This window comes from Pseudochaenichthys georgianus, chromosome 6, assembly GCF_902827115.2.
Source record: "Pseudochaenichthys georgianus chromosome 6, fPseGeo1.2, whole genome shotgun sequence".
Lineage (NCBI taxonomy): Eukaryota > Metazoa > Chordata > Actinopteri > Perciformes > Channichthyidae > Pseudochaenichthys > Pseudochaenichthys georgianus.
In genome coordinates, this window is record NC_047508.1 from 27,349,938 (window position 1) to 27,463,350 (window position 113,413).

The window sequence follows — 113,413 nt, forward strand, 5'->3', positions numbered from 1 at the left end:
CTCAGTGCACTATTTGACTCCCATCATCTTGTTCTATCTCTAGTGGAAACATCTGCAAGTTGCCCATTTGCTCAATCAAAGTGCTGCCAGCAATTCATGGTTAATTGAGCTTATGCTACGGAAGGGACCAGAATAAACACCTTTGCCTCATTTCCTAACTACATGTGTATAATGTATGGCAAGTGTCCAGTTATGAACTTCATTTTTCTTCCATCTCACTTTATGTAACCTAAAATCCTTGATACACATGTAATGTGCGATGAGTCAGCTAGCTATACTTCAGAGGACTTTTTCTGATATCGTAATGAGAACACTTTTTTTTTTTTAAGCAGGATCCTAAATTCATGCCTTCTGCTTAAAGCTGAAATGAATAACTCATACTAAAGACTTGACCAAACCACATATTTAACCCCCGCCCCCATAAACATACTTCCAAAAGGAATAGAGGAACATCAAAAGGGGAGTTTTGTCACTTAGCTTTGACTGTGAATGTGAATGAGAGGCTAAATGTCTTCCTGTGGTTCTCTGACCTTTGTGGCTCCTCTGCTGACTTGGTTCAGATAAGTGCAGGTTGTGTGATGCAGTGGTATCAATAATGGAAGAAAGGCAACCCCCTCCCCCTGGCTGCTATGTGGGTCAGAGGAGGCTCTCGGTGGATGGGAGAGATTGATGAAGAGCACCAGGGAGAGCGTCGGAGCAACTACCTCACAGCGGTGCAACCCAAGCTGCTCCCCGTGCATTTGTTCCGAGGCCCCCCTCCTGAGCTGCACTGCCTGACGCTCTTTAAATGACCTTCAAATTAGCCTCATATTTCAGGGCTCCAAACCCTTTCAGGGTCCTTACTGGAAGGATGGTGGGTCTTGTTCTCACTCTCTTTCTCCACTTTTTCTTTCATTATCCTCCTGTTGACCACATATAGAGTAGAACACCACAGAAAAGTGGCTTTGTGACTCAAAGGTGACTGATTTTCACTCCTGTTGTGTCTCTGATGTAATAAGACAACCGAGCTGTTATATGTCCCTGTTTGTGTAATTGCACACAAACAAACCCCCCCCCCCCCCCACACACACACACACACAGGATTTACAATCTTCCATTATAGCTTCTCTATCAAACATACCTTCGACAGTCATGCTCATTGCAGTACCTGCAAATGATGATACATAGGGTGTTTTGAGAGGTTTGTGATGGTGGATGGGAGTCACAGTGGGATACTTCTGCCACAGAACAACACTGTCAAGCCAGCCATCCATCACTACAGCTGTGGTTTATGTACACACAGCAGGTTACGCTGGCCCTCTGTCCAGACCTGATGCAGGGCTCTTGATTATCCATTTGCATTAAGAGAAACACCCCTCGCTAATGGAACCAAATGACTCGGACGGTGTAATTTATAACATGATGCTTTGCTTGTCATGGGTTTCAAGGCTTTGATTTCTGATTGTTTTCTGAAGCTTTCAGGATGATTTGCTCACAATTTTGGTTTACAATGGTCAGACAAATGCATATCTCTCTACACCTGTAACATACTATTAAGGGTGAAGAAGCTAATTGCAAACTCACCTCAACAAATTGGCCACAATCTACAGCTAATGATAGAAAAAACATTTGTGTGATCACTCTGAAACTGTTAGTTGAGGCTTAGCTTAATGTACGTCTTAGCTGTGTGAACTACCTAGCAGCCTTAAAGGTGACCTTATACAGTACAGGCATATGTTGCATCCTGTTGGGAAAAGCTTTTTATTCCACCGAGGTGAAACCTTACCTCCAAGAAGACAATACACCTCCACACTGCATTTTAAATGGGATTTGCTGCACAAGTGGCAATTTGTCATAGAGAGCTTTTAACATCCTTTTTTTTTAAACTGACCTTGTGAAGAATAGGGCATGGAAACTTTGAACTCGCCAAATAGAGATAATGCAGTGACTGCACCGCAATTGTGCACTCATTAGAAAACATCACTGCGTTTTTTTAAATAATAATAGATATCCTTTTTATCATTTGTTTTTCTGATTTAACTAAAAAGTCAGAATATTCCAAATTCAGAGCAATTATTTTGTTTCTAAGTTCCCTCCCTCTCGCTTGCTTTTGATGCTACGCTAACATTCAGAGTTAATTCTAGAGCTATCGGGATAGAAAATCGACAGACGGGATTGTAACTCACAGGCAGCGAGAGAGTTAGAGCAGACATCAAGAGGAATCAAGTTGGAAAACATAATAAGTCATCGTGTTAGCTTTGTGAAGTAAAAGAGGATGGTGTGAAATAGGCAAAAGGACAGCCAGAGGTGGGGCATGACTGATGGCTGGGTAGGATGGGGGGCTTGTTGCTCCAGAAGGGCAACCTGACCTGATTGATTGGCTAGTGTTTGAGAAAGGCCCCCAATGCCCATTTGCTTATGAGCTGGAATGCTCTGGTAGCATTTTGTAGAAGGGGAAAAAGACAAATGACGAAAAGCAGCCAATGTAAGATGTAAAAACTATTGATTGTGAATTATAGTTTTGGCACTTTCATGGGACATAATGCATTATGGCAATAAATGTTGTTACTGTTCACAGAGAGGGAAATATTGTTAAGAAATATATACAAATTTGAAATGATGGATATGAGGAAAAGTTACAGATGTGTTATGAGTCAGTCGTACGTGGAGTGTTTGAAACACGACAAGTAAGGCTTGTCTACAGTCATGCAAGCAGCTCAGCTCTGTGTGACACAGATGCTCACATCAGCATGTGAACAATTGCAAGGTGGAGCTGTTTAATGTTTACCCATACTCAAAGTCTTAGTTAGCTAATTTGTTAAGTGGTACTAAAACTAATGACAAAAAAAGTGCAACACTTTAGCTGAATATAGTATCGGACAAATGTAAACAACATTTTTACCTGATGATGGTGTAAATTGAAAAGGTTATCGATCAAAGTCATTATAATTTATCCTGTGGTTAAAATAATGTCACAGCAATCCACCAAATAGTTTTCAATGAGTCACAAAAAGATAAACGTTAACCTGCTGGTGGCGCTAGATATAAATGCAGTGGGTCACCAAAGGCAGTAAGATTCATCATCTGGGGATCATGAATGTCTCCTCATCGCATCCATGTTATGCTGTTGAGACATTTCAGTCAGGAACAAAGTGGTGGACCAACCGGCCAATAGACAGTCTGACATAACTATAACTAGAGCCATGCCGCTAACAACCTTTATTTTTTTGTGTATTGGATTTCTCTTTTCTGCTTAATTTTTCTCAAGCTGCACTTATAATGAGAGGCTCAGCATTACACTTCAAATCTAATTTCTCCAGTCTCTTGTCTCTCCTAAATAGTGTATGGCTTTGTTCCATGAACTACAACAGAGAGAAACACTTACTTTTGGAATGTGCTTCACTGAAGAGCTTTTCTCCATCTGGATAGTGGGATTGCTCTTTCCTGACTATCTAATATCTATCCAGAGAGGTTATTACAGAGAGAGGATATCATGGTGCTTTATCCACAGACATGGTATAAAAACAATCATGGAATGTACTGAACACTCTGTAAGAACATAGCCAGCTGTTTGGCTGTTTTAAAGGAGGAAAGAGGATACATGCCGCTTCCACGTTGCACTTTCCTCCGCTTTTGCCTCTTTGAACTTACTTCAAACATTAGTCAGTGTGTGTTTAGTCTCATGCCAGCCATGTGGATGGCATATGCTAACATTGCAATGGGCTGGCTGGTTAAAGGTGTGAAATCACGGTCAAATAGTTCATTTTGTTGTTGTTGGTATCTCCATAGAATTTTCATGGAGATACGCCAGCACCTCTTGTTGAATGACAGGAGCAAACACAGCTGACAGCCGCGGTGAAACTCGAGCGATTAGAGCGATGCAACTATTGGGTGGTTACCATAGTATTACGTGGAGATAAGCCCCTTAAAAACCATGAATTAATAAAGCATTAATTCTGTGTTTACTCCTGCCATTCAAACAAGACGCAGGGAGGGGGCGGGCCGTATCTCCATGTAAATCCTATCGGAATCGGATCGATCAGGCTAAACCAGAGCCATATAATAGAATGAAACCATTGGAAACCATTCTATCTATATGGCGCTGGGCTAAACTAACCTGTAGCTGCTCCGTCCACACTCACAACAACGTCATACAGACATAAATAAAGCAGCGACTGTATTCGCCATGACATAGACAGTCTGTGTTTTGTACATGTTTAACTTTTGTCCAGTTTCTGAACAGATATGAGGAGCTGTGAGCTCGGAGTGTGTGCTAACAGCTAACAGCTGATGTGTTGGGCCAATCACCAAGCGTCATTTCTTGACTGGCAGCAAAAACAACCAATCACAGCAGTGCTTCTATGGCTGGCTCTGTCCATTCACAAACAAGAAGTGTTCTCCCTAAGGAATACCCTTTCCGTCCAATGTGAAATGCTGTGGCGTTTTGTGAAATTCTGCGGTGTTTTGTGAAATGCTGTGGTGTCTTGCACTTCAGGGCCACCGTAAAATGTAGGCCAACTAACAGTATTACAATTACCGTTGAATTGGAAATATGCTTGAGCCAGTCTGGCATGGGCCTGGGCTAGTTTCAGATGTCCATCCCCATAAACCAGCCTAGTCAAAGCCACACAACGCACCAGGTCCTGTATGCAAGCATCAAACTGAACAGATACAGTAAAAACAAACTGTTAATAAGCATCACATCACTTCAATCACTGCATTTGAAAATATTTAAAAATATTTCTCGGTATCAAACGTATTTTCAATTGACTGATAAATAATGTATCAATAGATCAAATCAATTTAAAAGTCAAACTCAATATCAATATCAACAGTGAGTGCCGGTTGATGCATACGAGTATCCTGTTTTGTTGTTGTTTTTGTTTCCCCCAAACATCATTATGTTAACTGAAAGTCCTTATCCTGGTTTTAAAAAACGTGATACTCCAAGATACTGCTAAATGTTTACATCTTAACCACCTTTCTGTTCATTCTCTACTGATAAATAAAATAATGCCTCATACACACCTGCACATAGGCTACTGTAGATGGCCAGAAACACCTGGATACTTGTATTGTATAGGAATAATCAGGTTTCCCTTTGAAGAATGCCAGTGTGTGGTATAATTGACCCAACTGTACTGTACCCACCTCTTGGTTGTCTTCACAGGCCTGAGCTCGTCTGTTGAAGTGTTTGAGCTTTTCTTCAGGTGCCATCATAATAAATTCCTTCTTAGCATATCCTGTTTGTGATGCGTTCAACACATCTGAGTAACAGGACGGAGATGCATTCACGCCCCTGCTGATGCATCCCATGCTTTCAGGGGATCTACAAGTTTGGACAGGTACAAATACATTATTCAAAAGATGGACGAACATTTGAGGGACAGCGATGTGTATGGAATGAAAGCGGGGTCATGAAACCCACAAAGTAACCCTCAACTAATTAATTCAGAAAAGCCTTACTGTTTTGGACTTGTTTGGAAGTAAGAAGCTAACGTTAGCCTACCATCAACATTTACCAGTGGTCATCAACAGAAGCACGAGTGTTAGCTTAGCTAAGAAGAAATCACTTACTCAGCTGGAGACTCGGAGGAGTTGGGTCTTGTTTTTGTCATTGCGTTATAATCAGCCATATTTCACAACAATCGACGTAACGTTACCGCGCCATCAGCTGTTTGTGTATTTTCCTCTATGATATTTTCCGGTTTTTTGTTTCCTTGGTTACACTCTCTTTATACATCCATGGCTACACCGGCTAGCGTGTTACTGCTGCTGCTCTGCCACTTTAAATGTTTCATTATCATAGCATTAAAATGGTTGTGGCTAAAATAACCGAAAACACAATTTAAACCTACCTTACCTTACACTACGGTGTCTAAAAAGCAACTCTAAAAACATGTCACTTAACACACAACAGACTGCTGAAGTGCCCCAGCACATTGAGGAAGTGGGTTGCGTTCAATAACCATGCTCAACAATATAGATGTCTTTACGGTATGATACAAAATTATGACAACAGAGTACTTAACCGAGCTTGTTTCTGCTCATGTTTAGCCCAGTGGTGTTTTAACTTAACATATGTTGCCTAATAAGACATTTGCTCAAAATGTGTGGGTGTGTTCGAACCAACTTCATTGACAGATAACCTATGTGTTTCATGTTAGTTTTGTTTGATTTACACAATTTAAAAAAAATGTATTAAATGATCTACAGATAATGTAATATTAAATTGTTATTCTAAGAGTTTGGGGACATGGATTAATTCCCAGAGTTACTTCTATTATAACTAATTAGACTAATTGGAAACACTATGTGGTATGATTACCTTAAATGTAACATTTGCCAGTAAATGTGCAGAAGAAAAACAAATACATTGATTAATTTATGGTCTTCTAGCAGGTCATAATTGCCTATGTTTGATCTCCTGTGTCAAAATGTTGTTTCAAGAACCTATTTTTTCCAAGTTTTCCTACAATTGGTTTGCATATTCCTTTTTATATATGTGTGTCAATCAAATGAGGACACATGATACCCAGAGCTAGTGTCTCAGCATAGGTAAAAACTATGTATAATGCACAGAGGGGAAATAAAAAAGAAAGTGGCAATGACATTTTAACTTGTAAAAAAATAATAGACGAGTGAATTAAGCAGTTGTGGTTTCATCTCATTAAGAGTGTTGTACAATTATTTGAGAATCTTAAAATGTTTAGAACATATACATTGCAGTGTGATGCTACCTCCACCAGATGTCAGTATAGTTACACAATAGTAGTCGTCCATATATGCTATAGATGTACAGTTGTGCTAGAGGGAGTATTACAATATTGTTGTGCTCTTCTAAGAAGTGATGGCTTGGACTTGGCCTCTCCTAAAGGCATGCTCACTTCAAAGTGTTAAACTGGATATATGTAAACCCCAGGGCCAATATCTTTTATTAGTTTGATCCAAACGGCATCCTCAGCATTTATCAGATTACCTTTTGATGTTTTCTCAGTCTTCTGAAGATCTTGCTTATTTTTAGCTATCTGTCATTTTGTCATCTACACATGCTTATAGACTTACTAATAGTGAAACGTCTTAACAAGTATTTTATGATGTGATCAAAAGCATCATCATGAATAGAAGAAAAGACTTGCAGCGCAGTGAATCAGAATATATAGAAACTAGTATCTGTGTCGTTATTGGTTAATATACTGCATATAATTGACAAATGTTTAACAATGACCTTAAAGTAGTTGAAAGTTCAGTTGCTAATAGCTCATTAGTTTTAATGGGTGGGTGCTAATGGAGTGAAGTCACAGTAGTGCGCCCGGTTGAGGGGTGCCACTCAGGCAAATAATAAACAATAAACTTGAAAGATGCTCCTCTATGGTTTTATAACCTTTTGTCAAACAGCAGAATTTCCTACATTTAAAACAAAATATTTGTGCTACTCTGAACACAGCCAGAGATAAAAAACATAATGTTATTTGCTAACAGGATATCCCTTTGTCCAAATCGCCTGCAAATAAAACAGATTAAGAATTCTACAGAACACAATCCTTTCTCCTTCTCTTTATTTATTTTATAACAGCAGTTTAAAATGTATTTCAGTGCTGTACCATGATCCTCCATTTAATAATGACAATCCAATTTTGTAGGAGTAGATTTAAATTGCTAGTGTTGAGGGGATCAAGCACTGTAAGGTTTTTCCAGAATTGAAACAAAATTATATCTTTAAAAATACAAATAAGGAATTCCTATGTTCACATAATTCTGCACTTTCATAGACATAAATACTACATACCGATAGCAAGAAGAGGAAATGTACAGTTCCTTGTGAAAATATCCTTTCTCACATCAGTGCCCAAAACCCATGCCAAGTAAACACGAAGTAAGGTCTCTGTGGCTGCTTTGAGAAATTGGTCTCTGGAGAGAGTTTTTAGGTTAATTTATTCTTTATCGGGCTTGGCAAGTGTGTGTACTGTCACCACTTTTAAACTCGGGGCAGGGCACATTTTGTGTGCAAGACTGCCTAAGATAACTTCTTATAGGCTCATTGGGATGGCTGCTGCCGGTTGATTCTGGCAGGCCATGAGACAACCCGTTTATTTGTTTGTTTGTCCCGTGAGTGGTTTCTGGCTGGCCGTTCAGGGCTCTGTTTTGGCCCCAGTCCCTGTTGGGCTTCTATTCCTGAAGCCCAAGTGGCTCTTAATGAAGCTGGTAGGGTTGGCATGGTCCCTCAGCAAACCCAGGCCTGATCAGACCCTTCTTCTTCTGCCTTGGCAGCCACACTCCATTTGCTCCCTCTGGCTTCCTAATTTAGTAACGGTGGGTAAAAATATGCGCTAACGAACAAGGTTTGGTATGTCAGGCTGGCGTCCAGAGAAGAGGGAGAGAGGGGATGGGGTGAGGATACGAGGATGTGTGTGCTGTTTTCACAGCAGGCACCCAGTGACAGGGGGTATAGTCACTCAGACCTCTCTGACATCTGTGTGTTTGCGAATATGTGTAGACATTCAAGGGAAGTGTGTGGGGGTGGACGATGAGAGGTGGAGGGTGAGCACTTAACATTTTATAACTCTTGCCAAACTCTGTTCAAACACTTGTAATCATTCTTCTGTTTATTCTAACAATGAGGCAGCGAGGTAAATGCTATAAAGTGCAAATGGACTAATTTTCACGAGTCCCATTTTCAGTGAAAGTGAAAATCGAATGGCCTCCCGCACACTGTCTGTGAGTCTGGCATAAGGAGGCTAGTATCTGTAAGTGACATGCTTTTAGAGTTGTATTCTAGGCACCATAGCGTATCACGGAAGGTGGTGTTTGTGGTTATATTTAGCCTAACTGTTAAATCTTCTCAATGAAACATTTAAGTGGAAAGAGCAGCAGCAGTTGGTCAGGCTAGCATATGCAGTTTTCCAATATCCCCTCTATAGACCAGCACACATTTTTTAAAATAACTTTTGGATTGATGTGTTGTTTCATTATTTAGACATTGCATTATGTACATTACAATGTGTTTATACAGATCCATAAACTGAGCAATAATTCTAATCTTTTGTTGTTTTGGGAGTGATTTTTAGCTGGTGTATATCCTCCAACAATATAACATGCTTTTTCTTTTCAACTCTTTTTAATTATTCAGTATGACCCATCCAATGTATGAGCACTGCACCAAATGCTTTCTGGATGAGAGCTTCAGAGAATACAGATGATATTCCAGGTATAATTAAAAAAAACTATGAAACCTATAAACTGTAACCCCTCTGTGAACATTTTGGCTTTTATGCATATGGTTTGAACCTGATGTATTGCTCGCGTCTTCAAGGGGATTCTGGAACTGAAGGGTAACCCTTTTACATGCGAGCCACAGAGCTTCCTGGTTCAACTGTATACTGTATGTTTAGCTACAAATCATGCAGGCAGCGGAAGAAAAACATGTGTTTAATGTATGTTTACCCTTTAGACCTCAGACTTCCAAAGTTCTCCATTTTCCATGGACCTGCTCCAACAAACATCAACAGTGAATAACTTTATTGAGGCCATTTCCGTGAAAAGATACAGAAGTGGTGCCAGTGAATTTTGTTGTTATCATACAATGGCTCTAAAATGTTATTTAGAAAAAAATAGTTTTATTACTAAGATGATAGGCCTGCCTAGAAATGATAAAGTGTTTGCTTTAAAAAATAAAATGTAATAATATTATGTTAATAAGTGTTTTGTATTTATGGTTTTATATCTTAAAGCACCCACTTCCAAGGCCTGTACTTGCAATTACTCCATTTTCATCTGTCAGGACACTCGCCCATAGAATTCTGCCCTCAAGCACTTTAACACTTGCCCTTCCTGTTCACAGTTTAAGAGGCTCATGGCAACACTGTCAACTTCGTTTGTAAACCAAAGGCTTTAGATGAAAACAGAAAACCTCCTTGTCTGTTGCAAGGCAGTAAGAGAAGCTTTAAAAAAGCTGAATAACAGCCATGTACTCTTACTGTTTCTTTACATCAACTAATAAAACAAGTAATAATCACATGATTAATTACACAAACTGTGTCTGGCATCGAGTTGCACAGAGACTTCAGGTGAATTCCCTCAAGTTGTGCGCTGAACTTTTGCCACAACAGTGCGGTCACAGACAGGCTGGGTAACAGACCACACTTTTGACATGCAGCTTGATTCCGCCACCAGTTTATACATCGGCCTTACCTGATAAGAAATTAAAAGATATGTACAACACAACTTACATTTTAATTTTTTGATCTAATAGCCATGCATCATTATGCATTATGTACATTATATAATTCATATTGTTTCAGATTGATAGGAGTCTTAATAAGTTAATAGAGCATATCATACAGTTGTAAAACGATCTCTATGGAGCTATTATAGCAATTTCATAGAGAGACCATTTGTGTGTTTGATTGGGAAAATATAGTCCACTTAGTTGAAGGCTAACAAGGCAATTGAGACTAGATATTATCACTTCTTAATGAACAACTCTACCGAGCTAAATGCTTTACGTGTTAATACAGGACTGTTCCAGTGTTGCATAACCGGAAAACATTTTAATGATGCTCTTCTCCAATAAACAAACTAACTCTGCCCTTTTTGGAGTAGTTTTAGCTTGACACATATGTCACAGTTATTTGTTGAAACCACAAAGTAGCATCTACCTTTTTATACAGCTGTCCCCACTTCCTGTGCTAGTTAACCCACATACACCCACCCCCTAGCAATGAACACCGGTCATGCTGAGTAGGAACAGAAAGAGTAGAATATTCTATGTTAAACATTTGTATAGTCTCTAAGATAAATACAAAAAATAGCTATTTATCCCAGCTACTGGAGCTGTTCTGGAGTTAATACCTGTATGGCGCTCTGTGATACAGCGCATATATTTGCAATCGAATCCCACATTTTGTGAGAATTGGCACAATTAAAGCTTAGTTGCACAAGTTGTTAACCACTTTAACAGTTGTAAGAGTTGTTCTATCCTGAATCGCAGAGAATATGCCAATGTCTTCACAGCTGCTGCACTTCAGATAAAGCATGTTATTCCCACATCGAATAAGAAATGTGTTTCAGTAGCATAATCAATGTATTTGTGCAAGTAATGCCGCTGTAAAGAAGTAGAAACAAAGCTAGGCACTTAAGCCAGGCCCCCCTTCCTTTGAACTGACTGAAGCTGTCCACGGCAGAGACATGATAGCACCGTGCTATACGATAAGCTCTCTTTCCATGCAGCAGCATCCTTCCATGCCAGCGCTTTGTTTAATAGTTGCGTATTCAAATGTGAATTGTTCTCTGCTATGGCAAAGACTAGAATGGATAAACTTGTTTATCCTTACCCAAACCGTGGCCTAATTTGAAGCATATGCAGAAAACAAATCTACTATTGTTTCACCACTAAATCTTCTTCTCTCCTTTCTATTCAATGTTAAAATCAAAGATTACTGAGAGCTTTGGAGGTGATATTGCCATTCTTTGTCAAGACAATGATGCACTAAACCAATAACTGTGTTTTGTGTGCTGACAGCGTGTTCGTTCCTTTATAATTGCAGTTTTAGCAGCACTGTGACAGGGAGATATGTGTATGGGGGAGTTTCGTCTTATTCCAATGGCCCTGCAATCAAGCTTTAGCTGCTCAAACATGGATCAGCAGGGGTTTGTCTGTATCTCTGCGGCCTCAAAACCAAAACACACACACACACACACACACACACACACACACACACACACACACACACACACACACACACACACACACCACACACACACACACCACACACACACACACACACACACACACACACACACACACACACACCACACACACACACACACACACACACACACACACACACACACACACACACACGACGGCGTTGCCAGGACATCCCTCTGTCCTCAGTGCACTATTTGACTCCCATCATCTTGTTCTATCTCTAGTGGAAACATCTGCAAGTTGCCCATTTGCTCAATCAAAGTGCTGCCAGCAATTCATGGTTAATTGAGCTTATGCTACGGAAGGGACCAGAATAAACACCTTTGCCTCATTTCCTAACTACATGTGTATAATGTATGGCAAGTGTCCAGTTATGAACTTCATTTTTCTTCCATCTCACTTTATGTAACCTAAAATCCTTGATACACATGTAATGTGCGATGAGTCAGCTAGCTATACTTCAGAGGACTTTTTCTGATATCGTAATGAGAACACTTTTTTTTTTTTTAAGCAGGATCCTAAATTCATGCCTTCTGCTTAAAGCTGAAATGAATAACTCATACTAAAGACTTGACCAAACCACATATTTAACCCCCGCCCCCATAAACATACTTCCAAAAGGAATAGAGGAACATCAAAAGGGGAGTTTTGTCACTTAGCTTTGACTGTGAATGTGAATGAGAGGCTAAATGTCTTCCTGTGGTTCTCTGACCTTTGTGGCTCCTCTGCTGACTTGGTTCAGATAAGTGCAGGTTGTGTGATGCAGTGGTATCAATAATGGAAGAAAGGCAACCCCCTCCCCCTGGCTGCTATGTGGGTCAGAGGAGGCTCTCGGTGGATGGGAGAGATTGATGAAGAGCACCAGGGAGAGCGTCGGAGCAACTACCTCACAGCGGTGCAACCCAAGCTGCTCCCCGTGCATTTGTTCCGAGGCCCCCCTCCTGAGCTGCACTGCCTGACGCTCTTTAAATGACCTTCAAATTAGCCTCATATTTCAGGGCTCCAAACCCTTTCAGGGTCCTTACTGGAAGGATGGTGGGTCTTGTTCTCACTCTCTTTCTCCACTTTTTCTTTCATTATCCTCCTGTTGACCACATATAGAGTAGAACACCACAGAAAAGTGGCTTTGTGACTCAAAGGTGACTGATTTTCACTCCTGTTGTGTCTCTGATGTAATAAGACAACCGAGCTGTTATATGTCCCTGTTTGTGTAATTGCACACAAACAAACCCCCCCCCCCCCCACACACACACACACACAGGATTTACAATCTTCCATTATAGCTTCTCTATCAAACATACCTTCGACAGTCATGCTCATTGCAGTACCTGCAAATGATGATACATAGGGTGTTTTGAGAGGTTTGTGATGGTGGATGGGAGTCACAGTGGGATACTTCTGCCACAGAACAACACTGTCAAGCCAGCCATCCATCACTACAGCTGTGGTTTATGTACACACAGCAGGTTACGCTGGCCCTCTGTCCAGACCTGATGCAGGGCTCTTGATTATCCATTTGCATTAAGAGAAACACCCCTCGCTAATGGAACCAAATGACTCGGACGGTGTAATTTATAACATGATGCTTTGCTTGTCATGGGTTTCAAGGCTTTGATTTCTGATTGTTTTCTGAAGCTTTCAGGATGATTTGCTCACAATTTTGGTTTACAATGGTCAGACAAATGCATATCTCTCTACACCTGTAACATACTATTAAGGGTGAAGAAGCTAATTGCAAACTCACCTCAACAAATTGGCCACAATCTACAGCTAATGATAGAAAAAACATTTGTGTGATCACTCTGAAACTGTTAGTTGAGGCTTAGCTTAATGTACGTCTTAGCTGTGTGAACTACCTAGCAGCCTTAAAGGTGACCTTATACAGTACAGGCATATGTTGCATCCTGTTGGGAAAAGCTTTTTTATTCCACCGAGGTGAAACCTTACCTCCAAGAAGACAATACACCTCCACACTGCATTTTAAATGGGATTTGCTGCACAAGTGGCAATTTGTCATAGAGAGCTTTTAACATCCTTTTTTTTTAAACTGACCTTGTGAAGAATAGGGCATGGAAACTTTGAACTCGCCAAATAGAGATAATGCAGTGACTGCACCGCAATTGTGCACTCATTAGAAAACATCACTGCGTTTTTAAATAATAATAGATATTCCTTTTTATCATTTGTTTTTCTGATTTAACTAAAAAGTCAGAATATTCCAAATTCAGAGCAATTTATTTTGTTTCTAAGTTCCCTCCCTCTCGCTTGCTTTTGATGCTACGCTAAACATTCAGAGTTAATTCTAGAGCTATCGGGATAGAAAATCGACAGACGGGATTGTAACTCACAGGCAGCGAGAGAGTTAGAGCAGACATCAAGAGGAATCAAGTTGGAAAACATAATAAGTCATCGTGTTAGCTTTGTGAAGTAAAAGAGATGGTGTGAAATAGGCAAAAGGACAGCCAGAGGTGGGGCATGACTGATGGCTGGGTAGGATGGGGGGCTTGTTGCTCCAGAAGGGCAAACCTGACCTGATTGATTGGCTAGTGTTTGAGAAAGGCCCCAATGCCCATTTGCTTATGATGCTGGAATGCTCTGGTAGCATTTTGTAGAAGGGGAAAAAGACAAATGACGAAAAGCAGCCAATGTAAGATGTAAAACTATTGATTGTGAATTATAGTTTTGGCACTTTCATGGGACATAATGCATTATGGCAAATAAATGTTGTACTGTTCACAGAGAGGGAAATATTGTTAAGAAATATATACAAATTTGAAATGATGGATATGAGGAAAAGTTACAGATGTGTTATGAGTCAGTCGTACGTGGAGTGTTTGAAACACGACAAGTAAGGCTTGTCTACAGTCATGCAAGCAGCTCAGCTCTGTGTGACACAGATGCTCACATCAGCATGTGAACAATTGCAAGGTGGAGCTGTTTAATGTTTACCATACTCAAAGTCTTAGTTTAGCTAATTTGTTAAGTGGTACTAAAACTAATGACAAAAAAAAGTGCAACACTTTAGCTGAATATAGTATCGGACAAATGTAAACAACATTTTTACCTGATGATGGTGTAAATTGAAAAGGTTATCGATCAAAGTCATTATAATTTATCCTGTGGTTAAAATAATGTCACAGCAATCCACCAAATAGTTTTCAATGAGTCACAAAAAGATAAACGTTAACCTGCTGGTGGCGCTAGATATAAATGCAGTGGGTCACCAAAGGCAGTAAGATTCATCATCTGGGGATCATGAATGTCTCCTCATCGCATCCATGTTATGCTGTTGAGACATTTCAGTCAGGAACAAAGTGGTGGACCAACCGGCCAATAGACAGTCTGACATAACTATAACTAGAGCCATGCCGCTAACAACCTTTATTTTTTTGTGTATTGGATTTCTCTTTTCTGCTTAATTTTTCTCAAGCTGCACTTATAATGAGAGGCTCAGCATTACACTTCAAATCTAATTTCTCCAGTCTCTTGTCTCTCCTAAATAGTGTATGGCTTTGTTCCATGAACTACAACAGAGAGAAACACTTACTTTTGGAATGTGCTTCACTGAAGAGCTTTTCTCCATCTGGATAGTGGGATTGCTCTTTCCTGACTATCTAATATCTATCCAGAGAGGTTATTACAGAGAGAGGATATCATGGTGCTTTATCCACAGACATGGTATAAAAACAATCATGGAAATGTACTGAACACTCTGTAAGAACATAGCCAGCTGTTTGGCTGTTTTAAAGGAGGAAAGAGGATACATGCCGCTTCCACGTTGCACTTTTCCTCCGCTTTTGCCTCTTTGAACTTACTTCAAACATTAGTCAGTGTGTGTTTAGTCTCATGCCAGCCATGTGGATGGCATATGCTAACATTGCAATGGGCTGGCTGGTTAAAGGTGTGTGTGCGGTGACCACTAGGTCTTGGTTATGTCTCTGAGGTGTAACTTTGATGTCAGGTGTTGGATGCCAATGGTTGAAAGGCGATGACTGAGGTAAACATGTGCATGGAAACAATTCAGAAGCAAGCCGTGTACAACAGTAGCCACATTAAAGGCCCCTTTGTGGGGCTCTGCTACCTTGCAGATGGTCAGCTTCCCTCTTCCATTAAATAATAACAGAGCTCCAATCTCTCCCCGGGCCAGATGTGCTGAAGGTGCGACGCTAAATAGAAACAAATCAGCTAGACCTTACTCTTTAATTGAGCACTGGAGTGTTTATTTTCTTGAGACTGTCATAATAGACTGCAAAATTCCCATAAAACTCAACAGTGAGGGCAGATTAGCCCATTTAGCACCTCTAGACACTATTTTCCACATGAGACGAGTCTTAAGTGCAGTTCTGCTGGTGGCAAGACTTCCACACGGGACCGGCCACATCTTTAGTCACTCCTTATTTCTGCTCTGTGATCTTGCACTTAGAGGCACCCCTTGTAAAAGCAGCAGTCGCGGGGAGGTCGCCCTGACATCTTTATCATAATTGCCCTAAATACCCCCATTAGAGAAGCTAGCCAGTATCCTCAATAACACTAGTCATCCCTGGTAGCACTGGTGCATCTAATTGCCTGGGCCTTTTTGAAAGATTGCCTGACATCAGCACGGCTCCCTGTGGGCTGGCCCTCTTCATTCCCTGCCCAGCAAAGCATATCGTTATCGCAGCCAGCGAAGAGACCCGGCCTCCCTGCTCCTGGATAATTAACTGTCTGGCTTAACTGCATAATGGAAAAAGGAACATTGGAGGTATGGTAGTTATTCAAGCAGGCCTTGGAGAGCAGAAGTATAAGACAATACTGGGGTCATCCATGTTCACCATTTTTCAGTGGGACGGGTAATAATGTAGAAGGATAGGAAGTCATATTCTAGGCTGGTGATGGGGGATTGGTTTCATATGATAATCAGGCCCATATGCTAATTGCTGAGAAGCTTGATGAATTCTTTCAGCCCGGCTCTCCACTCCAGTGCTGGCTCTCATATCAGCTGTCCCCAACGTCCCCCACTTCAAAGGCTTAAACCTTTTTTACATAGAACTACATTCACTCTTTCTGCTTCACAATAACAGTCCTTATCAGTGTGTACCCCCCGCCAAAAACAAAGAAAAAGACAAGAGCGGCAACAGCAGGAGGGAAAGTAAAGGGGCGTCTGACGATGTTTGACATTTACAAGTCTCTTAGTGAAATGCATGATGCACATCCCTGTGAGTGTGTGTGCGATAGTGTAATTAGAACATGGCAGGCATGTATTTGTCTTTGTGTTGTTGTATGGTGGAGGTATCAAGGACAAGTGCATTAATGAGCACCTGGAGAGGAACAGCTTGTGTCTCCTGGTTAGTGTGACCGCGAGCAGGGCGCAGACTCCTTCACTGACTCAGATGACGTGACTGATGGAGGGGGAGGTTTCTGTCAGATCTGGGGCACTCCCAGGAGCCGCAGTTTGTCTCCGCTGACAACAACGCTCACCAAAGGGGCTCCCACCCCACACATCAGCTGGAAAGGCGAAAGAAGATGTTGTCCTTCCCTCTGTTCTTAAAGTCCTACAGCTCCTCATACATACTCAACATATTTATTTTCTTTGAAATGTGCATCTTCTCTTGACAAGTACAGCTAAAGTGACTAATTGTTAACATAAATGCACATAACTTGCCATGTGTTCATGACAAAGGATGTTTTATGAATTTAAAATGATCTAATCTAAACATTTTAAAATTTAGATTTCATTATAAAAAGCTCCTATCAAATCTATTCAAACACAGAAACATAACATGACATAACATTTTTGTCCTCATTACTTTACCATCAACACTAATTGTGCTTAGTTTTTCAGCAGTAAGAGTCAAACCCTGTGAAAAGTCTGGTCAAATAAGGATGAAATAAATATCTCCCGAATGTCATATTGATATTTTATGAATGGCAAAAGAACAAAGAACAAAGAATGATATCCTCAGTTATATATGGATTAAACAGGATGCATATGGAGATATGAGAAAGCAGCTGGAGTTTGGAGTTTGGCATTACTTTAAAGTGTGCTGAGAGACCACGTCCAGCCCACATTGATAACAAATAAAGATTCACATACGGTGCAGAGCCATCCATACCAATAACATCCATGACCAACAGTCATAACACTGTGTTTGTGCTGTGACTTTGATACTAACTGTCTTATTAGATTTGCTGTGTGGCATTACATTGCACTACTAATAGAATTACATTTGGACTTCTAACTGCATTATATTCACTCAAGTGTCTCCCATCCTCATCAATGCACAACACAACCATGCGTTGTCTTGTTCCCAGCAGTAGCTCTGATACAAATCACAAAAATGTACCAGTATGCGGAGCAGTATACAACCAGGGCTTAATGCATACCCCATTTAGAGCCCTTGTAGTTCTAAAACTAACTTTCATTAAACCCCCATGGTTGATGCATCTTTAATTATACTTATTGCCCCGGAAAAAGTAGTTGATGATATTGCTCCTTTAGAGCTTTCAATCATATTCCACCATCTTCATCAGCAGATAGAGAATTTATTTGTTAAACTTTGAGTGTCTTACATTTCATGAAAACTGGGCAACTCAATCTGCTAAAGAAGATCATATGATATGATTGAAATGTCCGGAACATCTCATATTGGACCTTCTCATAGTAACATTGTTTAGTCAACTACAAAATGTTTTCTCTAATTTGTGTGCTGTTATGGTAGTTGGCATGAGGAATAGTGAGAGACACGTTAAAGTTAACAAGTTACATTCTGTGATGGGTTTTCCAGATTTCAGTCTGCTGGTGACAGAGCTGCTTGTTTTACAAGTACCATGGCCCCTCTACACCAGCTTAAAACACGATAATCATCAAAGTAAAGCATCTCTTCCACTGTTAGGGAAAATAAATCTCGGAAAATTGTGGCAGCATACCACACAGTTTTTCTCTTCTCTGTGACTTCTTATTTCCTGCTTTTATTCATCATACTTGGCTTTGGTGAACTAAACACTAGACAGGAAGAAAGAGCTCAAGGTGTAGAGATTGGCTCTGTTTTAACCAGAGACAGGCCTTTTTGAAGTATGTTTTCCATCCACTCAGACTTACTTAGAGGTTGGTAGTATGGTGTTTGATATGTGCTCAACTGAAACTGGAGGTAGTACTAAATGAATGCTAAGGTTGTCCACAGACTTGATTAGGTTATTGATACAATGCTTCCTTCTAGCAGTTTCTTTATCCCCAGCCGAGCCCATGGGGACATTTGTGCTTGTGTTACAGCTGCCCATGTTCACCATCCTCCACCTCAGGCTCTTTCCACTGAGAGAAAGATGCTGGCTCGGGTGTAACTCAGCAAATCCCACCTGGATGTGGTATTTGTGACAAACAACCTAGGGGCATGACTGCCATCCTTTCTCTTTGCACTCCCGGGCCCTGGTGCTCCTCCTCAAGCCCCCTCAACTTAGCTTGTAAGCTAATCAAACAACCTCTAATTTGTGTCTTGATTAGTGCCATATAAATTGCTCTATGTTGTCTCCCAAGTATCTTTAACATGTGACATGTTTGTGTTACTGCATGCTATCTTTTCCCTCTCCTTCACACACATGCACTCTTCATCAACGTGATAGCACATGAGGGGGAAGATATAGTTATTCAGGGACTTATCTGCCTCATTGGTGCCATATCTCATCTCATGCTTTTCTGCCAAATGGCCGTGTTTCCATGGAGCCTGCCTGTGTTTACTGTGACGTGCCATGGCAGAGCCCTTTCTTGTACAGAGGGACTTAGCACACAGCAGTGGAGGGTATTTCAGTCCCTGTTTGGAGTTTTGGGGCTTACTTCTCCAGCCCTCCCCTTCCTCCCACCTGCTCTCCTTGCTGTTCCTGCACTGGGTGCCTGTGTGGCTGTGTGTCGGTGCTCCTGGCCCTCTTCTTAGACAGACAAGGCTAATTGAAAGGGAAGGCTGCTCTCTGCTGATCAGCTCTGACAGCAGTGTCTTGCCAGAGGTGGGTGTGCCACCCCATGCTGAGAGTTTTCACAGCAAAATAACAGTGCTGTCGTGAAAAACACAGACCGTGCCTCGATAACTCGGGCAGCTTGCCAAAGAAGCCAGATGAATTTTGCGGACATAATAAAGAGGGGAAACCCATTTTGTCTGGTTTACGACTTTAGGGAGGAGAGCTGTGCCAGCATGTAAAAAAAAATCTAACAGGCATTCTGCCATTTCATCCAGGGTTAGAAGGAAATAAAACCACATCTATTGTTGTCTTTGAAGAGTGCAACAATTAATGTTCCCGTTTGATCACAGATGTACAGTCTGTCCATTTTTTTTTAGCTTTCCAACAATACAGAATCAAAACTCCCCTAAAGTTATAACAAATTACAAACACAGGAATTTCCATCTGACTTTTCTACTTAACAATTAAGGCTGGGAACAATTTTCAAGTAAAAATTCCAATATATGAACCTTAAATGGGTCTATATTTTCATGCTTATCTTCAGCGTGGTTTTTGTGATTGTTTCATGGAGCTGTAACAACATAAATGCTGATGGCTGAACTATGATTTAGCATCCGTAGAAATTGATATTGATGTATCATGACAAAATTGACATTTTCAGACGAACAGATGAAATCAGACATCAATCCAGCGGATCATTTTCATTTGCTTCAGGTTCTTGGATAAACAGAACCTCTTTTAAACTTTTGTGTTGTGTCTTACCCCGCTCGCAGGGCCTTCCCACTGCCCATATCAGAGGTGCCCTGACTTGATGCAGCAGGACAGGCTGGGACCCCTCAGCAGGCCCACTTTGGACAGCTGTGATTACTGCTGACAATAATTTATGGTCCCCCCTGATTGAAAACAAGAGAGCTAGAGATAGAAAGGCTGGTGTGGAGTCAAGGCACCACCTTAAGATATAAAACTGAGGCCCCAGCTGCTGTCAGAAGCAGGCCTCCTTCCAAGCTCTGCAGGCTCTCTGCCCATCCAGACAAACACACACTCTCATTTTGCGCTCTTTTCTCTATCTTTACTTTTCCCTTCTCCTTTTCTTTGCTTGGTTAAAGGCCTCATTCACATTGCTGCTCTCATCATTTCTATAATGCTAACCCATCTCATGTATATTGCGTAATATCAACTGAATGTCCACCATAAAATGGAGGAATGCTATGTGTAATAATTGTCTAAAAATGAAAAAGGAACACATACTTATCCACGGTGGCTGATCAGGTTTCTCTTCAGTGAGTTTCTCCCAGCCCTGAGATTACCATGCTAATCCTAACAATAGCGACGTGCAGCTGCTTTGAACAACTATCTGCACCATTGTTTATGTTGTCATCCCTGCTGGATTGCACTCATGAGAAGTAACCATTTGAGTGGATTTGCATTTACTATTTCAATGCCATATCCAGGGATGAAGATCTCTTCCTCTGAAAGGATGTATGTTCTGGGTATTATGTTCTATTTCTAAAAGAGGCCTTGAACTAAAGAGAAGGGGTAGCAAAGCTCTTGTGAATATGAAACTGGAATTAAACAAATCCCTAGATTGAATTGAAAAGGTTTTAAATGGAATCAGATTGAATGAAATGTAAAAAACACTTGAGTAAAAACAGATTTGCAGATTTTCAGAGAGGTTACCTTGAATCCTCTCTTCAATATATTGTTAGCCTTAACAGAAAACGGTGTGTTTAAGGCATGTTTATAATTATTTCTACTTCTAAAAATAATTAAAGCATTTTAAAAATATATTTATTTGAATTACATTAGAGTTAAACAATATCCATAACTTTACAATATGATTACTGTTGACCGGAATGACTATCTAATTGGTGCCATTTTTCTAAATAGTTTGAGTTACAATTGTGTTCTAGTAAAAGCTTTTTAAATTGTTCACACTTAAACGGCTACACGTCTGATGGCTACCTGTAAAAATAGTTTGCTAATCTTAGTACGGAATATGTTTCCTTTCAGAGCACAATGGTTTGCATCAGCCTCAGAGTCATGTCAACAAGAGAGGGAGTGGAATTCCCCCCAAAATGAATGGCTCACCACTTTGTTGTTCAAAACAAGATTCTTTATTCACATGACTACATGATTTACACACAAAGTTGTAAGAAAACAAAATTAGCCACATCCTGTAAATCGAACAAAGTAAAAATTACTTTTTTGTCCAATGCGTGGGTGAGGCACCGACCTCCCGTGACCCCGGGCAGAATCAGCAGGTAGAGAAGTTGGATGGGTGATGAAGACATCATCACTAATAAAAAAGCTTTTTTATTATAGGGAAAGGTGGAACGCTATTCAACCTACAAAATGTTAATTTAAGTAATGTTTGATCACAATATGTGTGATTAAATTCAATACAAATAAATGTATGTAAACGGCGCCATCAGTGCCGAGCCCATGTCACATTAACATCAAACACATTTAAATGTAGTTTTAGAGTGTCTTCTGATAGCTACCACAACTCAGCTGTACTGATGAAAAATACTATTTATTTCAAACTATGTCTTGCTATGATTTGGCAACAATGACTGCAACCTGGACTGATCTCTGGGGAGTGGGAGAAAAGCATAATACCAAATTAGACCCAGGACCTACACCGTTAAAATAATCAACTCAAGAACCCTGTAGGAGGAACCAATGCTAGTTTCAAACTCAATAATATATTTCTATTAATTCATGTATTTTGTCCATTGACATTTCCATGGAAAACTCTGGAGAGGTCTGATTAAGTGAGTAATGGTAGTCCTTGAGGCACTGCATTTTTGTTTGTAAAAATATTCTTTATTTTTGAAGACATAGAGCATAAAGTACTGATGTTTAATGTAAGATATTTAGTGTGAGTATAAATACAGTACATATTGAGTATATTATCATCTATGTAAATATGTTTTTGCCCATTTGGCTAACAGACCCTATGCAAAATCCCTATTGCCAGAGGTAGACACAGTTCTTTGTATCATTCCAAATGCTGTTTACAAAATCTTTGCGATTTGAATATGCTGTGTTATGAAACCCTATTTTCATTTTTTTTATTGAGACATAAGCCCTATACAAATGGCTGCTGTTTGTAAGTTTTATCCTTGTGCACCTGATTACAGGGTCAGACGCTGCACCTTGTATGCCTGAAGATAGCTTTTTTTTTTTTCTTAATCTCATATGATTACCCTTTGCCACTAGCTAGTGGTCTTTAATTCCTCCTTCTGTGACTGACGTTAATTCCTGCACTTTGTCCCAGAGAGAGCACAACCATTAATCACTTTGTCACCTCTCACAAGGGACTCAATGGTGTCCATTTATACACTAGAAAAAAACAATACTGTATGTACATACCGACATCCATGGCCGTGTATTATAAGAAAAGGATAAAGCAGTGGATGAAAATCCACAAAAAGATAATATGGTATTTTTTTGCTTGTCAAAATGGTATTTATTTATTTTTATTTTATTTTTATTTAACCTTTATTTAACCAGATAAAAAGCATTGAGATAAAATCTCATTTGCAATGCTGACCTGGCCAAGAAGGCAGAAACGTTACACATAACACATAACACAAACATATAAAATACAGAGACCATAACTAAGAAAACAAAAGACGAAAAAGCAGTCACTACATTGTGCACATTAGGACAGTAAGAAAGGTGCACTACTTATTATTGTAAGAGCAGCTGGTGGTAAGGACTTCAGACAACTTCAATTTAAAACATGCTATTGAGACAAGTGCAGTCAGTTTGAGGCGTGATTGAAGGTCATTCCAAGACCAAGGACCAATACTTCTGTCTTAATCATACTTACGTTATTCAATTATTCTACTAGGGGAGAAGATGCAGAAAGTAAAGCCAATGTTATGGCAGGGTGTGCTGTTTTTTCATGGTGGTTATTACTGTTTTTTTAGCTCACAGACGGCTTATACTATCAAGCGTGCTATCTCTTTTTCCCTATCATCTCTCTTCCCCCCTCCGCCTTCCTCGCTTACATTTACTCTCTGCCACCTGCACACACTCTCATACGCACACATCGATGTCATAAAAAGACTGCTTTCTGATGAATACATTTGTATATTTTAGAACCTTTCCCTGTTTCAGCAAGTATTCTCCAGAGGCCCTGCCTTCTCCTCTCCTGAGTTCCCCTGCAACCCAGTGGAGTCATTAGTCTGCTTGCTGTGTTGAACTCTTTAATCATCTGTGTGTTACATAAAAAGAGGACTATTCCTCAGTGACACACAACGGCATGCTCAGCTTGGTTGGGGCTTGCTTTGATGTGTATAGGCTGTTGTGTTGTGTCTGCTCTGTCGGCTTCTTCAGGCTCAGTTTTTCCATTTCTCTGTGGAGGTGAGATAAGATGTCAGTCTTCCTCTTGTTGCAGTAAAGACAGGACTGTGAGTGTATAGTTTGCTACTAAATAGGAGCTCTGGGCCTTCTAGACGTACACATTTTACAGTTAAGTCTCAGGTTTGTCTGTGGTTCCTGCATCCTGGTATTTTTTCTGTGTGATAGTGACCTCGCTGCATGGTTCTGGTTGCTTAAAGTCCCTTATTATAACTCACGTATTTACATAACACTTTATCCACACTACGGTATAACAAGATAATAGTTATAATTCGTCTACAAGTACATTTTATTAAAATGTAATGTACACACACACCCAGATGCACATAGACTTTCTGAATCTGAGCTCCACAGGGACGGAGGCAGGCGCCTGCTGCCATGGTATCAGGTTGCAGGTTTGTCAGACACAATGGTGAGGAGTAGCCCGGCGGCTCGGCCTGAGAGGGCAGAACAATGGAGCCGCAGTGCAGACGGAGCAGCAGAGGGCACGAAGAGTCGATCTGTCAGACTGGCAGATCTGCAGGGGCTACTCCGGCCCCGGACCCTCTCCTCACACATACAATGGAGAGTGGGAGGTCAAGTGCAGACGGGAATGGAGGGGAATTCCCAGCAAGCTATAATAAAATGGAGTCCTCTATTTTGGTGACTGAAGGAATAGTCAGGCTACACCCAGAATACATCATAACTTTCACCCGAATACAGTGAAGTCATTTCAGTGGGTCAGTGTGCAGCTGGAGATAATCAATTCACGGGTCAGTAGTTCACTGCCTTAGACCACTGCTCATTACTTTTGCATACAAACTAAATGGCTGGTCTGTTTGACAGCTGAACTTGTACCATGAGACCATTACCATACCCTCTTTATGGTTATCAGAACTTGTTACTGTAGAATAAATTACTTTTTCAAAGGGGGAAAAAAATGTTTTTAACACAAGTCACTTTCTGAATTGTATTGTAATATTGTGAAGGATTTTGCGGTCCACATCTACAGTAAATTGGCAGCGCAATATGTTGAAAAATCCTAGTGAATCACATCAAGCCATGACATCCAATAGAGCTGAGTGTGTCTGATCTCCTACACCAGTTACAGGAAGAAGCATATCACTTTAGACCAATTCTGCTATGAGTTTATACACTGCTGCCTTAATATCTCCATTCTCGCCTTTTATCTGTCGAGCACATGTACTCTGTCCCAATCTGTTTAGGGGGACTAGGCGTTTAGATGGGGCTGTATACAAACCGAGGTCCTGAAGACTGCTGCCCTCAGAGTGGTGACTAAGGGGGGCTAGTGAAAGCCAGATTTCGTTAAAGCTCTTAATAAGGCACAGTGTGATATATAAGCCCGCAGGCGGCAAAGCTCTGTGTGCAAACACTTCAACAACTCGTGTGATAGGGCAATCTGTGTATGGAACAGCGGATGTCCTAACAACTCTGTTATTTTACACACAACCCTATTTGGCCTCGCTGATATCCTTAATTTGGTAGCAGAATTTGATATAGTGCTGCAAATATTTGCTTAGGCACACATTTACTCTGTTTGCCAGGTATGTTACAGTAAACAAACCGCAATGGTGTACTGAATGCAATAAATGTTAAACAGTGCATGCAATTATATACTTCACATTTCTGGCCCTGCGCACTGAAAGCACGCTCTGTGGACGTGGGCTCTATTTTGACACATCGTTATTCCCCTTCCTGACCACCTAGGGTTACGTTCAGAAATGAACTGTTTATGAGATGCCCATATTTCAGTGTGAAGGGATATACAGGTTTAGACCTCTATGGTTTAGACGTTAATATTTCACAGGTTCGGGGAGCAGAGAATACATTAAAATGCACAGAGAAAGCATCAGTTTCATGCAGATCTTACACGTATTAGATCCAAGAAAGTACTGTATCACTGGTAGTTTGTTATTATTTGTTTGTACTTTACTCTCTGTGCCAGCTCAATGTTTGCTATGTTTGTTATTTTTCTATACCATGACAAGTTTTATCTTGCGTTTTGGCTTTTTTCGCCCCTCATGTCTCATAAAAAAAAACATACATATATTAAATGTAATACTTCTAGTGTGATTAATTACCTCAAACTCAAGCTCCAAGTGTGAGTAGTGAGTGTGTGAGATCAGTAGAAAGTGGGGCATCAGCGGTCAGCTGTATTTGGATTATAAGTCAACATGCTTTTAGCTGCACTGTTCGCTGAATCAGCTGTTTCTTGGTAAGGATAGTGGATGATCTTAATCCTGTATATCCAGGTAACCTTCTCTGAAGGAGGAACAAGAATAGTGCAGACATTAAAGTCAGGCAATGTCTAGACAAGGACCACAACAAGATAATACTCATACTGTACATGAGTGAGGATCTTTTGGTTTTTCTTTTTTCTTTCAGTGACTGCAGATGTCGGCGTGCAACCTGCCATGCTGTGAAGAGGAAAAGGAGTAAAGGGTGCTGTTTTAGTGTTGTGACTTTATTTATTTCTCTGTTGGATACATACATATCCTGTAGTTTCAGAAAGGCACCAGCAGTTTCTTTTACTTCTTGAGAGTTGTTCTGAAGTAAGCTTTTCTCAGGATGGTGACAGCTCGCAGCGCTAGTGTGAAAGGAGGAGAAGACAAAGCACTCTGTACTCAGAGGCTGTGTGTGATTAATGACAGAGGTGTGTGTTGCAGTGGGCACCCTCGGAGCAGCTACAGATCAGTCTTCCTGTAAGACAAATCTGACACTCACCAACCCACCGCCCCACCTGCTACCCCCTCACCAGCATCAAACCCTCAGCTCCTCACAGCCAAGTGCACCGAGCACGACATCGCACTCATAAATCATCCCAAACAAAGCATGTTTAATCTGTGACGCGCAGGCCTGACACGCAAATGTATTACCTGTTGTAGGAAAACTGCATGTGCCCGACTGAGTCAAGCCTCTATTTACCTTTTGAGAAACCAGTAAAATACTGGAAAGACAAAGTCTACAACAAAGAAAGCTGATGATGGCAGTGTCTTTCAGGCTGAATTCAGGAGACAAAGCCCCGCTTTACTCAACCATCCCGCTGCCTTTTCATGGCGGATGACATGCTTGCAAGACTTTCCCGATTGCACTTGCCAAAAAGATTTAGGGATTTTTCTCAAGCACATTTGTAAAACATGAATACCAAATTATCTCTTGTGGATTAGAGTTGGATAGCTGCTATGCGCTGGTATGAGTCATAATGCTTAGTGAGAACTGGGCACCTACTACCTATTGTGTGATAGGGTATAGGTTTTTAGAAATCAGCCGTGCCGTAATAGAGTATTGTGAGATGATATGCTTGTAACATTGTGCTTGTGTTCAGTGTAGAAGCAATTCAGAGAATATCATACCAAATAAATCGTTTAAGGAAATCTTTTCCGATGTTGTAACGTGTGCAATCCATTACTTTAAAGAGGTCTAAGTGAAAAAAACAACTGCATTTTGAGCATTTGGAACACTTTGTCTTACCTAAATGCTGCCTAAAGGTAAACAGCGACAGTATATTCAGACCTTTTCTTGCTGTACAGTCTGACAGACTGAATTACAGTAGCATAAGCTTGATGTGGAATTGTTTCTAAAATGCCAGGAAGAACTGGCTAAAAGGCAGAAATTATACAGCGGTCTCTCCCACACATTCATTTTGGCATTTTCCCTTGATCCTGCTCGTCCTCGCCATGTATCTGCACCATAGATGGTGGCAATGAGAAGTGATGGCACCTGCTGACTGGCTTTGGCGATGTCAGAAACTATAGGTTACTTACGTAACCCCAGTTCTCAGAGTAACATGAAGTGAGATGTCTCACTATGGGATGCGCCTCATCGCGGAGCAAACAGAAGCATCAATCTCATTACGCCAATCCTGATTGGCTGGTGATCTTGACGTCAGCGTCAGGGAATCACCCCCTATAACTAGCTTGCGCCACGACGCATGCGTCATTCAAAATAAGCACCTCTTCTCGCTTCACCATAGCAAGGAGGGCCGTCTGGTGAGACATCTCACTTCATGTTACTCTGAGGACTGGGGTTACGTAAGTAACCTATAGTTCTCATTCATAACACTCCGTTCGATGTCTCACTATGGGAAATTGTAGCTCCCGTATTGTCAGACGAGCTTATCTCGAAAATCACCAAACCAACCAGAACTTAACAGGTAGAGCTCTGACTCAACCAGGTGCCCAGCACTGCTTGAGTCACACTGGGAGCAGAACGTCCAGCCTGTTAAGAGGCGGACAAAAGTGAGCGGCGAGGACCAGCTCGCCGCTGCACCAATGGACAGAGCCCAGGATGCAGCCAGACCCTGAGTCGAAAGAGCTCGCGGACCCGAGGGTGCCTGCGAACTCTGACTCGTATGGGCCCCAAAGCAATTGCTTCCACAAACCAGTGGGAGAGCCGTTGCTTAGTAACAGGCTTGCCCTTATAAGGGTTAGCCCAGGACACAAGGGGTTGGTCATTATGATGAAGCACCCTTGATCTGTCCCTGTACGTGCGTAAAGCACGGGCTAGACACGGCAAATCCGGCCGCTGTTCCCCGGAGGAATACAGTGGCGGGGAGGATGCCTCAATGTCAAATGTGGTACTTGAACCAACCGCCTTAAGATAATGGCAGGGTTGGGCTTCAACCACACTCTGTTTGCCCTGGGGCGAACTGAGTGCATGAAGACTGTACAGATAGTGCATGAGTGCCACTGGCTCGCTTGGCAGCTGCCAGGGTCAGCTTCATGTCACACTGTATTCAGATTGTACCACTCACGGGCCAGGCCCATAGAGCCAAGCGCTCTGGGTGTGGGTGAAAGATCGCCCCCCCCGCTTGGGACAGTATGTCCCTTCGTAGTGGGAGCTGCCATGGCTGCCCGCACAGCAGCTGATATATCTCCGCTAGCCAGTACATAGCTGGCCAGTGCAGAGCTATCAGGATAAGTGTGTGGCGTTGCTCTCTCACTCTGGCCAGAGTTGGGGGTATCAGAGCCAGGGGTGGGAACGCGTACAGAAGGCCCGGGGGCCAATCGCGCACGAGTGCATCCACGCCTAACGGTGCATTTAGATCGTGCATCGAAAAGAACAGCTGACACTGAGCGTTGTCTTTCGATGCGAACAGATCCACCGCGGCTCTGCCGTAATGCACCCACAGCTGGCTCACAATCCTTGGATGTAGAGTCCAGTCTGCATAAAGTGGTATACCTCTGGACAGTAGATCTGCCCCGAGGTTCATCACTCCCGGTACGTGCGTCGCTCTCAGAGAGAGGAGACGTCTACTGCTCCATAGGATCAGTTTGCGCGCCAGTGTGTGTAACTGGAGAGAACGCAAACCCCCTTGGCGGTTAATATACGATATTGTGGTCGTATTGTCTGTCCTCACGAGGACGTGATGTCCCCTGAGGAAAGGCAGAAAGCGTTAGGGTGAGAAACACCGCTAAAAGCTCCAGGTAATTTATGTGCGCCCGCTGGAGGTCTCTGCTCCAGAGACCCCTCACCGGGCGACCTTCATAAATACCTCCCCAACCTGTCAGACATGCGTCCGTGGTGACCACTTTCCGTGAAAGGACAGCACCATAGGCACACCTCGTACTAGAAAAGTCGGGTGCAGCCAGTGACGCAGTGCCATTACGCATTTCACAGTAACCATCACTCTCCGCGCGCCATGGCGAGTTTTAGGGCGGCCACCCAGCGCTGAAACTCCCTCATGTGTAAGCGTCCCAGTCGTACGACCAGGATGGCTGACGCCATGAGCCCCAGCAATCGCAGGCATGATCTGAAGAGAACATGCTTGCGCAGCTGGAAAAGAGCAAGACAAGCTCTGAAAGCTTTCACTCTTTCCACTGACAAGCGAGCTGAAAAGGGCAACGAGTTCAGGCGTAAACCCAGGAAGAGTACAGTCTGCGCGGGGCACAACGTGCTCTTCTCTGTATTTATTATGAAACCCAGGTTGAGCAGGTGCTTTACGAGGACATTTGTCTGCGTAACAGCCTCCCGCTCCGACTGTGCGAGAAGCAGCCAGCCAGTCGTCTAGGTAGGTCGCCAGGCGAATGCCCTGTTGTCTTAACGGGGCTATCGCGGCTTCCGTACATCGTACAAACACCCTTGGACTGAGAGACAGACCAAAGGGGAGTACTCTGTATTCATAACAGATCCCCTGAAATGCGAATCTCAGATATTTCCTGTGTGGGTAATATACTGGGATGTGAAAATACGTATCTTTCAGGTCGACTGATGTAAACCAATCATCTTGTCGCACGAGACGCAGCAGAGATGTGTGAGTGAGCATTCTGAATTTATATCTTTTTAGATATTTGTTCAGAGCCCTCAAATCAAGTATTGGCCGAATTCCGTTCCCTCTCCGTTTGGGAACGAGGAAGTACTTGGAATAGAAGCCGCCCTGACTCTGCTCGGCGGGTACAATAGATATAGCCCTCTTTTCTAGGAGTGAGAGAATCTCTCTCTCCAGAATATGGGCTGACTCTCCTCGGGCCTGCGAATGCAGAATGCCCGAGAAGCGAGGAGGGGTGACAGCAAATTGGAGTCTGTAGTCCCGTGTTACTGTCTTGAAAACCCAAGCAGATGATATGAGCATCTTCCACTGCATGCTCCTTAGAGCCAGTGGAGATGTCACGTCTCTTCCCCTCGGAGTCTCTATTTGTTGTGTTATGGGGCCCTCCAGTGTCTGAGCACTGTGGTGCCCCATTTCGACAATCCCCACCGACACAGCGCATGCGTGTGGCGGTGGTGCCCTTACGGCTCCAGCCGGCACTGCGCATGCGCGTGATGGTGGTGCCTTCACAACCCCAGCCGGCACTGCGCATGCGCGTGACGGTGGTGCCTTTACAGCTCCAGCCGGCACTGCGCATGCGCGTGACGGTAGTGCCCTTACAGCCCCAGCCGTCACTGCGCATGCGCGTGACGGTGGTGCCTTCACGACCCCAGCCGTCACTGCGCATGCGCGTGACGGTGGTGCTTTCACAGACCCTTCAATTGTCCGCCCTTTGAGAGAGGCCGTAGCTGCTCTCAGAAGGGGAACAGTTGACGGACTGTTTATTGTTTTTATTGTTTTTCTTTTCATTTTTTCGAGCTGCGCCCTTGGCTCGAAGCCTGGATGCGTCAGCGGAAAATGTTTTATGACAGAAAAATCAATAAGTGCGTGACATGTGTTTATGCGGACTTGAGGATGGTGTTGAGGCATCTCTCGAGGCGGCGGGAACACATTTAGAGCTGGGGAACAGCTGCGAAGGCAGCAGCTGTGCCCTTCGAGGTAGGCAGAGGTGGAGGGCCTCGTCCTCCTTCTTTTTCGACCCGCATCTCCTCTGCATGGAGGCAAGAGTGGAGCCGAAAATCCCCTCGGGAACGATGGGCATGTCTAGCACATCCTCCTTTTCCCTGTCTGGGAGGTTGGTGAGGTTGAGCCATCTAGCTCTTTCCTGCACCACCATGATCCCCATTGTTTTGCCCGTGGCCTGGATGGCGCAGCGTTGGACGGCCAACTCGTCCAGAACGGCCGGTCCAGGATTACTCGACATATCCTCACAGAGCTCCGCTTGGTATGCGGTTAGCAGTGAGGAAACGTTCAGATCCCTGGCGGACAACGCTGCGGCTCTGTAGGACCGTTCAGTCATGGTCGACTGGAAACGGTCCACCTTCGCTGGCAGCGTGGGGTTCCTGCTTGGTGACGGGCCCATCCTCGGTAGGAGGTGGGCTGCCAGCAGTTCCATCGGCGGTATGCGGAGCAGGCCGACCCTCTCCATACCGTCGCAGTCTAGGGAGGAGGCACCCTGAATTGGGGCCTTGTTGCTAAAGGGTCGGTCCCTCCACGAGACCGACACCTCATCCAACATCTCTGGGAAGACCGGGAGGAGTTGCCTCCTTGTCCTCGTTGCTTGGGGAGAATGTTTCCCCTCGCAACGGGACCTGGCGGTCTCCTTGGCCATTTCGGGCCACGGGATGTCTAGCCTGGACGCAGTGCGCTGACACGCGGCCTCCAGGTCCATGCTCAGACAGGGCGAAGCTGGTGTGCTATCGCCCGGGAGAGCAGCCATCGCTCCCGGCTTTGTCGTTTGAGCCGATGACATGAAGATATCTTCTTCTTGCTCATCCGAATCAGACAGGAGGGACATCCTCCGCGGGCGAGACCATGGTGAGGTCTCGCCGGGAGCTCCCGCCTGGTGAGGCGTGGGGCTCCGTTCCCGCCACCGGGTTCCGGCCTGACACGGCGTGGGATCCCGGTTCCGCAGCTCACTGTTAGTGAGCCCCAGACCGACACAGTGAGGGGCTCAGTCTCTGCGGCGGACGCCCCCGTGTCTTGATTGCCAAACGGCGAATCAGTGGACATGAGGGAGTCCTGTTCCAACAAGCTAGCTTGGTGTGCTAGCCGTCGGTGGAGGCTCTTTCGGGTGAAACGGGCACAATGCCCGCACGAGCCGGGGTTGTCGATAGCCTCCTGGGCGTGTTCCAGCCCGAGGCAGGACGAGCAGACCTGATGTGAGTCTGTGCCTGCTATCTTCAACCCGCAGCCGCATGACCGAGCCTCCGAGTCCCTGACTCCTCTGGTGTGAGGGGGAGAGGCGTCCATCTTGTTCGCCTCGTGGCGTGGAGAGGACCCGCTCGTAACAGGTACGTTGTTGAGAGAAAAGTGTTACCAACCGGTCCTTAATCCGGAGAAAAAGGGACGGTGTGGGTCCTTTGTTCTCAAAGAATATTGACTGGTGTGTCAATATACTTCTAATCCTTTTCTCCTCCATGAGAGAGAAAAAGAAAAGCGTCCTCGCTACCGTGGTGTCGGTAGTAAGGGGAAGCTAGCTAGCAACAGGTGCGTAGCTAGCTTGAGAAAAATCAATACCTTACCTTACTTTCCGGGGAAAGAAACGGCGAGGTCGATTTTAATACCAACTGGCGTTAGTATTACCGTCTTCTTGCGAAGCAGGAGTAGCCGGCGCCCGTCGACCGAAATGTTTTGGATTTGGGTTCAGTCTGTGGACAGTTAAGCTTGTCCGGCTACTGTAGAGATGTGCTCTGAAGCGAGAAGAGGTGTTTGAATGACGCATGCGTCGTGGCGCAAGCTACTTATAGGGGTTTAATTCCCTGACGCTGACGTCAAGATCACCAGCCTATCAGGATTGGCGTAATGAGATTGATGCTTCTGTTTGCTCTGCGATGAGGCGCATCCCATAGTGAAACATCGAACGGAGTGTTATGAATGAGAACTCACACGTACACTCGCAACAAGGTTTTTGCTCATGATGCAATCATCAAGTCAGAGAATCTGTGAAATTGAGAGTGAATGCTTCATACATAATGATCATAACGCCTCACAGAACATCAACATTTTATCCACTAAAAGTGAAAGGCTTTATTTAAAAAAATGTTTTTGTATAATCACAGAAATGTACAGAGGGCTATTACTTTTAAAATTAAGACAGTGTCCCATTTAGCTCACAAAGAAATGTATGTTTGTAGGTATGGAAGCCGCTAATATCTTCCAGCAGCTCATGACATTGTGAATTATTTGAGTCATTCCAGGTGATTAATTAAATAATACTTGAAATTAGGGACACAATGAGTAATGGTAAGAGCAGTTTCATTCCTGACCTTGTTCAATTTTTAATGAGCTCAGTACGACGGAGACTACATTTTTATAAATGGAGCTATAGGCTCATGTGAATATTGGAGATAATTAAAGAGTTGGATTTCTGTACATCTGCAGGAATTTCTGTACATCTGCAGGAAAAAAAAGGGGGCCCATCAAGCAAGCTACACCACCTTGCAGTTGATAAGCATTCAGCGGTGTGATAAACAGAGAAGAATACTTTAGGAAACCCAAGAGACTGGTAATCTCAAGAGAGATCATCAGCTCATCACAAGGACCTTTGTATGCTGTCGTTCTCTGCCTCAGGAAGAGCACAGACGCTTCGTAAAACCTACTGCAGAGTGTCAAAGTTGAACAGAAGCGAGATTCACATAAACAAGATGAGAAACATCACAGAACACTTGACAAGTCGTGCCTATCATTAAATCTGTATAACAAATACACAGGAACCGCATTGTATGAAAGTTTGCCTGCAGTTGACTGAACAACCTAACTGGACACTTCTCGTGAGTCCCACATTCACACGAGATCTCATATCCCGTGTTATCTGCTCCACTTTCTTTAGCTAACTGATATCATGAGGGTTTTCATTTCAAGTGTCATTCCCTCACATTAACAGTTGTGTGCTATTCTTTGCTATTTGGAGCCGGCAGGCCTTGGTTACTTTTAATTACAGTGGGTAATGAGAGAAGAGATCCAAACTGTGAGACACAGAGTATTTTTAGATCTTGAACTTGATTATCTAACACAACGCTGCGGTCTCCTCAGACTTTGTTGAGAGATTTTGTGCCATTAATATGATTAAAATCACTGTGGATGGAGGGTTTTAGCTGTTTTAAATGATCAATTAAATCATTCAACTCATGCTTAAGCAGTTTACTGTAACAACCCCTTTCAACTTCATTTATTTTTACAACTTGATTATTTGTTTGTTATCCGAACTGGTGGTTATGTATGTAACTCACACTGCAGACTATATCTTTATATTTCAGCGACGTTAACTCAAAAGTCACTGAAACCGCAGTCAGGTATATCAGCATTTAACAGTGGAGGACCAGGGATTGTTGAATGCTGTTGTATGCTTTTCAGGAAGGCTGTTTTAATGAGCTTCAGATAATTGAGTGTTATTTTAATGGTGGTCAGATTGTCTGAGGAAATTGTGACTCAGTGATCTGTTTGTGCCTCTCTCATTTAAAAAATCAACATGTATTTATTTTCTCACTATTGCTCTGTAGATCAAATTTGACTTATATAGCCTAATAAAGCTCTCTGCATGAGGCGCGTGTTTTAGTCGCTTTTTTAATTGGAGAGAAAGAGTGTCTGGGTCTATTTGTGGTCTGGTGCAATGTTGAAAATGCCAGCTGTCGAGCATCAAAGCCTTGCTGGAACAAACCGTTATTTGGCATGTCCCTGCAACTTGTTGAAAATGCATCACTTTTTGTCATACAAAATAAGTTTTTCGACATTGTTTAAAAAACAAACAACCTCACATGGACAACTTATACATTTAATTGAAAATAAAAAAATCTAATTATGTGCTGCAAACCAAACATAAACATGTAAGCATTATTTCTTTAAAACGTTGTGCTATATTGTAGAAAATTACACTTTTACATTCCTCCCAGCCGTCTGTGGGAGGAAGGAAAAATCTTCAACACCTTCTGGAGTTATGACTGACAGCTGTGGCTGGGCCAGAGAGCCGTGAGCCAAGCCCTGTCACATAACGCATGCCCGACATGTCTATGTCCATCTGGGGTCCTACCTTTCAAACCACTGCCACCCCTGCTCTCTGCCTGCAGAGAGACCAAGGGACAAGAGGAGGAACAGCGTGAAGACAGCCTCTTAGGGCTCTGAGGGAAGCATCCAAAGCCAGCTGGTCTGGCTTTGAGGTAAATCAATGGGCAGAGGGGAACAAAGGCAGCCAAAAGAAGAGGAAGTGTTGTAGACAGAAAGAAGGGAAGACATAAAGAAAGCCAAAACTTGCAGAGTGGAGAAGTGACGATTGGAACAGCAGGTTCTGTGAAGGTTTGTGCAACAACAGCAAACAGGTGAGACACAGGTGTCAGGATGGGTCTGACTCCTTGTGCATGACGGAAATGTGATGCAAATTAACACATTGGGAGAAAAACGGAATGTAATGCAAAGTTGTATCTCTTATGTGATTGTGGATTTGAGAAATGATCTTATTCTACACATTATGTTGAAGTGAAACTTAACGAACTGATGTAAATACTGTGTGTTTTTGTGTTTTTGCTGACATTGTTGTTATTTGGTGCTGTTATCACTTTGGGAAGATGGGAGGCCTGAATGTTGACAGAAAAGTGCAGCCAAAAGAGATGCTGAGAGCAATTTGGATCCACCCTGTTGTCTGTTGACATCAGCCTGAACTCACTAACAAAGGTTGCACAGCAGAAACTTTACTGATTGAAAACACTCCAAGAAACCAGCTGGGGACTGCTTCTTTACTTATCGAGACCGGCATTACTCGCAATGCAGAGGAAAGAGCAAAAAAACAAACAAACACACAACACAGTTGTTTTATTAAAATAATTTTCATCTTACGTATTCAACATTTTGTGGTACATTTGGGATAGTTAATTTTTACTGCACAAAGTGTTTTTTGCCAAGGAATGCAATTTGAGCCCTTCAGAATAAAAAAAGGCAATTCATTCGCCATAATTTTAACACAATATAATTACCATACACTACAGAGATGATTTAAAAAAAAATATTCTCAATGAAAAGTTGCAAAATCTTCAATTTGGTATAGTGGTGAATACACCATAAACTGAAACAGCAACACATGATATTCCAAAGCTATCAAACCAACAAATAAAAGGACTACATTGCCCTACAATGTGGCTGGACTGGTGTGGGTGTGAGAAGCAGTACTACAAAATCAAGCATCACTGTGACAACAATAAGAACAATAACAATGCATTTTTGATACTTTAAATGGGCATGCATGTGTGATGCATACTTGTTTTACTTGTATTGTTCAGTTATCCTCAGGAGATTATAATGGACAAAGTGAATCTTATGTCTCAACCAGCCTGTTAAAAACCTGGCAGGTGTTTTCTTTTTCTTTTGGAACCTGAGTTTGCAAAGTAAAACAGAAGTGGAGGCTTAGACAAACTGCAGGAAGAGTCATTTATCCTGAACCGTGCATGGCAAATAGCCATGGGCACAATCTAGTGGAATACATTTGAAAAGAAGTTTGTTGTGAATTGGGCATTTCATTTAATACATATTGTGCTTTTATTGGCTACACAGGAACTGTGTTGCATGTGAATTAAAAGTCATTTGGACAGTTGAGACTCCTTGGCCTAGAGAGCCCTGAGGAAACAGTAGGGATGAGGAAGACCAGACACAGCCTTCTCCTATGGGACCGGGACTAACTGGTGAAAAAGGTAGCACAATACACTAGGGGCCAGGCTATACTAGACTAATACAAATGAGCTACACACAACAGCATGCAGCCATGCTTGTGAAAAGCCTGTCCCTTCATTAGTGAGCATGCGATAAAACAGGATGCCATTAGAGGAGGATGTCAAAATAATCACACACTGTTTTATTTAGCTGGGCAAATCACGGATTCTGTTTGCAGGGACGTCAGATTGATTTGAATGGTAATTCTAAAAAATATTATGATGTGGGTATACTTCACAAAAAATAAAAGTCCTGCATTTGAAATATTACTTCAGTAAACTTAATAATTATCTGCAAAATGTATCAAAAGAAAAATAACACAATATAACACAGTGGTTTTTTTGTCATATTTGTTGTTGATACTATATATCAATATAATAAAAACTGTTGATTATACTTGTGGTCAATTTTAACACACCTGCTTCCAAACTCCAGTAAAAACAGCCGTATAGGCCACGCACCACACCTTCTGTGATCCTGCACGTACACGTGACATGCTCAGATGCGAGTCCACCACGTCCCGCCTCCTCCTCTAATTGGCTGATCAACAGACGCTGCAGATTCTCATTGGCTGCGAGGAGTGCCCTTTACACCAAATTCCATTGCTGTTGTCTTAGAGATATGACGTCAAAGGCACCTAATGTGATGAGGCCGAGCCGAGTAATTTGGGAAAGTAGTCAAAAATATAAAGTCATTATTGAAGAAGAACAGATTGTACTTCCGTAATTATGTTCTCTCATTTAGAAAGTTTGGTCTGTTTTATGCTTTAACTGACTCACTTTAAAGACTTTTAAGTAGAAAGTTGTTATAGGAGTAAGACGACCGTTAAACAACAGCAATAACATTGAAAACAATAATTAGTTAAAACAGTCATAATCAGAAAGCTATAACACAATACAACATGTAGTGGATAAACAGAGACTTGTAATATTTATTCTAATGTTTTGCGGCTGTTTGTGTGTGGATGAGTGCGTGCGTGTGTGTGTTTGTGTGGGAGAGTGAGAGGGAGAGGGAGAGAGAGGGAGAGAGAGGGAGGCAGTTCGTCAGAAAAGGGGAGGAGTCTCTCGCTGACAAGAGGGAGACAGGCTTTTCTGAGTTTGTCAGCTCCCCCTAAAATAGCAGTCAGCGTGTAAATGTGAACTGAAATTACGTTTATCCACTGGAGCCACCGATATAGAGTGTCTATACACGGCGACTGACTTGGGAGTAAAGGTGAGTAACGGAAATAGAAACAATGTTGCGGAGTGTGGCGGCGATACAGTGAGTGAGAGTAGAAAAGCGCAAGAGGGAGACGTAGAGAGGATTTTGGAAACGGAGACGTGAACTGTAGATATCTATCTATCTGTTTATCTGTCTGCCCCTGGGTACGCTCAGAATTCAACATACACAGTTTAAAACCAGTATCGAGTGACTTAACATCAGTCATGTTGATTATCAGTAAGGTTTTGATGCCGCGAAACGTCTAAGTGTGGATTTAAAGGGTGCAGTCAGACGCGCGCTGTTGATATCAGTCATTGGGAGAAACTTTTACAGGATTCATCGTCAACAATATTGCGCCGGGAACAAGTCTTACTGTATGTGCTTCTTGAGTGTTTATTCGTGTATTAAGAGTGTTAAAACACTCAGTCGCAGTTAAACCTGGGATCGAAAGTCTGACATGCCATACTGTACTTTGTAAAACAGGCGCAACGTTTGGGAAACAAACATAGTCATCATAACACTGTTGAGCAATCAACACAACAGCAGATAGTTAACAGTGAATAACCCGCTAGAAGTGCTGATATTATATAAGGTTTTGCTATGTTTGAATATGATAACAACTTCTAAAAAACCTACTGGACGAAGGTAGCTTACTTACTTTTAAATATTGAGAGAATTGGTTTTTTGGCGCTAAAGCTTGCCAGTTTTCAACATTTGCCTAATTCTGGTACTGAAATCTATATGGTGTTGTCTCTCAATTCGACAAGAGGATACTTTTTGCCAAGCACAAGTTAAATGACAGCAAGCCTAAACTCAGTTTATTTTGGCACTTTAACATGACATACAGTAATGGAGGTCCTTGTACCTCATGGTATATTTCCTGATGATAAGTAAAGCTCTATAGGTTAGTCATTACTCTATTTAGGAGAGATTATGGGGGTTAAAGCTAACATGTTTTAGAGGTAATTGTTGTCTTTACAGACTACTTTTATATCACACTTTTTATTATTTAAAGTGATTATATTTCACATATAATTTTTTGCTCAGTTTGGTGCATGAGCTTGTGAGAGAGGATCTTAGCTGTGGTTCTTTGAATCTCTGTGACCTTAACCCCTCGCCAGAGTGGGCAATGGCCAACAGTCACCTGACCTTCTCAAATGTGTTCTAGTCTATACCTACATCGGCACCACTCATTAATATTGGACGGAAGGAATGGATTTTATTTAGTTGGAGCAGAAAATACTATGCGCTGAAAATTGTGCTCTATTTAATCCTCCCTTACAACCATACGAGTTATTTAAAAAATGTGTCATTGCTTGGTTAAAATCCAGCATATTTTGAAAATCAGCAAATTCCAACCATGTATAAGCATCCTTAGAAGCAATCTCTTTGTTTCTCTAATATACATGAACACATATTACTTTGCCTTAATATTTTAGTTCTTAAAGTATATCCCTCAGTTACCAGGATGGACCAATGACACATTTTCTATTGTTAAAGTATTTCTTCATGGACATGAGTTGTTGTAGGAGTATTGAAGCATACTTTTTCACTGTCCATTTAATGTTACTGCTGTACTTACGGCGTGTGCATTACCATACCAGCTGGTTGCCAGTGATTTCTAAAGCAAAGCAGTAAAGCACCCTTCAATCTGCAGTCATTAACTTGTGTGCTGCCCCAGGCCTCGCCAGTAATGGGCCTTGTTGCTCATGATCCACATCACGTGAGCTCTTATGTCTAATGTGTGGATGAGGGATCCTTTCAACGCTGCTGAAATGAATATCATTTTAACAAAGTATGTTGTGTATTAGTCAAAGGAATGAATAAGATGTCTGTGAAGGCACAGATAGAGCCATCACAAATATCTCTCTCATGCATGTGGTGAACTAACCTCAGAGACCCCGTATATTTTACCTTTCCCATTACGCAAACACGGTTTGATAATATGCCTGTTCGATTCCAGTGTCATTTAGTTGTAGTAAATAAAATAGATATTCCACGATTACTTCCACTGTTAAATGTTTTAGCCTTGTTACATGTTATGGTTGTGTGCCCCTGCATGTCTCTGTAAATGTGAGCAAGTGCGTGTTAGCGTCCTCACACAAGTTGTCAGTGGAAAGGGAGAAATGTGAGGTGGTGACGGTGTGAGGAACGGGCAGCTGCAGCATCTTTTACTGCACTCCTCATCCCACTTCAATCTCAGTGTCTCAGCTTCTCCTTCCAGGAGAAATGTAGAGTGTGTGGGCGAGTCGGATCTGCAATTAACGCTGGTTGTCAGAAAGAGAATGCTGGCGTTTACACGATGCCTCTGAATCACTGAGTGAAAGTCTTTCTCCTCCACTCTCCTCCTCCCAGGACATTTTTTTCAAGAAGGACACAAACACCAAAAAGCTGAAAGCCAAGGATGTACTGAGTTAAAAATACGAGGCAGAAGCTGAGCATTCTTGGTCCAATAAAGAGGATAGTGTTTCTTTGATTGTTTGGTAAGCCAAGCTATTTTGTTATACTGCATATTTAGCTTAAACAATACAGCAATTGTAGTCACAGTTGTTTTAGAATTGTTTTCTATATTTAATTATTTTTAAATCACTGTGAATACCATTTTTAAATAATTTGGCTTTATATTACATTGGTATCAGGGCTGGTTGTATTCTCAAAGCTTTAAAGCTCAAATCGTTTCTCTTTGGCGACACCTATGGTGGTAAGCAGTAATTACAGGTTATATTTTGTAGCTTACTTGTCAGAGATGATCATTGCTATTTTGTTGTTTGTTTGGCCTTAGTTACCGTTTATTCTCAACGCTAGCAGAGCCTGGAAAAACAATACGCTGCTCACACGCAAGTGAGTTCAAGAGGGTTGCGTTTGCTCCACCTACCCTATTTGCCAGACTGCTGTACAGCTCTACATGAAAACGTGTCGCTCTCTCTCTCTGTACAGATTGTGATTTTTCTCAGGAATGTCGCACACACACACCTGGTTCATAATACTGAAAGTGTAAGGGCTTTCATTGGAGGGCCATGGGCTTAATAACGTTAAGTTGTTCAATCAGATTATGATTTAACAGAAATGTTATTTTAGGAAAATCTTTGAAATTATTTAAAAGTAGTGATGAGCGATCTAGTAAAGAATGCACAATAACTACATGGTCATGATTGTTGAAACTGGCTACAAAAAGGTACTGAAACATCCAAACGCTTATTTATTCAATATAGACTTACATTTTTCATTGTGCAGTTAATTTTAAATGTAAGATATGTTTTAAAGACCACTAAAAAGATTGGCAATACTCAATCACATTGTAACTGTTCCACGTCTGTTTGACTAACAAAAGCACCTTAGTAAGATGATTCATTGTTTATTGGAGCTCTATCATCAATATGGAGATTCCAGCGTTTTCCTGTGAGACCTGGAGGTTGGATGCAGAATCTTGAGCCTGGCAGATAATGTGTTCGAACGCAGTTAACTGTGTACCGTCCCCTGTACTGTAGACTGAAGAGAAAAGGCTTTTACAAACAATTACTTGGCTGTTGGTGTTCAGAAAACCAACTATCAGACATGTTTTATTTAAAACAAAAACTATACATCATTTGATTTCAATTTAAGAGCCACTTTACACTATATATATAATATTCTTTCTAGGTTAGTTCTAAGCACTCGGGTGTCAGACAACGTCAACTTTCTGAATCTTACTTGTCATTTGACATGGTGGTTGATTCAAAGTTAATGGAATTTTTATTAAAATACACTGCAAACTATTTAATAGTTTTAAAATACCATTCATATTGTACTCTAAATGTACTAGGAATAGTAGTAAATCACTTGGTTATCACTTTCAGGCACTTTTCCCTTTTCAAATATCTATAAATGATAAAAGCAATAATAGAAAATATGGCTCTTAGATTACACAACTGAACAACAGTGCCTGTCAGAATAATCTCCAGTATTGTTCAGGCCCTCGCTCTAATAGCCTGAGGTAAGCTCAGAGGGTGAATGTGTTACTCACTGAGGCACTGTTTGTATAGCAAGACAGAGAGCAGTGACCTTTCAACTGTCCTGCCCTTGACTGAGACCTCTGCTGGTAAGCCACCCTGTTTGTCTCACTCAGCACATGTGCTGCTGAGCAGGGCAGAGCAGCTTAAGTCCGCACTGTCTTTTCCTGTCTCTGCTGCTCTTCCAAATCAGGCCTGACTTGAGGTCTCTTCACCTTTTCAACCTGGACCACACAGGAGAAGCAGCAGGAACAGCGCAAAGCAGAGCCGCTCTCTAAAGCCGCTGCTGATCTGCTTTCGTCACTATGATCCTCGTCTCTCTCTCACTGCACTGGTCACTGTTGCTATCAATACAAACAACAGTAGTATCATCCTAATTTTTTTAATTTATTTTAATTATTATTATTTGTAAAGCATAATTTCTTGTGATTTACATCGGCCGCTGACTTCTGTGTTACGTTCTGGCAGTACATGTTCTCCAACGATCAGAAATGACACATGCACACTGTGGTTTGGGGAGACTGTGGAAGCATGCGGTGGCGGAAAGGTGACGGTAAAGTCATTTAGCACCTTTCTGATGTGCCTCATCTTGCTTCTTTGGCTTTTGGAGTGCAAGACAAACCACAGCATTGCACTGTGCACCATCTCAAAACACATTCATTGGGCAGATAAGTTGAATGTGTGTCCTGTGGTTTGGTTAGTCACTGTATTTTAGGTTGTTTTCTTATTGTTGTTTACACAAAATAGACATTTGCCTGCATGAAACAGAATTATAGTGAGTGACTGTGTTGCTACTTAATACTGTGGAGATGTTATAGTAAAACGTGTAAGGAGCAAAACTGATAGTTGAAAGGAAGTTAAGAAAGACATCTCTTTGCTGAGTTGCATTTTAACTGAATTTTAATGAGACTCTGAAAAAAAAAACATGAATCAAAGGAATATATTATAATCTAATTTGCTAGATCAAAAGATCTCCCATGATTGCTAATATACCCCACTGTATTGCATTCCTGATGTTCTACTGTAGATCTTAAAAAGCATCGCTCACTTGAGATTTAACTTCTCGGGCTTTCTATACTGTCGATTAAGTAGAAGCATCAGGAACAAACAATTGAATTATGTGCAAAGTAAACTTTCTTTCTTCAAGCTCTGTGTGATGAAACTGCTTATACTGTTGTTACCAAGCACTAAAATAGGCGTTTGGAACATTTAATGTATCCTCCTTTTATACTACCCAATATAGAAGGACGTGTAGTCAATAGAAAAGTGTTTATCAATGGCTGGTGTAGTAAATACAGCTGTGAGACTTGGGTGTCACATCTCCTACTGCGAGCACGGAGTCTAAAAGTCCAGTAGCTGCTGGAAGGAAGATCTCCTGCAGCTGGAGACCCCGTGGCCTCCTGAGCCACAGGAAGGAGGTCTGGTCTGCGATATCGTTGTTTTTCTGTTTGTCTGAGAAGCCTGAACAAGGACAGCTGGGGGGGGGGTGTGATTCCTCCCATTATTCTGCAGCACACAGCAGCCATATGAACAGGGAAGGGAAGTGACCCAGCCCCCTCCCGTCTCTGGAAGCTGCCCCGGCCCACCGCAGGGCTCTGACTTGGAGTTCAAAGTTGTCTTCCTCTCTGCTGTTAGGGTTTAGCTCGAGCAGCATGAACGCTGCAGCGCCTCATGCGAGTCATCTTTTAGCTGGAGCACAAGTTTTCAAACTACTTTACATAACACCAAGGTACAGTGTGTCGTGATGATTTGGTATGTGCAGTTTTAGGTTGACCTCGCCCCCTTTAGGGGAAGTGTAAGCCTGGTCAGGTATGAGTTTTAAAAGCCATGCTGTCGTCTTCATGCTTGTGCAGTTCAAACAGCATAATAAACATTGCTTCTTTTCCCCCTTTCAATGGACACACTCTCAAAATCTCTGGCAATCAATATTTATTTTAAAAACTCAGTCATTTTAAATAATAATGGTCATCATAAAAGCACCTCCAGTCTCTATATCCCAGCTCTCTGTGTGACTGTGATTGTGCAGTGAGGTGTTGAGTCTGCCCGCTGTTTGTGCGTCTGCCCGTCTGTCCTCTCCCTCTCTCCCAGTCCATTTTCCATCTGTGTGCTGTGGGCTGCAGATCTAGTAGAAAATGGTGTAGTGTTTCCACCAGTGAGCTGTGGCCAGCCTGTATTCATATCAGACTTTGTTGTTCTTGATTTTGTTTCCCTCCTCCCCTCAACCTCTGTTGCCGATCAAACTGCCAGAGGTGTTCACAATGGGGTTGAGATGGAGGATAATGGGGGGGGCTCCATCACGAGCCACTGGCCCTGGGACTCAGCACCAGAGGCTATGAGCAAACAGTTTGACTGAGAAGGTTCCTGGAGAGGCATGCAGCAGAAGGGCCTGGGGTCTCTCTCCTCTCTCTCTGTCTTTCTCTTTCCTTTCTTTCTCTCTTCTGTCTGACTCTCTCTCTCCATCACACTGTTTGCACACAGTGTTCATGTGACAGCTAGACAACATCATCTGATTCGAGAGAAACTGTGGGCTATAGCTGCAGAAATGCCCCTTAGATTATTTGCTCAATGCCGTTCATTGATGTCAATACCTTTTCAAATTGAGAAGACAAGAGAAAGAAATGTATCCGATTGAAGTCAGTTTTCCAACTTGTATCAGTGAAAAAGACATTATGCACATTTTGGGTCCCATACGGCCTGTAAAAGAAAAGGGCTTTCAGGAATAGTCTGCTATTGAAACTACTGATTAAAAACATCATGAGTCAGATTGGTCAAATTGAAAACTCCCTCCAGTGTACAGAAACCTAAACACATTAGAAACACGGTTGTTTTATACTTTCTAGCCTGTATGTGTCAGACAGTATTTTCAGAAATGAATGAGTAGTTGCTTTATTTGAAATGTTTTACATGAAATGTGTGAACAACAGGCCTGTATGAGATCAGTAGGCTAATTCTATAACATGAAATTGTAAAAAAAAAAAAAAATCAATGCTACTTCAGCCGGCCCCTTTCCCTGTTGTTATGACTCATGGCCATCCTCACTGCTCAGATTGCATAAACCTTTTATGTAATGGAACACTGTGGGAAAGAGGCATCGAGTGGAGGAGAGAAATGGAGGGAGAAAATGAAATATTTATTCCGAGCTCTTTAAAAGTTTTCCATTAAAAGTAAACAATAGGGACTACATGTATGTGCAAAGGAAAACAGTTTCCTTCCGCAGCGCTCAATATTTGTTTAGTTAAGTCTGCCTGCTGATCATCAAATACTGGGGAAGAGTTGAATATCTGGAATCTCGGAGTCAAATCTACATCCACAGTGTTTTCAAAGATGTGTTGAGATCGGAGTAAATGCGCTGCTGCTGAGACACATTATGCATGACGTCCCTAATATCCTTACACTGCGGATTCCCCCTGGAGGAAGATCTTGGTTCGTCTTCGCTGTTTACCATTTCTGAGTGCGGTTTGTGCAACTTCAAACGGCTGCCATGGCACTTAACTCAGCTCGCAGGGGTTCCTGGGGGGGGGGACTAATGCTCCCTATGGTGTTGGCATTAGTATGGTTCCCTTGTGAGAAGTCCATCTAATGATAGACAGCCATGCAAATGGACACATGCCATCGCAGCACATCAGACCACAGCGCCACACTGTAATGCAATGCAAATGTATAAACCTCTAGGACCATGCATGCATTAGTCTTATTTGTGCCTGTGTGTTTACAGTATGTGTCTGTGTTAGAAAAGCGGAAGTTAAAACATCCTCTTTCAGATATTTTCTCCAAGAGTTTACAGCAAACTATCCAACAAAACAAAAGTAATGAAATAAAGAAACTTGAGATTCAGATTTGTGACATATCACTCAGCAGGAGCAAAGTGACACAGTGTTCACCCATAGAGAGCGCTGGATACTGATGCTGCCATGTCAAGACATTGACTTGTTAAATTGACATACTGTCATAAGGAATGTTGGTGATGGAGGGCTTTTGCTCAGAGACAACGTTTGTTAAACCAATGGCGTTAATATGAAGTGAGTAGCTAGCTATTAGTTTGTCAATTGCGTTTTACAAATATAGCATGACATACTGAAGATAGGCCGATTAGAAGTTATTGCTCAGGTTGAGAAGGTTAACTCAATAGAGAAGTTTCTCAATTTGCTGCTATGGGAAATACTGGAGCCTCATTAGTTTGAAACTCTACTTGCACACTAGATTGTGACTATCCTGTCTCGCTTTTACATCCGAGCCACAGTGCTAAGCATTCAAGCTTTCAAGTCTTTAACGACAGTTCAAGTTCTTTTTTCAACCCATTTTCCAAATTGCATCTGTTCTTAATCTGGGGAACCAAAAATGACTTATACCTTTGCTCTTTTCTGCAAAATGGAAGAAGAAATTAACCCAATAAATGGTTTCCAAATCAATAAAAACCAATATAAATAATATTATAAGAAATAGATGTGTGAGGAAATATGTCATTTCTGGCTCAAACCATTTTTGGATTAGAAACAAGATATGAAACTGGGAAAAAAAGAAAATGAACTTGCAATCTCCAGGATATTTTTCATCCAAATATTTTGAAGAGTCTTTAACCTCTTAATTGTTGAAATACCTTCAGAACTTAAGTGATGTTAAACAACCTACAGGTTTTTCACAGATTGCTGTGTAATTATTTTTGGGATGCCTGGATGATTAGCTCTGTTACTCGATGTAACGGTAATACTAGAGGCCTAAACTACAGCAAGTTTGACACTATACAGGGTGTCCGCGGGGTTGGGCTGCTCAATTAATCGTATTTTAATCGCAATTACGATTTTGGCTTGCAACGATTATGAAAACAACATCATCGGAATAAAACGATTATTATTATTATTTTTTTATTATTATTATTTATTTAAAGGTGGGGTAGGTAAGTTTCAGAAACCGGCTCGAGATACACTTTTTGTTATATTCCATGGAATGCTCTTAACATCCCGATAGCAATGAATATCTTAAGTGCTTTGACAGAAAATCCATAAAAAAATTTCATCTGTAGAAGCCGTAATACTGTAAAAAGTACAACCAATTGGATGGCCTACCTGCCTGTCAGCCTTCCATCGGGGCACAAACTTATCTCGTGCCCTCATTGGTCATGTGCGCGTTCGTGTGTGTTGGAGGAGGGGCTCTATAAGGAAGTGGCAGATTTTCTCCGGTTGTGTTTCAAATTCTAGCGATCTAGAGCCGGTTTCTCAAACTTACCTACCCCACCTTTAAAAAAAGAAAAAAACATTATATATTTTTTTATTGGTTTTTTAATTGAATTGCACTTAAAGTTCAGGGTAATCAACTGTTTAAAACATATTACACATTTTCTTTTTCAATAAATTGATGTTTTCAAAGTAAATGGATAATTGTTTTTAATAATCGTGATAACAATTATTGACCCAAATAATCGAGATTATGATTTTTGCCATAATCAAGCAGCCCTACCGCGGGGTCTTAAAAAGTATTAAAAGTTGATAAATCAATTTAGCGAAAATTAAGGCTATTAAAAAAGTATTAAACGGCATTTTCCAAGGTATTACATTTTGTAGCTTGTTTTCAATAAGTATATATAAATTGTCCAAAGAGGTTGTATTCTACAGTTAGCCTGAATGTAATCATTGCGTAGGTGTGTAGTGTGATTCTGTGTAGTTTATTTATGGCATCCCGTTGGGTTTGACATCATCTGAACAGGACATCACACGCTCACTGCTTGATAGCGCGTGAAGGTCCGATTACGCCGGTTGTTAAACAACATCGTTATGGGAAAATGCAAGTTTGCGTCCAAATGGTTGGAAGATAAGGAGGAAGGACAATCAATACTGTATATAGTAAATGTGAGGTAAAGTGTGTCGCAAATGTAACCGGTTAGAACTCAGTGGCAATGAGGTCTTAAAATGTATGAAAAGGGTCTTAAAAAAGGTCTTAAAAGGTATTACATTTGACTTCAGGATTCCTGCATATACCCTGCTATAGCAACTACCGCAATACTGTTACTAAGATTTCTTAGTTGTCAAACACATACATTTTTAATGAGACATAATTCATCACCCTATCCTTGCATTAAGGAAGTTCTCATCATTTTCTTTGTTCTTCAAAGTTTTACTCAAATATGCAGCAAGGGATTTACCTTGAGCAGGAGAGTAGCTTTTCGACATGAAATGGATATAACTGTTAGGAGAGGGTCATCTCTTTATCCTTGAGAAACTGAGAATCCATTCATTGGCTGGGCTCGAGAACCTGACTGACGCAAATGGATCATTGGGAATAGAAGTGTCCCAGCAGTAATTATGTTACAACGCCGCTGCCGCACACTACCACTGAGGTGGGATGGGATGGGCGCGGGTGCTTCTTTTAGTCTTGTTTCCCTTACATCTTTCCACATAGTTAACACAGTCATACTCTCCTCTCTCTGTCTGACTCTCCCTCACTTCCTCTCTTGTTTTCTTTCTGTCTCTTTTTCATACACACACCAGCTATCAAACCAAATAGACACAAGAGTAGTGCAGTGGAAAGTTTCTGACTAACGTTTATCCAGCGAAATATCTCCTCCCTCTGTCTCGTGGCTGTTAAAGTGATGGAAAAGTTAGGCGCTGATCATGTCACCTATTTGTCACTTTTTGTCATGGATTCCCGCTGCCTGTGCCCCGAAGCTAAAGCAAAAAAATCTGTTTCATTTTTTCCCCTGGTATCCAGGGCTCTGTGGCAGTAAGTCAGTTAAAAAAGAGACATGAAATTAATGTAATGTCAATGGCGTTTTCTCATGAAACCCCAAGGCACTTAGTCAAAGTCACCTTGCATAGTCCTCCTGACAGTACTGTGAGAGCGAGATGGAGGATGTCTGTCTGGTAATGCTGTCAGCCCATGATGTCCTTTGGTTATTGGTTGTTATATTCACTCATTGTCATTCAGACTTTTTAGATTGGATACATGTCTCAGGTATTTATCTGAAGAGCGACATAACTCCATTCAATTGTCTGTGTAACGTGGCCCACAGTAAAACATTTTCTCAGTGAGAGCCGGTCCATCCTGAGGGGTTTTCTTTCCTTTTGATGTCATTTTGGAGGTGATAAGTAGCTTTCTGTCTCCTGGTCCCCGTCTTACAGCACCATCCCCCAGCCCGAGCAAGGTGCTAGCAGCATGGAGGATTGTTTGAACTTGCATCGATCCAATGTGGGATTACAGCTGGGTCATTGGAGAGTTGGGCTGAGCCACCAGTCATCAGGGCATATTAACCACTCGCTGTCTGCTTGGCTGCAGTTTGGGTGCAGGCTCTCAGTGCTGTCTTTGTCACTGTCCCCACTGTGCAGGTCACTGTCTCCTTTTGAACAATTCATTTTTTTATATACCTCAATTGAGTTGGGCTCAGACTGATTTAATATTCAGAGGAAACATTGCTTAATGAAATGAGGGCAAAGATGCTTGACGACCTTCTTACATGGCTTTAAACAGTAAGCAGTTTATGAAACATTTGCCAGTATTAATTTTACAATCCTACCATTTTGGCCTGCAGGTTTTTCTGTTTCTATGTTAGATTTTCATTCAACACCTTCAGGGGATTCCTATCATAACCACTTGAACAATGTCTTGAAATGGTATTTAAATTGTTCTCCAGTATGAAACATGTCACCCCAAGCAATGCTTTTCAGAGAAAGGGATAGAGCTGTAGAAAGTCCATATTTTGCAGACTGCCCCACCTCTATCTACATTTCTTAAAGCCTCCTTTTTCACTTTTCTGTTCGAATGCCCTTGCAATAGCTCTTATTAATTATATCTCATTAGTTGCCTTGGAAACTGAGGTGAGGGAATGTATAACATGAGTTCAAAGAACGAGAGAAAGAAAGCAAGGAATCATTAGAAAATGCCAGAAAAAAGAAAGAAGAAGAAAGAAGGGGGAGGGTTGAAACGAGGGTGTTGAGAAAGTGGTTGTTGAGGGATCAGCCATGTGTCAGATTAGCATCAGGAGACATTAACACTAGTGATGCTGCTGGGGCCACAATCCTGCCTTTCACTGCTGGAGAGGGAGATAAGCGTGCTCTCACAAAAGGGAAACAGGAGAAAGAGGGAGAGGGCTGGCTTGCCTCCACTCCCCTCAGGCCAACAGCCCTATTTACAGGTACAGCACCTCCTGATGAAAGCAAGAACAAAGAGGTGGATGTTCATTTCCTACTGCGCTGGTGTCAAGGCTCCATTGAAACAAATCGGTAAAACTGTGGATTTAGGCTGCTCCGCTTTATGTCTCCAGTCCGCTAGAAGCTAATCACAACTGAGCCAGTGTTTGACACTTTGAGTTCGATACACTTAAAAACGTTCTCATGGATTATTACACAGAACGTATCAAGGCACATCAGATTACTGCGTGAAGCTGTTTCATTCTCTCTGAAATGTAGTCAAAATCATGTTGTTTTATACATATGTACTAGTATTGTGAGGGCCGTGATTCATTCTTATGTAACCGTTGGAGTGTTTGAATAACAAAGAAAGGTCTCTGCCTACTAATTGTAAAGCGAGTGGCTGAGAGCGCGCACGTCGTCCAGTCTGTGTAATGATCCTTCCAGTAAACATAATAAGCACACAGAAGTGAAGCCACAGGAGATGAGCCTCTGTTGTTGTTTAGTCTCAGACTCACAGTCAGAACAGTAATAAGGGAAGGATCAGAGGGGAAGGGTGTCCCCAAGGTGGTCCCTCCCTTTCTTCCTCCTCTCCATCTACGACCGGCTCCCTCTGACTCCCCCGCAGACGGCGTGTAGAGGGGTCCTGAATAACAGGAAGTGGAGGGGCAGGAAGTTGAGACTTGTCTGCCACGGCCTGTGGTAGGATACTGAGGCTAACGCTGCTTTACACAGGAAACACAACTGTCACGGCTCTGCTCGAGACTTTGGCCTCTGTCCATCACCTTCAAAGAAGAAGTGGAGGCATGATTGCAGCATATATATATATATATATATATATAGGGTACTTCTTCAACACAAGTCTGAATGAACTCATGAATGAACTCATGAATAACCTTTAATGTATTCATTTGAGATGTTCAATGGTGGTCGGTCAGTTTGATTAACCTATATTACAAACATGCAGAAGAACACTGGCCTCTTTTTTCTTCATTAGACAAACTCTCTAACATACATCTTCTACGTAGTCTTATCTTTTATATAGGACAACAGTTGAGGGAGTAATGCCTCAACTTTGTGGAGTGAACTCAGCCTTACAAGTAGCAAGGGAGGAGGACGTGCTTGATCCAGTAATTACTCTGGGAATTGAGCATGTTTTATTGATTGTGAAAGGGCCAGGCCTGTCACCAAGCCTCCCAGTGTCTCCGTGGTCTGCCTTTAGGGAAGAGGGGACAGACTGGACCACCTGTCACTTGACCGGTCTTACACCTCGTCATGGAATATCAAATCAACTCTGGTAAGAAACGGTCATAAAGCTTGGTTTCTTTTATACATACAGCGTGCATGTGTATTTAACAGAAGCTACAGTAAGGCATGTACTCATTCTGTTAGACATGTCATATTGACTTTGTGTCAAGCTGTGGTAGTTCCTATGGCGACAAATACTCTGCGTATTGATTTATGTGATACAAATGGTTAGTAAGCAACTTTGAGAAGTGCTGGACTGGTTTATATCAAAGTGGTCCAGGTGTATAATATCAAGGTCTTTTAGAAGAGATACAAAGAGATGCTTTATGTGTGTGTGTACACACTAGTGTTTGCACAGATTTCACCTTCACACCAATCCAAATCCGATACGTGTTGGTTAGAAGTTTTATGACATTTTTACATTAAATATTCCCTTACTTGGTTCTCCATCCATTTTGCCAGATCAAAATCAACTTGCAGCTCAACCATCAGTTCTTTTTAACGTCAGTCTCTGAAGGGGTTTTGCTAATAAGTTGTAACATCTGTTATGTTTCTTGCACTTTGTTAAAGATGTAATAGATGTTTTGCTAAACCTACTGTAAGCATGTTAGATTACTGCTGTAAATGATTACAGTCATAACTTTGTACACTGGTAATGACTGAAGCTATTTTTCTGCCTATCATTATGAGCCAAATGTTATGATTTATTGCGTTGGGACTTTTGTAGTAGGGTTCCTGTTTACATCTGTTTACATAATTGGCTTTATGTTCGTTTATTGTTTATATATATTTTTTCAGAATTTGTTGAGCAACCATTGTGAATTTGGTCAGGTATTGAATTGATGACACTCATTTTTGGAGATCTTAAACTGTAGTGACTGTATGCATCTTCTATGTTGCCAGGACGAAGATGTGTTTGAAGCACTAACATTTTCAGATGTGTAGTTTTTTCGCAACCAAGCATGTTTGTGAACACATTTGGACCCCGAGGTACTTGTTTGAGTCCACCCCCTTCCTCTCCTTGGATGAGGGCCTCCTGTCCTCTCATAGTCCACCACAGGCTCATAGGTTTAGCTGATATTGAGCTTCAGGTGCATTTTGTTGCACCATGTGAGGAAGCTCTCTATCAGTCCTCTGTTCTGTAAAAATAGTCTCTCAGTGTAGACAGCATGTTTCTCTGTGGAGTTATACATATCAAAAAGTGATAACTCTCCTTTTACCAAAAATACACTTAACACATTCCTTAAAAGTCTACACTGTATACATTTGAAAAGTCTGGACAGTCAAACTGCAACTTGACTTGGCAGTGGCATACAAGTCAAGGCGGTAATTGTAGCTATGTTTATCTCTTCGTCTCTGTTTCTTGCACGTGCACACATGCACAAAGAGCACATGACGCTGTACCCTCCTAACACTCGAGAAGTCAGAGTGTCATGCACAAACATGTACTCGGCTACAGTGCAGGCTTTGTTCTGACCATCTTTTGACATGTCTATCTGGGTAGAAGAAGAAGAAGAATGTCTTTATTTGAAGTAACTTGAAGTATGTTGTGAAATGATCAACCACAGCATTAGATGGAGTGATCATTGATATCCTGAAATGTTTTGTTTTATAGCAAGTAGTTCTAGCTATCTAAACACTTTTGATGAATGTGGACACGAAGTTGGCAGCGCGGCACACCTGCAGTCTGAAGTCCCTCTCAGCTTGTCATTTCATATCTGTGTAAGAGAAATGTCATGACACAGTGTATTACGTCTCTAGACTTGAACTGTCCTGCTGTGACAGCTTCTCTGCATACAGAGAGGGAAGGATGTGCGTATGTGAGTGTGTGATTTGTTTCTGATCTATAGTTTAACACTTTGGTTACATAGATAAACACATTCACAAACAGAACTTACTGTGGTTAATTCAGACCAGCCTCAACAAATGATTACAGATAAGGCCACCTCAGATAAGCTTCTCTAAACCTTCACCAAGATCGTTCGAAGGCACACAGATAAACTGTCAAATACTGTAAAGTAGGGCTGTTCAGGGTAATCAACTGTTAAAAACATACTGTTCATACTGTTTTTCAATAAATGGATGTTTTCAAAGTAAATGGATAATCGTTTTTAATAATCGTGATATCACTTATTGACCCAAATAATCGAGATTATGATTTTTGCCATAAAGTAGTGCATTGAAATTCAAAGGCGACCAACTTTCTCCAACTATCAATAAAAGCAGAGTGTATAAACTGTCTTAATCTACTGATCGCATACAAACACAAACATAAAGTAAGAATATTACATTACAGTACATTGCATTTAGTTGACGCTTTTATCCAAAGCGACTTACAATAAGTACATTCGACCAGGAAGACACAACCTTGAAGAAAACAGAATCATATAAGTACATCAGGTTTCATAGAGCCAAACATTTCAAGTGCTACTCAACTGGCTATAGATAAGCCAGTCCTTTATTAGTATATAAGTGCTCTGTTAGCAGTGCTTTGTTAGTAATTCTAGCGCTCGAAGTGGAGTCGAAAGAGATGAGTTTTCAGTCTGCGCCGGAAGATGTGCAGGCTTTCTGCTGTCCTGATGTCAATGGGGAGCTCATTCCACCATTTTGGAGCCAGGATAGCAAACCCACATGTTTTTGCTGATGGGAACTTGGGTCCCCCTCGCAGCGAGGGTGCAGCGAGTCGTTTGGCTGATGCAGAGCGTAGTGCACGCGCTGTGGTGTACAGTTTAACCATGTCCTGGATGTAGGAAGGGCCAGATCCATTCGCAGCATGGTATGCAAGTACCAGTGTCTTGAAGTGGATTCTAGCAGTTACCGGAAGCCAGTGAAGAGAGCGGAGGAGCGGCGTGGTGTGGGAGAATTTAGGAAGGTTGAAGACCAGACGAGCCGCTGCATTCTGGATGAGCTGCAGAGGTCTGATGGCACATGCAGGTAGACCAGCCAGGAGGGAGTTGCAGTAGTCTAGGCGTGAGATGACGAGAGCCTGGACCAGAACTATAGGTTACTTACGTAACCCCAGTACTAAGAGAAACATGAAGTGAGATGTCTCACTATGGGATGCGCCTCATCGCGGAGCAAACAGAAGCATCAATCTCATTACGCCAATCCCGATTGGCTGGTGATCTTGACGTCAGCGTCAGGGGAAATCACCCCCTATAAGTAGCTTGCGCCACAACGCATGCGTCATTCAAAATAAGCACCTCTTCTCGCTTCACCATAGCAAGGAGGGCTGTCTGGTGAGACATCTCACTTCATGTTACTCTGAGACTGGGGTTACGTAAGTAACCTATAGTTCTCATTCATAACACTCCGTTCGATGTCTCACTATGGGATATTGTAGCTCCCGTATTGCCAGACGAGCTTATCTCGAAAATCACCGATCAACCAGAATTTAACGGGTAGAGTCCCGACTCAACAAGGTGTCCAGCACTGCTCGGGCCACACTTGGAGCAGAGACGTCTAGCCTGTAAAAGCGGACAAAAGTGAGCGGCGAGGACCAGCTCGCCGCTGCACAGATGTCTTGGATGGAAACACCCTTGAACAAAGCCCAGGATGTAGCCAGGCCCCGAGTCGAGTGAGCCCGCAGACCCGAAGGTGCTTGCAAATTCTGACTCGTATAGGCCAAAGCAATTGCCTCCACAATCCAGTGGGAGAGCCGTTGCTTTGTAACAGGCTTGCCCTTGTGAGGGTTAGCTAGGGCTGTGCAATTAATCGTATTTTAATCGCGATTACGATTATGGTTTGCGACGATTATGAAAACAGCAAAATTGACAAAATACGATTATTTTGCTGGGTGCGCTTTCGCCCCTCCCTAAAAGCCCACTCGGCCACGTGGTGGGAGTGACATGTGTTGTGAGTGTTCAGCGCGAGCGAAGATGTCAGAACAAGAGCAGCAACTCGTTAAAAAGAAGGGTAAAACTATTTCCACTATTTGCAAGTACTTTGTCATTACATTTCACATCGCTAAAGATATGTGCCCAGTTAGCACTGTTAGCAACCAGGGCTTCAAGCAACTTGTCAACACGTTGGACAAGCATTATGCGATGCCGTCTCGGTATTATTTCAGCAGGTCTGCGCTGCCTGCACTATATGACAAATGCCGTGGGGAAGTTGAGAGAGATGTGGCTTCAGCTGACTACTTTGCTACCACAACAGACCTATGGTCTAGCCCAGGGGTGCCCAACCAGTCGATCGCGAGATGTGTCTAAAAATAGAACAACAATAGTCTGTTTTATCGTTAATGTCCTGTAACATAATCTTCCTGTGCCAGAACACTTGAATGCATCAAAGCTTTGTGATTGGCCGGCGTCACCCCATGTGTCGGGGCGTGGCTGAGGGTCTTCAGTCCAGGTGGCAATATTGTCACCTGCCTGCGCTCATCTCTGAAACCAGACCATGTAAACAGGCTGGTGTTTCTTGCAAAAAATCTTTAAGAGATGACATGAGCAGCCTTACCAGCATTTGCCATGGTGGCCTAAACATTTTTATTTGGTCTTAAATTGTAGTTCAACATTTATTTCCTGTTACTTCTGGACCATGACGGTTGGCCAGCCTTCAACGTTTAACTGAGTGGAATATGTTGAATATGTTTTACCAAAATGTTGGCTATATGTTAAGGAGTTGTCAGTAGGTTGTGACAGTGCACTGCATCATATTTGATTTAATTTATTTTGGTCTAATTTATTTTTATTTATCATATTAATAATATATGTTTAGTATGGTTTTGGAAGTGCGCTACAACATATTTGTTGATCTTGTTTATTGGTAAAATATTATTTGTTTTAAAGTTCAATAAATGGTCAATGAATAATCGTCAAAATAATCGTGATATCAATTATTGACCCAAATAATCGTGATTATGATTTTTGCCATAATCGCACAGCCCTAGGGTTAGCCCAGGACACGAAGAGTTGGTCATTAAGACGAAGCTCCTTTGATCTGTCCATATATGTGTGTAAAGCCCGGACTGGACACAACAGATCCTGCTGCTGCTCCCTGGAGGAAACCAGCGGCGGAGGAAATGCCTCAATGTCAATTGGGGTACACGAACCAACCACCTTTGGTGTAAAGGCAGGGTTGGGCTTCAACAACACTCTTGTTTGCCCTGGGGCGAACTGAGTGCATGAGGGATGTACAGACAGTGCATGAATATCGCTGATCCGCTTGGCGGATGCCAGGGCCAGTAACAGCACTGTCTTGAGTGACAGATGTTTCATGTCAGCTCCTTCCAGGGGTTCAAATGGGGTCATTCTGAGCCCATTTAAAACCACTGCCAGGTCCCATAAGGGCGACCTGGAGACAGGGAGGAGCCTGCGAGCTCCCTTCATAAAACGGCAGACCAAAGGATGTTGGCTAGCCGTCTTACCCTCAAAGCCCACATGGCATGCAGCAATAGCAGCCAGGTACACCTTGATCGTGGAGAAAGCTCTGTGTTTATCGATCAAATCCTGTAGAGATGATACAATCACCCCGACAGGACATTGAAAAGAGATGTGTCCTTCTTGAAGGCACCACTCCTCAAACACCCTCCTCCAAAGAGACCTGGTGGAGGAAGCTCTCGCACTCTGAATAGTGTTTATCACCTTCTGAGGGAGTGCCACTGTATTCAGATTGTACCACTCACGGGTCAGGCCCATAGTGCCCCGCGCTCTGGGTGTGGGTGAAGGATCGCCCCCCCCCCGCCTGAGACAATCTGTCCCTGGGTGGTGGGGGCTGCCATGGCTGCCCGCACAACAGCTGATATATCTCCGCCAGCCCGTACGTTGCGGGCTAGGGCGGAAACATCAGAGTAAGTGTGTGGCGTTGCTCCTTCACTCTGGCCAGAGTTGGGGGTATCAGAGCCAGGGGTGGGAACGCGTACAGAGGATCCGGAGGTCAATCGTGTACGAGTGCGTCCCCGCCTAACAGTGCGTTTAAATCGTGCATTAAAGAGAACAGATTTAACGCGGCTCCGCCGTAACGCACCCACAGCGGACTCACGATCCTTGGATGTGGAGTCCAGCCTGCATAGAGTGGTGCACCTCTGGACAGTAGTTCTGTCCCGAGGTGCATCACTCCCGGTACCTGTGTCGCTCTCAGAGAGAGGAGACGTCTGCCGCTCCAAGGGATCAGTTTGTGTGCTTCTCTCTCTCCAGAATATGGGTTGACTCTCTCTGGGCTTGTGAAAACAGATAATGTGCAACTGTTTTGAGAAACCCAGGCAGATGTCGTGAGTATCTCCTGCTGTATGCTCCTTAGAGCCAGCTGAGATGTCACGCTTACGGCTCCAGCCGGCACTGCGCATGCGCGTGACGGTGGTGCCCTTACAGCTCCAGCCGGCACTGCGCATGCGTGTGACAGTGGTGCCTTCACAGCTCCAGCCGGCATTGCGCGTGCGCGTGGCGGTGGTGCCTTCACAGACCCGTCAATAATCCGCCTTTTGAGAGATGCCGTAGCTGCTCTCAAAAGGGGAAAAAATTGGCGGGCTGTTTATTGGTTTTATTGATTTTCTTTTCATCTTTTTGAGCTGCGCCCTCGGCCTGAAGCCTGGATGCGTCAGCGGCAAATGTTTTATGACAGAGGAATCAATCAACATGTGACATGTGTTTGTGCGGACTTGAGGATGGTGTTTAGGCATCTCTCGAGGCGGCGGGAACACATTCACGGAGGGAAGAAGGAGGGGCTGTCACGCCACTCGCTTCTTCTTCCTCAACTGCTGGCCGAAATTCTGGGTTGGCTGAGCCTGAGCTGCTTGCCCTTGTCTCCAGCCTGGGCTGGGGACTCGGGGTGGGCTGCTGCCTCTGCGTCTTCGGTGCTTTAAACCGAGCAGAGTTCGAGGCAGCCTGGGCAGAGGACTGCTGCTGCGAAAGTAGCGGCTGGACCCTTCGAGGGAGGCAGAGGTGGAGTGCCTCGTCCTCCCTCTTTTTCGTCTCACACCTCCTTTGCATGGAGGCGAGAGCGGAGCCAAAAATTCCCTCGGGAACGATGGGCATATCCAGCACATCCTCCTTTTCCCGGTCTGGGAGAGTGGTGAGGTTGAGCCATCTTGCTCTTTCCTGCACCACCATGATCCTCATTACCTTGCCCGTGGCCTGGACGGCGCAGCGTTGGACACGGAGACAAATGTCCGTGACCGCTGCCATCTCGTCCAGAGTGGCTGCCCCCGGGTTACCCGACAGGTCCTCGCAGAGCTCCGCTTGGTAGGCGGTTAGCAGCGAGGACACATTCAGGGCCCTGGCGGACAACGCTGCAGCTTTGTAGGACTTTTCAGTCATTGCTGACTGAAAACGGTCCGACTTTGCTGGCAGCGTGGGGTTCCTGCTTGGTGACGGGCCCACCGTTGGTAGAAGGTGAGCCGCTACCAGCGGTTCCATGGGCGGCATGCGGAGCAGGCCGAGCCTCTCCATTCCGTCGCAGTCTAGGGAGGAGGCACCCTGGATTGGGACCTTGTTGCTGAAGGGCCGGTCTCTCCACGAGACCGACACTTCATCCAACATTTCCGGGAAGACCGGGAGGAGTTGCCTCTTTTTGCCCGCTGCCTGGGGAAAGTGTTTCCCCTCGTAGCGGCACCTGTAGGTCTCCTTGGCCATTTCAGGCCACGGAACGTTGAGTCTGACCACAGCGCATTTGCACACGGCCTGCAGGTCCGACCGGGCGAAGCTGGTGCGCTATCGCCCGGGAGAGCAGCACTTGCCTCAGGCTTTGCAGCCTGAGCCGGTGACATGAAGGTGTCCTCTTCCTGTTCATCCGATTCGGACAGGAGGAACGCCAAGGCGTCCTCCTCTTCACCCTCCTCGTAGTCCAGCCCGAGGACATCCTCCGCGGGTGAGACGGGTCCGTGGACATGGGGGGGTCCTGTTCCGACAGGCTAGCTTGTCTTGCTAAATGTCGGCGGAGGCTCTTAACGGTGAAGCGGACACAATGTCCGCATGAGCCGGGTTGTCGATCGCGCCTCGGGCGTGTTCCAGCCCGAGGCAGGACGAACAGACCTGTTGAGCCACAGAGTCCCTGACTCCTCTGGTGTGAGGGAGAGGGGCGTCCATCTTGGTCGCCTCGTGGCGTGGAGAGGGCACGCTCTCGACAGGTGGGACGGGGGAAAAAGGTATTACCACCTTGTCCTTAATCCGGAGAAAAAGGACGGTGTGGGTCTTTTATTCCCGGAGAATACTGACTGGTGTGGCAGTATGCTCCTTTGTAATCCTTTTCCTCTCCGTGGAGAGGAGAAAAGAAAAAACTTCCTCGCTACCGTGGTGTCGGTAGAGAGGGAGCGAGCTAGCAACAGGTGTGCTGCTAGCTTAAAAAATCGGACCTACCTTACTTTCCCGGGAAGAGAAGGGCGAGGTCGATTTTAAATACTAACAGCGTTAGTACTACCGTCTTCCTGCGAAGCAGAAGGAGTAGCCGGCGAGCGCCCGTCGACTGAAATGGGTATTTGGGTTCAGTCTGTGGACAGTGAAGCTTGCCCGGTTACTGTGAGATGTGCTCTGAAGCGAGAAGAGGTGTTTGAATGACGCATGCGTTGTTGCGCAAGCTACTTATAGGGGGTGATTTCCCCTGACGCTGACGTCAAGAACACCAGCCAATCAGGATTGGCGTAATGAGATTGATGCTTCTGTTTGCTCCGCGATGAGGCGCATCCCATAGTGAGACATCGAACGGAGTGTTATGAATGAGAACCTGCGTGGCTTTCTGGGTCAGCTGGGGACGTATCCTCCTGATGTTGTAAAGCGTGGATCTGCAGCAACGGGTTGTAGCAGCGATATTTGCAGTGAAGGACAGTTTGTTATCTAGGATCACACCCAGATTCCTTGCAGTCTGAGTCGGGGAAACAACAGAGGTGCCGATGTTGATTGTCAGGTCAAGAGTGGGACAATCTTTTCCTGGAAGGAAAAGCAGTTCAGTCTTGTCAAGGTTGAGCTTGAGGTGATGAGCAGACATCCACAGAGAGATGTCAGCTAGACAAGCAGAGATGCGTGCGACGACCTGGGTCTCTGAGCTGGGAAAGGACAGAATTAATTGGGTGTCGTCAGCGTAGCAGTGGTATGAAAAACCATGCGGGCTAATGACTGATCCGAGCGAGTTTGTGTACAGGGAGAAGAGGAGGGGACCAAGAACAGAGCCCTGAGGGACCCCTGTAGTTAATTGACACGGGTCGGACTCGGACCCTCTCCAAGTTACCCTGTAGGTACGGTCTTTGAGGTATGAGGTGAGGAGGGAAAGTGCAGAGCCTGAAACTCCAAGTTCTTGGAGAGTGTGAAGGAGGATCTGATGGTTCACTGTGTTGAATGCAGCAGACAGGTCCAACAGGATGATGACAGAGGAGAGGGATGCTGCTTTGGCAGTGTGCAGTTCCTCAGTGACAGCAATGAGAGCAGTTTCTGTGGTGTGACCTGCCTTGAAACCAGACTGGTGCAGATCCAGAAGGTTGTTCTGATGGAGATAACAGGAGAGTTGTTTAAAGACAGCGCGTTCAAGTGTTTTAGACAGGAACGGGAGGAGAGAGACAGGCCTGTAGTTTATAACATCAGACGGGTTGAGAGTGGGTTTCTTTAGGAGAGGGTTTACTCTTGCCTCCTTAAGACTATTTGGAAAGAAGTTAGAGAAGTCTTGATGAAATGGGTGAGAAACGGTAGAATATCAGGAGCGATAGTCTGAAGGAGGTTTGAGGGGATAGGGTCCAGAGGACAGGTGGTAGGGCGGGCAGAGGTAATGAGGGTAAGAACCTCACTTGGAGAGAGAGGGGAAAAGGAGGTTAGTGTGTGGATGAATGGAGGGTCTGGTGACCCAGTGGTGAGTAAAGGTGAGTCAGAAAAAGAAGAGCGAATATCATCAACTTTTTTTCAAATTCAAAGTGGTTAACAAAGTCGCTTGACAGAAGGGGGGAAGGGGCTTTGGGAGGGTCCAAGAGGGTGGAGAAGATGGAAAATAGTTTTTTGGGATTGGAATATGAAGATTGGATCTTATCTTGAAATAAAATGCTTTTTGCCTGAGAGATCGAAGCAGAGAAAGAGGAGAGGAGAGCCTGATAGGTTAGGAGGTCGTCATGGTGTTTGGATTTCCACCGTTTCCGCTCTGCTGCCCGAAGGATGGTTCTATTAGCACGCAGTGCGTCATTTAGCCAGGGAGCAGGAGGGGACTGACGAGCCTGCCGAGATGTGAGGGGACAGAGAGAGTCCAGAGAGGATGAGAGAGTAGAGAGGAGAGTTTCTGCAGCAGAGTTTGGAGGCAAGAGTTGGAACGAGTCAGAGGAAGGGAGGGCTGAGAGCACCGATGAGGCAAAGGTAGAGGGGGAGAGGGAACGAAGGTTACGGCGGACAGGTGCAGGATGAGAAGAGATTAGTTTGTTATGTTTGGAAAGGGGTAGAAAGAATAAAATGAAGAAGTGATCGGATGTGTGGAGCGGGTTTACAGAGAGGTTAGAAGTAGTGCAGTTCCTTGAGAATATGAGATCAAGGACATTGCCAGCTTTATGAGTTGGTGGGGACGGAGACAGTGAGAAAGCAAAGGCAGTTAACAGAGATGTTAGTTCGTCTATCTTCCCTGTCTGGAGGTTGAAGTCTCCGAGAAGTACAGCGGGAGGGCCAGTTTCAGGGATGTGTGAGAGGAGATTATCTAATTCCTCCAAGAAGTCTCCCAAGGAGCCTGGTGGACGGTAGAGAACAACAATGGTTAATTGTATAGGATGGGTTACTGTGACGGCATGGAATTCAAAGGTGGAAGGAGTCAAGTTAGGTAGCTTGAAGAGGGAAAAGCTCCATTTGGGAGAGAGCAGGAGACCAGTGCCACCTCCTCTGCCAGTGGGTCTGGGTGTATGGGAGAAGGAATATGCTGTGGAGAGAGCTGCTGGGGTGGATGTGTTGGATGGAGTAATCCAGGTCTCAGTGAGAGGAAGGAAATCCAGGGTCTGCAGGGAGGCGTAGCCGAATAATATTATCTCCCTAACTCTACTCAGATAAGATACACCACAATTGTCGGTCAAGTTTACAAATTGCTGGTAATTTGTTTCACTTAAAGGTGGGGTAGGTAATTTTGGAGAAACCAGCTCGAGTGCGCTAGAATTTGAAAATACACAGCCGGAAAAAATCTGCCACTTCTTTACAGAGCCCCTCCTCCAACACACACGAACGCGCACGTGACCAATGAGGGCACGAGATAAATTTGTGCACAGATGGAAGGCTGACAGGCAGGTAGGCCATCCAGTTATTTTAGCCGGGCCGGCTGAAATGATTGGTCGTGCTTTTTACAGTACTACGGCTTCCACAGATGACACATTTTTCTTAAGATATTCATTGCTATCGGGATGTTAAGAGCATTCCATGGAATATAACAAAAAGTGTATATCGTTTCTCAAACTTGCCTACCCCACCTTTAATTGTAAAGCCAAAACGTGCACCGTGTCGTGTAATCTGATGTAATGCATCTCCATTATCCAAAATGAAAGAAAGAAAAAATCTGAGATTGCTGGAAAATTTGAGATTGTGGTCATTATATGACTTATTTAATACACAGTTAATTCACCAGAATACATCCCTGAACACCCCTGATCTCCCTCTTTCTCGAACCTCATAATCATAATCAGAATGTGTGTGTGTGAGTGTGTGTGAAATAGTGAATGAACAAGAACATAGTCACTCTCCATAGCCTGTTGTGATGTGGTTTGGGGAAATTCTTTGTACGGGTTCAGGCGGTTTCTTTCCTGGCTCAGACAGCCGTGCGTGGGTAGTTAGCGAGGTGATCTCAGTCAGGTTTGCCTACAGCGGAGCCCCGATTCAGACAGCCAGACACCATAATGCCAGTCCATCTGTAACCCATAATGACTGTGTGCCACTGGAACTGGTCATTTTCGTTTTCACTGCCAATTCGGCCCCTGGCGTCCTCGCCGCACAACTGCTGACTGCATGTTATGGCCTGAGTTGTTAACCTTTTCACATTTGTATTCATAGGGGAAATGTAGTTGTTTAGACATTTTCTATTTGCTGGGTGTAAGTGATGGATGCACCTCCAGGGAGTGGGCTATATATCTCTTCTCTCAGAGACAGGACAGAGTTTACATTTTCTCTGGGGAACAGTGCGATCTGAATCACTGGCCAGGTTACACGCTCATGTGGGAATATATAAGCCCCTCCCCCTATGACTTCTCCTACAGCTCAGGAGATTTCAACCTCTGCCACCCCAGACCAGGTGCTCTCTCAATCATCTTTAGACCAAAGCTGGCATCAGGATGGGTCAGCTCAGACAGAGCAAAGGAATATTGTTCTGGAAAATATAGACAAACTAGTTCTCCTATGGTGAACATATCTTTGTAAAACTCTATCAAAACATGTCTCTACAGTAAAATTGAAGCAGCCTGCAGCGGTTAACCTTACCTTAGCAGACAGACTGAAAACAAAGGGTATACACGTTTAGATGCCAACTCTGTAGAAGCACTTTGTAACTGATTGAATGAAAGCGTCAAATAAATTAAATGTTATGCAAAAAAAGATATATGCCGTTTATGAAATCAGTAATGTGGATATAATTGGTTAAGTGGATAAAAGCAAATAATATATCAGCTAGATTCTATATCGGGTAAATACAGAAATTACACTTTAGAATAACCAAATGACTCATCATTAATGGTTCCAACCAGTGTTGAAGGTATTTTAATGTGTCACCAGCTCCATTGCCATTACTGTGAGTCTACTGTGAATGTGTAAAAAACACATAACAGTTCAGCGCGCCTAGCCAGTGAATGTTGTGTAGCCGCTGCCCTGTACAGTAAGTGTGAGGTTGTCTTTCATTGACTTCAGCTGGGGTTCAAGAGCAGCAGCAGAAGAGATAAGGGTACACCATGTGGGTCTCATACTTTCTGAATGTGCTTGAGAACAGAAAGCAGAGCCCTCCGGTGCTTTGATGTGCTTAAGGAGACATTACTGAGTGTCAAGTTAACTTTGTACCCCCCCCTCTCTCTCTCTCTCTCTTTCTGTCTTCTCGCAGATTGTGGTGCAGCCTGTTGAGGGCTTTGCGAAGGCAGAAGAAAGAGTGTTGTGTATACAAGAAGAGAGACCGTTGCACAATGTGCTAAAAAAGAAGCAGAAGAAATCGTGTTGTTTTTCTGATATTGTCGAGGTGTCAGAGAGACCGGAAAGGACGCAGCCATGGGGCGGAAGAAGATACAGATTGCCAGGATCATGGATGAGAGGAACAGGCAGGTAGGTGTCAGAATCTATCTATCTATCCATATATCTATACATCCATACATCTATATACTGTATATAGATGTATGGATGTATGGATGTATAGATATCTATACATCCATACATCCATACATCTATCTAGAACAAGTGCAGATCTCAAGTTTGATCACAATACACAATTATAACGATTCTTTGGACAACAATAGAGGTCCTAAAGATGATGACATGTATCAATATTTTCTTTTAAGGGTTAAAATGCAGTTAATGTACAGTATTATAATATTTTCCCTTATGTCTTAGCTTTTTTTTTTTTTTATAAATATACTACTGTATCCTTCCTTTGTGTCTCAGAAGTTAGAACACAGTCTTCTCACTACCTGCTTGAAGGTTACAGTCTTCTTGTAGTTTCCTTCCCACCTCGGACCAGAGTTCAGCAGCTGTCATGGTGCTCATGGATCTAAACAGACAAACCTCCCTCCCTAATGTCCCAGCCAGCTGAAGAGGGACCATGACATTTCTTTGTCAGTGCGGTCGTATTTACAGACATGATTCCCATGCCACCCTGCAATTTCAGCCAGAGAAGTTGATGAGGCAGCAGGAGCGCTGGGCTGCAGCGGGGGCCTCATGGCGTGGGAGTGAGCTGAGGCTAGCGAGGAACACAGCGGGCCGCCTGTGGCCTCCCCACACTGTAGGGCTTGTCCCTTGGCCTGGCAGTATGGCTGGCCCCTTCGCTGTAGCCCTATGTGTTTGCAGCTGTTTGGTAGTAATTAGGAGCAGCCACTGCACCACAGCACCCTCTCATTTGCAGGGTGGGTCAGCAGGACACACAGCACCCTTCTCTGATTCGGCTACACTGGTCCCAGCAAGCCGCAGAAAGGGAGAGAGCTGGAATTCTGTCTGCTCATGTTAAATATAAACTCCTAAACACTGTAGAAAACAACCAAGGTCTGTTTGGAACAAGAATAACAGGCTTGGATATGTATAGCAGGAAGGCTGTGTCCATTGCTTTTTTCCCTCTTTGATTTAAGAGCTAAGTTGAGGTAGCTTGAGCACAGTTTTTGATGAATTACACCAATTAATGAAGATGCATAAGTTTCCCATAGCCAAGTAGAACACATGTTGTGTTACCCTCAAAATATAATTTGCTTTTCTTCACAGGTGGAGCAACTTTTTGCTGTGCTCACAGAAATCTCACAGAGCTACATTGGTGATTCATTTCCTGGGGGTATTCAAATGATACGAGTACTAGCCAATCGGTTCTCTGACCGTGTGTCTGACTGTTACTGTGAGGCTAGCAGTTCAGCCAAGTGCAAAACAAAAATCCACACTATGGGCCAATTATAAGTATAACACCTTGCTCTGGTTAGATCCAAGCAGGAATCACCCCGGGCTCATTGCTGGTATCTACACTGTATGCAATGACCTGTGACATCAGTGAGAAAAAGAAAGAGAAGAAAATGACATGAAAACAGGTTGTCAAATGTTCGCTAGGGCAGCAGGTTAACCCTTCAGAAGATGCTTTTTTATATTGCATGTGTGGAGGAAGTGAGAGAAGACATTTACAGTAGCTGCAGTGTTTCACAGAAGCTGCAGAGAGAGCAGTTGCTCATTGTTAATGTGTCTCCCAAAGTCGAGTGTTTGCATCAGATTTTAAATGTCTCACTGTATATTTTGTGAGAAAGTTTATCTGCAGAATGCAGGCATTTCAGCTTTTAGTTGATTTTTAGCTGGCTCGGCAGAGAAATCTGCTGTGATAATAGGCCACTGTGCTAAAATAAAGCTTGGGTAGAAAGTGATGTATACGTGTGTATCTCTCTATTTCTTCCCCCTGTGGGCCATGAAACGCACAATGCCATCTCCCCAGGGCGTGCTCTTAACCGAGGGGGAAAATTCATTAGCATATGGTCCCATTGGTCGGGAGACAATTTGAATCTTTATCTACGCCTCTCTGCTGCTAGCTATCCATACTCAGGCGTTCAAATTAAAGAAGTCCTTAAGTGGGCTAATTAGATATTATTGCTATACAAAATGTTTTGAGGGGACGTGGCCCCCTTTCAATATCATACAAGTGCTTTAGGAGGGCTGTTAACCTTTCAGGATTTATGACACATAATGTGGCTAAGGCTGGGAAGGTTTGTTATTGCGCAGTATATCAAGAATTGTGGCAGGGGCAGGCTGTGAATTTAGCTGATATTTTGCTTCAAGTCATTACCTCCTAGAGTGTATAATGACAACACAGTTTTATAATTCTGAGAAATTAAGTGTAATATGAAAAATTGACAAGTAATATAAGGTAGTATACAAGTAAAAGTGGGACCTTTTGTGCAGCTCTATCTTCTCACACAACTGTGTGTCTCTATTGTGTGTCTCTACTGTGTGTCTCTACTGTGTGGCCTTGCAGAGGCGTACAGGATGAGACGCGAAGGCAGCAGAGGTCCTGTCATGCATACTGTAGGATGTTAAGAGCCAGTTCCTGAGCCATTCACTGCATAAGTGATGGTCCTACATTGCACAGAAGCACAGTCATCATCAGCCAAACTGACACACTGATTGCAAATGAATGCTAGATAACAACCATACGACAGCACCGCCCTGGTTCATTCTCCTCATTTACAGTATTCACAGCAAGTGAAATTACAGTTTGAGTCACAGACTCGCATGCATTTTTTAAACACTATTATCTAACATTCACATTTGAATCATGTTTCTTTTTGTATCATACCCACACATACAATGCTTTACAGTAAAGTAATCTGTCACATCTGGCTCTTAAATCGGTTGTGTTCTTTCGAGGCAGGTTTGAAACTTATGAACCACAGGAAATAACAACAGCAGAGCCGGTGGCACTCAATGTGTATGTTCAGGGTCTTTCACCTACTGAGCAGCTGTCATGGTGTGCATAAACTGCAGGAGGGGTGATGGTGGATAAGCGAGGGTACACATTAGTGTTGTAGGTTAGTGTAAGGAACTTAGTGTATCCCAGTGAGCAGTGTCTTGTGACATCCTATGAATGCCATTAAGCAGGCTCACTGGGGGTAATTGCCCAAGTCATTAAAAGTTTGATGATGGTTGCTGATGGGTGGAGGGTTGCCTGCCTTTGTTGTGGCTCATTTTGGAATCTTGCTCTGGCACTTCAGATGCCTGTAGGCACAGGGTATAGCTCTCTCTCTTACACTATCTCTCCAGGGAACAACACAGTGCAGAACTCCAATTTTTCAGCCTTAGCCAATTCCTGAAGTTCTGAGCGGCCATCATTATTGTTTTGACAGGTGAAGAAGTTGTTGATAAACCATGGACAGAACAGAGGGACACTGTTACATTTGACAGGTTATGCATATATTATCATTGCTCAAGATGATATGTAGCTTCCTTAAAAACAAAACTGCTCTGAAGAGGCAAAACATGAAGTCTGGTGATGTTGATTTTTTGTCCCGTTGGGGTACACCTTGTAATACATCCCCGAAATGTCCACAAGTGTTTATCTACTCCGTAAACACAACAAAGCACACTGCCTTCTTTGGAAATTACAGTTTCAATACATGTAACAGTACATTTGCCTTTAAACAGGGTCAATCTGGTTATTGATTAGAGCAATTTCTAGGAAACCTACTCACGTTTAGTATTACATTACATTACATTACATTGCATTTAGCTGACACTTTTATCCAAAGCGACTTACAATAAGTGCGTTCGACCAACAAAATACAAACTTGAAGAAAACAGAATCATATAAGTACATCAGGCTTCATAGAGCAAAAACATTTCAAGTGCTACTCAACTGGCTTTAGATAAGCCAGTCCTTTATTAGTATATAAGTGCTTTGTTAATAGTTCTATCGCTCGAAGTGGAGTCGAAAGAGATGAGTTTTCAGTCTGCGCCGGAAGGTGTGTAAGCTTTCTGCCGTCCTGATGTCAATGGGGAGCTCATTCCACCATTTTGGAGCCAGGATAGCAAACCCACGTGTTTTTGCTGATGGGAACTTGGGTCCCCCTCGCAGCGAGGGTGCAGCGAGCTGTTTGGCTGATGCAGAGCGGAGTGCACGTGCTGGGGTGTACGGTTTAACCATGTCCTGGATGTAGGAAGGGCCAGATCCAGTTGCAGCATGGTACGCCAGTACCAGTGTCTTGAAGTGGATTCTAGCAGTTACCGGAAGCCAGTGAAGGGAGCCAGGTTTTAGCATATCACGTCTCCAATGAAGAGGATCAGTCACGGCTACTGTAGGTTTCAAGGTCAATCCCACCCAGTAAACGAAACTTTGCACCCTCAGTTGCCCACATGGTGATCCTGGGGCTGTCCTCTCTACCAGTTAGAGTTGATGCAGGCAGACAGTCGTGGTGACCGGCACCACGTAGCCAGGGCAGCAGCCACAGGGCCTGGGTCACTCTGCCAGCTGGTGCGAGACCTCTCTGACTCTCAAGCCCACTGTCATGTCTGCCACGGGGGCCATCAGAGGTGACATGAGGTTTTAATAAGGCCTCTAGCTCGTCACCCCTCTGAAGGTGTTAGTGACTCAGGCAGCTCCTGCCATGCCCCAGTCACAGCTGCACTCCGAGCCATCTTGTCTTGTTTGTCATCTTGGCACCTCTGCCAGAGGACAGACATTGATAGACCTTTTGATTGACATATCAACTCTGCGTGGATGTCTGTTGGGCTTTTGTTGTAGCATATGTTCTTATATACCATATTTATGTGCAGAGTATGTCTCAGGATAGAGAAAGAATTACGGAATAAAGCTAAATTAGATGCATTCGAGTTGTACATATTGATAGAATAAAGAATTTTTGATTTTGTAGATACCAGTTAGCTTGCACATAAAACTTGTACCCGAAGTATAACAAGTATCTATATAATTACCAAGCTCAATTAAAACTAAGTAAAAGCTGATGAAGCACTTGGGAAGAAGTTTGAAAATGCCAAAAAGCAGAATTACCACCTCATCCTGACATAGTGAAAGCTTATACAAAGGTCAGGGTTTTCAGCTGAATGCTAGTAGTTGCTGTTCGGTCTGGTGTTGTATGAGCTGTTGTAATGACCTTATCACAAGCAGAGCAAGTTGGAATAACTCCAGTGTATTGAAAGTTTAAAAGTGGCCTCCCTTCTCTCTGGCCCTGACATTTGATTTCTCAGAACATGCTTAAGATGTATATTTACTAAAAAAAGCATTGCAGCATTGAGGCTCATCCTGTCATTGTGAATTACATGAATTAGTCAGGGAGCCAGACAACATGTGCACCACATCTTACTATATGAGCGACCCAAATGTATGAAACCACATTGACAGTCTTTGTGGGTGTCTCTTACTTTGTGAACCATAGGAAAGCTCCGCCAGTAAACCTCCCACTTGACCTCAAGGATGTCTGTGGTTTCTACTGTCTCACCAGTCACCCCAGAACATATGTGGGTGTACGGAGGTTATATTTGTGTATCTTGGTCTTTCCGCACGGAGCTGTTCTGTGTCATGAGTCATGACTTAAGATACATATCAAAAGGAACAAAATATGGGCCTAACTTCCATCCTTCCCTATTAAAGGGAACTGTATAAGTACAAAATAGTAATGTGATCGTGACCTTTAATGGCAGTGTGAGCAGCAGCTGGCTTTTGTAGAGGTACTGTGTTTGGGGCTGGGGCACGGACCAAGTCTCAGTGCTGCAGCTGAGGTTGAAATGAAGCGATGCCTGGGTCAGCAGCCCTGCACTCAGCACTCTGCCATGCATCCAGGTGGAACAAAGTCCTCGCTCAGCGTCTCATCCGTGGCTTCCTGCTGAAAGGTGACATCTCCATGGCTTAACAGCCACATTCATCTGCTAAAGAGCATACAATTTGTTAATCATTTTCCCACATGAGAGTCTCTGCTTTCCTGTACAAGTGCAGACAGGCAAATGAGCGGGAACGAAGCCCTAGTTTCTGATCAGAGGACACAAGTATCAGCTGGTTAGGAAAGCAAGTGCTGTAAGAGGGTAAAAAAAGTCCTGAGATTGGTCACATCATATTTCCTTATCTACCTTCATGATGGGATCCTCTTGAGAGAAGCATCCGAAAACCAAAACCAATAAATGTTTTTTTTCTGTTCCGCCATGCTCACTCAAAGTCTTTATATGTCTGACATTTGCGAATAAACATGTTATTTGGTTCAGCTTGAGTACAAACCTTGTAATTTCAAGAAGATTCATTTAGGAATTTGGTTTGAGCAAATTGGTGTATTCAATGAAAAATATCACAAGGACAGGAGGGATGTCTAGAGAGAGTATAATATTCCTGTGTAATTACTTGTCGTGTGCAAGATTTGAAATTCATTTATTGCAGTTTGATTGACCTGAGCTTTACATAGACACTATGAAACACATACACATACAGCGTCATACCAGTTAAAATGAGGTTATAGCCGTAAGCTGTGTCCAATCAAAGTTGAACAAAGCCACCTCATCTGCTCAACTCCTCTCTTAGTAGGTCAGCGAAACTGATGGAGAATACAGACACATGCTCTTCTCTGTGGCTCCGAGCGCAGCTTTCCCTAGCACACTCACAAGCCACGTTGTATAATGTGACAAGACCCAGGTAAAGTCAATAAATCTGTTGCCCAGATTTCAAATATACACACTTTAAAAGTATTTTCTGCAAAAAACAATTAGAAAACCGAAGAAGAGAACATCTGCATCCTTGAGAACGATGTTTTTTAATTTGAGAAATGACTGTAGCGTACTGCAAAGAGGTGGTGTAACATAATGACATGTGTGTGTAGGTCTGAAGCGACCACAGAGACAGAGCTGCAGAGATACAGGACATAAAGTCACTTTGCAGAGAGAGTTGCGTTACCATTGTATGACCCCAAGTCCCATCTGAGGGCTCATGTTACAAGGCTTATGCTGCACTACCGAGATAGCTTTCCCTATATGGAGTCAGGGGCTACAGTAATGTATGGACCCCGGTTGTTGCCAAAGCTCTGACTCAGCTCGCTGACTCGTGCCTCTAACCCTGACCTCTGTCCTGATAACTAGACATTTCAGCCGTGTACTATGTCATTGTATTCAATCCTAAAGGAGGAATGGTCTTGTTAACTGTCACCTTGGTAACAGTAACATTGTTGTAATATAATGAGAATGTCAATACTTTTATTTTGCTGACTTAGCTATATAACTATATAGACCTTTTCAAATTGGACAGAGCTCTTTTCTCAGAAATGTTCTACATATTTGAAAAGTATATATATATATATATATATATATATACATATATTTTATATATAACACAGTATTACAGAAAGTTTCAACAACAATATGCAATGCTGGAAGTGCATTTACTGCATTACTGTAAGTATTTTTAAGTACCTGTAGTTGTGGTACTTTCATTTTGTGCTACTTTTTACTTAGTGGCTTACTCTCACTTAGTGGTATTGCTATTTGTAGTAAAACATGTGCATACTGTACAACCCTAACAATCTCACCACTGTAAATTGTTTAATAAACATGGCATTTGAAAACAAACCACTTGTTACAGTAAGAATCCTAAATCAACATTTACACTTGTGCAAATTGCATGTAGATGTACACATTTTGGTTTCGCTCACTTGACTTTAATCTCCTTTTTAATTTAGAAAAGTTTTCCTTTGTAATTCATGGGTTTGTTTTTCTGTGTGCTCCTCAGGTTACCTTCACAAAGAGGAAGTTTGGCCTGATGAAAAAGGCCTATGAGCTCAGCGTACTCTGTGACTGTGAGATAGCCCTCATCATTTTCAACAGCTCTAACAAACTGTTCCAGTATGCCAGCACAGACATGGACAAAGTGTTGCTGAAATACACAGAGTACAACGAGCCCCACGAGAGCAGAACCAACTCTGACATTGTCGAGGTGAGTGAGCGCCGCCTTCTCACTTTGTGTGGAAAAACCTATTTCAAATCTTGCTTTTTTAAATGTTCTATTCTTTGTGGTTGTTCTACAGTACATATCTTATGTTCAGTTTTAGGTTTAATTTATTATTTTTGTTATTCATGCAGACTATAAAGTATATCTTCTGTGAGAAAGGCTTAAACACTCTTGCCCCAAAGGTTATGTTTTACACAAACAAGAGGAACTAGTAACAGTTTCCTTCTGGTCACCATTCAGATAGGGCACAGGAGGTCTGCTCTCCCTGATAAGTTCAGCGTCTCTGGTGCCCATCAACTGACGTGGAAAACCTATCTCTGCACATGCATGCACACATTAGCTACTGACCACCATTTCTATTCCTGTTTCCCATAGATATTGTACCTGTAGGTCTCAGTTCTCTGCCTCCTCCTCATCACAGACCATTAACGTAGTGTTTAGTACATTCCACGCTGCTCCATAAAACTCAACAAGCACTTGGGTTTCCTGGCAGCTCCTGCATGCCCGGCGACTATCGGAAGAGTAAACCTCTTGTTATGCCAGTCTACAAAACTGTCAGCCAAAAGTGAAGAAGCCAAAGTAAATGAGAATGATTAGAGATACATCCTCTTCCAAACATCTTTCATCGGCACATGTGTGGTTTCTCAGCGTATTCATGTTCTGCTTTAAGAGGCTGGTATCTTCATTCTGACTCAATGAAAGCATATACAATGTATGTTAATGCCTATTGATAAAATCCCAATACTGCTAATATATAGTTGCCCATTCATTTTTTGAAAGCGCTTTTTTTTTTTAAATACACTTAGATTCGTTTTTCTGTACAAAGGATACTTTTAATTAGACAATGCGCCCTGCCTCGTCTCGAACCTCTGTTGTTTTTACTGCCACCTGCCCACTAAAACATACAGCATTTTTATTACTGATGCCCAATTAGGAGACATTAATGATTTAAGATGGGTGCGATTGAAACATTTCAAGAATCCTAGCTTTAGAAAAGACTTTCACTTGGAGGAATTAGAGAAATGACATGCAGCATAAAGGAGTCAGCTGTGGCCCATTATCTTTTATTCATGCTGCTGCTGCCGCTGCTTGTGAATTACCTGCTTGGCAGAGCTGCAGAAGAGTGCTCTGGCATCCAGCAGACTCATGCAGTCACTCCTCCATCAGGGGCCCTCACAGCAGAGCAGGGGCTCACCTGCATAAAAAATACATGGATACATTCCTTACTTACGTAACTGTCACCACACATCTGTTTTTGCTGGAAGCTGTCTTATTTTAAATGGTTAAAAGCAACAACATCTCATAACCCTGATGGGGTTATTCACTGTAAGTTGGGTTATTCTCTTTACAGTATGTCACATATCTGTATTCTACCGGTGTATGTTTATGTTGGCAGCGTGGTCCAATTGCAATGTACATTGCACATAGTATAGCACCAGTTCTGATTTCCCACTTAGCTGGCTACCTTTAAGGAAGCTGCCCCTCCGCACAAAAGACGGGAACAACCCCCTTTTGTCCCTGTTCACTCGGCCAGCATCTTTGCAGATATGAGCAGATCTCCCTCTGCCTGTTGGCTACGCGGTCAAGGTTCAGAAGTGAGGAAGCAGAGCAGAAGTAACCAACCCAGTCCACTTCACAGCATCACCATCACCACACAACCCCGCTATTCACTTGGCCAGGGAGCCAGTGTCGGAGGTGGTTGATAATCTGTGAAGGCTGTGATTTGATCATATTTTAAGAATATCCTATCTGGGTGCAAAGTGTTTTTCAGCATTTGCTCTTGTCCACAGCTGCACAGATTGTTGTACACCACATGGACGAGCCGATGCCTCTGTATTGATGGCAAGAGTCCACCCCTCCCTGATTATCTAGTGAAATGGGCCTCACATGAGGGCACTTACGCGGGACACTTATCTAAATGTCTTAATTGTGTTAAACCAATCTTTGCCATGCAAACAATCATGTGCTCATTTGTTCCCGGTTTGGGAGGTCAGAAAAAGCCTTTCCAACTTTTCATTGGGAAGCTTGTTCCATGTGAGAAACTAAATCAAAGGTCACATTCCTGCTCAGTAGTACCATCTGTAGATAAAGGTTGAGCTGTGCAGTGTGGGAGAACAGTCGCCATGTTTTCCACAGATGGATGCATGCCTGGGCCACAGTTTGATAACGCAGTGGAGGGCTATGGACTTTGTCTCAAACTTGGCTCGCGGACTGTTTGCGTCTGCATGTGTTGATGGTCTTAACCTTACCAGCACTGCAGGCAACATGTGAGCTGTTGTGATGTGAACCTGTGTGTCATTTTTTAGACAGTTATGAATGGTATGGTAAAGTGGAATGTCAATGTTTGCGTTTTTGTTAGAGGCTCTTCTTTAGGTAGGAACAATTCATATTGGAACATATCACAGTGCTCACTCCTGGTGGCTTTGTGCTTAAAAAAACACTCAGATTTAAAAATGTGTCTTTGGAGCGTCTCATTTGCCGTATCTTTCTCCTCGTAATGCAGAACCGTAAAACACTCAAGATCATACTCATCAAGACATGAAGTAATTTCTCCCTGGAAACAAACACGCTTTTCAATAAGGTTGTACATGTATTATTGTAACCGAGCAGAGTTATCGTGACTCAAGGTTTAATGGTGTTGTTCCTATTGTGTTTCTTATTGAATTCAGTTTATGCCACAAATCCAAATGCTGCCGTTAGTCATTAGATTAATCTAATAATATTTACTCTTCCTCCCCTCTCCGCTAGTGAAGCTAATGAGATTTTGCTCATGGTCCGCTATTACCTCACACCGTTCACCGGGCACAGAGCGATCCAGTGTCTGCAGCAGAAACCTTTAAATCAGAAAGTAACTTCACAGGCATCATTCAGCATTTATCTTTTTTCTCTTTGAGCAATTTATCATAATTAAGGTGTATAGTGTAGATTAGGATTAATCAGGTTTGGAGGCATTAAGTCAACACTTAACTTTAATCCTATAAAATCAGGGCTGTGAATAGGCTTTAACCTTATTTGAGAATGAAATGTTGGTCAAATACAGATGCCTTGTTATTGTAAATAACTGGACTGCACCATATGCAAAACATTGACTTTTTTACCCTGATGATTTGTGGGAGTAAACAACCTAAGATCATTCATAGGGAAATTCTGCTTATCTTCCTCATAACAAAGCGTGGGGGCCATTGTTAATGTGACTGGGGAAAAACAGACAATTCCCTCTCTATTTATGAAGAAACGTCTTCTCACAAGATCTCTACAGTGAAGGGAAATGAGCATAAAATTATCAGGTAATTTCCATTAGGCTTCATCTCCTGATCTCTCTCTGTTGTTATAAATGGGGCTGTATTAATCGTTCAATGGGACATGTTAATTTTGACCATTACTGAATGTCAAGCCCTGTGTTTTCATATTAAGCTATTTTGTTTATGAATTTCACGACTGCCCTTTGCAGATTTTAAATTGACTAAAGCTTCACCTTAAATAAGGGGTGAATTTGCCATAATTCTTCATATTTTATTATTTATTCATTTGTGTACCGATGGAGAAACTCATGCCGCTGTGCTTCAAGAGTGCATTTTCAATGACTTACAGCTAAAAAATACATTTTATTTCTTGTTATGGAACGAACCCCTTGCGGTGCTGTGGGGCGAATGGGCACCAGGAGTTTCAAAAGGGGATGTTTATGTTGTCAATCAAAGGCTGAGCAGTGATTAAGACTCATTTCTATCTTAATGAATGCAAATTGGCACATCTGCTATGGTGGGCTAGCTGTCCAGACTCTTCAATTAGCATGATTGATCAATTATCCTCCTGCTGGTGGCTCACTGCAAATGGAGGCTGGGAAGAGAGACGAAAGAGCACGAGAAGAAAAATGAACAGAAAACTGTCCAAAACTGAATAAATCAGATGCTTTATTTGATTAAGAGAATAATGGAATTTCATTTGAACCATGAAGGCGCTATACTTTAACACACATTTCTTTAAAAAAAATAGATAGCTATTAAATATATATATATTTAAAAAGCTATAATTATATAGCGATATATTTTTTTACTTAATACAAAGATACGTACTTCCGAGTTTGTACATAATAAGACAACTCAAAAGTTGATATTTCTTATATTAAAACAGATACTTGCATGCACTACTGCAACTAACTATGTTTTTGATCAAATCTGGCTCTGAATCTGTAAACAGTACTTTTTCACACTTCTTTTTTTGTGTTGGCATTCCCATTGTGATACATCAACATGAAACAAATACATAATTTGCATTTTAAATAATAACATTTGTGATCAAATATTCCTGTGAGAAATGAGCTCCAGCCATGCAAATATTAAGTAGATCAGTACTCTTTCAACTCCAAAGTCTGTCGAGGATAGTGTGGTGCGTGTCTTGTTTGTGTTTTTTTTAACAGTAAGCGTAGATAATTGAATATCAAAGCACACTGGTGAGACTGCTCTGAGTAGCAGAGTGTGTATTTATAATTGTGGCTCAGAAACAGGATGGTCAAATGAGGCTCCGGCTGGCACACAGGGAAACTGCCACTGCCACCATGTTCTCTAATGCAATACACAGTATTACAGCACAGCAATAGCTATGGAGGCGATGAAGCACATTTAGCATGACATTTGCCAACACATTGTCACATTGATTGTATATGAATTTAAGTAGAACAACAAAGATATCTACCTAAATGGATTTCGGTAATTCAATTAAGTAGTAAAGAAATTGTATTATTATTTACCCGTCAAGCTGTTTGTTATTCTTGGCAGTTTTTAAATCATTGTCATCTGTGCACCAGATATTTGTTTTCTCTATCTTTGCAGACCAACTCTCTGTGAATCGTTTTTCAAAAACATTCATCAGTATTACGTCATTCTATATGAGGTATATCTAACTATCATTGGGAAAACAAATGACCTACTAGTACTTTACAGTACACATAAACAGATGTGTCATTTATCCCACTCACATACAAAGTAGTAATTCTTTAAAACGTTGAATACATTGTTGTTGATGATTTAAATATAATCTTAGTTGTGTGGGACAGTTATAATGTGATTTAATGCTGATAAAATCATCATTGTGCATAGTTCAAAAAATGTAATTAGGTTGAGCATTTTGCAGCAGTTTTAGAATTTGTGCTCTTTTTGTGAACTTTTCGTCTTCTTCTTTTTTGTCCTTGAATTTTAAGCTTGTTTAAAAAATATATGATCTACAAGATTCAGTGTTTGGGCTAACCACTCCAGTAGATGTCTTGAGTGGATGTTTATAATATTGGTTGGATAACTACAGGAATGTTATTGTTATTGGGTTTGAGCCGAACTGTAGTTTTGATAATTATCTGGAGACCAGTGAAGGTTGAGAGTCTTAATGCTGTTTCTTAATACTACAGCAGTTTGGTGCCTCTGATGCTATTGTCTGATGTCTTTTTTTAATTTATTCTGTAGAAACTGACGATGCTGTTGACAGAAAACTAAATGACATCACTTCCTTTGTGACAGAAAGACGAAATTCAATACCTACTTTTGAGGCCACCTTACTCTGCGTTGATGTTAACAGTCAACATCTATACAAGGCAGCTCTGTGTATTTGCCCATATGTCAAAAGGAAAACAGTGTTATAAGTCTTCTCTTCCTACTTACATTGTTGTCTCATGGCTATACATCTGATGTCTCCTATTATCTTAATGTGGAGTCAACACAGAATAATGCAAATGGTCAAATCTATAATACTGTCTTTGAGTTTCTGGTTAGAGTTTCAGGTATTCAGAGAAACCTGTTTGTGTTCCCAGTGCTTAATTTTCTATTTTTCTCTCTATCGTGCAGTGAACCGCCATTGCTAGAAACATTGAATAGAAAACAAATTAAACATTGTTATGTGATATGGATCACACTCATTATTGTAGATGGAAATATCCATGATTTCTTATTGTCTGACCGGGTAAATTGCTCATTTTTTGCATATAATTATCTACATCATTATCTATAATGTGACGGGCTATTTACAGTGGCGCAGAAAGGGAGACCAGCTGTTTAGACGAGACAACAAAATCTGAAGTTAGAGCTCCATTTTAATATTTCAATAAAACATCAGATATACAATCTTTGAATAGATGGTCTCTTCTTCTGGTCCGTATCACATTAAAGGTGTAAGTAAGTAAGTAATAATACATTTGATTTAAGTTTAAACTAAATTAATATATTGGTTCAGTGACTTTAATGTCAACTCTTTATCACCACCTCCACCTCCTATCCATTATCTATCTGCTTCAGTTTCTCTCTTCACCATGCCATCATCATATATTACTATATTCTCCTTTTTGATATTTCACCGTAGAGCCCACAGCAGCAGTGATGAGAAATCATTTTTAAGCTAAATCAAATGGCATTGCTGTTGACATAGACTTATTGGGTTGATGTGGATTTTTCAGGTCTTTTCAATATATTGTATGTGACATTTTCTGCCAGCCCATTTTTTATATTGCAAAAAAATGTGTACTTTTGGCCTCCTGTGATTTATTGGAGTGATATTAAAATTATTTTCTATATTTTTATTTTGAGTCTAGGTAGGTTACACAATGCTGCAGATTTTAATAACTATGATGGTATTACTGTACCTAAAGCTTCAGTATTTTATTTAAAAATTTATTCTCCTGCTTTCTCATTATGAATAGTTTCTGCTTTATCTTATGTATATTGCTACATAAAAACTAAGCCTATCAGTGAATCAGTTTTCAGGGAGACGACGGGGCATTTATGTGTGTCTGTACTCCTACTACCACCTCTTCATTGGGGGTTCTTATAAACACATGAGCAACTTCCTATTTCCTGTGCGCATAGTGTTTTGTACACCTGCAAGCAGTCATGTAACCTTTGGGCCTGTGTGTCGAGTGTTAACTTGTGTTTTTAGTCAAAACAAACACTGGCTGTCCGTACAACACCAGGGTCTATTTTCAGACTACTGTAGTAGAACAAGTTAAAAATAAATATCACACAAATGTTTGACAGAAAACAGAGAGCCACGTATTACTTCATTACATGCTTATTTTTTATACATTTAGGGACCTAGTTTTGTAAATTCTTCAGGCAATTTAATGTGTAATAATGTTCCTCTTGACATACAGCATTCCATCTTAACATCTCTTATCTTATACAACATCATTACTGGGGAGAGTTGTCTGAAAAGTCTTCTCTCACCACGGCAAGTAAAGCAATATTAATGGTTCTGTTTCAAGCTACATGCTGGGTTTCAAAGTGCCCCTTTTTGTAGGACAAGGACTCCTTTTCCTCTGGGCTTTTAGTGAAAAAGGGTCACCAGCCCTCTTTTTTGTAGTTTTCTGAGTGAAATTAAACAGTTGTGGTAATGTTCATGTGAGTATTTCACAAATGCTCAATGTCCTCTAGTATGGATTAGATACACAGTCATTATTTCCTGATGGTCAATAAATGGCCTTTGTGATTTCAAAATGTAGTTGATTTTTGAAAATAAACGTAATCAGCACTTTCCCTGCTCTTTATATGGTACTGTATGTGTCCTTAAGGGGTATTCAACAGTTATCCATTGAATTGCTGAATGGCTTGCTCCATTATCAAGTAATTGTTTTTTGCTCATTTTGAACCCATCATGTACAGTATTACCTCACTGTTTTATTCTTTCCCCGATTTGGGATGCTTGTTACCAGGTTACCACTAAGAGATTTGCTTTTAGCACATGTCGTACTTCACCGACGTCAGAGCGCTTTTCCACTCTCTCAACAACATTGCGTATGTCTCATTTCAATTCAAGGGTCCCTTAGAGCAGATAATAAAAAGAAACACTATAACAAAAGACCACAAGCCATCGTGCCTTTTATCAAAATGAGTTTCCCCTGACTTTTTTTATTGACTTTATTATTATGTTGTTTCATATTGACCTTTACATACATTTGTCCTTATGATTCTCTCTGTTGTCCAATTGCTGTAATATTGGTTGTTATTCCTGAAAGTAATGTGGGTTTACTGTATTTATAGTATAGCTAAACATGAGATGGGCAGGGTATAACACAAAAGCAATGCAATGAAAAGAGTATACTATTGTAACAGCTAATTAACTTGAGAAAAAATAACCATGTGTTACCCATCCGAAGTAATAATGTGTTGGACCGCATGTACCAATGCGCTTTCTAAAACTCAGCTCAAACCACATACCTGTCATAAACTGTGGTTCGAACCACATGAAATAGGTCAGACATTGAGCTGACCTAATTTGGTTTGATCCAGTTAATAGCAACAGTGATACTAGTTATGTTAAAGATCATTAGAAGCTCATGCCATGAGTCCCCCCCCCCCCCCCCCCCCCCCCCTCTGTGTTCTTCAATGACCTTGCGGGCTGAGCGGCTGAAAGGAGACCTTGCTATCGTGCACAGCGGCTTCTGTGAGTTAGCTCGTGCTACAATCAGCTTGCCCTTGTGCCCCCCTCCTCCCACTGAGCGTGCTGTGCGGCCAACCCCTCCAGCCCAGGGGCGAGGACAGAGCAAAGCCTGCTGGGATTAGGGGGGTGGGGGGACTGGGGGTTAGCTGGCACCGTGCCACCTTCCCCTGACTGCCTGGCCTGACTGGGGGCAAAGAGGGAGGCTGCTGTGTCTCAGATTGATGAGGACAGGTCTGTGGTCTGGGTATAGAGTGTTGCAGAACAGACGTCCTGCTGGCACATCCTGCCCTCTCTGCCGCACGCCCCCCAGCCCTCCGTACTCGCCTTATCGGAACTCCTAATTGTCCTTATGAATATTTTAGAGGCGAGCAGGAATGGGAGTTCAGGGTTGGGGGTATGGTTTCAAGGGCCCTGACAGCTAATGATCCACTCAATGACCAGAGAGAGAGAGAACGAGAGAGAGTGGAAGACAGAGAGACAGTGAGCAGCAATGGTTGGAAAGATTTTCAATAATCTGGAAGTTAATGTTTCTCTATGGATTGTAACTCCTTGTGATCAGTGTTGTGCTGCCTTTTCTATATGTGGAGTGGGAACAGAGACTGTGCTCTCGTTCTTTTGAATCTGTAGATAATGATACAATTGGTTTGCCTTTATCTTCAATTTGTTATTGAGTTCCCTCTTGTCTATACTGAAAATGTGCAGTTGGCTGATTGAGACGCTTCCCTTTCTGACTGTGGCGGCTAATAACTTCGTCACATCAGTCATTCACCACAGTGTCAGTGAACATAACTCTGCTCGCTGCAAAGCAGTTGTCTCATATTCAGTCAAATGGATAGGCTTTATGCAATATAAAATATGATCAGTTTGTTCTTATATGTATCGCTCGCTGGTTTAGATTCAGTGAGCATGACTCACTTTGGAGAAATATCTCTGGTGTACTTTGAGCCCTCAGTTCATTGTGGTCCGTCCAGTGCCATGTGTGATTGAATCTCACAATGTAAATACAGCTAGAAGACAATAATATCCAAATAAAATACAGACGGTCGAGTTGCCGCCTCCCGCTGCTCTTCCTGTCCACTGTGTAACTAGACAATGGAGTGAGCCACAGGAAGGACATGGATCCAGCCTCATATCCTCATATCAGCCACTAATGTGTAATGGTCATGAGATTAAACAAGATATGTCTGGGAATTACAGACGTCTCCTTATCTTATAGCCCCTTACTCCAAACTCCCAATATGTGGTGGGAAACGGCAAAAGAGAAGATGGCTTTCTACATTACTGTAACCTACAGTAGTGCTGAGCCGTGGCATGCAGTGCCTAAAGACCTACCAACAGAGGCTTTCATTCCCCTCAAGTGAAGACTACATCACCACAGGGGAAAAGTGAACATGATGGTAGAGAAAGTCCCTTAAGATGTTATATAAGGGCAGAGATATTCCTCAGCAGATAAAAGCCTTCCTATCAGCCGCCTCCCCATGCTGATTTCCTAGTACGTTCACACTCAAAGAAGCCCTTTGATAAGCACATTAGATGGAACGGCCTGGACACAATGGTGATGTCATGAGGATTAGCACGCTACCTTGCTTACTGTAGCGACGGGCACAAGCACTGCAGGGCGAGAGACTTGGAGACCGGGCTGCAATGAGACCAAGAAGGGCTGCAGCACAACCAGTGGTTAAAACACAGCCTCTGTGTACTTTACGGACGGCTGGAATAAACATAGCATGTATTAAACATTCATGTTGCACTCCACTTTTGGAGAATTTTGTGTAATTTTCCTGCGGTTTCGCCGTTACATCACAAACTGTCTTGCTGTTAAAAGGGCCTGTAATCAGAGCAGTCATAGGTCAGATGGTGCTCTATAGTGAGAGCTACTGTAAGTGAAAGCTGTTGTGATTCAGGCACAATGGAAGAAACAACCTCTTCATGCTCTCCTTTCAGCCATCTCCCCCACAATTTTGAAGTTCAGCTTTTATACCGAACCACTATCTTTCTCCTTTCACCCTGCCTTCTATTCACGTACAGTACTGTACAGTACATGAATAAGTTAAATGCTGAAAGCTCTCTTGACACAAGAGAGAACATCCAAGTGAAATTGTTTTCCAAGACTCGCAGCAGCACAGTACGCAGTTTGGACCCATTTCACTGAAAGTACTTCTCAAGGAACAGGTGATGTACAGTAGGTGGCTTATGCAATGGTTTTAGTTTTATTTTTATTCCAAGGAATAGTGCTTACATTTTCCAATACAAAAGCTGAATATGGAGCCTGAAAGTAAATGTAAGGTCCATAATTGAGCAGGCAAAACAATCTTCTTTATTTTAATAGCAGTGATTAATGTAATTTTTGGGAAGAATGCCATCAAAAAAGTCATTCACATAGATATTAAATCAGATTGGCATGCCAGGTTGCTTTTCATAGCACACTATAGCCTTGTGCTCTGAACATATAGTTCAAATCTGGAGAGGCAATTACTGAGCTGAATGTTCCCCATGGTTACAGCTAGGTTAATAGTCAGGCCTCAGGTGGAGATGACGGATAGATGTTTTCGTCTGTATAAGGAAGCTTCAAGGACTCCTGCAACGGAAATGTTTTTTTAAAAGAAGTTCAAGTAACACACAAGCAAACTGACAGACACACACATACACATGCACACACAGACAATGGTGCCCAGTTGGTTTGACGTCAGCCACTCACAGTCTCATTTTTATTTGAAGAGCCACATTTCTATCAATACAGGTTTGGACTGCTGTGAGAAAATAGCAGCTGGCCTCGTTCCCTCTCATCTTTGTGAGCCTCTCAGGACACTGTGAATAGATTACACAAGTTCCCTTGTCCATACTCCTTCCAGCCCTCCTCTCGCAACAAACAGCACATATCTTTCATTAGAAATGCTACTGAAAATCCCAACCTCAGCTGTATTCACATCCAGCCAACTTGGCTTTCCAAGTTACAAACCAAACAATTTGATTCAACATCGTAAAAAAGCCATTTGAACCGGCTTTATATCAAGCTATTCACAATGCAAAAATAAGCTATCTTTTCTTTCTTGCATCCTGATTGTCACTTAGGTTTTTCAGCTTTTTCTAGGTCAGAACATTGTAGTGTCTGGAGCAGTCTGCCGCATTGAGATGTAAGAGCAAAGTTGATCTCGGGTCGGGTGGCCTTTAGGGCTCCATGTGGTCCCTTCTACGGCCATATCTCTGCGCGGCTGCCTCTGATTGGCCAGTGTGGGGAGCCAGGTCTTGACAGGTGTTTGAAAGAGAGACACCTGTTTGGCCATGTGCTAATTTAGTGATCCATTTACTGAAAGCAGTGGGCAGTGTCTGTGGGGCGCCCAAAACATTCCAAGTAATTTAACAAAGTATTACAGCCATGCATTCCAAAGCCTTAAATGTTATAGGACGCCATAGAGATAAATACCTCTTAATATACGACAAACACACCTTCACTGTATCTTTTTGAAGACGATATGAATTGTAGTGATGTGTAATGGAACAGATCTGGTTGCTGCCTGCCCTTGTCTGCTGCTCTCTGGTTCCCGCTCACCCACTGTGCTGCGACCCTCCCTAAATGGCCTGGGCCAGTGGGTGTGGCGTACCGAAGGCTGGCCAGGCTTGTTGTGAAAGTAGAGCAGTACTGCCCGACTCACGCAGCCGTGCCCGACCAGCCCAACCAAGATATTCCCATAATGAGCAGGTTGGAACCAAAATGTGCAGGTTGAGATCAGATCTTTGGCTCAGTGGTGGAGAAAGTGCATAGTTTAACCCCACTAAACACAGGCCTTTCAGGACCCTAACTAAAGAGGGTTCGTTCAGTAAACAGGAAATGAAGCAGCAAGGCGTTTTCGTAGAATGAGAAGAATGCCACTGCTCTGTACCGCACCAAACAGTAATGCATCTGTGGTACAGTGCTGGTCATTCATTATCCAGAGAACGTTTCTCTCCCTCTCTCTCTATCTTTTTCTCTTTTTCTCTCTCTGTTTCGCTTTAGCATTGTGGACACTTGTGTTTGAAGAATTGTGGGTGCTTTTCTGAACTTCCTTATTTCTGTGCACATCGTCTAATTTTTTGAAGATTCAAATCGTCTTTGTGCCCCCATGTACTTCCCTTAAAAACATGTGAAGGCTAGTGGTTTAAGTGAGAAATTTGAAATTAAGCATCATAATGAGCAATGATATTACGCATGCCTTAGCATAGGTTTTAGGAAATGTAACTTACACTGAGGTTGTGGTGAGCAGCACGGGGTTAGCCGCATTGTCTTGGCATAGACCTAAATGTACTGTCACATCGCTGTCAGAGGATGTAGCAGCTGTAGAAATACACCTCCCCCCCTCTCCGCACACACAGATTGCACATATGCACCACACACACTCCTACTCATATAGCCACTCTTTCACACACACATTTTCCACTTTCTTGCGTGAAGAGCAGAGACAGAGAGTAAGGTCTCATTAGTGTGTGGGTTCCTCTGCTCTTGCTCACACTCTGACCCCAGAATCCACAGGAGTCAGTGACCTTCCTGTAGACATGAGGCCTCCGTGGCAGCCCACAGACAGGGCAGGGCGCTGCTGTGGACCTGCAGCAGTCTGATAGAGGCACCTCGAGAGCCACACATAAATCATGTTTTGATGTACACTGTCTTGATATCACATGCTGTCACATGCTGTCAGCAAGTCTTGTTAACACCGCTATTCAGAGCTGTGATGAGGAGCAGAGAACAGCCTCTAAGAAAGTGAGCAAAAAGGGACAGCGTTGCATTTATTTGTTTAGTTTTATGATGTGAATTTGTTGAAGTAAGAATAGACTCTTTATAACACCACCACACACCATCCTATGCACTTATGAGTGCTTTGCTTTTACAATAATTGCTCAATTTCACGCTCAAATAAGCATCTTTGACCACATTGATTATCCATTTTATTCTTCACATGCATTAGGTTTGATAGGATTCCACGAGTGACAGCCATACTGAATTACAGGCTGGGGCAGTCTTAAAGTGCTCGGATGTAGGATCTTCTTATGCAGGGTTTTCTTCCAGCTGGGTGGCTTATGATAACTGAAACATGATGAAAAATGCAAAGACACAGAGACACAAGAGAAGGAAGAACAGGGAGAGATAGGGAGGGGGAAGAAGGAGAGAGAGAGATAGAGGAAAAGGGGGGAGGATAATATTTTGTTTCTCTGAACACTTTTGAAGGGTGAAAGGATATTTCAGTTTACCCTTGGCGCACAGTATTGAACTACATTTTAACCTTGCATTTGTATATCAGCTGTTTATGGTTTAATGTAACACATGAAAGAAATGAAAGGGCAATGTACAGTAGATGTTTAATGTTGTACATGTTTGATAAATACTTTTTCAGTAGAGATGTATATGTATATAAGGTAAGAAAAAACACTAGTATTATATTGTTTCTTGAAATTGTGCAATTTCCTTTCAGAAATTGAGAAACAAAGGCCATAATGACTGTGCTAGTCCTGATCCTGAAGACTGTTTTGGGCACAGCCCCCTCATGGACGACCATTTCGGCAAACTAAACGAAGAGAGTGATTTAATGTACAAGCGCTGTGGTGTAAGTACTTCCTTTGTCCCCTGCTGTTTTGTGTTGATTCCTGTCTTTATGTTGATGTTCACTACAGGCGCTAAACAAGAAAGAACACAGAGGTTGTGATAGCCCGGACCCCGATGCCTCATATGTCCTCACTCCTCACACAGAAGAAAAGTATAAAAAAATTAATGAGGAGTTTGATAATATGATGAGAAATCATAAAATCGTAAGTACTGTAAATGCAACGTTTTTGCTTGGCTTTGTGGCACAAAGGATTTTCACTCTTTTTTCATTTAACTTTTTCTCTTTTTGTTACTCCCAGAACCTCTGTCAACTCCTTTCAGAACTACTCTAGCTTGATATGAATGCCCCTTCACTGGGTGTGCATTTGTTTCTTATGATGATTTGTTTTGCAACTGATATTTTGGCACACCCTGATAAGATCACATTTCATGTGAACAGGTGAAATGTTGCATGCTTCTGCTGGAAAGATTACACCCTAGTATCATAGTCATGTTATCATAAATCAAACAGCAGTTGCTATTTAGAACCATTAGGAATGTACAATAAATACTTACTCACTTGTCATGAGTATTTATCATAAGGCTATGCAGGTTCTATGATATAAGGTTTTTTGTCCAACCTAATTTATATTTGTACAAGTGACAGGCATAACCCGAAAACAAGCTAGAAAAACGTTAACAGTTCCCTGATAATGTAATGTTTAAAATGTCCCCTTTATAATCCTTCTATTACCTCTCTTTAGATGCCTTATAGCATAAAATAAATCTTACTCCTGAATGGCTCTAGCATAAAAGTGTTCCCAGAGCACACTAACACTACGCTATCATTTAGCATCTTCCCTCTCATCTTCCCTCTCAAATACCACACTGGCTCACACTTTAAATTACCACAAATCTTTTGTGATCTTATCATGCGGGACCATATTAGAACAGTGCAAGAAGATAGTGCTTACTAAGCAGTCATTTTCTCTATTTTCCTGACATGAAGAGCATCACATTGCCATTAACAAACTAATGATAACACCCGACCGGCTCACTGGATAATGCTATGATGAAACGTTCTCACCGCCACCTGTCATTCTCACTTAAGCTTTGCACAGTCAGCACTTTTTAGGTAAGTGCAAGTGAGTCACGATTCTTGTAGTTGTGAATCCCTGCCATCCCTCTCTGCTGTGCTGAGAAACACGTAACACAGTGGTGTTTGAAAAGGTGAAAGTACGTCTGTAGTGCTGACTGCTGCAATGCCAAAGTGATCACCTGAGCGCATGTTTTTTTGTGATTTTTCTGTGTGTTGTGTTATACTCAAGACTTGTGTGTATACTTAATGTATGATGTAAATCAGAATAAACTTTTGTGATGATCTTATGGTGTTACCCAATAGCCCTCATGTTGGGTATAAAGTGTCTTAAAACATTTTGTGATGAAGAAACAGTCAAGTTTGAAATGCACAGTACGTACTTGTTTATTAAAGCTCTCTGTTAATGATGCCATGACAATCACTGACCCATCAGACTCATCATTAGACTTGGTCTTGAGTGTGTTTATCTGTAAACCTCTGCGTGTGTTTGTCTCCCTCTTGTAGCCCACAGCATTGCCTCAGCAGAACTTCTCCATGCATGTGGCAGTGCCTGTGTCCAATCATAATGCCATGTACCAGACAGGAGGGACTCTGGGCAGCCAGGCGCTGGCGGCCGCCGCGGCCTCTCTCAGTGACAGTGGGATGCTGTCCCCTCCACAGGCCTCTATGCACAGGAATGTGGGCTCCAGTGGAGGACCCCAGAGGCCCACCAGTGCAGGTTAGTACAAAAACCCCAGTTAATTGGTCAAAGTGGTGCACAAAGGATGCAGAACACTCAGAGCAGGATTTATTTAGTTGATTAAAGCCCCTTTGTGAGTATAGTATGTGATTACAGTATATTATTGTTATAATTCTGCTGACATAAATGTTTTGTTGGAACAATTTGACAGTTCTGATGAGAAACTGATGGAAGTCATTAAGATAAGATTCTATCTTATCTTATCTTATCAGCCTAGCTTAGCATAAACACTAAGGCTGCAGCCACACCACACCAGAACGGTAACGGTCGTATCCGCTACAGTTCTCTATCATAGACGGTTCAGCCACACGAGGCCGATAGGGGAAACGCAGATAACGATAACGATAACGGTTCCCAAGGTGGGTAGATCTGGGGACGCAATGCTCTGGGGGGCCAAACGGCTCCGTGTCTACGCCCTATACGATCATTTTTCTCACTCACTTCTTCCACCTCAAAAACATCGCCCGTCTACATCCATCCCTCTCCCCCACTGCTGCAGAAACCCTCATCCATGCCTTCATCACCTCCCGTCTGGACTATTGCAACAGCCTCCTCTATGGTTCACCTGCAATAATCCTCAACAAACTTCAATACATCCAGAACTCCGTCGCCCATCTACTCACCCACACCCGAATCCATGAACACATTACACCCGTCCTCATCAAGCTCCACTGGCTCCCCATCCCCCAGAGAATTCAGTACAAAATCCTCCTAATGACATACAAAGCCCTCCATAACCTGGCCCCACCCTACCTGACTGACCTCCTCCACAGGCACACTCCCACTCGCTCCCTCCGCTCTGCTGCTGCCAACCTCCTGTCCCCCCCTACCTGGACCAACCTCAAGTCCTGGGGCGGCAGAGCCTTCTCCGTTGCTGCACCCACCCTCTGGAACTCACTACCCCAATCCATCAGAGATTCTTCCTCGCTCACCACATTCAAAACATCACTCAAAACCCACCTGTTCAACACTGCATTCAATCACTGACCCCCCCCCTATTTTCTGTTTTGTTTATCTCTTTTTGTATTTTTCTTTGTTTTTTGTGTTTTTTTCAATTATTTTTTATTCTCTGTCAAAGCGTCTTTGAGTTTCTAGAAAAGCGATATACAGGTCTCATGTATTATTATTATGTTCTGATAACGATGAAGCAATAGCCCCGCTTCTCCTGCTCAGAGATCAGCTGCTGGGCTGTCAGAAGAGGGGGAGGAAAATAGAGGCTCCATTTATTATTCTTATATTATTATATAGAGTCGTTATCAATTTGTTTTAAAGCTCAATAAATAACAAAGAAGATCTCTGACCGGCACTTTTCTAATTTTGTCCCGAAGATTTAAACTTTAACGGACATGTTGAAAAAACGGAAACTCTCCCTTGGAAGAGGCGGAGAGGTGGGTGTTTTTCATCTGCTCGTGGACTACCGGAGAGATTTACAGCAGGAGCACACGCTTGCTTCGGGGAGGGAGAAAAAGAGCCAGAGTGTCCACCGCGGAGAATAAACAGAAGGGCAACCATGGCAACCATGCGCGGGAAGTCTTCTTTGCTGCTTTTGGTGTATTTTGTGGCAGAAGTACAGCGCCACTTACAGGCCACTTACAGCGTCCCCAGCGCTTTCGAGCGGTCTCGTGTGAACAGACCCGTTTCTGGTGCCTATTGCATGTGGACGGAAGACTTTTTTTATATCAAATTCGGTTCGTTTGCGTTACCGTTCTCGTGTGGCTCCACTCTCAAAGCAGGGGGAAACAGCTAGCCTGGTTGTCTCCAAACAAAAACAATGACTAACTGCTCCACATTATATCTTGTTTGTTTGAAACAAGAAATTATGAAAATGGGCTTTGATGGGATAACATGCTGTACTGTTCTTAAATATTTTTGGATTTTTGGATGTATATCGGGCACGTCTCTCAGAGTCTATGCTGGTCTCCTGGCAACTTCACATCAACGGTAAAACTACTGGAGATACTTTATCCAGCCAAGAAATAAAGACAGAATGTAATCACCAATGTAAACCATAATGCATTAAAAGCAGATTTCTTAACTTTAGTTGGAGCCAGGCTAGTTGTTTCTCTTGCTTCTCCCTCTGGTTTTTCCTCTTTTTTTTTTCAAGATGGATGTGGATGCAAGGGGCCTCAGATCAAGCAATAATAATAATAATAATATATAATATTTTTATAGCGCCTTTCAAGAAACCCAAGGTCGCTTTACAAGTCGGGTAGGGGGGGGAAGTAGTGGAAAAATAAACCTATTAAACTAACTAGTGGGGAAAGCCTTAGTAAAAAGGTGCGTTTTGAGGGCTTTTTTGAAAATGTCCAGGGTTGGGGCGCTGTGGATTTCGGGGGGGAGAGAGTTCCAGAGGGTGGGGGATGCCACACTGAAGGCTCTGTCACCAAAAGTCCGCAACCTGGTGCGGGGGGTGGAGAGGAGATCCTGTCCAGATGATCTTAGCTTCCGGGATGGAGTGTGGTAGCGGAGAAGGTCAGACAGGTATTGGGGGGCGAGGGCATGGAGGGATTTGTAAGTCAGAAGAAGGAGTTTATAGGTGATACGGTGCTTGACTGGGAGCCAGTGGAGGTGGATCAGGGTAATAATAATAATATCACTCTGCACCATTTAGCTGCTGTTTGCGTCATGTATTTATATTGTTACACTCTCTTAAATGCTTATCATCACACCTTTTACTGTATCAGCGTTGTGGAAAAATAATGTCAGTGTACACTAGTTCTTGAATGAGAGGCTTGACAAAGTCATTCCAGATGGCTTTTGCAAGATGCAGCTACACTGCACAAGATAAAGGTGCAAGCAATAAGGTGTGAAATACCTCATTCAAAATTAACCACATACCAGAATTGGACAACACCTACTCATACACAGGGGGTTTACATATTGATTGTGTTTTGAGATAACTACTCGTTCCTGATCATTCACTGCTTTATTTGCATTATTTTTGTTTGTTATGATTCATTTCGGATCAGCCTTTATAAAAAGCTAAAAAATAAAGTGCCCCGGCCCATATAAGTGGTAGCCAATGTGACATCACCCAGAAGTGGGCATATTTGGATAAGATGTTGAAGCGCGGCAAATGTTGCACTGCTTTCTTTTTTAATCACAATGTAGACATCCCATAACCATATCCTGCGTAATCGTGTATTTTACTCTAAATGGGAAATGGGTTTATGAAATGAACATGTTGTATTTAAAGAACACAGTAACTAGCTATTGAATATAAATCTTATAAATGAGTTTACTCAGATTATAAATCAAATTACAAGTAGAGTTATTTTTCTTATGGACTTCTATACATCTGGATTCTTTTTGCAACTAGTGGAGTTGTCCCCAGTTGTAAATGAGAAAGAATACAGGTTTAGGGCAATCCTGCATTGGCTTCACTTTTCAGACCCTTCTTTTATAAAGTCTGTGTCCAAGGCTCACGTGGCAGACCTGCTGTTGTGAGCTAGATAATGATGGTTTCTACTTGTTAGAACTTCAATGAGAGGATCCAGTAGATTCAAAAATAGAATAATTTATTGTTGCAGCTGGTGCTTCTTCATTGTGGAATTCTGCAATCATCACTTCCAACTTTATAAACATAACAAAACACCATGCTGAATACGGCTTGATGTTGCTCTCTTTAATCATAAATTGAAAATGTCCCCACCATGAGGACACTGGCGAGAGCACACGCCTCCCTTTCGTGAGCTGTGAAGATAGATCTACATGAAATGTTCATGTCTGGTCTGGCATCTCCATCACATGCTCTGCTAGCTTGCTGAAGGATGCAGATGGTTAATCATATCACTCTGTGCATCTCATTAGGTGGTACACAGACCTTTCAGTGCCAAGTGGTGTGGGCCCCGGCCCAGCGGGTAAGTCCTCCCGGAGAGATTCATTAGCTCTCTGTAGCTCTGCCCAATTGGCCTCCTGCTTAGCACGCGAGCTGGATAGTTGCATATCCATCTGTGATTGCTTCAAGACGGTTGTCACTGTCATTGACTGATAGTGCCTTTGACCGACTATATTTTCACTGCATGCAAAGGGAATACAAGTATTGTTCCTCTCAACAGAGGAAATGTATGTTATGCTTGTTACATGCATGTGTGAGTAATGGCTCAGCAGCATTCACACAGTGTGGTGTTTGTGTGAGTACAACCAGTTGAGGCAATTAGCTGTCCGACTGACTTTGGCAGGTAAATAAACGCAGCGTTTCCTTTAAACTTGTCACCTCTATGGAGCCCTCCCTCATCCTGTTTCCTTCCCTCTATTGACAGGTGCATCTGTTTTGCCCCACTACTCAGGCAGCCCTTATAAGGCTGGAGCGGGTCTGTAAGATGCCAGACCAGCATAACCCTTTAGGTATTCGGGCCATGACACCCCACTAAGTCCTCGACACACAATGACCGGACAGCTTGTCATGGATGCAATGTGCTGTGTGAGAGGCGAAAGCAGGTGGAGTTTAACTCCTTCCCTATCACTAAGCTCGCTGCACTCCATATAGTATTTCTAACAAAATGCAATATAGTGTTTCAAAATTGTACGATATTTGACGTTCATAGCAAGGGGACAACCACTAGAATATAGGCTTGCAATGGGGTATTTGGCTAGGTATTGATTAGAAGGTATGCATAGCACTTTGGATCAGTTTACAACATTTCAAGAGGTTGCTGGGTATAAGTTTAGGGTGTGGTACCAGGTCGTTTAGAGTCAGGGTCCTCTGCCAGGGGGCGTCAGCGTTTGGCACGGAGTGAGCATGCTGCAGCTGTTGTTTGTACCAAGAGTGTAGAACAGCAGATAGTACAGGGTGAAGAAACCTCTCCAAGCCCTGCTGTCAGATGACCATTCCTGACATAGCTCAGATTGTTCACAAGTAGCAGCTTTGACCACAGCAGTGGCCAGATGGATTAGTGTGATATCTTCTCTCTTCTTCTTCAGTATCACCATAGAGAGAACATTCAAGGCCAAAAACCCTGGATTTTTTTGATAAAAGGGATCTCATATTGGGATCTGGAAGAGTTATTCTTTACTTATTAGGTGAATATGAAAATAGCCTGACTTGCAAGAACACACATGTTGATAAAAGAGGTTTTCTCTAGCAAACAACAAATAATTACAAGCCATCTGTTATTGTTGTAGTCTACTCTTTGGTTAAAAAAAGTGTTCTACAGCTACTGCGCCTTAAAAAACAATCTATTTATGTCTGTAGTTCTAGACTGGTGAGCATACAAAATCAAAGTTGTTGTGATCGGAGAGAATTTAAATCTGCAAGCTGCACAGCATTACAAGCTATTGAAACACAGTGCCATTGCACATTTGTTTAATCAGCAGAAAATATTGGGTAATGGAATAAATGATATGTAGCTGCACCTGCTGCAGCTGTTTGTTCTGGTGCAAATTTCAGTTTTTGTTTTTTTATTGGCGGGTGATTAAAGGTTATACATGCATTCAAAATTGGAGAATAATGCTGTCAAAAACAAAAAAACAAGAACAAATATTAACCAGATAGCCTTGTGCCTTTAGGTTGAACTAGTCACTACTCTGCTCGTAGTTTTCTGAGACACAACAACACAACTGTATGGAATCTATTATTAGAAAAGTGTTTTTGGAGACCTTGATTCACATCTATTATTCCTTTTCATTTATCAAGACATTTTCTCTTTTCCTGAACCTCACGCACGTGGGATATTGAGCTCAAGTCTCTCCGTTTTATTTCCCTGAACTTCAAATGAAAACTGAATGTCTCAGTTGTAAACACAAGGCCTTATGTAAGTCCCCTTCTCAGACCGTGTTAATAATTCAGAACAATGAACAGAAACCAAACAGCCTTCCACATGCACAGGTTTCAGTCAGATGATTTATTGGCCGAACCAAGCCATTACAGAAGTCTGAGTATGGAGTGAGGATAGACTTTAGAAGAAAACCTGAAATGTCCCTGCTTGAAGGCTGGGTCTTAACTTGTGGCTGTTACGTTGGCTCAAAATTATCTTTGTGGTCCGAGTACTTGTTCAGACATGTGTTCCCTTCTTGGCATTTATTTGAAACAAGTGTGGGAATTATTAATCATCAGACATCTGAAGTCCTAATCAGAGGAAGTTACAACAAATGCAACTCAGGTTGGTTAACCCAACATTAAAAAAAGGCAGTGAACACCACACTGAGTTCTGTCTGTCTTTGCCTGATGATGCACTAGCAATGTGTCAATTTGTTATCATCCCAGCATATGTCGGTATACAAGTGAACAAAGATATCTTGAAATGGTAACAGAAACAGTTTGAGTGAAAAAAAAATGCATTCATACATTTTATACCAATATATGTTATAATTGTACAGCAACAGCTTTTCTTAACGAATTCATATTTTAGACATTTATTATCCTTGCCTCTATTATAGTAACATTTCTTTGGAAAAACAGTATAAAGGACAATAAACAATGCTAGTGGGAAGCTGACACAAGTGTATTTGATTGAATAAATAAATTGCCAGGAAGCAGCTATTGTCTAAATGACACAAAAGAGAACGGAAAAAGCCCCTTTTCAGGGTACACTCAAAGCCTGTTACTTTTCTTGGCAATAAAGTATATGTTCATTTCAGGTACAAAAATATAAAGTAATAGGGATGTGTTGTTATATCTTTGTTGTTCGATATACAATGGTGTTTTGAAGTGGAATGGGCCAATTATTAGTGACCAACTTGATGCCTTTTTCATTTTTAAGCCTTTGTTAATGCTATAAGTTTTAACTGTGTTTTTTTCTGCTATGACACTCTTTAATATTTTCCTCAGAATCTCTGTTACAAGTACACTATCACAGCCCTGACCAATTTGCTGCCCTAGGCAAGATTTTAGCTGGCGCCCCCCCCCCCCCCCAAATGCAGACTCTTACACTTACTATGATTCAAAAGATATGGACACAAGATGTGTGCAACTGTATTTAGTTTCCTATCCATTTGAACATTATTTAAGTGGGGGGGGGACCTCACCTCCTCTAGGGGGGTCCGGGGCATGCACCCCCGGGAAGACTTTTTTTTAATATTGAAGTTAAAAGCATCAATCTGGTGCACTTTGAGAGCAACATTAGGAAATCTATGGATACATCTCTCAACACCCATATGAAACAGAACTGTAAGCAGATTTTTTTTTTCTTTATGGATATTTTACAAATCACTCTTTTTATTAATAACAACTTTTTTGTACTGTCATATAGTATTTTATACCTGTTTTTCACCTATTCTCTTATTTTTTTATAACTATAATGATCATATAAAGGTGTGCCTTTACCTCTCTGAGCCGCTCAGTCTTTCAGGAGAGAGCTCTCTAAAGCTCTCCCACCCGCGGCCGCTTACACAGTAAATTCCAATGTTAATAAAAGCACACAGAAGCTGTGTACGTTTTTTGGGAGTTTGATTTATTTTAAATGAACACAAATACAAAATTAAAACCTATAATTGCACACTAAAAGCATTATTTAAAAAAAAGAACAATTTCACTAAAACCTCTGGTTTTTACTGGGGCTGGGGCAGTTCAACTTGATTTTTGGGGGGGGGGTGTGTGTGCCATAGTTTATGGGCGCTGTACGCAATATAGGCGTAGTTCTGTTAGTATAAGATAATAAGATGTACTTTGTTGATCCAAAAGCGGGAAATTGTGTTGTTATGAAATATAAAAATAAATATGTTTTTAATTTCTAACTTTTTTTTCTTTTTTTTTTTCAATTTTCGGCGCCCCCTATGGGTTGATGCGCCCTTAGCATTCACCTATACTGCCTATGCAGAGTGCCGGCCCTGATCACAGCTCACTGATTTTTAGGGATTCTCCGATCGATCGGACGCTGATCGATATCGGCCTATACTCACTCTCTGCCGATCGATCGGTGCTCTCTAATAATGCCGATCGCGAGAGCCGATCGCATGAGAGAGAGAGAGGGGGAGAGAGGAAAAGAGAACGCTTCTGCTAATTTCTCCGGTGTTATTATCCAAAGTTAATGTAAACTTGAATAATGTAGGCCTACTTAATTTGAATGTAATAATTATGTTGGTTGTTGTTTGTGGAAGCACCAGTGAATGAGCCCCATTAACTGAGTTGTAAACATCACTTTAAATGGAAGATCCCCATAGGCCCCGCCCACTCGATCGGATCGGTGATCGGTATCGGCCGATACTGATTCCGGCGATCGGAGCATCAGTGATTTTTATCAGAACATTTTCACTTGCAAAGCTCTATTTGCGCAAATATATAATTCGCACTGAATGACATCTTCACTGCTTTTAATCAGGTTTGCTATTTTTAGGGCCTTGGACATTTACTCCGCTAATTCTGTAAACATCGTGTTCTTGCTGCAGCCAAGTGTTGTATGATCAAAGCCAGAACTGACGCTGATAGCTGCTTGTATACTGTTGATTCAGCTGTAAGATACAATTGTCGGGTTCATAACTGTTTATTTGACCCTGAATTGTTACTGTCCTTATCTGCAGTCAGAGGGGCTATTGTTCCATTATGTTCATACACAAGAGCCTACTCATTGTGCACACAGTGTTTCACTGGGATACACTGAACACAATAGAGTCAACATGTTGAAGTGCTACTGATCTGTTGATGCAGTGCTACACAACATTTATTCTTTCTTCCCCTTGTTCACAGGATTTCGACATGTATTTATAGTAAAGGTTTATGGTTGAAACTTTAACTCAGATGTGATCAATTATATAAATGTCAAGCATACATGACACATCGCTTTTGTTCACTTATTTTGTTAACAACATTTCAGTGCTTTAATAAAGTTTGCAACATCTATGTTGTTCAAATGAGTGATACAGTTTGTTGCAATTTATAAAAGGGTACTGAAGGTCAGGAAAAAGATATGGAAAATGTATTGGTTTTTAATTTTTTTATAATACAAATACTATATGAAGCTAGTTTACAGTTTATTTTTTGCCACTGTAGATGTGTTTTTTGAATGAATTATTTTTCCTTATTATTCATTCTATTCTGAAATGTGTCAGGTTTGTCGCAAATGTACTTGGACACATACTGTAGAAGCAAATTTTCTTTGTGCTGGTATTCTGGAGATACATTTCATATAATTTAGAATAAGCCAAATGCAGAGTATTTAAAAAAGACATCTATATTGTGTTACAAAAATATAAAACATACGGTATATGTTACAGTGTGTATCATTTTTACCCTTTAAAGGGGATGGTTGTCCAGCGAGTGTGACGCTTAAAAAAGAAAGAAAAAGGAAATGACTAATGACATGCCACCAACATTTAGGTGTGAATGTGGGAGGAAGATTGTAACACTTTGCTATTGTTTGTGTGCACCATGTACAAAAACAACATCGAGCGATCTTTTACTGTTTTTTTATTCAACTGTAATGGCTTCATCTATTTCTTTTAAGCAGTCACAGTACATTTGTCAGTGAACTGCTCCTCATCCCAAGATGAAGAAAGAATTGACTTTGATTTAATCATTCACAATAAAAATAAAAGGCTCATCAATTTTGAAATGGACATTTTATTTTTGTAAATGTGCAGGATAATTATCCAAGTCTATTAAAACTTCCCAGAGGGTTGGAAACACTTAACGCTGCGTGCTGCAGCAGGCTGCGAAACAGCACTGTGTGAGAGCTTTCTTGATGACTGGGAGTGTTGTCAGTCACAGTCTGTAGTTTGATGATGTGTTTCTGTTGCTGTGCACCTCTGCAGGGAACGGTTTTGTGAACTCCAGGGGCTCTCCGGGCATCCACAGCTCACCCAGCGGCAATGGCCTGGGTAAAGTCATGCCCACCAAGTCTCCACCACCCCCCGGAGGGAACATGGGAATGGGAGGCCGTAAGCCAGACCTTAGGGTTGTTATCCCTCCGTCTAGCAAAGGGATGATGCCCCCACTGGTGAGTACAGCACTCCACTGCACACAAGCATCACCAGCTAAAGGGTCTTTAAGTACCTCTGCTGCAGGGCAGACCAGAGCTTTGTTCAGTGCCATCCAGACTTTCATAGAACAATCTTGCTGGGATTTTGCCACAACTATTTTTGACATTATCACATCGATATAGCATTCAAAAGACTGTGTTTATCTGCCAACTGGGACTCATTGTGCAGCGTTATTATTGTGCTGCATACTCCCTCTATTAACATGTGGGCAGAGCCAAGAATCTGCAGCCCAGGTGTCATAACTCGCACTCAATTATTCACATTTAAGAGGCTTTCTCTAATTATATTAATGAAGGTGCAGAGAGCTCTGACCACAGTGAACACCTGAGGCTAAACTCTCTCTAAATTCTGCTGGTCATAAATCAACATGAAGCAACAAATATTACATGGGGGATTTTTTTCAGCCTGTGGCCAGCAAATATTCTATTTTCAACATTGCGAGTTGCTGATGTTGTCAGCAACAGGAGCCACTCCAGGAAAATGATTGTGTTTGGTAAATAAACCAAGGGTTACTGTTGGTGCTCCTCCTTTTGCAGAACATAGCCTGGAGCAGTTTTTAAACAACTGTGTGTTACCATGTCGGCATGTGGAATCAGCGGAGCAGGACAGGAAGTGTTGTAAGAGGTCTGAAACAGGTTAGGCGGTGGTGGGAGGAAGGCTCTGTTGGAGTGGTAGAGGCTGTGGCAGGTCTCCAGACAGCCTGTCATTAGGCCATAATGGTATTAAATTAATCACATCTCAGTGTGACAGAGTGTAGATGAAGACTTAATCAGGGGCCCAGGGTGTGAGCCAGATAATATCTTGTCGCCCTTGTCGTGTCTTCCTGCCGCTATTGATTGAGTGTGGGTATTAAGACAGACCCGGCCTGGTCGCAGTATGTCCCACAGCACAAAGAAGATGGAAGATGGGCCGCTGGTTGCTCTCTCAGAAAAGAGAGGATTTGAAATACTCTGCTAAGTATCATGCAGTCATTGTTGGTACCAGTGAAGTTACTTCATGTAATTTCTGATGACTATGAGATGATTGCAGTTTCACATTCAGAGTTATGTTCGTGTCGGTCAATATATATAACAATTATTTACTCTCTGTTCTTAATTCTGTTCGGAATTTGTCTGCTTCTTCTTCTTCATTATCACAAGATCAAGACAGGTTACATTCTGGCCAATGCTTTGGAAAGTATGGTTCAGTTAAGAATAAAACAACAGACATAAAATGTCGAAATTCAAAATGACTGCAGAAGTCATCCACTCTTTTAGATTCCGTAATGTCCCTTTTACTGTAAAATCTAGATAGCCGTTGCTATTTTCCAGAGCGATTTACAGGTGCTTTTTTCTGTAACCTCGCCTCTCTTCTTCTCTTCTGTTGAGGGCAGTCGGAGGAGGAGGAAATGGATTTGGTGAGTTTTGACAAATGCCTGGGCAAATGGCTGATATTTGAACATGCTCCAGGAAATCACACAAGCAAGACTGAATGCAGTGCTCCAAAAGGAGATTGGCTCTCTGAACTGCCAGAAATAATACGTTTACATTTTTTTGTTGTCACTGCATGTTTTGGGTCGGCCTGTGAAAATTGCCTCAGCCTGTTGAATTGGCTCCCCTATTGCCAACACGTCAATGTTAGTCACCTCCAGGAGTTTGAGAGAAAAGGAAAGGGAAAGCGTAGCGCAAATAATGTTGCATTTTTTAACTATTATCGTATAGCCACAATCTGGAGGGGTTTACAAGTGTTGGGTAACAAACCAAAATCATTTCATATTTGTTCTAAGGAAAGGAAGATTACATCATCTTAAATGACATCATGCTGTGAGATACTTAGGGTTTGGTGAAGTCATCTGGATGGAGAGTGTTGGAAATATGCAAGGAAGCCATCAACTCGATCCTGATGCAATGCTGCTTCAAACGTAACCGCTGGCAGCTGCACATTGTTCTCTGAGGATTTGTTACTTATTGTTCGAAGCTATGTCTGCATTTGATTAGTGGAGTTGGAGTGTCTGCATCTGTAGCTCACAGCGTAGTTTGCTGCATGACCACACAGTGCTGTGTAGGTGTGTTTGAGTGGACTGCATGTCGGTCACTGCACTTAAAAAAAACACCGAAGCTCTACTGTACGTCTCTCTGGAAGAATCCTTTCTCTGCCGCTCAGTTAAGAGATGTTTGTTTGATTGTAAAAGTTTATCTGCAATTTGTTACAAACATATATTTAATAAACTATATCTGAATGACTATATGACAATCCCTGTTCACCACATGAAATATGTATCTTTTGCTGACATATTTGGAAAAATATGGTCAGGAGTGAATCAGAGAAAGATCAGACATCCACAAAGCTACACCACCATCTAGTGGTCACGCTTGTTATTACCCCGATAACCTTATATACAACGATATGTATTTTTTACAAAGGATCTCAATTAAATGTCTTCAATGACAATAAAATATGTCCAATTCTTAGTATAAGAGTTAGGAATTGTTAGCGGTAGATTTTGGGCTTATGCTGTTTTTTGTGTGTAGAACAACCAGAGGATAAACAGCTCCCAGCAGCTGGCAACTCCGGTGGTGTCTGTCACCACCCCCAGCTTACCCCCCCAGGGCCTGCTCTACTCGGGCATGCCCACCTCCTACAACCCTGCTGGTGAGTCCGTCCTGGCTCTCCTCTCAGACTGAAAAGAACGGGCTCAGCCGCGCTGTTTGCACAACACACTGTTGGTTCTTGCTCTTTTCACAGAGGCACATGGTGTTGTATCTGAAATGAGTTCTCACTGTGTGTGTGGCTGCTTTTGTTTTCACAGAGTTCTCCCTGAGCAGTGCGGAGATCTCCTCCCTACAGGGCTTCAGCTCTCCTGGGCTCTCACTGGGCTCCATGTCGGCATGGCAACAGCATCAACTGGGCCAGGCAGCTCTTAATTCTTTGGTGTGAGTAACATAACACACGTCCAAACAAAGGCACACTCTCCAGACGCCCTCGCATAAATGCAACACCCACTGTGCTCTGTGATATCATGCTGAATCCCACATCTACATATTCCTGGCTCTCTACAGTGCTGTGCCTCACATTTGTTGTCACATTTTTATTCTGAACACAAAATGTCATGCTTATCTTCTCTGTAGTGGTGGAGGTCACCTACCTCATGGCTCCAACCTCTCTATCAACACCAGCCAGAGCTTGAACATCAAATCCGAGCCCATTTCGCCGCCACGGGAGCGTGTCACCCCATCTGGCTTCCCCCTTCAGCAGCAGCAGCAGCAGCAGCAGCAGCAGCAGCAGCAGCAGCAGCAGCAGCAGCAGCAAGGGTCCAGCCGACAGGAAGTCCTGGGACGTTCACCCGCCGACAGCCTCAGCTCCTCCTGTAGCTCCTACGACGGCAGCGACCGTGAGGACCACCGGCCAGACTTCCATTCCCCACTGGGGCTGGGTAGGCCCCCTGCTGGCTCCGAGGACAGGGAGGGCCCCTCGGTCAAGCGCCTGCGCATGGACACATGGGTGACATAAAGAGCCCCTATCACGCCTCCAGTCACCAGCCAGTCAGAGAGCGGGAGGGGTTAGACATAGGGATAAAAGAAAGAGCAAGGGTCCTAGTGCTATTATTATGATACTATTATTCAACTCCTTTCAATTTGTAAGACTGAGTGGCAAATGTTATAAAACGTGTCAGGAGATATCTAAAGTAAATTCACAAACTGATACAGTAGGATTAAAAACAATCTCAGTTAGCTGGACTGAATTACATGCACAGGCAGGTGATAACAGGTACTTGGTGCAATTCAGATGATGTTTGCAGAAGGAAGATGTTCAAAAGAAAAATTGTTAAACAATAGGCGGTAGATTATTGTAAGCACTGGTCTAGTCAGACACTTACATGTAGTTGCTGTATTGCTGTTGTGCTCGCAAGTTGCAAACAATCAGAGAAAGTTGTGTTGCTTTCAGGCTAAGGACCCGTACATATGATGTTCAATGCAAGAACTATCTTTTCAAATCATGCTGTAACCACAGAAGACCTTTTATCTCAAGTGACCTCTTGTAATTTATTGATTCATTCGATAAGGGGTACAGAGACCACAAGTTCATTAAGACCCATACAGGACTTTTCACCACACAGTTAACAACAGTTGAGACAACCTTAGTTAATAAATGAAACAATACTGTTGGAGGTAAAAACAAAGGAGCATCAAAATGAATTGCAATAATGACATATTATTAATTTTTAAATTGAAAAGAGTAGGTTATATAAATGTGCAATTAAGATAATGCGAACCTGTCCAGTTGAACTGGTGCAAAAATCAACACATTTATGTAACAGTTCATCAGTAATATAAGCCAAAGCTGTTCTTTTGTGTCGTTTTGTACAGTTGCTACGGTTTCCTAACAATTCACTCAAACACACCATCTCTTTCATCATTGTTTTATTTTTTATTGTGCTGTATTGCAAACAGTGTAAAGTCGTGTAAACAAGATCTTGAATTGATATCTAAAGCCATGAACATTTGCTGTTCTGTTTGTAAAATGGATCATTTGAGCCAAACCTTTTCTTTTGTTGTGTAAATAGCGACTTTAATATATATCACAAAGGTGTGAGTACGTGCTGAATGTACTGTATGATCACCGTTTTCAAGAAAAGTATATTTTTGTGGATTACAGCCAAGTTTACAAGAGTAGACCCTTAAGAAGTAGATCATTCACTGGTCAATATTTGCTATTATGTTCCTTTTACTGTAATTTCCTCTAAATTGAATTATCCACATAACCTCCTGTGTGTTTTGGTTCCAGATGGCCAATTGTTTTGTTCTCTCTTTATTAGTGATGACTGTTTGTCCTATAGACATTGTTGTAACAATGCTGTGAGATTAAAGTTCCACTATTTTCAGATTTGTAAAGGATAATCACAAGGCTAGGGGAAATAGGTTTTTTTTCTTCCCTCCTATTGTAGTTGTATACCAGCAGCTGCTGAATACACTGCCAACATTCAAACCCAAGGTCCCTGTCCCACATTGAAGAATAATCTATTGTTATTGCATGTAGCTCAGCAGTAATACATGCCATCTCCCAAGCCCTTTCCACTATCCTGTTATTGGCCCAAGCAGAAGACATAAACATGGCTGTTAAACTTCACCCAAAAGTGCTTAGCCTGTGTTCATATGTGGTTGTAAATATCGCAGTCAGTCATGATTATGTACAAAAACCCTTGTGTGTTTCCCTAATTGGCTCCAGAAAGTGTACCTTTTATCAATGCCCTATTACTAGTACTACTTTAGGCTTAGGAACCTTAGGAGCCAGAAGAGTGAAAATCTGAAGGCATTGAAGTCATTTATGCGTAAGGTGTTTTGATGCTGACCGTGACAGAGGGGGGGGGGAAAGGGGCTGTGACTTGTTTTTTTCTCCATCATCACACACACAAATAATACAGCAGCTAATTCATGATAACAGGATGCCATTGACTCCAATCTCACTGCTGGATGCACACATTTGTATGAGAAGTTTGCTGTATGCGAAAGGCATCGCTCTGCATTCACCGTGACATATCTTGTGTGTTTCTGCGGTCTCTCCGCCCCATCATCAGCTCCATGGTAGTTCTCAATATAAAAAAGTACTGATCTATGCAGTTTACGCCCCAATTCACACGACATATACAGATTATGATGTCATTACAGGTGGAATTTAGTCCACAAAGCATCAGGAAGAAGCACATTTATAGATTGACTGTTAGCCTCTTATCCTGAAGTGCCACAGCAGTACTACCAATAATACATTTGATTAAATGATTGATTTGGATACCCTGGGGCAATCTCTTCATGTTCATATACATTGGTAGATATACATTTCATAATGTATAGTAATCCATTATGTAATCTAGTTTAACAAAGCAGGTGAAAATAGCAATAATAAATGACCACAACAACAAAAATAGTCTGCCTCTCTTGGCAGCATCACCTCGTAGTTGAGCACATACTTTAGCACTTGATCACATATCAGGGAATTTTGTAGTTTGTCTAACTATATGCACAGTGAGGAAATGCCTTATCCCAAAGAGAATGATGTATATCATTTTTATTTTATTATCTCTCTGTAAAAAAAACACACACAATGCAGATATCATTCAAACTTGACCAGACCTGCCTCTTCTTACAAAAGACCCACACAAGAAAATGCACAGTGAATGCATCGTGATATACTTTGCTCTTTTGGTCCATGTCCAAATTGTGCACAAATAATGAATGTGAAAAGAAAGGGTAATCGATGAACCTTTGTAGAAGACTTTCTTCACTTTGCTGTGTAAGAGTACACTGCTTCGCTTCATGGCTTTTATAAACAGAACTACGTGTTTGGTAAGTGTTTGTAGTTGATAGTTCACTTAACAAAAGAAGCTGTTTTCGGTTTGAATGCTCAGACCGTTTGGCGGCACAAGCTGGACTTTGTTGCCAATAATGAAATTATTTGTTTCAAAAATCGAAAGAGATTTTAAGTTAATCTACATTTTCTTTCCCTTGAATGTATTATTTTATTTTCATCATACAATAAATATTCAAGTGAACTTTTTCTTAAACAATTAAGATACTATGCTAGATATTGTTGTACAAAATTTGTATTCTTCACAAAAGTACAAATATTGGCTTTTAATGTGTAATTTAGGTTATCTCTCTTATTCTGTATAAAATGAAGTAAACAACTCTTACATAGAATTTGTTCTCCTGTGAAGTTCCAAACAGTACCAACTGTCAACTTTATTAAACATGTCAGTGTATGCTCAGTCTGAACTCAATGTCTATTCATCTTTGAATCTTGCCAAGGTTGCATCTCATTCACTGCATGCAGTATGTTAAAACATTCTCTGACATTATCCTTATTGAAATCACCAGATTGATAATGTTTATTTAAAAATAATGCAACTGGTATTGAACTAATTTGACACATGCTGAATAAAGAGTGCATGCAGTATGGCAGCCAGTGGTGGGAGAGGTTCTCAGATCTTAAAGTACTACAATGTTAAATCATTACAACTTTGAGCTACTTCTACTTTGCTTGAGTATTTCAATTGTCTGCTACTTTGTACTTCTACTCCACTACAATTCAGAGGTAAATCGTGTACTTTTACTCCACTACATTTATACGTTTAATATTTTTACTTATTTTGTAGATTTGGATAGATGATGAAATATAAAACAAAACCTAAATAAGACTTTAGTTACACCTGGAGTAAATTCACAAGCTACCCTGCAGCACACCAAGTAATTACAATTAGCTGCACCTTTACCAGCGTTGATAAACACTTTAATTCATCATTGTAATAAAAACAAATACTTTTGGTACTTTAAGTATAATTTGATGCCAATACATTTGTACTTTTACTTGAGTTACATTTTGATTGCAGGATGTTTACTTGTAACAGAGTATAGCTACACTCTGGTACTTTACTTTTACTGGAGTACAAGATCTACTTCTTCCACCTCTGTGTCTTCAGCTGATTTTGAAATAACTTTAACAGTGCTGAATCAGTATTTGTGCTTTTTTTTTAGCTTCTTTGTGTGCTTCACGTAGCCTACTATGGATACGTACACAGATCAAACATAAACTGTTTCACATCGAACAGTTTTAAAAGGGGACCTCGTGTATTTCCATAGTATCTCCAGCAGGAGGAACTGTAACACAGCATTACACAGAACAATAGGCTACTGGTCTGCATCGTTAGCTGAGTTAAGGTAAGTTGGTTAACCACTGAAGCTAACACCTCACAACAACATTAGTCTACAACATGAACTATAATACAGGTTACTAAGCTAACACCACATTTATTTTCACTATCCGTTGGTTGAGTAACGTAGGCCTAGACGTAAAGTAAATTCAAATAGGCTTATGTTGAAATTAAAGATGAGCAACATCGCGAATGTTCATTAGAATATGATGCTTAGATAACTTATAGTTGACACTGTCTAGACCAGGGGTATTCAAATACAAATCTTAAAGGTCCAAAATAAATGTTTCAATAAGACAAAGGTCCGTTTATTACGGTCATTCAAACTTTTAAACAATTGCAACAAGATTCTTAAGGTTGCAAAAACAAAAATAATCTGTATGCAGCAGTTTTCATTGTTATTGTGTCTGTGCTTGACCCCTCAGAGTCGCAGTGTAAGAGCTGCACAGTTATGAATAAAGGCAGCTGCACCCTCTTTCATTCAGCATTCCCATTATTGCTTTATAAATGTCTTGCCCCCTTGTGTCCACGGAGGTTAGTCAGGCCCAACACATCTTCAACAAACTCCCCCTTTGCCTCATCATAAAAACTCACAAACACCAGCAACTGAGCAGTGTCAGTGGACTCATCCACAGCTAAGGAAATGCACTGTGCATTTTTTATTCCATCACAAAGCTGATTAATCAAATCACCAGCCAGTATTTATGTTCTTCTGGTTGCTGTGGAATCTGAGAGGGGGATTTGCTTGATTTGACCTGTTATTTTCTCTTTTTGTTTGCCTTCAACATGGTCTACATCACTTCAGTCATGCATTCTTTTATACTTCAGTTATTATCCAGTGGAATGTCCTTACCTACTGGCCTAGTTAAATCAAATACCTCATTCCTTCAGTGCTTGGGTCCGAATCAGGCCCGGTTCCAGAACAAAATGACTAAGGGTGCATCTGATATTAGAGAGGGTGCAGTGGTAAAGTGCTATTTTTATAAGTGGGGAGTGCACCTAACACCCTCTATGGGGGTCCTCACCTCCTCTGGGGGGGGTCCGGGGGCATGCTCCCCCGGGAAGATTTTTTTTTTAAATATTGAAGTTAAAAGCATCAATCTGGTGCACTTTGAGAGCAACATGAAGAGATCTATGGATCTATGTGCTCGTTGCTTGATTATGCCTTCCCAGTCCCTTATCACGTAGCCTATAAGAGCATGGCGCCAGTTGTGGTGAAGGCATCTGACTTACTTGAACCGAAATGTCTGCATTCATAGCAGAAGATGGCATCTTTTTTTTACATGAATATTCCAGCCAATCTCTGTTTTGAAACCGTGAGCTGCAAAATGAGCGCCTCACCCCACTGTACAGGCGAGTTGGGTACTTTTTTAAATATACCTGGGCAGGCTCTGTTTTGCAGAGGTCCTCTGGCACTTGCGGGCCGCCGAGGGGTGGTGGTGTTTGGGGCAACGAAGACGGCTGTGGCTGCTCCGCCTCTGTGGGCGAGGCGGGCAAAGCCAGCGAGTCGGGCAGGAGGACGTTAGTGTTCACGACATTAACGTAATGTCCCCATGATCTGAACTGTTATTACCTGCAGTAGATGCAGTGTATGCTGGCGATAAGGGCTGGTTGTTTTAACCATTTTCTGATCCATCATTGACTGCTGTGTAAGCACCTTGCAGATGATGAATGTGCAGCGGCACAGGTCACGTGCACCTGACATAATAACGTTACTTACCGTTTAAATTGATCAAATTGATTTTTTTTACTTTTCATTTTTCAAATAAATAACGACTCAACTGAGGGTGCAATGCACCCTTATGCAACCCCGTAGAACCGGGCCTGGTCCGAATCATAGACTGTAGGTCAGAATGCTTCTCGTTTTTGCACCGTCCTGTTCAAATGAAATTGCCGCCAATCATATGTCCACGCCATGGTCCACGCTCGCGCCAGGACCGGGGGAGGGGTTACATGACGTGCATCTTGTGCTGCATTCACTTGCACTCGGACATTAGAGACTTTCTCTCATAAATGTCCGATGAGCCACAACTTTTCTTTCAAAACAAAGCTGCCAACTGGGGTGGCAGGCCTATTTTTAAGGTGTCAGTTGCCACCCCGGTAGGCAGTGGCGACTGGTCATTAGGGGCAGGTGGGACACAGCCCCACCTAGTGTCAGCAGAAAGTATTAATAAAAAAAAAAATATATATATATATATATATAAAATATATTTTAAGATCATGTTTAATCATCTGATTCGTCTGTACATTGCTGTTTTAGTATGTGTTCTTCTAATTAGTGTCTACAGTGTGTGCCTATTGAGCTGTTTAGAGCCATGTGGGACAAAACCCGATCCTGCCCCTCCCTCTCCCTGTTTAAGTCAATGGTGACCGTAAAAACTACACTGTGCATGCTCAGAGTATTGTCCTATTTAATGTGTGTGGCAAAAAAATAATGACCAGAGGGGCAGAGAGCTGCCATCCCCACCATACGTCATCTCACATAATTCAGAGCTGATTGGCTGTAAGTACGTGTGCCGCGAAAAGTGTGGTGTGTGAAGAGGAGACAAGAGAGCTGCAGTGAGGCGTCCTAAAACCCGGAAGTAAACTCCGCATGGCTTGCCTCGACCTAAAAGCAATGAGATTTCTCCATAGGATTTTAGAAAATAGCTCAAAATAAGATCTGTGGGAAACAAACCTGTTAGATAAATGCACGTTTTGTTCAGCGGTTAATATCCACATGTCTACCCTACTTTTATAATTTTCGAATCATAAATCTATTGATTAGATTAGATTTATGATAGACTTTTGAAACTACAAGAAGATAAGGAGGACTTTTACAAAAAAGTAAGAGATTTTTGTCCAGAGGGATAGGCAAATGGACTTCATCTTCATGTCAAGGTAAGACTGCAATTTTATTGAAAATGGGATCTTACTAAGAGAGAACAATTCAATATTTTTATATATTTAAACATTTTTTGGGTATCCTTCTGTTGAACTGTCTGTTTAAAATTAATTGAAGCATCAGACAAAAAAAGCTTTTGAAAATAATATTATATTTTGATTTAGGTCAAAATATAATATTTGTAAACCTGAAGAGTCAGGTGCCTCACCAGCCATGAACCTCACTGCAGAAGCTATATATTGTGGTGACCACCTATTTAACCACTGGGACATAATTCAAACTTGGAACTATAGTTGCGGTTATTGTTCCCACACGGACATGTTATGGGTTACCTATAAATAGGTGTGCCCTCTTGGCTCTCTCACTTGTCGACCCGGGCTGCGACCCGACAACATGTCCTTTGCAGCTTGTGAATAAATAACTATTCTTGCACCTTCCTTGCACCGCCTCTGACTCCATATCTCTCGGCACTACACTGGTGACCCTGACAAGTCTCGAGAAGTTTCCGGGACGGACCCGAACACGGCAAAAGGAACTCAAGTTTCTTTCTCGAAATGCCGGGGATGTTTTGGAATCGTCCGTGGCTGCCACCGGCACGCGGACTGAGGCTCGGTGCAAGCCCCGCAGAAGAGCTGGGACGTTGCTCGCCATTCCCGCATCAGCCTTCCATTCAACAGGGGGTCGATGCACAACCTGCTGGGTCGACCAGCAACTAGATTGCTACCTCGTGGGCTTGTTTCTTCGGGGCGTGCGGCTGCACGTCTTGGCTGCGCTAGCTGACGACTACTAGCGGCTAACCACGAGGGGCTAACGACGGCTAGCAGCTACCCATGGCAGCCAGCTAACGGCTAGCTGTTAACGGCTGTCGACATATTTCTGTTAACATCTGACTGTTGACAATTCTTTCCGGTGCCGGAGAGGAGGTTCGACCAGCCGGTTGACCTCATGTGGACACTCTCATCTTTTTCACCACCTCGACGGCGGTTCCAGACGCCACTCACGGTATCATCGACGCCTGGGTGGTGCACTCCTGGACCCCGTCTCGCCTCAACGGTTTTGGACGTCGCCCATGCTGCCATCGGCCCGTGGGTGGCGCGCTCCGGAGCCTGTTTGGCCTCTCCTGCCTTCCGGGGATATCCAGACGCCACTCACGTTCATCGACGCCTGGGTGGCGCACTCCTGGACCCCCTCTCGCCTCGACAGTTCTGGACGTCGCCCATGCTCCATCGGCCCATGGGTGGCGCGCTCCGGGACCCTGTCTGGCCTCTCCTGCTTCCCGGTGATGCCTCAGCACCTGCTGAGGACTTCATGCCCGCCGCCGCGGCACGTCTGCCTGCGGCCGGGTTGTGCTCCTTCCTCCCGGGGGGACTGCTCCTCTCTTCCGGGGATACCTCGACGCCTGCCGAGGACTTCATGCCCGCCGCCGTTGTGCGTCTGCCTGCGGCCGGGTTGCCCTCTCTTCCGGGGATACCTCGACGCCTGCCGAGGACTTCATGCCCGCCGCCGTTGTGCGTCTGCCTGCGGCCGGGTTGCCCTCTCTTCCGGGGATACCTCGACGCCTGCCGAGGACTTCATGCCCGCCGCCGTTGTGCGTCTGCCTGCGGCCGGGTTGCCCTCTCTTCCGGGGATACCTCGACGCCTGCCGAGGACTTCGTGCCCGCCGCCGTTGTGCGTCTGCCTGCGGCCGGGTTGCCCTCTTTCCTGCTGGGTTCTCCGCAACAGTGCGGCCCCCTTACGACGGCCCGCCCCCGGTGTGGGTGCCCTCGCCCTCGTTAGGGCCCCTGCCCTCTCCTGCGGCCCCCTTTCGTGGCCCGTTCCATGGCCCGGTCCTCACCTGCGGCCCCACCCTCCTCGGCCCTTGTGATGTTTCCTCCACGGACGTGGGGATATATTTTTTTGCCATGTTTGAATTCTGGGGGGGCTTGTGTGGTGACCACCTATTTAACCACTGGGACATAATTCAAACTTGGAACTATAGTTGCGGTTATTGTTCCCACACGGACATGTTATGGGTTACCTATAAATAGGTGTGCCCTCTTGGCTCTCTCACTTGTCGACCCGGGCTGCGACCCGACAACATGTCCTTTGCAGCTTGTGAATAAATAACTATTCTTGCACCTTCCTTGCACCGCCTCTGACTCCATATCTCTCGGCACTACAATATAGACATCTAAGTTTTTTGTGCCCCACCACTTTTGTACATATAGAAACGCCACTGCCGGTAGGTGAAACTAGGCTACTAGCTACAGTACAGATGGAACTAGATGAGCTGTTAACTCTCGTTCGTTTTTTTTAAACTCTCGTTCTGACTCAGACAGGTTGAAAGTGACCATGGATGTACAGACCCGGCGGCAGACATACGTCTCTGGGGGGCATTTGATGTACCAGGGCGGGCCCACCCCGAAACTTACATTTCCCGGGAAAACTGAATTGTGAAAGAGCTGACATGCTGAAAACCCAACCCCTGCAGGGGGGTCTGGGGAGATTCTCCCCCAGGAGATTTTTTGAAATACTAACATAAAATACACATTCTGGTACTCTCTTGAGAAGAAAAATAAATAAATCTATTACTACACAACACATTTTAAAAAATGAATGCCATTTCAGTTTGTTGTTACTTTGTTCTGAAAGCTGAACCTGCTGCTCCTCACAGAGAGAAGAGGGAAGAGGCTGTGAATGACTTTACATTGTGGATAAGGGTGGATAGCCCCCATTGTTCTGTGTGTCAAAATGGAAGACAGCCCATACATCAATCATCAAACCGTGGGGTCTTATTTAATTACGTGTTGATTTCTATCAACACGTAATGTTGTATCGATGTATATAGAGATTTACTACAGCAAAAATATTCTCCGTCGGGACTTCCTGCAACGACACCACGTCGTTATCTTGATTCTGATTGGCCAGAAGACATTATCAAAGATGTTCTATTGAGAAGACGATCACTTCGTGACAAAAGTTTTCAAAACCGTTTCTAGTCTTCAGTATTTCCAGACAAGTGGCTGCTGAACTCAATCTTACTAACTGCTGTCTGTGCAATTTACTCCGCGCGAGTTGTCGGACTTTATTTAGCTTCCTTTAAAATCATTTTACATGGTGGGGCTAAGCCGTTTATTGGTATGGCTGTAGCCTACCCAAGTATACCCTGGCGCCGCCACTGAACATAATAATAAAACAATTAAAATGTTGTATTCAGCCCTGATTAAAACAGCGGGCCTAAATCCTGGATGGTCGGGCCCAAATCCTGGATGGGCGGGCCCGGCCCCATGGGGCCCGCCCATGACGCCGGGTCTGTGGATGTATAAAGAGACACACATTTTTCCCACCCGCATTCCGCGAAGACCCGCCCTACTGTGCCTCTGATTCGCAGATTGTTGGAAAAAACGCTGACGGGATGCTGAATGTGATTGGACCAATGCGTTGACAGACACACACAGACAGTGGAACAGGACATGCAGAGCGCTGTTTGCAGTCTAGGGACATAGCGGATCATTTTGACTCGTTGCATTGTGGCGATGTCTCGCAGATAACACAGATAATACATATGAAAAGTATAATTTGCTCAGAGTCCAGAGACAGTTGTGGTTCGGTCCGGATCCGGACCGGAGTCCGGACTTTGAGGATGCCTGGTCTAGACTCTAGTTGACGCTGTGGTCACTACCATGGATGTATAATAAGGTAGTGACAAACGTAAACATTACCATTGCGGACGTAATAGAGAAGCAAACGAAGCATATCTGAAAGTACAAGCCTGGACGGCAAAACTTTATACCCAGTATATTGCCATAAATATGATGATGGATTATCAGTAAAAATGTCTACGTGACACAAGGACATTGGATTAACCTTGAGCGGTGTTTTTATTCCGTTGAACACAACTTTTGATCACAAATCAAAAAAGGCAAGACGTAATTATTGTAATATTTTTGAAACCGGATGTTGTTTACTTTCTCTTTTCTAGCTGATAGCTCCAGGAATTCGGGGTCGTACAGTGATGACATTACATGTGTGGAATCTGTGGAGTCTCAGCTTTAATCGGATATCTTGTTTGTGCAGTTACGATAAGTAATAAGGGCATTTCTACCGTGAGTGCTGTGCAAAAGTCCGTTAGCATTAGTTAGTATTTTTTCGCTCCATGCTAATTCAAAGGCTTGGTATTACTCTTGTGTTTCTTTTAGCTAAAAATGGTTCATATTGTCAGTTAGCTGAGTTTCTTACCGTTAAAAGGGTATGGAACATTAATAGTTTCATAAATGTTAAGAAGCCCTGAGACATAGTCTCGTAAAAAAACGGTGGGAGGGGTCCACTGGGGGGACCCTCAGGCTTAAGAGGTTAACGCTTGATGTTAAAGTAATCATGCTTTTACTACAATGTTTGCTTAATCCTCAACTGAACACTGACTAATTAACTAGGCTTACAGTGAGAAACATCCATCATTGCAAAATGTTCTCTTGTGTTATCAAAACATTGTTAGTTTTAGAAAATAAAACATGGCAAACATGAACTCAATAGATAGTTAAAAACGGCATTGACGGATTTTGGTGATATTGACTAGGGTCCCC

At 42.5% G+C, this 113,413-nt stretch overlaps 1 protein-coding gene and 1 long non-coding RNA gene across 8 annotated transcripts; one reads left to right on the forward strand and one right to left on the reverse strand.

Moving 5' to 3' along the window:
* Nucleotides 1-4,521: 4,521 nt before the first annotated feature.
* LOC117448482 (uncharacterized) lies at nucleotides 4,522-5,940 on the reverse strand. Its single transcript, XR_011643398.1, has 3 exons — nucleotides 5,557-5,940; nucleotides 5,131-5,308; nucleotides 4,522-4,640 (listed from the first exon to the last, which is right to left on the reverse strand). It is a non-coding gene; the product is annotated as an uncharacterized lncRNA (long non-coding RNA).
* Nucleotides 5,941-35,343: 29,403 nt separating this feature from the next.
* mef2aa (myocyte enhancer factor 2aa) lies at nucleotides 35,344-105,032 on the forward strand. 7 transcript variants are annotated; one of them, XM_071203502.1, is made up of 11 exons: nucleotides 38,038-38,201; nucleotides 64,501-64,715; nucleotides 72,343-72,546; nucleotides 86,421-86,552; nucleotides 86,620-86,754; nucleotides 88,134-88,347; nucleotides 98,056-98,240; nucleotides 99,656-99,679; nucleotides 100,794-100,914; nucleotides 101,072-101,195; nucleotides 101,391-105,032. In XM_071203502.1, exons 2-11 carry the CDS (start codon nucleotides 64,662-64,664, stop codon nucleotides 101,770-101,772), a joined length of 1,575 nt encoding a protein of 524 aa, XP_071059603.1. In that variant the 5' UTR covers nucleotides 38,038-38,201; nucleotides 64,501-64,661; the 3' UTR covers nucleotides 101,773-105,032. The 7 variants fall into 7 exon arrangements, with proteins under 7 accessions (XP_033941747.1, XP_071059603.1, XP_033941750.1 ...); XM_034085856.2 differs by lacking the exons at nucleotides 38,038-38,201; nucleotides 86,421-86,552 and adding an exon at nucleotides 35,344-35,608; XM_034085859.2 differs by lacking the exon at nucleotides 86,620-86,754.
* Nucleotides 105,033-113,413: the final 8,381 nt, after the last annotated feature.

Bases quoted from the DNA above. Each gene is read 5' to 3' on its own strand.
- mef2aa (XM_071203502.1), top strand. From the start codon at position 64,662: ATGGGGCGGAAGAAGATACAGATTGCCAGGATCATGGATGAGAGGAAC. The intron at 72,547-86,420 runs GTGAGTGAGCGC...ATTTCCTTTCAG, and splicing joins CCAACTCTGACATTGTCGAG to AAATTGAGAAACAAAGGCCA. The intron at 86,553-86,619 runs GTAAGTACTTCC...TGTTCACTACAG, and splicing joins TAATGTACAAGCGCTGTGGT to GCGCTAAACAAGAAAGAACA.